At 41.8% G+C, this 143,264-nt stretch overlaps 2 protein-coding genes, 1 non-coding gene and 1 pseudogene across 6 annotated transcripts; 3 read left to right on the top strand and 1 right to left on the bottom strand.

Moving 5' to 3' along the window:
* The first annotated feature begins 19,833 nt into the window (after nt 1-19,833).
* Nucleotides 19,834-29,871, top strand: KCTD7 (potassium channel tetramerization domain containing 7). The gene is made up of 5 exons (XM_036278867.1): nt 19,834-20,088; nt 22,757-22,926; nt 27,939-28,117; nt 28,558-28,930; nt 29,672-29,871. Exons 1-5 carry the CDS (start codon nt 19,945-19,947, stop codon nt 29,757-29,759), a joined length of 954 nt encoding a protein of 317 aa, XP_036134760.1. The 5' UTR covers nt 19,834-19,944; the 3' UTR covers nt 29,760-29,871.
* A 12,100-nt stretch (nt 29,872-41,971) lies between these two features.
* RABGEF1 (RAB guanine nucleotide exchange factor 1) lies at nt 41,972-109,322 on the top strand. 4 transcript variants are annotated; one of them, XM_036278866.1, is made up of 9 exons: nt 41,972-42,051; nt 70,334-70,519; nt 73,897-74,063; nt 82,331-82,497; nt 97,101-97,182; nt 98,083-98,215; nt 100,155-100,246; nt 104,521-104,777; nt 108,515-109,322. In XM_036278866.1, the coding sequence occupies exons 2-9, from the start codon at nt 70,341-70,343 to the stop codon at nt 108,911-108,913; spliced, it is 1,476 nt and encodes a 491-aa protein (XP_036134759.1). In that variant the 5' UTR covers nt 41,972-42,051; nt 70,334-70,340; the 3' UTR covers nt 108,914-109,322. The 4 variants fall into 4 exon arrangements, with proteins under 4 accessions (XP_036134759.1, XP_036134757.1, XP_036134756.1 ...); XM_036278864.1 differs by having other exon boundaries at nt 41,973-42,051; nt 82,328-82,497; nt 108,515-109,321; XM_036278863.1 differs by lacking the exon at nt 41,972-42,051 and adding an exon at nt 65,086-65,131 and having other exon boundaries at nt 82,328-82,497; nt 108,515-109,321.
* Nucleotides 109,323-115,032: 5,710 nt separating this feature from the next.
* On the bottom strand, nt 115,033-115,236 carry LOC118642918. The gene has a single exon (XR_004961829.1). It is a non-coding gene; the product is annotated as a small nucleolar RNA U3 (small nucleolar RNA).
* Nucleotides 115,237-136,696: 21,460 nt separating this feature from the next.
* On the top strand, nt 136,697-138,134 carry LOC118642117 (annotated as a pseudogene).
* Nucleotides 138,135-143,264: the final 5,130 nt, after the last annotated feature.

The following is a 143,264-nucleotide window of genomic DNA, read 5'->3' as shown; positions in this document are numbered from 1 at the left end:
ATTTAAGGACAGAAGTTACATTCCAGCTGTTTTCTAGAAGTCATTTTTATGGAATACAGAATGACCAGATAATAACAGTAATTCTTATTTATTATGTCTTCTGTGTGCCAGGAACTGAACAAGGTTTGTTATATGCTATCTCATCCCTGGCCTGAAACCTGTACCTCCTCCAGTCTCGTCCATCTCAGTAATTATATTTTTTACCCAGTCACTCAAGCCAGAAACCCGAGTCACACCTGATTTCACCCCTTTCCTCCCTCTTCTCACCCACATACAAGATCTTTGATTCAATTTATTTATTTATTTTTTAAGGATCTCCAACACACTTTGTTAAGAATATGGTCCCCTGAAGAAGGCACTTGTAGGGGTCAGAGATATCCCACTTCTCTCGTTTCTCTGACTCCTCCAGACACTGGCTGTTTTTGCATCACACGTCCTCTGAACCACTCGCTGCGTCCAGGAAAAGTGCGGTGCTAGGATTCAGCTAAAGTGAATACTTCTGCCAAGTCAGTTCTTTGCTCAGCACCTTCAACATATTTCTTGAATCCGTGCACTTCCCTTCAGCTCCACTGCCCCGACCCTAATCTAAGACTTCCTCGCCTGTCACCCAGGCTGCGGCAGCAGCTTCCTAAACAGTACCCCATCCCTACTTTTGCCCCCTCAAGTTCTGTTTAGCACAAGGCAGAGTAAGAGTTTTAGCCTGCACATCCGGACATGACCCTCCCACTTACCACTTCATTCAGCGTCGAATCCAGACTCCTGCCGTGATCCAGCTACTGCCCTCCTGGGACACACCCAGCTCCCGCTGCCTCTGCACCCTACTCCTCTCCCTGAGATGTTCTCCCCTTTGCTCCTTGCCCGGCATCTCCTTCTCCATGCTCTGGTCTCAATCAATCCCACCTGCTCACAGAGACTTTCCCCGACCCCCTTGAACTACAAACTACGTGTCCACCCTGCTGCCTTCCTTCACCGGCTCCCTTATCACACTCTGCAGTTTTTAACCTCTTTGCAGAATTTTGTCGTCTGTCTTCCATACTAGACAGTAATTTCCTGGAAGACAGGGACTGTGTCTTTTCTCGTCCATTTTTGTACCCCTGACACCTAGCCAAGTGTCTGACGCATTCTAGGAACCCGGTAAAATAGTTGCCGAACGGTAATCTTCCCAGACATCTCTGACATATCATTTTACAGATGAGGAAACCGAGGCTCAGCCAAGTCAGGTCACTACACAGTCCCCTCAGCTAGTGCCGCAGTGGTGACCTGGTGTCTGGGCCCAGGCCGGACCCGAATGCCATTCTTCTCTCTCCACTCCCTGGGCGGCCCCCTCCATGTAAAGGCACGCCGCCAGAGCCCGTCTGTCCCGCGCCGTGTCTTGTCACTCCCTTTCTCAGGAGCCTGCTTTGATTTCCTAACACTAACACATTGTGTCTAAGCTATTCTGCCTCCACAATGTAGCCCCACCGCTCCCTGTGTACAGTAAGCTTCCTCCCTGTCTCCTCACTCACCCTTCCTTTCTGCTTCTTCCAGACGCCTAGAAGCCCTCTCCCCTCTACTGGGGAAATTCTAGTTCATCGAGGGCTCAGCTGTCTTTTTTTCATCCTCACCTGAGGATATTTTTCCATTTTTTGTTTAGATAGAGTGGGAGGGAGAGCAAGAGAGAGAGTGAGAGAGACAGAGAAACATTGACGTGAAAGGGACACATCGAGTGGCTGCCACCTGCATGATCCCAACCGGGGCCAGGGACAAACTGCAACCGAAGTACGTGCCCTTAGCGGGAACCGAACCCAGGACTCTCTGGACTGCAGGCTGACGCTCTAACCGCTGAGCAAAACCAGCCAGGGGGAGAGCTCAGCTGTCTTAAGTCCCGTTTCTTGTTACTCAACTGCTTCAACCTCCAAATAGCAGTAAAATCAACTTTAGTTTAACTTTTATTTTGCTTATTTCTTATGTTAGTCTTATGTCACCAACTTTGTAAGAAAGAGGTCACATACCCCCCCCCCCGAGCCTATCAGAAGAGGAGGGAAAAGACAAACAAATTAAAAAATGGGCAAAGACCTGAATAGACACTTCTCCAAAGATGACATACAGATGGCCAATAGACATAAAAAATGCCCAACGTCATTAATCATCAGAGAAATACAAATTAAAACTACAGTGAGACGTCACCTCTGAGAATGGCTATCATCAATAAATCAGCAAACAGCAAGTGCTGGCGAGGGTGTGGAGACAAGGGAACCCTGGTGCACTGCGGGTGGGAATGCAGACTGGTGCAGCCGCTGTGGCAAACAGTATAGAGTTTCCTCAGAAAATTAAAAATGGAACTGCTGTTTGACTCAACAATCCCACTTCTGGGAATACATCCTAAGAATTCCAAAACACCAATCAGAAAGAATGTATGCACCCCTGTGTTTATAGCAGCACTGTTTACGATAACTAGGATCTGGAAACAGCACAAATGCTCATCAGTTGATGAGAGGATAAAAAAGCTGTGGTACATTTACACAATGGAATACTATGCAGTTATAAAAAAGAAGGAGCTCTTACCCTTTGCGACAGCATGGATGGACCTGGAGACTATTATGCTAGTGAAATAAGCCATTTAAAGAAAGACAACTATCACATGATCTCACTTATATGTGGAAACTAATGAACAAAACAAACTGACAAACAAAATAGATCCCGAGGCATGGATGCATGGAACAGACTGACAGATCTCAGTGGGAAGGGGGTGAGGGGACGGGAAAAGATTAATCAAAGAACATATATTTATATGTGCATAACCCATGAACACAGACAACAGTGTGGGGAAGGCCCGGGGTGGGTTGGGGCTTGGGTGAAGGGGGACAAAAAGGGAGGAAATGGGGGACATCTGTAATACTGTCAACAATAAAAAATAATGGTTTTTAAAAGAGAATGGGAGCCCTGGCCGGTTTGGCTCAGCGGTTAGAGCGTTGGCCTGTGGTCCGGAGAGACCCAGGTTCGGTTCCCGCTAGGGGCATGTGCCTTGGTTACAGTTTGTCCCCAGCCCTGGTTGGATCGTGTGGGTGGCAGCCACTCGATGTGTCCCTTTCACTTCAATGTTTCTCTCTCTCTCTCTCCTTCTCTTTCCCTCCCACTCTATCTGAACAAAAAATGGAAAAATGTCCTCGGGTGAGGATAAAAAAAAAAGAGAGAGAATGGAAGGGCCCGGCCGGTGTGGCTCAGTGGTTGAGCGTCGACCCATGCACTAAGAGATCGCTGGTTTGATTCCCGATCAGGGCACATGCCCAGGTTGTGGGCCAGATCCCCAGTGGGGGTATGTAGGAGGAGGCCAAATGATGTTCTCTCTCATTGATGTTTCTATCTCTTTCTCCCTCTCTCTTCCTTTCTCTCTAAAAATCAATCAATAAATAAAATGAAGTGGTCAGGGAAATTTTAAAAAAGAGAGAGAATAGGAGAGAAGGACATTTTCAAATTTACCCAGCCTGACTTTAATACTTACCCCAAAGGAACATATGCTTTTTATTCCCCACATCTGTCCACTTTGAGTGGGTGGGAGTATATTGGAACAGGAAGAGGACAGAAAACCACTGCACAGAACGGTTGACTGAGGAAAGAGGAGACCACTGCACAACCAGCTGCAGAAGCACAGACTGTGGGAGCTCCGTCCCTATTAGCAATCCTTCCCTCATGAAGCTTTGTTTCTTTGAGCCCTGTGAAGAAAAGCATTCGTTCCACACCATCTCTCTGAAGATGACTGTATTTGTGAAATGTGATCTGAAGGAATCAAATAGAACAAATGAATGGAGGCTGGAATAAAATTTAAAAAGAGGTAATGGGGTGAGGGGCCAGGGTAGGCGTGTGGCCTGTGATTAGCGGAGAGCTTCCTGGAGCAGCACAGCCATGGCCACAGCCGGCAGGTGAACCGGTGAAGCCCCGGAGACGCCAGTGTCCTCAGCGGCTATGGGAGGAGCTTGGAGAGAGCATCAGCCAGGAGGAATCATAGAATTTTAAAATGTGGGGAGAAAATCTTCGTAATCACTTAGTCAAATAACCATTCTGGGAACATTTATCAAGAGCTTCTCATGGTCCAGGCCCTGTGTTAACCTCTTTATATATTTACACTCACTTAATTCTCATAATTACCATCTGAGGTAGATACTGTTAAGACCTATGTTTTACAAACATTGGCTCAGGGAGGTAAATCACCTAGTACAGCTAGTGAGTGGCAGAGTCATAACAACTACAAGCACCCTGGTTCCAGAGTCTATGCCCTTCACCACTGCCTCTCAATAATCATCTGTGTTTACACTAGAATAGAACATTGTCACGAGCATCGAGTGGCAACTGTTTAAGTACCACCCTTGTACTTAATAATCTGTTCGTTGTAATTAAAAGTAGGTACGCCAAGAAGTGTAGGTAGATCACTGCCCTTGGAAATCATGGTCTTGGTAAAAATCAAGAAAAATGCACAAAATTATTTCAAGCTCTAACAAAACCTATAAAACCTGGCTGGTAGATGATCGACAGGTAGTGATCTGGGCAAGACTTCATTCAGTGCTGCCCCAAATCTGCATTTCCAAGGAGCTGCAGATTCCGGGCTGCTCTCTGGCAGGGTCAGCGGTTCCCGCGGAGTTCCTCCCCCTGCTTGTTGTCACTCTTCAACACAGCGCCCCGCGGGGACTTTAGGGCTTTGCATAAAGCACAGCATTCCCTTAGCTATTCTGAATTGGGCAAAAGAGATCATTTTTATTCGTTTCGGGTCTAAGTCCTAACAAAGCAGTTCATTGAGTATTAGGTGTGTGTGTGTGTACTCTTGTTAGGTATAAAAATAAATGATTGATTCTCCCTTTGGAGTTCATTGATTATTACTGAAGATCCCACATTGAATCATTTTCAGAATAAAACCACTATTTTTGTTTTATACACTGTAGAAATGGCTTTCTGGCCTTGCCTTGAGAAGAAAAGCCTAAAATGCCCTCTACTGGCCTAACACGGAATGACCGTTGACCATATGAAAAAGTTTAATGCTGAAAGCAGTAAGGAAATCTATCACGAATGTGTGCAAAGCTTTCTCTGCAAAGATGTCTATTGCAATGTAGTTCATAGAAACAAAAGGTTAGAAACAGCCTAACAAAAGGGGGAATTGGTTAGATGAATTATAGTACATTCACATAATAGAATACTGTTCAGCTAACATATATGAGATTGAAAAAATGTTTTAAAATATTTATTATAGTAAATAGAAATCTGAACTTACAAAGTTGTTTATTATGATTCATTTGTATCATTAAAGGATAGATAGAAACATAAATAGACTATCTAAATCGACAGACAACAGAAAGGACATATGCCAACATGTTAACAGTGTTATCTCTTCATAGTGTTGTGGGGATTCTTGTTTTCCTCTTTCTGCTTATTTTCTAGATGTGCTACAATCAACATGAATTGCTTCTGTAAAAAACAAAAACAGGTAGCCTGGACGGTGTGGCTCAGTGGTTGAGCATCAATCCATGCACCAAGAGGTCACTGATTTGATTCCGGGTCAGGGCACATGCCCAGGCTGTGGGCTCGATCCCCAGTGGGGGGCATGCAGGAGGCAGCCAATCGATGTTCTCTCTCATTGATGTTTCTATCTCTCTCTCCCTCTCCCTTCCTCTCTCTCAAAATCAATAAAGAAAAAACAAATAAAAAATAAAAAAGGATAGAAAACAAAGAGAGTTTTTGTTTAAGAAAGAAATCAAGAGATTGAATCCCCTGATCTTATAACTTGAAAAACAAACAAGCAGACGGGGTTAGAGCAGTGCTGTGACTTACCCACAGCCACACATCTAGTTAAACTTAACACTGACTTTCAGTTCTTTTATGTTCTGATAAATCTCGTTATTTTAGCCAGTTATTTTGATGAAAAATTAGTCGTGGTAGTAATCTGAAGACTCGGCCATTAATTATTCTTCACAAATGAAATGCTGGGACTTGAATCAGAAATGAAGCAGGGTACCAGCTACTGGGACACTTAGTGAGTGTCTGAAGAGCGGAGTGGAGGTAGGATTGACTGATTTTTTATACAGGTGTTGGTAATTGACAACCAGTGGCTGAGTCATCTATGTCTTGCTGTGGCTGCTCTCCTTCAACAGCAACAAAATTGAGTAGAGACAAATGTATGGCTTCCTAAACTGGAAATACCTCCTATCTGGCCCTTTGCAAAAAAGTTTGCTCTTGCGAATTATTTTACTCTTATAGTGTCCCAGGATATATAATGTTTCAGTACACCTCAATGTTTCTAGCCAATCAAAAGGACTCCTAACTGGCAATTATCCTCAATACACGTCAGAGTTAGGAAGCCCCCAAAAGGCAAGTTTTTCCTCCTGATACCCTTTTACTGCCTCAGAGAAGGAGGTTCCCCCCAGCCTCAAATCCAAGGCAGTTTCTAAGTGGCGGGGGTGCCTATGAGGAGAAAGGTTGTGGAATGGTGGGGAGGCCCCCAAAGATGTGAACATGGGGAGACAGCGTGCAGGGGGCTATATTTTCAGCTGACTTCTTTTCCCACTGGTTGGAATCATATTGAGGTAAAAGATATTTAAATTGTGAAGTGCTTTAACCTGAGCTGATAGATCCGTGGAAATGCCACGCAAACTGGGCATGAAATGGGAGGGAGAACTGGGGTGTGGCTCCGAGATACCCCCCCATGAGTGGGATTTGGCTCCAGTGCTTGCAGAGGTGACTGGAACAAGAGTCATTCAGAGACACAGGGGTGAGAAAGTAACAGTAGGTAAGACAACCAGGGACCTTCAAACCTAATTCATCAAACACCATTTCCATGGAATTCTAGATGTGCTATTTTTGCATCTATATTTTATGTTATTGTGATTAAATAATAAATGAAACTATAAAACAACACCCATCAAAAGCGTACATGTAAAGAACTTGGGACGGGAGCACTTTGGGGCCCTTGTCGTCTTGCACAGTAAAGATATCCAGTTACCAGTGTGCGCCCCAAACCAAAGAGCCCTCCCTTAATGTTCAGCTTTGAATAATACCTTTGGACCTCTTACAGCTTGAGGGAAGCCCATTCCCATCACCCGAGCATGATGGCATCCTGAAATTCCCTACCTTTATGATATTATTAACAGCAATTCATGCCCCTATATATTAATATTACCAATTAAATACACGAGAAACAAATTTTATGGAGAGAGGTAATTATCTGAACGTCATCATAGTACAAATCTCTTTCCTGTATTCATCTATTGAGTTCCTAGATCATGCGCAGGCATTTTACTGGGCCTTGGAGATATTACAGAGATTGATAAACAGCAAACTGGATGCCTCGCCCTGTCTTTTGTTTTTTAATCCTCACCCGAGGATATTTTTCCATTTATCTTCAGATAGAGTGTGAGGGAGAGAGAGAAATATCGACATGAGAAGCACACACCGACTGGTTGCCTCCCGCAGGACCCCGACCAGGCCCGGGGAGGAACCACAACCAAGGTCCGTGCCCTTGACCGGAATCAAACCCAAGACACAAACCGGCCAGGGCTTGCCCTGCTTTTTGACATCCAGGAAAGTGGAAATCAACACCGGGACCTCTGCTACAGCGAAGCAAAAGGAAAAGTTTAACACTTCCACATCCACGCTTGGCCTCCAATTCAGTGTTCACTTTGCCCCTTCACCTCCCAAGTGCATTGATCTGCTTGGTGGAAGTTGGGTCGCCTGTGGAACCCAGGATACAAAGCACTCCGGGAAAAGTAGCTCTAGGTTACAAGCTTCTAGTATTCAGAGAGACACTTAAAGGAGGGTGAGAAATAGATGAGAGAGAGTCTGAACATCAGCCACATTCACCAAGCAGACAGTGGGGGGACAGAAGTCCGGGCCAAAGAGTAGCAGTGGTAATGAATGGAGTGCATCAGAGGCTGGGAGGGCTGAGCTGGGCTGAGAGCAAGTGGGCCTGTAGCCAAGCTTCCGTGCCCAGGGAAGCTGCTGGCAGACAGCCTCCCTCAAGGCTGGCAGAGCAAGGGAAGCCAACCCTCCATCTCCACCCTCTCGATCATAATATTCCTTCCTCTATACCTTATGGAAGAGGAACCAGGAATCGAGAGAATTGGGGGAAATAAAGTAAGATGAAAACATTTGGTGGGAAGATGCTGAGTTAGGTTTTGGACATGTTAAGTTTGAAGTGCCCTTGGGGACATCCAGTTAGAGATGTCAAGTAGTCCATTGTAGGTAAGATAAGGATCTGAAGTTGAAGAGAAACGGCTAGGTTGAAATTTTTAATGTGGTTGAAACCACAGGAGTAGGTGTAATCATCTTGAGAGCCTATGTAGAATTGGAAAGAAGCAAGCGAAGAACTAATTCTGGGATCCAACACCCCTGAAGAGGTTGGAGGGTGAATAGGGTCTGCAAAGGAGTTGGAAAGAGGTGGAGAGAAGAGGAGAGAGCCAGAAGAGAGTCGTGGAATTCACAGAAGGAAAGAGTTTTAAGATAGAGAGAAACTGGTCAACAGTGACACACTTCTGAGAGTTCAAACAGGGCAAATTGTTTGCCTGGTTGGTGTAGCTCAGTGGCTGAGCGTCAACCCATGCCCCAAGCGGTTGCCGGTTCGATTCCCGGTCAGGGCACATGCCCAGATTGTGGGCCAGATCCCCAGTGAGGGGCATGCAGGAGGCGGCCAAACCATGTTCTCTCTCATCGATGTTTCTCTCTCTCTCCCTCTTCCTTCCTCCTTCTCTAAAATCATAAAGAAAAAAAATTTAAAACAAAAAAGAACAAATCTTTTGGCTTTGCAATTGGGAGGTCACAGTGACCCTGGGAGAGCAGTTTCAGGGATGTGACAGGTCAGAAATCTAACTTGCAACGGCAATACAGAAGTAGAGGAAGTACGTGTGGACTACGCTGGTGAGGACATTGACTACAAAGGGACAGAGAAAGCTGTGCCACCGAGAGGTGTGCAGGACTGAGGAAGAGTTTTTGTTTGTTCCGACGGGGGAAATTGGCTCACAAATAGCTGCAGCAAAGAGCAATGTAGAGGGAGAGACTGAAAATTCAGGAGAGAGGAGTGTTAGTTGACAGAGCAAGTACACACCTGGAAAAGCAAGAGCCTGATTCAAAGTATTAGACTCAAATCCAGAGAAGAGAAACTTCTTCCTGTAAAGCTGAAGGGGAAGAGAGATTTTGCAGCTACAGTCAACTTATAGGTGAGCTGGCAGGAAGTTGAGGGAGTTCTTCATGCCTGATAGCCTCCATTTCTCTAAGCAATGAAAAAGCCAAATTGCTGGACATACTTCTTTGTTTTGTTTTCATGACAGTGAAAACCACAGTTCTATTTAGAAATTGTTAATATGCTGGTTTTTCTAGTTATTTCAAATTTAAAGGAAATACAGTTGTTACAATTAAATATTGATAATGCACTTAAACTATCTTTTTTTTTTTTTTTTTTTTATCCTCACCCGAGGATATTTTTCCATTTTTTGTACAGATAGAGAGGGAGGGAGAGAGAGGAAGGGAGAGAGAGAGAGAAACATCGACGTGAAGGGACACATCGAGTGGCTGCCACCCGCACGACCAACCAGGGCCGGGGACAAACTGCAACCGAAGTACATGCCCTTAGCGGGAACCGAACCCGGGTCTCTCCGGACCGCAGGCCGACACTCTAACCACTGAGCCAAACCGGCCAGGGCCACTTAAACTATCTTTATCCTAGTGATAATTATGTTACATGTGAAATATGGTTCTCTTTCATATGAGAAGACCACAATTTTACAAGAACAAATTTTTAAAAAAGGGAGAGAAGCCCTGGCCAGTTTGGCTCAGCGGTTAGAGCGTCGGCCTGAGGTCCAGAGAGACCCGGGTTCAGTTCCCGCTAAGGGCACGTACCTCGGTTGCAGTTTGTCCCTGGCCCTGGTTGGGTCGTGCAGGAGGTAGCCACTCGATGTGTCCCTTTTACGTAGATATTTCTCTCTCTCTCTCTCTCTCTCTCTCTCTCTCTCTCTCTCTCTTTCTCTCCCTCCCACTCTATCTGAACAGAAACTGAAAAAAATGTCCTCAGGTGAAGATAAAAAAAAAAAAAGAGGGAGAGAGAAGAAAGTAGGATAATAAAAACTTTTAATTTTGTCATTTGAGGTAGTTTCCCAATAGGGCTTTAGTGGGATAAATTCTGATATTAGTGAATAATTTTAATTTCTTTATTAAAACCTTAATTATAACTAAAAAAAAAAAAAAAGCCAAATTGCCATTTGCCAGAAGGAGGGGGGATTTCCTGGAATGAGGAGGGGTCTTAAAAAGCATGGTAATATTGGAAATAGAAAAGCAAGCTGACTTGGATGTTGACTAGATTTATTGTGGTAATCTTTTTGGAATATAGACATATATCAAATCATTATGTTGTACACCCAAAACTAATAAATTATATGTCAATTATATATCAATTTAAAAATTAAAATTAAAAAAAAGAGAATTGACTGGAAAAGCCAACAACACAGGCCAGATGCCTCAGTGGCACTGTGAGCTGACCACGCATTTATAGTGGTATCATTTCTCCCGGGGGTGGCTCCCACCCAGAGGCAGAGCACAGAAGGCTGATGGGTTCATCTAAGGTATTCGTTTTGTAGGGTGGTCAGGTAGGGGTTCCCTAGAGAGACGTCTAAATGGACACAGAGGGTCATGGTATGATAGGGGAGAATTATAATTAAGTGATTACATACCTGAGAGAAAGGGTGTGTAGGCAAGGGACTGTCAGTCATAAGAAAGCAGAAAAGTATGTAGACCAGGTTTGGGGAGAGAGACGGAAGGACAGAACCTGGTGGTAAAAGATCGACATATTGGAGTTCTATACTTGGGAGGTAGAAGGGTTCTGGGTGCTAGCAAATCTCATCCACAGAGCATTTGCACTTGGCTCTTTTCTCTTTCTTGATGCACATTCTCCCCTCACCCCACTCAGAACCAAACTTTTTCCTCACTCCTTTCTGAAACAAAAATACTCTTGAAAAGCCTTAAATGGGGGCGTAACACAATGTGATATAAAATATTTAGAGCAGCAGGAGACAGAAACAAAGTTCACAGCAGCACTGCTTGTCATAGAACAACACCGAGAAATAATGGTTTGTCTAGAGTGACATGGGCGATATTCCATTCAGTTCAAGCCCCAGATCAGCTCAAATTAACTGCACTGCTTACAGATGCATACATATGTGGCTAAGCTTGGAAAACAAGAACATGATTATCAGAAAGGTGAGGACAGTGGTGACATCTGGGAGAATGGAGGTGCCTTCATCAGGGAGGAGCCCTAAGAGAGCATGGGAGCGAGCAATATTCTATTTCTTTATTTTTTCTTTATTGTTTTTTTTTTTATCCTCACCACCTGAGGACATTTTTCCATTTTTTTGTACAGATAGAGTGGGAGGGAGAGAGAGGAAGAGAGAGAGAGAGAAAAACATCGACGTGAAAGGGACACATCGAGTGGCTGCCTCCCGCATGACCCAACCAGGGCCGGGGACAAACTGCAACTGAGGTACATGCTCTTAGCGAGAACTGTAAGCACTGAGCCACACTGGCCAGGGCTGAATGTTGGTATTATTATTATTTTTTTTATCCTCACCCGAGGACATTTTTGCATTTATCTTCAGATAGAACAGGAAGGAGGTGGGGGGAGAGAGAGAGAAACATTGATGTGAGAGTGACACATTGAGTGGTTGCCACCCACACAAACCCAGCCGGGCCAGGGACAAACTGCAACCCAGTACATGCCCTTAATGGGAACCAAACCCGGGACTCTCAGGTCTGCAGGCCGACGCTCTAACTGCTGCTGAGCCAAACCAGCCAAGGCTGAATGTTGGTATTCTTGATGTTGTCCCAGAGGCCCCTTAAACTATCCTCATTTTTATTTTTATTTTTATTTTTTTTTTATCCTCACCCGAGGATATTTTTTCATTTTTTGTACAGATAGAGTGGGAGGGAGAGAGAGGAAGGGAGAGAGAGAGAAACATCGATGTGAAAGGGACACATGGAGTGGCTGCCACCCGCATGACCAACCAGGGCCGGGGACAAACTGCAACCGAATTACGTGCCCTTAGCGGGAACCGAACCCGGGTCTCTCCGGACCGCAGGCCGACGCTCTAACCGCTGAGCCAAACTGGCCAGGGCAACTATCCTCATTTTTAAAAATTCTTTTTCCTTTTTGCTTTTCGGTTGGGCGTTTTCCACCACCTTGTTTTCCAAATTGCTGATTCAGCTCTGGCTGGATAGCTCAATTGTTGAGAGCATTGACCTGATTTGCCAAGGTTTCAGGTTTGATCCCCAGTCAGGGCACATACAAGAATCAACGAATGACCTGGCCAGTTTGGTTCAGCAGTTGGAGCATCAGCCTGCGGACCAGAGAGTCCTGGGTTCAGTTCCCACTAGGGACGTGTACCAAAAAAAAAAAAAAAATCAACAAATGAATGCACAAATAAGTAAAGTAACAAATCAATGTTTTTCTCTCTCTTTAGGAAAAAAAAAAAAATATATATATATATACACATACACACACATACACACACACACCAGATTTCTGATTCAATCCTCTGCTTCATGTAATCTACTGTTGATTCCCTCTAATATAGTCTTCATTTTAGTTATTGTGTTCTTCATTTATGACTGGTTCTTTTTTATGTTTTCTATCTCCATCTTTGTTTTCTATCTCTTTCTTAACATTCTCATTGACTTCATTTACTCTTCCCCTAAATTCATTGAGCATCCTTATAACTAGGGTTTTGAACTCTGCATCTGATAGATTGCTTGTCTCTATTTTGTTTAGTTCACTTTCTAGAGTTTTGTTCTGGTCTTTCACTGGAGACAGGTTTCTTTGCCTTCTCATTTGGGTGTATTCCCTGTGTTTGTTTCTATGTATTAGGTAGATCTTCTATGTCTCCCAGTCTTGGTAGACTGGCCTTATATAGTAGGTGTCCTGTGGGGCCCAGTGGCACATCTCCCTGGTCACCTAAGTCAGCTGCTCCAGGTGTGTCTCTTGTGTGTGCCTCCTTGTTGTAGTTGAGCTTTGATTGCTGTTGAAATGTCAATGGGAGGGATTGACCTTCAGGCTGACTGGCTGTGAGGACTGGTCTTGTGTGGAGGAGCTGTTGTGCAGGGACTGACCCCATGAAGCAGGATTCCATTTAGTAGGGCTCTGGTGCTTGCCAAATGCACCCTTTGGGTGTGTTGTTCTTGGAGGTGATTGGGTGGTGCTCTGGTGTGGTGTGAAACTAGCCACCAGGTATGTTGGTTCTGAAGCCTTTGGGAATGGGCTGTGGTGTAAGCCAAGGTTGCTGCTGCCTGTGCCTGGCCCAGGACCACCTGGTCTGAGCTACAAAGTGATCTGCAAATGGTTTTCACCTATGCTGGGCTTGAAGGCACCTGAGAGAGGCTAAGATGCAAACGGAGGCTGGCCCACTAGTGTCAGGCTTGGGGCTGCTTTGCAAGAGATACGGGGCATGCTGAGGCTAGACAGTGCTTGTTTGGGGTTTGTGAACCTTTGAGAGATTTTTAGGAAAGTCCACAGCATGGGCCAAGACAGGACATTTGCATGGAATAGCTGCTAGAAGCAGCTTGCGTGGACCTGCAAGTTAGGTGGAGCAGGATGTTAGGGAATCACCAGGGTGAGGCAAATGGTGTATGCCAGGTTGATTGAGACTCAGACTTGGCACCTGCCTGTGCCTGCAGGCTGGGTGAGGGGAAGGCTCAACAAAGAAACAATGTCAATATCCTTTGACAGCACCTCTATTTGGGAGAGTGCTGCCCCTTCAGCCTTTGCCCTGAAACCAGACAATTTAGTTCCTCTCTGTGTGTTTCTGGTGCTTTTTAAGGGGCTGTCCCAGTGCTGGAGCTCACATCAAGTCAATCTGTCGGTGAGTAAGTCTGTGCTTGGGTCCTTTAAGAGGAATGCCTGGGATTCCTGCAGCCTCCGTCTCATTCAGCCATGATCCCTGCTGGTTTTCACAGCTAGAAGTTATGGAGACTTTCTATTCCCAGCACTAGAACCCTGGGCTGGTGAGCCCAATGTGGGGCCAGGACTCCTTGCTTCTCAGGGGGAGCCTCTGAGGCTGAGATATCCCGATTTTTAACCACCACAGGTGGGTGCCCACAGCTCCTTCAGCATCTCCACCCCTCCTACCAATCTCCATGTGGCTTCTCCTTTATATTCTTAGTTGTAGGATTTCTGTTCAGCTAGTCTTCAGGTGGTTCTCAGTGATGGTTCTGTAGTTTAGTTGTAATTTGATGTAGTTGTGGGAGGAGGTGAGCACAGAATTTACCTCCTTGGCCATCTTGACTGGAAGTCTCTCCAGCTTCTGAGTACATAGGTTTTAATTTATTATATCTATAGCTGTTTAATATGTCTAAAATACTTAAACATTAAAACTCAAAGAAGAGAAGGCATTGCATGCTCTGGTCTATTTGGCTGGGTGATTAGAGCGTCAGCCTGAAGACCAAAGAGTCCCAGGTTCGATTCCGGTTAAGGGCACGTACCTCGGTTGTGGTTCATCCCTGGCCCTGGTCAGGGTCATGTGGGAGGCAACCAATTGATGTGTCTCTCTTACATCGATGCTCCCCCCCCCCCACCGCAACCTCCCACTTGTTCTGAAGATAACTGGAGAAATATTCTCAGATAAGGATTAAAAAAATAAAATAATCTGGAAAAGAAGATGCATGCTTTTGTTCCTGCTTTCATTTCCTTTATTGTTGTTAAATTCTTCATTCAATAAATTAGAATCAGGAGAGAAAATTCAGTAGCTGAATCAGTACTTTGGAGATCTGTCAGCATTCAAAAGTTCTTTTCCTTGGGAAGGCAATGAAAATATAATCCAGAGACATCCGGTCAAGATGGCAGCATAGGTAAACACTGTCTCACCTCCTCCCACAACCACATCAAAGTTACAACTAACCTACAACACAACCATCATTCAGAACCACCTGACATCGAGCTGAATGTTAGTCCTACAACTACGGAATTAAAGCAGCAGCCACATCCAGACTGGTAGGAGGGGCGGAGGAGGACGGGCTGGTCCCACACCCACGTGTGGCGGATAAAAATCAGGAGGACACCTCGGCTGGGAAGGTCCTCCCTGAGGACTGAGGGGTCCCCGTCCCACACCAGGTGCCCTGCTCAGGGCTCCAGTGCCAGGAAGAGAATCCCCATAACTTCTGGGGGAAAAGTTAAACCAGCAGGAACTGAGACTGAGGGAGGCTGCAGCTGTGGGAGCCTCAGGCAGCTCCTCTTAAAGGGCCTGCACATGGACTTACTCAGACTTGCTCCCTCTGAGCTCAAAGGGGAGGCAGCCTGAGGGGTGCCAGAGACATACAGGGAAGAGCTGAGCTGTTTGGCTTCAGGAGGAGGGCTGGAGGGACAGCTTTCTCCTGGTCAGAGATGCTGGCAGAGGCCTTTGTTCCTTTGGTGAGCCCTTCCCTGGGGCAGCAGACAGCCGCCATATCTGGGACTCCAGCAACCTGGCTCACACTGGTAGCCCCGCCCTGGTGATTCCCTGAGGCCCCGCCCCACCCAACTTTTGGGCCACCCAAGCTGTTTCCAAAAGCTTTACCATAGGATTGGCCTGTCTTGTATCCTGCTTCAGAGTTTCCTAAAATCTCTCAAACAAGCAGCATCTGGTCTCAGCGAGCCCCATACCTCTTGTTAAGTGGCCCCAGACCTGGCACTAGAAGCAACCAGCCTTGGTTCACAAGTTGGCTTTTCCTGAACACCTCCAACACCAGCATAAGAAGCAGCCATTGGAAGATCACTTTGTAGCTTATGCCGGGTGGCCCCGGATAGAACACAGCCAGAGCCAGCACACCCAGTGGACAGCTTCAGACCATGTCGAAGCACCACCACCCAACCACCTCCACACTGACACACTCAAGGAGTAGACTCAGTGGGTACCAGAGCCCTGCTGAAGTAAGTCTTGCTCTGTGTGGTGGGCCCCTGCTGATCCTCCAAGGTAGTCAGAGGTCAGTGGGCAGTGGGCACAGCCAGTCCTTTCAGCTGATCAGCCTGAGTAAATCCCTCCCATTGATGTGCCAACAGCAATCAAGATTCAATTACAACAGAAGGGTGTACAGTCCACACTAGGGGTGCACCTTGAAGGCCCAGCTGGGGTGATCAGGGAGGCTGTGCCACTGGATCCTACAGGAGACCTACAACAGTAGGCCACCCTAGGAAGCCTAGGAGACATAGTAACTCTACCTAATACAGAGAAACAGTCACAGGAAAGCAGCCAAAATGAGGACACACACAAACATGTCCCACAGACCAGAGATTCCTGGGTTCAATTACTGCTAAGGGCATGTACCTCGGTTGCAGTTTGTCCCCGGCCCTGGTTGGTAGTGCGGGTGGCAACCACTCGATATGTCTCTTTCATGTCGATGTTTTTCTCTCTCTCTCTCTCCCTCCCACTCTATCTGAACAAAACGTGGAAAAATGTCCTCGGGTGAGGATAAAAAAAAAATAGAATCAATGGACATATCAAGAGTTTCCCAGACAAGAAAAAGCTAAAGGAGTTCATCATCACCAAACCATTATTATGTGAAATGTTGAAGGGTCTTCTTGAAGGGGACGAAGAACAAAAATATAAACAATAAAATGGCAATTAATACATTTCTATCAACAGTTGAATCTACAAACAAAATGAGCAAGCAGAACAGAAACAGACTCATAGATGCAGAGAACTTTTTGTGGCTTGCCAGATGGGTGGGGGTTGGGGGGATGGGTGAAAAAGATGAAGGAATTAAGAAGTACAAATTGGTTGTTAGACTGATGAACCTCAAAGGGAAGGGGGGAGGGAGGGCGGGATCAGATAAACCAAAGAACTTCTGTGCATATATGCATAACTGACAATAGTGTGGGGAAGGCAGGAGGGGGATGGGAATGGGAAGGAGGTGGTCAATGGGGTCAAAAGGGGGGAACATCTGTAATACATTCAACAATAAAAATAAGTTAAAAAAGAAAAAAATAAAATCCAGTTTACGACTCTCAGGCTTAATTCTCGTAGAACTATTTGTTCGGTTGACTCTTGAAAAAATAGTCCCAGGGTTAAAACTGCCTGTGTTCTGAGAGCATCCCCCACCTCTGCGTGGGCATCCCTCCATCAAAGGCTCACTGACTGTTCCCTGCAGGCCTCGTGTGAATTGGCCTGGAAGTCGGTCCACTGGGAGGTGGCGATAGCAGCTGCCAACAAACTGCCCTGCTTTCCCAGGAAGCCTGCTCCAGCCCCTTCCTACTCACTCAGCAAGTCCTCATTCCAGGCTGCTGACCTTGGATTTCTCCCCATCGTGTAAACACAACCAACTGGGAAACTACATTCCTGAAGGAAATTCTCAGCAGAAATGGAAGATGAATACTCCAACACACTCAGCACTTACAACTAATTTTACGTGGACTTTCCTATTTCCTGAGCCTCTGGGCTTCCTTCTCATTTTCTGTATACAACCCTGCTTTAAGGTGTTTGAATAAATGCCTCCCCAATAGCCCTTAGTTCTGTGGTTTTTCTCAGATGGATTTCTAGGGAAGGAGAGGCCATCTGGCAGAGTGGATAAACGGAAGGAAGCTCGTCCAGGTAACTCCTTGTTAAGTTGCTTCATGAACCAACCCAGGATCTACTCGACTTTTTGTAAGATAATACAATTCTTGTAGTATTTAAGCCACTTTTGGTTGAGGTTTCTGTTACAGCTGAAACATCCTAATTGTCATAGGATGAAAAGGAATTTTTGTCATAGGTTTTTGTTGCTGTTATAAATACTTTTTAGAAAGGCTGGAGCAGGTAATGATAGATAGAAGGCCTCTGGGGACCAGGGTGATGCTACTCAAAGTGTGGTTCAAGGACCTGCAGTGTCAGAGTTACCTAAGAGTTGGTTAGGAATGCAAGTTAAAGGGGCTACCTCTCAGACCTACCAAATCAGATTCTCTGGAAGTGAGGCTGGGAATATATATTTTAATAAGGCACTCTCCAGTGATTTTGATGCAACTAAAGTTAGAGAAAACACTAACCTAGGGCACACCTACAGCTGGGAGAGTGGTCCAACAGAGGACGTGCTGTGTCTCTAGCACATTATTAAGCTCCCAGATGCTGATTTAATCCTCTATGTTCATTCTCCTTTTCTGTCAAAACTATGTGAGAATCAAATGAGGAACTGGGTGTAAAAATGGTTTGACAGAGTTAAAACCTTGGTCCCCAGGAGAGTCCCTGAGCTGACCCAGCTCTACCAGCATCCAAGGCTGCAAACAGATGTATGGGATCAGGCTGGACTCTGCCTCTCCAGCTGGAGCTTCTTTTGTAGGACCTGCCTCCATCTGGTGTCCAGGTGCCCAGTGATGGAACCAGAAGGGAGAAGATGGATACTCACTGTCATCTTTCTTTTTTTTTTTTTATCCTCACCCGAGGACATTTTTGCATTTATCTTCAGATAGAGGGGGAGGGAGAGAGGGAGGAAGAGAGAGAGAAACATTGAAGTGAGAGAGACACATCGACTGATTGCCACCCATACGACTTCCAACTGGGGCCGGGGACAAACTGCAACCGAGGTACGTGCCCTTAGTGAGAACCGAACCCGGGACTCTCTGGTCCGCAGGCCGAACCGGCCAGGGCCTTACTGTCATCTGAATTGAACTCAATTGCCCCTATTTTGAGTTTTCTTTTTTGGATTCCTGCGATGCGGAAGAATAATAAACCCTTATGGCTCACGTCCCAGTGCTGCCCCTGTCTTACAACCTCTGTGATCTCAGCTGTCCTCCCTCCTCCGACCTCTACTGAAGTGGCCCACCCACACCAACCCCAGATTTCCCTGGCCTTTCATACCCGGGGAGGCACAGGACCTGCTGCCCTGGGGACAGACTAACTACTAGGTCAGGAGCCCTTCTACCTCTCAAGTTACTAGGTGTTGCCTCCCCCATTGTGGTGTTATCAGACTGAAGGGGCCATTTGCCTGTGCACATCAAAGCCCAGCGAGACAAACAGGAGTGTGCAGCCTAGAAAGTAAAGATTTATTAAGGAGATGGCAGTCACAGATAGCTAATGCTGAAAAACCTAGTTCCCAATGGCTTCTAGGGGATGGCTTACATAAGGGGGGAAAAATCATTAATCAATGATTAAGGGAGTTAAGTTAGGGTCATGGTCAGGGTCCTGGTCTCTGATGATTGGTCAGCACTGGAGTAGGGGGCAGTTGGTCATTGCATCTGGTCTTGTTGTCAGCCATGGCCTAGCTTCATCTGAGTTTGCAAGGATTCTGTTGGTGGAGTGTTTAGGAGCTGAAACACAACTAAGGCCTAGATGTTATCTCTAGTTTGACCAAAACTCTTTCTCTATGGTCAACGGACCCGAATGTTTTCTAAGATTATTTAATGTGGGCTAGAAACTCAATGGTCTGAGGGCTTAATGATCATATAAAGGAGAGGGAGGTGGCACTGTGAGGCCAATTTGAGTCAAAGGAAAAAAATCAAAATAAAAGGGCAAATTAAAGAAAATAAGGTTACTACAGGGTTACGGAGAGAACCACCCTACAAGCCAACCCTGAGGCCCACTCAGAGGGGGTGCGCCCACTGCATGGGGTACCCATGATTGGGGAGAAGAAGGCGAGTCTGCTGGTCAGAGGGCCAATCAGAGCAGGGCAGGCAAGCGGCCTGCTCCAGTGGCCACTCAGGTGTAGGCTGACCACTCTGCCTGCCCTAGGACTGGGCGAGCTTCCTGCCAATCAGGGGCGGGGCAAACGGAGCTCGGCCAGTAGCGGGAGGCGGCAGCGTCAGCGCCTAGTTGGTGGTCCCTGCGCTGGCCCGCTAACCGGTCCGCTGGCCGAGGGAGCCGCGGCCCCTAGGCCCCCGGCGCGCTGCGCTCTCGCCCCCCGACCCCGCCGGCTCGTGGCCCGCGCCATGCCAGGCGCTGCTCCATTCTAGTGCCGCCGTGTCCGTTGCCCGCCTGCCTGAAGCCGCGCCCACAGCCCAGAGCCAGAGGGATGGTGGTAGTCACGGGGCGGGAGCCAGACAGCCGTCGCCCGGACGGTGCAATGTCCAGCTCCGACGCCGAAGACGACTTTCTGGAGCCGGCCACCCCGACGGCCACGCAAGCGGGGCAAGCGCTTCCCCTCCTGCCTCAAGAGGTACCTGGACGGAGGTGGTGGGGGGCAGGTGCTGGGCGGAGCTGACCTTGGGATGTGAGCCCGCTACGTTTGGAGATCAAGGGACGGGCCGAGGGGGGCGCCAGAGGAGCTGTGCTCTCCTGCCCACCTGCCCTTCCCCGCCCGAGGAACGCACGAGGCGTGTCTTCCCTGCCCCAGAGATCACCTGTCCCCGAACCCCCTCCTTCCAGTACTCACTGCCACTAAGATGGATTTACTCCGTGGAAAGGGGACCTTGGAGCCCCAAGAGATGATAGAGCTTTCTAGAATATCCAAGAGGCCTTGGTGGTTACCCCAACCCAATGTCCAGCTGCCCTGAGAGTGGAGTCAGGGACTGTGTGCAGGTAAAAAGCAGCGCAGGTGTTAGAGGTGAGCACACTCCCCTGACAGCTCCCCGACTTTCCCTCATTAGCTGCTGTGCTGGTGCAGTGGCTTCCACTGGTCTTCGCATGTATGACAGTATCATATTAACGCCTGAAATGACCCTTAAGAGAAGGGAAAAGAATAGGGAAGGTGGGACACCTAGGACACTGAAGACAGACTAGGAAGGAAGAGCTAAGGGAGTGTCAGATATGGGAGAATGTGATGTGTGGAGACTTAGGAGAATGGACAGAGCCCCAGAGGGGCTGGGCCCGGCTGGGTGAGGCTTTGGGGAAGCAGATAAGTGTTATTGGGGGGTTAGAAATCCATATGTTTAATGTCATGTGACACTTGTGAAAATGAGCAGAACTCTAGAAGTACTCTTTGATATTGAGGGGGAAGAGAGCCATTACAGACACAGTGGTGCTGTTTCTGTGTGCACTGTCATTGGGGAAACCATGTGGTTTGAAGGATAGAGTACGGGACCCAGAGACTTCAGGCCAGGACTCCAGTGCCAGCTCCCCCACAGATTACATTGCTCCATGTGAGATCTAAAACTGTTTTTTGACTGCTTTTTCCTCTCTGCCTCAGGCTTTTCATCTCTAATATGGAGCAAACACTTGGATTGTTATGGGTATGAGAAATCCTCGGAAAAGGTTTAAAGAGCTCCAGAAATGTAAAGTATTATTGTCCCAAAATCATATTTGAGTCCTTGGTATGCACATAGAATAGTTTTAGAGGAGCTATAGAATCAGCAAAAGGCATTTCCTGTCCTTTGGGTGCAGAAGAGTCACAGTACATAATATACATGGAATTGTAAATACCTATCTATCTATTTCATTTATTCATTTAGTGCATATTTGGGTGTTTACTGTGAGTCAGGCACTGCGCAAGGCCCTGGGGAACTTTTATTTAATCTATACATACCCTACTTTATTCACAAAGAATTTGAAAATTGGGAGAAAGGACTTACTAGACAAATATACATAGACTTTCACTGGAGCCTGAGAGATGTCGTAATATTGAAAAGTATGCACTGGGACAAAATTTTAATCTGGAGGAGGAGGGTTGGAAAATTAGAGAGAACTGGCCTTGTTTCTTTCAAATTCACAAGGAGTGAAAGATATCAAGAGAGGAAAAAGAAAAAGAACAGAAAGGTCTAGAGCATTTTAGAAAGAACCTAGAGTTCTCAGGGCAAATCTATTCCATCATTCTCTGTTCTTCACCCCACCCTTGCCTGCGGAACCTTAGCTGGACTGGGGATTTATCTCACTCCACAGATTAAGAAGGAATTACTCAACAAACATTCACGAGCCCTGCTGTGGGTGGCCTCATGATGGTGAACAAGATGGTGTCCCTGCCTCCGAAGCTTCGGGTCTAGAAGGGTGGGCTGACAGAAGAAAATAATTACCACGGTATTGTGTTAGGCACTATAATAGAGGAGAATGTGGCATACAGTGAAGGCACAGAGGAAGGAGTGGTTAGTTAACACTGTCTTGGGAGCTGGCATGGGACAATAGAGCAGAAACGCTCACAGAGTCGGGGAACTTGAATAGAAGCCCTTAGAATGAGTGACTGCTGCTAACCTATATGATATCTTGGCATGAATTAGAAAAAGGGCACACAGATCACTCTCATCCAGGCTCCCTTGTGCAGTGAGCAGTGTACGCCACCATATGGAGCACTTGCAATTGCTAGATGGCCAAAGGGAGAGTGGTAAGAGTATTTTGGACAGAGAAGACAGCTTGGCAAGGGCACAAAAATGGTAAATTTGGGAAGTGCAAGGAGGACTGTGAAGGCGCTGAGCTGTAGAGCAGAAATAGTAGGATTGGGGTGGAGAGACCTGATTGAGGCGCTGTTGGGAAGGATGGATAGGACTTGGCAGCTGGTGAGTGTGGGGAAAGGGAGGAGAGTGGAGAGTGTTCAGGAAGACTCCTCGGTTTTGGTTTTGGGTGACTGAGTGAATGATGAGGCTTTGATCAGACCCAAGTGGACTGCAGAACAGCCCGGCTCTCATTTTTCTTGCCTGGCTGATCATGCAGCTGTTTGTTTTTTTTCTTTATTGATTTTAGAGAGAGAGGAAGGGAGAGGGAGAGAGTGAGAGACATTGATGAAAGAACATCGATGGGCCGCCTCCTGCATGCCCCCCACTGGGGATTTGGCCCACAACCTGGGCATGTGCCCTGACCGGGAATCAAACCGGCAACCTCTCGGTGTATGGGTCAGTGCTCAACCACTGAGCCACACCGGTTGGGCGCAGCTGTTTTGTTTGTTTGTTTGTTTTTTCCAGTTTCCTGAAGTTGTTCCCCTTAACATTGGAGGGGCTCACTTTACCACACGCCTGTCCACCCTGCGGCGCTACGAAGACACCATGCTGGCAGCCATGTTCAGCGGGCGTCATTACATCCCCACCGATGCCGAGGGCCGGTACTTCATTGACCGGGACGGCACACACTTTGGGTATGTTTCTCCCTCTACGATCATCTTTGTAGTCCTAGCAAATGGGTGGCCCGGGCTTGGGCATGGGGCTTTAGTAACTTCCATAGTACCCAGAAGAGGAGATAACATACTGACAGAATTTAATAAATGTGCCTGTTAAATTGGAGCAGAATTTTTAGTTTCTTTCGCAGGGGAGGCAAGGCCAGCTAGAGAAATCCCAGGTAACACGCTGGCCGGATGCGATGAAACTGATTCTGTCCTTCATAGTTGAAGACTGTGGAGTTGTCATCTGTGTGGAAAGGAATAGGTGTGATCCCCCCTGGGGGGGGGGGTTCAAGTCACCTTCTCGGAGAATACCCTCAGATCAGGTTCTGGGGCTCAGCATTGCCATTGGGGAGGAAGTGTGGTGTTTGGCCGTGGTCCCCAGACTTCCTTCAGTAGTTTAAAGCAAACACAAAAGGTGAGGGAAGGGCCAACAAAAGGTTGTCATTCTTGAATGTTGCCCCCCAAAAAGTCTCAAAAAACAAAACAACCTTCAATTATTACTGTCGTTTTAACACTAAAACATGGAAACATGGACTCTCAAAAAATAGATAGCCTTTCCCAGACACCCTTACACATAAATAGTTTAAAGACTTTTTATGTCCGTTTCCTTGTTTGTGAAATGAGAAATAACTATAGCTGCCTTGCAGGCCTATCGTGTGGATTAAAGGAGACGTGGTGTGACCCCTGGCCAGGTCCTTTCGGAGTTTATGGCTCAAACTCGTTTCCTCTTAGCAGTCTAACTTTGGAGATGACTAAAGAACGAACGTGGTCCTTGACCTTGAACAAAATGGCCAGGGAGGCAGAACTGTCCAATCACTCCATCTCTGTGATGGCCTCTAAGTAGCATTTTCCACATTGGGAGCAGGGTCATTTTTATCCTCAGAAAGGAAACTCCGGTCAAATAATGAGCTTTGAAGCATCTGGGTTTCTCCACTGGGTTGTCAGCTGCCTCCAGTGCTGAGAAAACAAAGTGTCACATCGCTCTGCAGAGCTATAAAAAGGTTTTTGTTTGCAGGCTGTTTGCGGGAAGAAAGTGCTGGCCCCAGCTGGCAGCTCCCACAACACTCGTGGCTGAGCCTTGCCCTGGGGATAAGCTTTTCAGAGCTTACCAAGGGTTGCTGAAGATCCTAGAGGACCAGTTTGGAAGGAGTTGTGGGGAGGAGGAATAGGGCTTGGCTTTAGCTGGAGAGTGCCAGAGCCAGGCAAGGGTGTTGGGCAGAAAGCAGGATATTGTGGCCTTTATCCTCAGACTGCAGGGCTCCAGTGGCCTGTGATTCACCAGCAGCAGATGAAGTTGTTGAAAGACTCAGATAAAGTTCCCTGGTCAAGTAGCTCTGTTGGTAAGAACGTCTTCCCCATATGCCAAGGTTGCAGGTTTGATCTCCAGTCAGGGCACATAACAAGAAGCAACCAATGAATATATAAATAAGCAGAACAACAAATCGATGTCTCTTTCTCTCTTCCCCTCCCTCTTCCTCTCTGTAAAATCAACTTTAAAAAAAATTTTTTTTTTTTACTTTACAGAGAGAGGAAATGAGAAAGAGAGCGATAGAAACATCGATGAGAGAGAACACTGATTGGCTGCCTCCTTCCTGCCCCCTACTGGGAATCGTGCCTACAACCTGGGCATGTGTCCTGACTGGGAATCGAACTGGCGATCTCTTGCTGCATGGGTCAGCGCTCAACCACTGAGTCACACCGGCCGGACCAACTTTTTAAAAAAAGAAAGAAAAACTCAGATAAAGTAAAATAGGGATTTAGGACATTTGGAGAGGTAAATTTCTCAGCTGGTGTAGCTCACCTATCCTCATCGCCAGCCATGGAGGCTGCTTGGGCCTCCACTTGGGGCAGTTTTCCATTGTGATCAATGAGTGCAGCCCTGGCTGGTTTTGCTCAGTGGTCAGAGTATTGGCCCGAGGACTGAAGGGTCTTGGGTTTGATTCCCAGTCAGGGGCACGTACCTGGTTGTAAGTTCGATCCCCAGCCCCAGTTGGGGTCATGTGGGTGGCGACCAATAGATGTGTCTCTTTCACCTTGAAGTTTCTCTTTTTTTCTCTTCCTCCCCCCTTCCCTTTCTGTCTAAAAATCAGTGGAAAAATATCCTTGGGTGAGGATTAACAATAATAACAACAAAAATGAGCACTTTGGATTCCAGTGTGGACCACTGTGTGTGTGGACGTGGAGTCACCCCCATCTGCATCTGAGCCTCTGGCTAACTGTGGCTCCTTGAGCACGGATGTTCCTTAACCTCTTTGAGCCCCACTTTCTCTTTATTATATGTTTATTTTTAATCCTCACCCGAGGATATTTTTACATTTTTGTTCAGATAGAGTGGGAGGAGGAGGAGGAGAGAGAGAAACATCGATGTGAGAGGGACACATCAAGTGGTTGCCTCCCGCACAATCCCAATCGGGGCCAAGGATCAATCGCAACTGAGGTATGTGTCCTTGACTGAAATCAAACCCGTAAATCATTGGTCTGCGGGCTGACACTCCTACCGCTGAGCCAAACCAGCCAGGGTCCATTTTTACTTTATAAAATGGACAAAAGCTTGGCCAATGTGGCTCAGTGGTTGAGTGCCGACCCATGCACCAAGAGGTCACTGGTTCGATTCCCAGTCAGGGCACATGCCCAGCTTGCGGGCCCAACCTCCAGTGGGGGGCATGCAGGAGGTTGCCAGTTGATGTTCTCTCTCATCGATATTTCTGTTTCTCTCTTCCTTTCCCTTCCTCTCTAAAAGCAATAAAGAAAATAAATAAGTAAAATGGACATAAGATGACACTTCCATAATGTTATTGAAAGGATTCTGTGGGATAACACATATATAGTAGCTGACACAGATTACTACTTGGTGAGTGTTAGCTGGTGTTGCATTATAATCGTAGACTAACTATAGAGGTAACAGCTTAATCTTGGAATTTACTCACATATCCTTGAAGAAAAACCCTTCCCACACCTTCCTTGATGTATCTGATTACTCTTTGCACTAAAGAAAACTGAAAAGAGAATTAAAACTGAATTTTTATTTTAAGAAAATGCAATATGGCCAGCTGGTGTGGTTCGGTGGATTGAGTGTCATCCCATGGACTGAGAGGTCCCAGTTCAATTCTGATCAGGGCACATGCCCAGGTTGTGGGCTTGATCCCCCTGGGGGAGGTGAGATGGGGGGGACGTGTAGGAGGCAGCCGATGGTTATTTCTGTCTCTCTCCTTTCCCTTCTCAATTAAATCAATTAAAAAAACATATTTAAAGAAAATGCAGTATGTGATTTTATTCACTCCTGGAATTAATTTGTTCAGATGTTAGGTTGAGGCATTTGATTGTCTCCATATAGCTACGGAATAACACTATGGCAAGGATATGTACACGGTGTGCAACTCCTCTGCAGTGCTAGTGGGAATGTAAAACATTGCAACCACTTCGTTAAACGTGCACTATAACTGAACAATTCTACTTCTATGTTTACCCAGGAGAAACGGGTGCATGTGTTCACAGTGAGTCTTATATAGGCATGTTCATCACAGCTTTACTCCTGAAAGCCCCTACTCCAATGTCCATCAACAGGAGAATGGGTGAATAAATTATAGTGCGTATCTCCATACGATGGTATGCTACTTAGCAATAAAAAGCAGCAAACAAATCTTACATGCAACATAAATCTGAAAAACATCAGGTCAAGGGAAAGAAGCCAGGCACAGAAGAGAACGGACTGTATGATTCTACTTACATGAATTTCAAGAAGCAGCAGAATGAACCTTTGCTGACAGAAGTAGAAGTGGAGTGGTTGCCTCTGTAGGACTCGCTGGGAAGAGGCACAAAGAAACTTGAAGAAGATGGAAGTGTTCTCTATCTTGAGCTAGGTGGCGGTTGTATGAGCATATTCATACTTAAAACTTACTTGGGTCCTGGCTGGTTTGGCTCAGCAGTTAGAGCGGTGGCCCGTGGACCAATGAGTCGCAGGTTCAACACTGGTCAAGGGCACGTACCTCAGTTGTTTGGTTGCGGTTCGTCCCTGGCCCTGGTCGGGTTGTGCGGGAGGCAACCAGTTGATGTGGCTGTATCACATCGATATTTCTCTCTGTTTCTTTCTCTCCCTCCCTCCCACTCTGTCTGATGATAAATAGAAAAATATCCTCAGGTGAGGAATTAAAAAAAAAAACAACACAACTTAGTTGAATGGTACAATTAAGATTTATATATTGCCCTGGCCGGTTTGGCTCAGTAGTTAGAGCGTCAGCCTGCGGTCTGGAGAGACCCGGGTTCGGTTCCCGTAAGGGCATGTACCTTGGTTGCAGTTTGTCCCTGGCCCTGGTTGGGTCGTGTAGGTGGCAACCACTCGATGTGTCCCTTTCACGTCGAAGTTTCTGTCTCTGTCTCTTCCTCTCTCACCCTCCCACTCTATCTGAACAAAAAAACAAAACAAAACAAAAAAATGTCCTCAGGTGAGGATTAAAAAAAAAAGAAAAAGATTTATATATTTATTGAACATTAATTTACCTCAATTAAAATATATACAGGGTAGGGCAAAAGTAGGTTTACTGTTCATATGGAAAATAATAATACAAGAATAAACTATTTTGTGTTCTCACCACTGTAAACTTACTTTTGCCCAACTCTAAGAGGCTAATAATATATTTTCATTATTCCTATATATACCTAATAATAATACCTAATATGCATAATAATTATAAATATAATAATGATATTGCTAATAAGAACTATTAACACTTTTTGAGGGCTTACTCTATGCCAGGTATTTTCGAAGCACTTTTTATAGACTGACTCATTTAATCCTATAACATTATGGAGTAGTTGTCTTATTTCCCCCCACTTTACAGAAGAGAAACGCGAAGGCACAGAAAGGCTAGGCTCACCTACCCAGGTTACACAGCTGGCAGTCTAGTTCCAGGCTCTGTGCTCTAACTACTAGGCGGCACTGCCCAGTTCCATCAGCTCCTTCTCACCAACCTTCTTTCCTTCCTGCTCAGAGATGTGCTGAATTTCCTGCGCTCAGGGGACCTGCCGCCCCGGGAACGTGTGCGGGCTGTGTACAAAGAGGCCCAGTACTACGCCATAGGGCCCCTCCTGGAGCAGCTGGAGAACATGCAGCCACTGAAGGGGGAGAAAGTACGCCAGGCATTTCTGGGACTCATGCCCTATTACAAAGGTGAGGGGTGGGCTGCCCAGGCTGCTCAGGGTATGGGAAGGAGGGTTGCAAGGCATCTGTCAGTGCCTAGCCTCCCCCAGAACAAGGGGGCCCAAGTTCATGTGTATTCCTCGACAGGAGACAGTCCCACTTCTTTTCTGCCCTTCCCTCTCTGTCACACTGGGAACATACAGGTTAAGGGGGCCCCTTGCCTGTGACAGTCATCAAATCACATTTCAAAAGGACAGTCCTCATCCCATCCCCTTGGTTTCCCTTTACAGTGGAGAACTATGATCCCTCTTGAAGTTTGTATCCTGCATAGGCCCAAAGAATCCCTTCTCCCTGTCTCTTCCCTCTTGGATCCTGCCATCAGTGGGGCTCTCTGTGCCCCCCCACTGCCTTGCCCCACTCCCCACCTGCCAACCCTTATCCCAGTGATGGCTGCTGTATTTATCCCACAGACCATTTGGAGCGGATTGTGGAGATTGCCCGTCTGCGTGCAGTACAGCGAAAGGCCCGCTTTGCCAAGCTCAAGGTCTGTGTCTTCAAGGAGGAGATGCCCATCACCCCCTATGAGTGTCCACTTCTGAACTCTCTGCGCTTCGAACGGAGCGAGAGTGATGGGCAGCTGTTCGAGCACCACTGCGAAGTGGATGTGTCCTTTGGGCCCTGGGAGGCTGTGGCTGATGTTTATGACCTACTGCACTGCCTGGTCACAGACCTCTCAGCCCAGGGCCTCATCGTGGACCACCAGTGCATTGGGGTGTGTGACAAACACCTCATCAACCACTACTACTGCAAGCGCCCCATCTATGAGTTCAAGATCACATGGTGGTGAGTAGTCCTGGTAGGGAATAGAGTCCCTTCAGGGAGGATGTCCATTCCCCTTCTTGGCTCTGGGAGTCAGATCCCTGGAACGGCTGCTGACTGCCCCAGAACCTGCTGAGGTGAGGACAGTCCGGAGGCACAGCTCCGCGTGGATGGAGGTGCCGCTCTAGTCTCCCCTGCTGTTCCTTGGGGCCAGGCTCAGAGCTTGTGGCCTGTGGGCACTTGGTACCTGCACTCACCCGGCCTTTCCTCCAGGCACAGCAGTCTTGACTTGAGACCGATGGGGTCTGGCTAGCTAGGGCTTGCCAGGAAGTCCAGAGAGGTTTTGTCACTTTCTTGACCTTGTAAGAGAGTTTCTGCCCTTTTTAGAGCCACATTGCCAACATGACCTAGGCATAATCACCTCCTCACCCTGTTCAGGTATTCCTTCCCTGTGCTCAGTGTGTAGGTACGAACATAGAACATGATGGGGGATTTATCCAAGTAGCCACTCCGTGGTCCCTGGCTGAAGAAGGAGCATCTTCTCTCCCTCTTCCCCTAAGAATAGTCCCACACTTTGTTTTAGGACGTGAAAAGACCTTCCTCCCGAAACGCATTCTTTACCACTTTTTGGAGATGTAACCATAGTTGCCAAAACCATGCACCAGGTTGGCCTTAGAAAAGCACAATGTTTACAGCCCAGCTTTGGGCCTTGGCTTCTCCTGTCTTCCACCAACCTTCCTTGCTTGAAGGGTTATCTTCTCACAGGGCTGGATTATACATTTCAGAGGCGCCTTTTGGAGATTCCCTGAGTCAAGCAGGCAAGATGTCTACATCTGTTGTCTTTGAGATGTAACTTCCTTTCTGGAGGCTCAGAATACCTCCTTGGCTGCCATTTCTTCTTTCAGGATCCAGTTGGTGGTAAATCCCCTTTTTTTAAAACAAATCTTTTTTCTTTTTCAATTACAGTTGACATTTTATTACATTAATATTAGGTGTGCAGCATAGTGGTTAGACATTTACCTACCTTACAGAGTACCCATCTGATACCATACAGTTATTAAATATTATTGACTATATGCCCTGTGCTGTACTTTACATCCCTGTGACTATTATTTTTTTAAGTACAGTTTACATTCAATATTATTTTATATTAGTTTCAGGTAGAACCCTCTCTTTATAAAACCTTGCTTTATCCCATTAACACTCCTTCTATGAGAGTATCTGTTCTGGAGAAGTAACAGAAGGGCTGGGTGAGAAGCACAGCTATCCCAGGAGCTGTAGGAAGACAGCAAAGCTCCATTACATTTTACTCCCCACGTTTCAGAGAGAGAAAGATCCGCAAGGTTCTGCTCCCACTGCGTTTCCTCCCTGCGCTGTCTGCAGCCTGGGGCAGCTAGTCAGGGTATGGACATGCATCTCCTAAAAGAAACTATGCAGCACCAGTAATTGGAATATAATATTTCTGTGTTGCAATAAGGGCTTCTCCCTGTACTCAGGATTGTCCTTGACTGCTTCCGGGTGTTTTCATAGGGAGATTCTTTTTATATGTGAAAAGCTGGTGAGGACAGCCTCACTGGTCTCAGTCTAACAAGACCAGATTGGTGAGGTGGGGCAAGAGGGAGCCGAAAACGTCTGCATCCTCCTCAGGAAGAGAAGGCCAAGTCCTGGAACCTTGGCTAAATTCCTTCCTGGGGCAATGACCTCCTGGCCCGAGTGTGGGAACAGAGATCAGAGGTTTTACACTCTTATATTGTATTCTTATGTGAGTGGGGCAGAGATACAGACTGAGATCTAAGAGAAAAGTCTAGTCAGCCCTGCTGGCTCCAAGATACATGTTCTCTCTATTGTTCTCATCCACAATGGGGCGTCACATTTCTGGAGCTGATGTTCCTGCTTGGAGTTTAACCCAACAACATGGCTCTTGCCTTGTTCTAACAGTAAAGTCTTTCGTTTAAGTTGCTCTGATTGGTGTCACTGACTAATGCAAGTTCATTTTTGACAGACACTGAGGCAGGCTATTCAGGAGGAAGTCAGTTTGAGTAGAGAGCAGATAATTAAGTCCTTTGCTTTCAGTAGTCCGGCCTCGACCCCTTCTCTTTCCCACCCCGGCATAGCCCATCACAGTGCTTGGGTATTTAGCGTCCATACATCAAGACTGGCAGCAGCTGGTGTGCTCAAATGCAGGTTTGCTTAAAAACCGGCACTGGAAGACTTACTCTGGGCTACACGGACACTGTCCCTGTGCCTCTCGCTGGAGACACTCGTTTCTCTGTCCCTCTGTGATGTCCTCAGGGTGGTGTGCTCTATGCCACTGTGGGGAAACAGGGTTCTAGGCCAGTAGACCAGGAAGAGCAGGGACACTGGCATCCAGCTTAATTCTCTTTCTAAGTGGAGTAAAAGAATTCAATGGCCCAATTTGGCCATCCTTTGATAAGAAGCCAAGGCCTGTCTGAAAAGTGCTTTTGGATATGCTGGTTTGTGGTAACGGCCTCCAAATAAAGGTTGTCTCTGAGGAAGTGACTTTTCCCAGTTGGATCCCTTTTTAATTCTAAATGGCCAGGCCCAGAGCATAAGAAGGATTGGGTCAGGAAGGAAGGTTCCGGAGGATGACTGCTTCTCCCTGATTAAAAGGAAGTATATTTTTGTAGAATTATTGTGCATCTTGTCAATAAATGCCTCTCCTCCCGACGAGGGACTGGATTCCTCCTTCCATGAGACAGCCAGTGGTTATTGATGGGTCAGAGTGCCTGCCCTCGGAGCTCCCCTTCGATTGGGCGCCTTTACTCCCAGGTGCCAGGCTTACTGGTTGGGAAGGTGGAAGTTTTAGGAGACAGGACTGTATGGTGCAATGTGAGCCGTAACAAAATTCATTGAAAATGTGAAACTTAATGGCAACAAAAAAGACGGAAACAAAACCACAGTGCAACACATTACATCACCCCAGTGGAGGAATTCTTTGGGTAACGCTCTAAATAGAAGAAGTAGAGGATTCATCACCATCCTTATTCTACCTCTGGTTAGTTCTCCAGGCTGTCCAGTGCTTATTGTTTGAAAGCAGTCAGCTGTCTCTGAAAGCTTCTATTCTTTCTTCCTGGAGCTTAGGGTATTCTGGGAAGGGTCTGAGCCTCAGGCTGACCAGGTGTTACCATCTTCCTGTTCTGGGTTGCTCATTGGAGGACTAGGAAATTGACATTTGTAAGCCACAAAGTGGGGTGAGCTTCAGTGTGTGATCTGGGCCTAAGCTGGATCCGGAAGAGGCTCAGATACACAACAGCAGAACAAAAACTACTCACACTGAGCATTTTGATTCCAGTGAGAATTTCAAACATCATCCTTCTGCATACCTTCTGTCTAGATCTGATTCTGGTATACATGATTAAGCTTTCTTGGGTACCATTTTGCCAGGGCTCTTTCATGAAGGTGGTGCCTGCCTTGTGATTCTTAAAAGAGGGAGGCTTTATTCATCAGAAGCTGGAGTATTGGGAACTGGGTTGGGAGAAGCACTTTTTGGAATTCTGGAAGAAACATATACGTAGACATATGTTAATTGGGGGAAGGGTGGGTTGGCAAGGGGTTGGAGGAGGTGGGAACAAAAACTGGGTGCAGTACCAGGAGTTGCCTCTGGAGGATGGGAGGTCGCCTGGGTTCATTGTCTTCCTTCTGTATGGCGTTGAGCTTTGTGTACGCAGGAAAATGCTCGTGTTCTCCCATTACTTGTCTATGAGTGCTTCGGGGCATGGGGCCTCAGTGCCCTCACTGGCATTAAAGTCAACAATTAGAACCTGGGTGCTGTGCCTTTCTTTTTTAGACTTACTCTCATCCTTCCTTGCCCCCTCCCATCCCCCCAACTTTGCCAGCAAATATGTCTTGATTCCTCCTTAAAATGTGGTCTGTTTAGGGAGGGATGCCACACTTCATAAAACAGGCTTTTCCCTGCGATTAGCAGATGAACTCCTGCCCTGACTTGAAGTTAAAAGGTGGAGGTTCTTCTGTAGCCACTCTAGCCTTGTCTCTGCTCCGGGGAGGTGTGCGCCGAAGCACACAGCTCCCTTTCTATTGGGAGGTCTCCAGGGGAAGAAGGTAGCACAGCTGCACAGTCACTTGTATGGCTCACAGCTCTGTCAGCAGTTAGGACAGAAACCCTCCTGTCAGATCACTTTTTCCAAGGGGGAGATAAGTGGCTCTAAGCATGTGTGAGCCTCAGTGGTTAAGACCTTTCCTTGAGGACAATGGGTGTGAGTCGCCCTTCCTCCCAAAGCAGGGTTTCGACACCTTCCTGGCTGAGTGTCCTCATCAAGATACCCCTTGGTGTCACTTCATGGATTAACCCAGAGAGGTGAGTTCTGAAGTGGTGGCTAGCTTTGCCACCCTCCAAATGGAAATGGGGAAGGGATTAAGGAAAAAACCCTCATAGACACAGACAACAGTATGAGGATTACCAGAGGGAAAAGGGGGTAGGGGAGGTGGAAGAGGGATAGGGGGATAAATGGAGACGATGTTGGGTAGTGAACAGACAATCCAATATACAGATGCTGTATTAGAGAATTGTCCACTTAAATCTAAATTTTAAAAAATCTCCGATCATTCTAACTTTTAAACAAAAATACTTTATCATCTGTGCCAAATGTATTCCCTGACCTAATTACTGTGCCACACTCACATAGTAATAATACACTAATAATACCTTACAAATTGCAGACTGAAGCTCGTAGAGGTATAATTTCCCCAAGGGCACATAACCAGTAAGTGGCAGAGCCAGGATGCAAACCCAGAGCCCTCTTCTGAAACCCTCGCGGGTGTTCAACAACAGAGCCCTCCTTTCCACTTGGCAGCTCAGTGTCCCACCTCTGAGGCTCAGGGCCGAGCCCTGCCGAACCTACAAAGATTTGAAAAGCAAATACTCTAAAAGGATATTAGAAAAACTCCCTTAGATGTGTGTGTCTTGAGTAGCCCTGAGCATTAAGGAGATAATGGGGTCCCCAATGTTCGCTAGGTGGTGAAAGGCCCTACTAATGGGACATTGGAGGTTGACTTCGCAGGTGAGTAATGACTCCCTGGCTGGACGCTATGGTGGGACAGCCCCAGTTAATCAGACTCGTGCAGCCCACAGGTTTAACCACACACACATGTGCTATGCAGCTTTACCATATGGGGAGGTACACCCAGGGTCATGGCCTTTGTTCAGGGACCCTGGTGTCAAGAGAATAATTGAGTCGGAGACTCTAGTTTAGCTCAGGGGACACTGTGTGCCTTTCTTGGGCTCATGACCCTTGGATTCCAGGTGACTACTCTGCCAGTGTGTCCTTTGTCATCATTTTGAAGATGATGATCTTCTAGATGACTTTACATACTTTTCATTTTGGCTTATTTAACTTATGGCCTGTTCCTTTACCTTTTATTTACTTACATTTAACTTTCTGTACTTTGATTCCTTATCATTTTGTTTCCCCTGTCATGTACTTTAGCTTTCGCTCTCTTTTTTTTTTTTATCCTCACCCGAGGACATTTTTCCATTTTTTGTACAGATAGAGTGGGAGGGAGAGAGAGGAAGAGAGAGAGAGAGAGAGAGAGAGAGAGAGAAACATCGACGTGAAAGGGACACATCAAGTGGGTGCCACCCGCACGACCAGCCAGGGCCGGGGACAAACTGCAACCGAGGTACATGCCCTTAGCGGGAACCAAACCCAAGTCTCTCTAGACCGCAGGCCAACGCTCTAACCGCTGAGCCAAACCGGCCAGGGCAGCTTTCTCTTTTTTTAAGATATGATTTTAAACTTTATTTCTTAAGTCAAAGCTTCTGCTTAATTAAAATTTTTTTTTCAATTACAGTTACCATTCAATATCATATTGGTTTCAGGTATACAACATGGTAGTTAGCTATTTATATAACTTATGAAGTGATCCTCGAGTATGTCTTGCACCCACCTGACACTATATATAGTTATTATATTATTGACTATATTCCCTATGCTGTACTTTATATCCCATGACTATTTTGTATCTGCCAATTTGTATTTCTTAATCCCTTCACCTTTTTCACCCATCTTCCAAGCCCCCTCCCATCTGGCTACTATCAGATTGTTCTCTGTGTTTCAGATTCCACATAAGTGAAATCATATGGTATTTGTCGTCTCTGATTTATTTCACTAAATTCTATTTCTAACATAACTTTTAAATAAAGTACATGCATGAATAGGATACCAGTGAAGGTAATTCTTGTTCTGAGCAAGAGTAGTAACGTGCTTTTTCTACCTCCTTTTCTAGTAATTTCTACAATGATCTTACTAGCTGTGAACATTAGGTACTTCATTTTTTCCCTTTAGAGGAGTATCTTCTAACATTTAAATACAAGGAAAAACTGATAGTGTTATTATCAAAGTTATAGATCTATAACTACGTCTAGTAGATAACGCAGATAGCCAAATTTTTACCTCTCCCTCCAGAATGACCCCTCTCCCCCTACACACAGTGACAGTAAATACAGCTGTAGGAACAGGGCAGTTCCATTTTTTTGGACTGCTAAGGACTTCTTCCCTCACACACTGGACATAATCAGAGATCCTGGGACCTCACCTCCTCCAACCACCTAACATCAAGTGGAAAGAGGACTGTTGTGCACCAGGAAAAAAATCAGCATAACTACAAGGAGGATTGAACGGAACCGGATTGAACGGAACCAGCTTGAACCATCCAGAAGTATTTCATAAAAGGGGCCTATAATCAGATTATGATGCATACTCTCCAGCCTTCTGTGATCTCAGTAGCAATCTGATGACTTTTAGAGGATTCTAATGTGTTACAGACCCTGATGTTTTCCTGTATTGGATCTTGGCAGATGCCCTGGCTCCAGTAGACCTTTGGAATAGACATATCCATACTTCTCTGTTATTACTAAAATCAAGAAATAGAACCTCAACGTATTACAAAACTTAGAGTTTGACCTCCATTAGAAGAAATTTACAAGTTGGGTCAAATCTTAATACCTTTGTTATTTTTTCAAAGGGAGTGGGAGGGTCTCATGAGTTGGCTTATGTGTGTATCATCCTCTCTAAATGCCTTTATTAGTGTGTTTCTCAACGTTACACCCCGATAACCAGCAGTACCTTGGCTTATTCTGTCTGCCCAGGGTCCCATCTGTGTGTGTACATGTGGGTGCTTACTTTCCCTCCTCTCAGCATGTCAGTTCCATCTCCTCCTGCTCATGACTGTCCCGTCTTTGGCATTTTATAGCTTGGCCACTCCTGGCCATGCCTCATTGGCATCTGGTAGCCAGCTGTGGTAGTGACACTGTCCCCAGGGCTGCCCTCTTATTCTCAGGCAGGTAAGTGCTTTTTTGCACTGAGGTCCCTGGCTTTCCATTTTAACTTTCTCATCTGCCCTGCTAGGATTTGGAGAGTGTTTTGAGCCCCCTCTCTGAGCTCTATCCACTTCCACAGCAGCAGCCGAGGATGCCACAGGACCCCACTGAGCAGACAAGTTAGTTTCACCCTCCTCTATTCCAGGAGGGGGGATTAAAAATACTTTATCTGAAAACTGAGTTCACCAAGAGCTGCCTAACAAAAATATGAACTTCCCTGGTGAGCTGACCACATCACTGTTAGCTGAAATGAGGGTGGCATTCTTCACTTGGCATCCCATACATCAAGGCAGGATGTAGCTGCCTCCAGGAGTATTCAGGGAATGTCCCACCCAGTTGCTTAATGTTATTATTGAAAGAGCAGCTCTATTTGGAAACTCCCATTGGTAAAGAGAGATGGAACACTGAGGAATCCCCTCTGTAGTCACCTGCAGGAATATCCCACTTCCATTAGCTGGGCCTGTAGCCCAGAAGATTCCACTGGAGTGGAGTTTACTACCTGATTTTTAACCCTGTCAGTGCCCTTCCCTGCTGGGATGGCAATCCTGATCCTTCTATGGCAGCAGCACCTGGGGGATAACCTGAATTTGTGGATTAAGATCAGAGGTAGAATTCCCAGGTAAGTCCAACCAAGGTATCTGCATGATACAAGAATGTTACTTAGGAGAAAATCTTTCCAGATACTCAATTGTGCCCCAGGATTTCAAGGGCTTATAGGCAGTACTGGTCATTAGTTCATGACCCTCAGCTTCCTTACTTGATCATTCTACCTTTTTAGCGGGTAGGTTCTCCTGATCCCTTGCTAAGGACCCAGCATTCCAATAGTTGAAAACCCTGTACATCTTTTCTCCTATCCTGGTCTTACACCACCAAGGCACCCTTTAATACCTTGGTGGAGGTCACAAGGAGGTACAAGCATAGACAATGTCTGTTCCTTGTTTCTACATCTCCATGATGCCAAGGCCAACAACCCTTGTGAATATAAGTGTTGCAGTGACAACAGATTCAAGGTCTAGAGGCACCATTTGAAAGAATTCCTTCAGGGATATCTGTTCACAACAGCCTGGAGCAGTCAAGGTGAAATTTGGAGTGTGGTGCTCACAGTGAGGTCTGGCTATGTTTTCCAAACATTTTGGCTTCAGAAGATGCTCCACTACACATGAAAGACACCAAGATGCCAGCAGATGAATTCCAGCTCTAGTAGCCAACTGAGAGAAGCCACGGGAAACTGCAGGTAGGTACCCATGTGTAGCAGATGCCAGCCAAAGTACAGAGCTTCCCAAAGTGGGTACAAAAAGGAGTTGTATCCTCTTACAATGGCTGATTGGTGTGCCAGGAGAAGAAACTGGACTTAGGTACTCCTGATCCACCCTGTTGCCACCCCATGTGTCTTTACTTCTCATCCATTCAAAATGGAAAAGAATATAGAGACTTCTTGAGACTTTCTATCTGACATACCAATCTATACTGTCTCCTTGCATGATCTTGCCTGAACTGCATTTAGAATCATTTGTATTAGGAGAAAAAAAACCGACACTCTAATTTGAACAACTTATATCTTTAATATAAATAACAATTATAATAGCATTGGGTTATTGAGGAATTAGCTGATAAATAGTAGCGATAACTGTAAGGACTATAGGAGTAGCACAAATAAGAAAATACTACCCTTAAGGCTGAGATAGAGGATTCAAAAAAGAACGCCTCAGAGCTGATATTCAGACTTTTTTGGAGAGGGCACAGCCATTGCTCACTAAATGGCAGAGAAGTCACTAGGGTGCTGTGCTGATGGAAATGGCACCACCATTCACCCAGTCAACAAAAACCTGAGTGTCATCTTTGATTCCCCTCCTTACCAGCAAGTTCCATCAGTGTGGCTCAGTTGGTTGAGTGTTCTGTGCACCAAGAGGTCACTGGTTCTATTCCCAGTCAGGGCACATGCCTGGATCTGGTGCTCAATCCCCTGTAGGGGTCATATAGGTGGCAGCCAATCGATGCTTCTCCCTCCTTCCTTTCCTCTCTAAAATCAATAAAAAAAATTTTTTTTTAAATGTACATATTCAGTGACACCTTCTCTGACCATGTCATCTAAAGTACATTCCTATTACTGTCTAGCACATCATCCTCTTTATTTCCTTATAGTGTGTTTTCACCAATAGTAATTATTTTACTTATGTCTCTATTCCCTTTCAGATAAGCTCCCTGAGGGCAGAGAATTTGTCTCCATTGTTTACAACTATATCCCAGTGTTTAGAACAGTGCCTGGAAAAGAGGTGCTTATTCAAGGTCTGTCAAATGATCTGCCCAGTATATGAACAGGAGATTTCTAAGGGCATCTTAGTATTACCATGCCCTGTGATTAAAGTCAATGGAAAACTAAAGTCAATTCAGGCAGGATGACTAATGGCCCTTCATGAATGCAAGTTTGGGTCATCCCACCAGATAAAGAGATTAAATGGAAATTACATATGATTTAAGGAGATGCATATGAATGTCAAGTTGATCAGCGGTGTAGTTGTGATGGTTAATTTTATGTGTCAACTTGGTTGGGCCACGTTGCTCAGATACTTGGCCAAACACTATTCTGGAGATTTCTGTAACAGTATTTTGTTTTTTAAAAATCGGTACTGTTCATTTATTGTTATTATTTTTTAATCTTCACCCAAGGATATTTTTCGATTGATTTTTAAATATATATATATATTAAAAAAATTCTTTTTCTTTATTGATTTTAGAGAAAGGAAGGGAGGGAGAGAGAGAGAGAGAACATCGATTGGCCGCCTCCTGCATGCCCCTCCATGGGAACTTGGCCCATAACCTGGGCTTGTGCCCCGACTGGGAATCAAACTCGTGACCTCTTGGTACATGGGTCAGCGCTCAACCACTGAGCCACACTGGCCGGGTCTGTTGATTTTTTTTTTAGGCAGGAACAGAAAGGCCAGAGTGGAGGATAGGAAACAAGGAATAGTGTGGTGTGGTGAGATGGAGAGAGAGAGAGAAAAAAACATCGATGTGAAAGAGACACATGGATTGGTTGCCTCCCACACACCCCCCAACCAGGGCCAGGCTGAACCTGCAACCAAGGTATGTGCCCTTAACAGGGAATCAAACCCAGGACTCTGGTCTGAGGGCTGACACTAAATGCTGAGCCAAACCAGCCAGGGCTGTTAACAGTGTTTTCCGATGAAATTTGCATTCAAATCAGTGGCCTTTGAGTAAAGCAGATTACCTTCCATAATGGGGTGGACCTCATCCAATCAGATGAAAGCCTGCATAGAACAAAAGGCTGACCTCCCAAGCAGGAGAAATTCTGATGGAAGACTGCCTTCAGATTTGATCTTCAACATTGACTTTTTCTGGTGTATCAGCTTCTGCCTTTGGTTGAACTGCAACTCTGTCCTCAGCCTGCTGGCCTCCACCATCAGATTTTGGACTTACCAAGTCTCCAAAATCACGTGACACAATTCTTTAAAAAATATTATCTTCCTATATATATCTACCTATCGTAGAATCTATCAAGCTCTCATATATATATATATATATACATATATATATATATATATACATATATATGCATCCTAGGAAAATATATATCTATAATAAAGTCCAAAGGTAGCATATTACATATTTTGCCACTTTACTAATCTCATTTAACACTATTTTTTGGAGATCTATTTCAGGATATATAGTGCTGCCCCTCATCCCTGCTTTAAATTTGATACTAGTCCATTAAAAGTATGCTCCATAAAAGAACTTTTAAAAATAACTTATGCTGCTTTATGAGATATAAATGCCTCTGACTATCAACAGATTAATAAGCCTTCTCAACTTTCTTGTCCTTCATAAAATAAAGACTACTTTAAAAAATGTAAGATGGAGGCCTTGGGTTTACCTTATTGATTCTATCGATGTTTATAGATTTGGGTCATGGTTGCCCACAATATGATTTCAGCAGGAGAGAATATACTCCTTTGCTTATCTGAATGTGTTTTCCTGGTGTTTGATCCTATGGAAAGTGGCTTAAGTCATATGGTTGCTAAACTGTTTCTCACTTGGGGATTTTGTAATCTGAAAAGCCCTTCTGCCATAACCTCTTGATTTTTTCCCTAAGGCTTTCCCCCCCGAGTTGCTTTATTCAAAGGTGGCCTATATCCACTGAGGCAGAGATGGCCTTTGCCAGTTCTAGCATTACATTGCCCTTAGCAAAAAAGGGGGTTGAGGGAGACTGAACAAATTATAAAGAAAATGGGGCAAACTTACAAATTCAAGAAGCTTAAAGAATTCCAAGGAAGATACATTCAAAGAGACCCACATCAAGACACAGTATATTAAAAATGTTGAAAGTTAGAGACATAGAACCTTGAAAGCAGCAAGAGAGAACTATCTCATAATATACAAAGGATCCCTAATAAGATGATAAACTGACCTCATATCAGAAATTATGGTGGCCAGAAGGCAGTGGGATGACATATTTGAAGTGTTGAAAGAAAACCTGTCAACCCAGAATTCTGTATCTGAAAAATCAAGACATCCTCAGATAAACAAAAGCTATAGATGTGCATTTACTAATAGACCTGCTCTATGAGAAATGCCAAAAGGAATCCTTCAGGCTGAAAAACAAAGGAGACTAGACAATAAGTTGAAACCACATGAAGATATAAAGAACATTGCCCTGATGCTGAGCCCAACAAAGACCTACATGCAAACAAAACTACAGACCAATATCCTACATGAACTGTGCCAGGAAAAAACCTCAAGCAAATACTACACTGAATTTAGCAACATATTAAATGGATTATACACTGTGGCCATGTGGAATATATTCCTGGAATACAAGGATGGCTTAACATATGAAAATTGATCAGTGTTATACACTAAAAGGAGAATAAAGTGGGAAACCTACCTGATCTCCTCACTGATACATAAAAAGACTTCGGCATAATTTAACACCCTTTCATGCTAAAAACACTCAACAAACTAGGAACAGAGGGAAACAACCTCAATATAAGAAAGCCGCATATGAAAAACCCACAGCTAACTATCTTCACTGGTGAAAAACTGAAAGCTTTTCCATTAAGATCAGGAACAAAACAAGGATGCCCATTTTTTCCAATTCTATTCAACACAGTACTGGAAGTCCTAGCCAGAGCAAGTCGACAAGAAAACGAAATAAAAGGCTTTTAGTTTCATTTATGCTCAGGTATTTAAAAAAAACAACGGCTTCTCATTAAGGTCCTTTAACTTGAACACTTTGAAAATCCTAAGATCCGTGAAGGGATGGGATTCATTAGCTTTTCAGGTGGCCTCATACCCTACGGGTTGGCAACAGTCTTCTGGCCCCATGACTCCTCTCCTGCCTCCCATTCCACGTTCCAGGGCCCCACAGCACCTACGGGGCAGTCGCCCTCACGCTATTGCGAGTCTGATCCCAGAAGCAAGGACAGAGGAAAAGACCGAGATCCGCCGGCTCCCGAGCGCTCCAGCGCTAGCCTCCAGGCCGCCGCCCCCTCGCTGCCCTCGGGCAGGTCGACGCTGTCTGTCATCCACGCCACGCCCGGGCCTCGCTCCACCCAGCGGACATTCCAGGGGAACTAGCAAGAGCGTCAGCGAGTCCTGGACCCCGGAAGTGACGTGCGGCGTGCGTGACGCGCGCTCGCGGCGCCGGGGGCGGGGCACGAGGGAGGGTGGGCCGCTGTGAGGGCGGGCTGGGGACTGGCGGAGCCGGGACCTACTCGAGCCGGGAGAGGTGGAGAGCGGCGGTCTCGACGGCGGTGGGTCCGCAGCCGAGGTACTGAATGGCGGGCCGAGGACAGCGCTGCTCTCGGCTCGGGGCAGGGGGCGGCGGCGCCGTCCGGGCGGGGGCTTCTGGGTCATTTGTCCGTGCAGTCCACCCGGCCGGGGCCGTTTCGCTTTGGAGCCCCCGGTCGCCCTCCGTCCCAACCTGGGCTCCGGCATCGCGGTCCGGGCCGGCCCCCTGAATCCTTAGGTGCTCAGCTTGCCCGTGTCAGGCTCTCGTCGCCAAGTTCTCCACGGCCCAGCCCAACTCCGACGGGCAGACGTTTATCATTTCCTGGCCGCCTGCTGGCACCGGTCGTCCCCTGGCGGGATGTCTTTCCTCTGGCCGGCTCCCTCCTCGCTGTCCAGTCCGCGGAGTCCGAAGGGACACCTGTGTGGCGGCCGGTCGGGTCGTGCCCAGGGGCCCCCGGCCATTCCTCTGGTTTGAAGGCTCGGACCCACATCGCAGTCTGGCCTTGGCAGGGAGCCGGGACATCGCGAACCCGCGTCGTCTTGGGAGGGATACGTCCCGGAGCTGGGAGGGTGCTGACTTCGTGGTGCGGAGACTTGAAGACTGGTCCTAACTTTCGCCCCGTGGTTGAGGACCAGGGCTTAGGAGCAGAAGTCCCTGTTTCCAAACCGTCTTGGAGGAGAGCAGAGGTGATGCCCATTACGGAAGTTTAGTGGAGAAGGAGGGAGGGACTGGGCCGCTCTAGGGAGTAGGTCACAGACAGCTCGTGGCGGCTCGGCGCTGGCGACCCAGCCCGGCGGTTGGGAAACGTGTTGGCGGGGCTGGTGGGCTGTGGTTGTCCCTGAGATCCAGTGTGAAAAGCTTAGAGCATCACCTGGGGAGTAGGTTTTATTCTTCCTTTTCTCTCTTTTTCTTTCTTTTCTTTTCTCTCTCTTTTTTTTTTGAGATTAAAAAAATAGCTTTACTTTTTTCTGTAAACATAAAACTGCTTAAAGTCTATTAATTAAAATAGTGCATCAAGAAAGCTTGAGAAAGTGCGAGAAGATTGTATCGTTAGTCCATTTAGTAAATAATGGTGTTAAATTACTGGTTCTTGTGTGGAATATTAAGAAGTGTTCAGGATTTGAATTTTTACTGACCTTCAAAGCAATCATGCTTCTTATCTCTAGAAGTTAGCTAGTTAGTTTAGGAGGGAGGGAGAGAAAGAGGGAGGGCGGGGAAGAGAGAGAAAGAGAGAGAAGATACTTTGAATATAAGGTAGTAAGTAGTGTGAGCTAAGATAGAGCACCCTAAGTGGCCCCCCTCACCCGGAGGGACTGCAGGATGTGGAGGGTGGAGACAGGTAGAGGGGAATACTTTTCTGGAAGTAGTATCCTGAAGAATGAGCAATATTGAACTCAGGGCTGGGGATAGGGTGGGGCAGGGGCTTCCCCCCCCCCCCAAATAAACAAAAGAATGAGCAATATTCAGAGTGGGGTGGGAATTTTAGGAGTAGGTGGGAATGTGGGGTGGGGCAACTAATGGAGAAGAGACCAATACCTACTTGGAGGTGGTTTTTGAAAAGTGAGCAAGTTTAGGGCAGAGGGTGGTAGCAGATAGGGACAGAAATGCTAGGGCTTGGCCTTTTATCTGATGACAGAACCTGGGAAGGGTTTTAGGGAGGGTTGTTGCGAGGTTAAAAAGGAATTTATGTAGATCTTAACACACAGGCTGCTATGTGCCTGAGGAGGATTGTGCCCAATAGTGTTTGTTTGCTATCTTTCTTGCTCATTAAATGTTTGAATTGTATTGTATATTCATGTACTAATTTTTCTTTGTGTATATGTGACTGACCCTGCTTATTTTTAAGCTTCTATAAACAGAAATTCTGCTTTTTTTTTTTTTTTTATCCTCACCCGAGGATATTTTCCATTTTTTGTACAGATAAGTGGGAGGAGAGAGAGGAAGGAGAGAGAGAGAGAAACATCGACGTGAAGGGACACATCGAGTGGCTGCTACCCGCACAACCAACCAGGGCCGGGGACAAACTGCAACCGAAGTACGTGCCCTTAGCGGGAACCGAACCCGGGTCTCTCCGGACCGCAGGCCGACGCTCTAACCGCTGAGCCAAACTGGCCAGGGCAGAAATTCTGCTTTTTACCTCTTTGCATTCTGATCCAAGTTGGGCATTCACAAGTGTTACATGACTACCTGTTAACTTGATGAGAATTCATTGATTTCTGATGTTCTTTTTCATTGAAAAAATATTCAGTCAGTACTTAATATACAGAAGAACTAAGATCCTATTTGATTTACTCTGTCAGTCTTTGGCTACAGACATAGAATTTCATTCTGGACAGTATGAGTTTAACTTTGGCACATGTGTTTTTATTGATTGCAAAGTAAACATCTCCAGCAGAGATGATCCATTCCTAAAATATAGGCAATATTTGTGTAATATAATACCTATCTATTCTGTGACTCAGAATAGAAATGCTATTTAATGGCTTCTTAACCCATAAATAAAGTTAACATGCTAAAAAAACAAGTTTCACAATAGAGGCCAAACATTTTGAAAGTCTTATTAAATGCTCATTTTTTTCATAAAGCATTGCAGAAGCATTATGTTTCATATAACTGAAATACCTTGATATAAGTTAGACTATTATTGAATAAACACTTAGGAGAAACAACAATTGACTTATTTTTATCCTACTTAACATTATGTAACTCATATCTTTTTGATATTTTGGTAAGGCTAAAATGCTTTCAGACAAGGCTGCACTTATGGTATTGCTTTCAAATAATCCTGGTTTTGATGAAGTTGCTGTTGGGCTAGAGAGTGTGTTTTTTATTATATAGTAGAACATTTTTCATGTTTCTAGTAGCTGAAGAACTGTACTTATAATCAGTTAATTAGATACATATGTAAATCAAGAGATGATCAGAATGACAAGTATGAATTCCTTCATGGGTGTGTTTTTACACACTAAGTGAGTCTTAGCTTTTTATTTTCTTTAAATGACAGCAAGGAGATTGCTGACATCTCTGAAGCAGACATATTCCAAGCGCCTTTAGGCCTCTAAGTTCTGTGCTGTCTCACATTAAGGAATGGTTGACAGTATCCTCTATGCTAGGCACAGGGCAACTCGGAAGGAGTTGGACAGAATAAATATGAATAATTTTTGAAGCAAGTCTAGTCAGTTCCCATTTAGAATAAATACTCAATTGTAATTACATTTATGTTAATTTGGTCTGTATTTAAAAAAAAAAAATGACTGGGGGATTTTTACACAGGAATATATTTATAATTTTCTCTGTGCCCCAAAGTTAAAAATACATAATGAAAGTGTTTTATTTTTGTATTTCCTCTATTAGAATTTCCTAAGTTTAGTTATAATATTTTCTAAAACATTTTCTTTTGGAGCACAAAAAAGATAATGCCTTTAGAAAATGAACTTACAAAATGTTTATTAATTACCTGGTCGGTGTGGCTCAGTGGATTGAGAGGTCCCAGTTCGATTCCTGGTCAGGGCACATGCCTGGGTTGTGGCTGGATTCCCAGTCAGGGGCTTGCAGGAGGCAACTGATTGGTGTTTCTTTCTCACATTGATGTTTCTATCTCTCCCTTCCTCTCTCTAAAAGATCAATAGACATATTTTAAAAAAATGTTTATTAATGGAAGAAAATATTTTATTGTGCTATAATGTTTTTTAAGTGAAGCATATCATTTATATCACATCTTGTTCCAGAAAGGATTCGTAATGACTTGCAAAGATACATACGACATATTGTTAGTAACATATGGAAATAAGGGGTGATGAAGTCAGGACTGAGAGAGAAAACTTAAGATGGAAACAGGAATAAGATCTGAACTCTGAATGTGGACTGAAATCATAAATATTTGTTAGAGGATTACAAACTTGACTCTGTTTTTTAGTAGCCAGTTCAGAGAGAAATACAGGGTGGGCAAAAGTAGGTTTATAGTTGTTCATATGGAAAATAATAAATAATAATGGAAGAATAAACTGTTTGGCATACTCACAACTGTAAACTTACCTTTGCCCCACCCTGTATAATCAGTTACGGTTCAGTGACCATAAGAGAAAAAAAACAATTTCTTCCTTCGGATTCCCAAATACTCTGAATTGAAAATCTCCATCTTTAAGTTAATGCAGCATGCATTTCTAGGGACTTTGCTGTGTTTTACTTTGTTTTTTAGTAAAATTCCTCATGTCTCATAGTATAGGTTGATGACATAACCTCAAAACATAGTTTAGTAAAAGCAGTTCCAGTGCTTGCAAAATAATATGATCTAAGTACTTAAGATCTCTAGACTGATTTAAGTTAAGGACCTGTTTTAGATTATCTAGGTGAGTAGATGGGGATCCAACATTCTTCAGGTTACCTTCCATAAATATCTTGTTTCTCAGTGGAGCTTTTGTTAAGAAGTAATCAGCAGTGGGGTTTCAGTTTGTGCTTCCTGACAGGTTTTTTTAGTACACTACTTTTTATGTTGTTGGGTAAGAGCCATATTTTTAGCAGGCATGCTTTATCACGGGGGGGGGGGGGGGGGGGGGGGGGGGGGGGGGGGGGAGAAGGTATGAAGATAGAGGAGCCTGACAAGGACAAATATTGAAATGAGAATTACTTAACCCCCACACAAAGATGGGCTGAGGGAAATACCAAACAGCAGACCTGAAAGTAAGTCTTTTCTTTTCTGAAAGTAAGTTTGGTGTGTTAGCTCTGGCACAGACTACAATGACTTGAAAGTCCCTGAATATAATAAATAATTAATTAATATGTTATTTTTAAAAAATTGATTTTAGAGACAGAGGAAGGGAGAGGGAGAGAGAGCTAGAAACATGGAGGATAGAGAAGCATCGATTGGCTGCCTCCTGCATGCCCCCTACTGTGGATCAAGCCTGAAACCTGGGTATGTGCCCTTGACTGGGAATAGAACCAGTGACCTCTTGGTGCATGAGATGATGCTCAATCCATTGAGCCACACTGGCCGGGCATATACTTTATTTATATATTTATTTTTTTATTCTCACTCGAGGACATTTTTTCGTTTTTTGTTCAGATAGAGTGGGAGGGAGAGAGAGGAAGAGAGAGAGAGAGAAACATCGATGTGAAAGGGACACCATTGAGTGGTTGCCACCCGTACGACCCAACCAGGGTTGGGGACAAACTGCAACCGAGGTACATGCCCTTAGCGAGAACCAAACCCGGGTCTCTCTGGACCGCAGGCTGACACTCTAACCGCTGAGCCAAACTGGCCAGGGCCATATACTTTTTTTTTAAAGAAGGGAACATATCCATTCATCTTAAATGGAGTATCCAGTAAATTAAATTAATATATTTATATTTTGCATAGGCAAAAAAAATTGCTCTTTTCAGTAATAATAGTTCAAATTTATCAAGTGCTAGCATGGGCTAGGCATCATGCCAGTAATCTCTTTACATGCATTATCTTGCTGTCCTCTCCCCTCCTCTCTTCTTAAAAGAAAAATACAAACAATGTGGTTCATAGCAGTAGCTACTTCGAGTTCTTACAGGAGTCATTGAGATTTAAACTCAGGTAGTCTGACTGACTCAGTGGTCTTCACCTAACTATGACTTTACTACCTGATGTGGACTAGACTGGGCCTACAAGATATGGCTGGACCCATACAGTTAATAGAAGTAAACACATTGGCAAGTATCAGAACCCACTATTACAAAAGGGCCTTGCTCTGGCGGGCCTTGCTCTGGCTTGTCTTGCTCAGTGGCTAGAGCGTCAGCCCTAGGACCAAATAGTTGTGTGTTTGATTCCTGTCAAAGACATGTACCTCAGTTGTGGTTTGGTCCCCGGCCCTGGTGGGGGATCATGTGGGAGGCAACCGATTGATGTGTCTCTCCCACAATGATGGTTCTCTCTCTCTCTCTCTCTCTGTCTCTGTCTCTGTCTCTGTCTCTCCCTCCCACTCTGTCTGAAGATAAATGGAAAAATATCCTTGGGTGAGGATTTAAAAAACAAACAAAAGGGCCTTGAACAGTTCTGGATCTTCCCATCCAGAAAATAGTCTGGGAGCTACAAGTTTAAGGCATGTGGCCGTGGTTTGTAAAGATGGGGGTGAGGGGGAATGCATCTTCTAGGCATCCATCAGGACTGGAAAAGTAGGAATATTATTTTATGTATTTGTTTGCACGTAAAATGCATATACTTTTTTGTCGTTGATTTTTCAGATAGAGTGGAAGGAAGGGAGGAGGAAAGAGAGATAAAAAAAAACAAAAACTCATCAATGTGAGAGAGAGACATTGATTGCCTCCTGCACGACCAGGGCTGGGGATCAAACCCACAACCCAGGTACCTACCCTCAACCAGGAATCGAACCCGAGACCCTTTGGTCTGCGGGCTGACACTCTAACCACTGAGCCAAACTGGCCAGAGCTAAAATGCATATACTTTTTTCTTTCCATTTGCTATAAATTTGTCTCATGAGATTAGGAAAGCCACATGATATTTATAAAGATATTATGCCATTCTGGAAAAAGAGTTTTGTATTTAATATTAGAGTAAAATTTTAGCTGGTGATCTCACAGCTATGATTTGGGATGAATTTAGGTTATACTGTTGTAGTGACATTGCTAGGTGTATGTCTTCTTAAATTTCATTCTGTGTTTTATTAGGAATTCTATTGCATTAGAGTTGTACTGATAAGGAAACCATTATTACTGTGAGTTTTTATATGAAACTATTCCAGGTCATTTTACTCTGAAGTATTATAGTTTCTACAGAGAATAGAGAACACCCTTTTTCATCCTTAATCAGTAAACAATGAGTGGAACTGTCCTTGCCTAAATATAGTTTTGTAACATAGTGGTTCCTTAATTGCATTTCCATAGAGCTTTTGACATTGTTTGTGTGTGTGTTTTTGTCGTTGTTGTCCTTAATGCTCACCGATTTTTAGAGAGAGAGTGGAAGGGAGGGAAGGGAGAGAGAGAAACATCAGTTGATTGGTTGCCTTCCGCTCACTCCCCTACAGGGGTGGGGATCGAACCTGCAACCCTTGCAGGCACCCTGACCAGGAATTGAAATCATACCCAGGATCTCTCAGTCCGGTCCGCAGGCCACACTCTAACCACTGAGTCAAACCATCCAGGGCTCTTGACATTGTTTTTAAATGTGTTCCTGAAAAAAAGAGTTGGGCTAGTGACCAGTTTTGAACAGGATGTTAGAAGAAGATGCAAATTTTAAAAATATGAAAACAGCCCTAGCTGGTGTGGCTCAATTGGTTGAGCGTCCTCCCATGCACCAAAAGGTCCCTGGTTTGATTCCCAGTCAGAGCATATGCTCACATTTCAGGCTTGATCCCCAGAAGGGGTGTGCAAGAGGCAGCCAATCAATGTTTCTCTCTCACATTGATGTTTCTTTCTCTCTCTCCCTCTTTCCCTCTCCCTCTCTAAAAAAAGCAAACAATAAAATATTGTTTAAAATATGAAAAAAAAAAAACTGTTGGCTGATGAAATAGAATGTCTAAAGTCCATTATAATTAGTGTCTCAGAAAGCAATATGCTTGATTTCTATTTAGCAGATTGAATTATATTGTTATTTGTATAAATTTATTAGCCATTGCAATTGCGGTTGTAGTGTGATAAGTGTGTAAATTTTATTTGTGTAAGGTTTAAAATGTTATACAGTTATGAATGGATACATCTTAAATATAATTTATGAGAGATAATTAGATGACATGGTTTTCATACCTATATGCTGTGAAAACATTATTATGATATGTTACCTGTCCCAGGAAGTAGAATGTATGATGACAGAGACAATATTGAAAATCAGTATTTAAGTCCTTTGAATATCAGCTGTATTAAGTAGACATTACATTCTCCCAAGGGCCTACTTTTGTTCTTGGACATATTTGAGAACAAATTGCAGACAGATTTTATTGTTGTTATTACCCTTTAGAAGTTGTAGACTATTTCTTTAAAGAAGAATTTTGCCTATTCAGTACTTTGGTCTATTAACTAACTGAATATGCACTAATTATATATATACATATGTAAAAGCTATTTACCTTTTCTTATTTATATGGAAATAAAATAGTGCTTGAGAAATAAGTTGATTCTTTTGAAGTTTAAAATTCTTAGATTCTGACAGAAAAACTGATCAGGAAGTTGGATTTTCTATTGCTACCCTCATTGGTCCCTGAAGAGTGTAAGTGACAAAAGTGAAAGAAACCTGTCTATGCTTGTACTGCATAAATCATTTAATACATTTAGAAAACATCTGTTGAGTACTCACTCTGTTCCTGGCACTGTGCTATATATGTCTATAAACATGGAGTGGACATGTAAGCAAGTATTTATGAGAAATAATCAAATGGTAGTGTTTTCATACTTATATGCTAAATTCTGTAAGTAGAATGTATGTATTATAATACTTGTGTTTATAAAATGCTATAGGAACCAGAGAGAGAGAATTACTATTCTGTCTGTGGGAAAAGAGGAATCAGATATTATTTGAACAAGGTGGGATTTGAAGGTGGACAAACAGAAGGGTATTCGAGGCTTGTTCATAAATTAGACAACTATGCAATTTATTATCCAAAGCAGATTGCTTTTGAGAAGCAAAGGGGTTCCAGGACAGTAGGCTTACGCTAGGACTGTTCTCACTAACTGGGATATATGATTACCCTATTTGTAAAGAGCAGGTGATGCTGTGAATAGTTTATAGCAATTCTCATTGGCTGGTTTATTAGTTTCCCAAGGATGCTGTAACAAGTTACCACAAACTTGTTAGCTTAAACAATCAAAATTTATTCTTTCACAGTTCTGCAGGCTAGAACTCTGAAATCAAGGTGTTAGCAGAACCATGCTCTCTCTCTGAAGGTTTTAGGGAAGATGACTGCAGTCCTTGGAGTTCCTTGGCCTAGAGCTGCATCACATGACCTCTCTATGTCTCTCTCAGAGTCTTGTCCCAGTCAGTTGTAGTTATTGGATGTAGGGCCCGCCCTAATCCAGTATGACTTCATTTTAACTAATTACGTCTGCAAAGATCCTATTTTCGAATCCAGTCACATTCACAGTATTGGAGTTCAATCTGTTCTTGGGGGGACACAATTCAACCTACAACATATGGGATGGTTTTAGCAGCTTTTGAAAGTTTCTGTGGTTTAACTGGATTACATTTTTTGGTGCATAAGGCACTTCTCAAAAGCCTGAAATATAATACAAATATTTATTTGAGCTATCTAACAAATCTAAATAAATATTGATTTAAATCCAGGCCATTGCTTTTTGTTTTTCCTGTTTCAGAGAGTTGTGTACTACTTTGCCCAGCCACAGCAACTGACTGAGGGTGAAATGGCTGCAGCAAAGCTAAAACTAAGATATAATTAAAAAAAAAAATCTTTAAATGGTTGAAACCACTTTATATATTGCAGTTTTTTGTTAATTTAAGTGGAGTTAAGAGATCATTTTTGGTCAGTTACTTATCGAATCAATTGACCAGTGGGGGATTGGCAATACTTCTGTGGAAGAAGGGTGGAGTGTGGTTGACAGACTAATGCAGCCAGGTTATTTTCCATGTAATTTTGAGTTATTAGCCTAGAATATGGCATGCTCAGATTGGAGTTATAATTTCACTTAAGTTGAAGACAAGGGTGCAATTTAGTACAATAGAAAATTGTCTAGAACTCATTCCTTAAGAATGCTGCTTTGCTGGCTCAGCTCATTCCAGCAGCATAAACTCGACATTCTACTCTAGGGGTTTGATTATCATTTGGAATTATTTGGGCAGGCTAGTGTTTGGATACTTTGTTTTGTTATATTTATCATTGGAACTTTGCCATTGATTCTCTGTGTGACATTCATATTCATTTTGGAAGCAATGTATTAAATGATACGAAAGTTGGTAAAACTTGGGTACAAATCTGAAACACTAAGTCTTTGATTCAAACTACTGTGTCTTCATAACAAAGTCAAGGATTAAAGGATAATATACAAAGAACACCTATAAAAAGAAAAAAGGGCCCTGGCCAGTATAGCTCAGTGATAAGAGTGTCGCCCGCGACCTAAGAGCCCTGGGATCGATTCCAGCCAAGGGCACGTACCTCAGTTGCAGTTTGTCCCTGGCCCCAGTTGGGGTTGTGCAGGTGGCAACCGGTCAACGTGTCTCTCACATCGATGTTTTTTTTTTCTCTCTCTCTTCCTCTCTTCTCCCTCCAGCTTTATCTGAAGATTAATGTAAAAATGTCCTTAGGAGAGGGTTAAAAAAAAGGCCCGGCATGTGTGGTGTGGCTCAGTGGTTGAGCATTCACCCATGCACCAAGAGGTTATTAGTTCAATTCCTGGTCAGGGCACATGCACAGATTGTGAGCCAAATCCCCAGTGGGGAGCATGCAGGAAGCAGTCAGTCGATGTTCTCTCTCATCAATGTTTCTGCCTCTCTCTCCCTCTCCCTAAAATCAAGAAAGAAAGAAAAGAAAAGAAAAAAAGATGACAAAAAAATGAGCTGAGAACATGAACAGTTTAATTCCTCAAAAAATATTTACTAATGGCCAAAAAATATCTATGAAGATGGCTAACCTTCTTAAGGAAATGATTTATTATTTTGCCTTTCAGATTGGCAAAAGGTAAAGGTAGATTCTCTCATACCCTGTAGGGGGAATGTAAATAGGTACAATCTTTTTGTGAGGCCAGTTTGGTAGTATATATCAAAATTTAAAATGTACAAACCCTTTGACATTCCATTTCTTTTTCTAGGAAGCTATTCCCATTTTGTGAATGGTCTGCTCATATCCTTATCCTGCATCCAGAGATTTTTAAATCCTTATTATTAATAAATTTCTAAGTATGATAAAATACTTTATTGTCCTGTTTACTTAAAATATTATTCCTAGTCTTTTACTTGCTTTTTTTGTTTTAGTTATAAGTGGGGCCTTTTAAAAACTAGATAGAAGTTTAGCCCTGGCTGGGTGGCTCCATTTGTTAGAGCATCATCCTGTACACCAAAAGGTTTCGGATTCCTGATCAGGGCACATACCTAGGTTGCAAGTTCGATCCCTACTTGGGGTGAATACAAGAAGCAACCAATCAGTGTTTCTCTCCACATTGATGTCTCTCTTTCTCTCCCCCCCCCCCCCCCGCTTCCTCCCTCCCTTCTTCCTTCCTTCTCTCTCTAAAATCACTAAAAACATATCCTCTGGTGAGGATTATAGAAAAAATTAGATAGAAGTTTCAATTTATATGTTTAAATCTTTTCTTTTTTATTTCTCCTGTAGCTTGTAAGCTTAGATAGCCCTCTTAGAAGTTTCATAAGTACATGGTTTTAATTCTTTCTTTTTTTTTTCATTTATCTGTAACAAGTTAACTCTTTAAGATACCTGTAATTAATTTTGGGGCTACCAGATTGCCGACCAGTTATTCCAACACTGTTTATTGAAAATTCTTTTCTTCTACCCCTTCCTCTAAAATTAAATTATTTTATATATTATGTTAGCATTTATTAGGGGGTCATTTTGTTCTGTAGTGAGTTGATAGTTTTGTAGCTGAGTTCACACTATTTTAACTACAGTAGTTTGAAGAAAGTTCAAATCAATAAGTTAAATTAATTTAGAAAGTTTTAAAAATCTTACCTGTTTATTATTGCTGATGAAATGTGGAATGATTTTGTCAAATTCAAAAAAGTCTTTTGGATTTTTCTTGTGATTTACAATAAACTTATAAATTTCTAAACATTTGCCATTTTTATAAAATTTATTTTCTCATACTGTGTCCTAGTATATGCCTTACCAACTATATCTTCTTTATATCTCAGTATTTTTGTATAACTCATAATTTTTTAAAAATTATTTTTATTGATTTGTTTTTGTTACAAATGTTTCTCCTTTTTCCCCCATTGACACCCTCCTCCCCATCCCCCCGCCCCATCCCCAGCTTTGTTGTCTATGTTTATTGGTTATGCATACATGCATATAAGTTCTGTGGTTTATCTCTTCCCTTCCAACCCCCTCCTCTTCTGGGGTTTGTCAGTCTGTACCCTACCTCTATGACTCTGGATCAGTTTTGTTCATCAGTTTGTTTAGTTCATTATATTCCACAAATAAGTGAGATCATGTGATATTTGTCTTTCTCTGTTTGGCTTGTTTCGCTTAGCATAATACTCTCCAGGTCCCTCCATGTCATCTCAAATGATAAGAGGTCTTTTTTTCTTACAGCTGCATAGTATTCCATTGTGTACATGTACCACAGCTTTTTTATCCACTCATCTAGTGATGGACACTTGGGTTGTTTCTAGATCTTAGCTATTGTAAATAGTGCTGCTATGAACATAGGGGTACATATATTCTTTCTGATTGGTGTTTCAGGCTTCTTAGGGTATATTCCTAGAAGTGGGATCACTGGGTCAAATGGCAGTTCAATTTTTAACTTTTTGAGGTAACACCATATTGTTTTCCATAGTGGAAAACTGCATTCCCACCAGCAGTGTACTAGAGTCCCCTTTTCTCCACACCCTCGCCAGCACTTGTTTGATGGTTTGTTGATGGCAGCCATTCTGACAGGTGTGAAGTGATACCTCATAGTTGTTTTATAGCTCATAATTTTTTATTAAAATATTACCTGGGTGTTTTTACATTTTGATACTATTGTGAATGAGATCTGTTCTTTATATTTTCCTAACTTGTTAGGCTATTATGAGTTCTGTAAATTTCATGGGCACATAATAGCTTATTTCACATAAACATAAATTCTTTTATAAATTTTTTTGTGAAACTTTAAAGTTAATTAATTTCTCAGTGTTCATAGTGTTTGAATTTCTTCTTTCAGGCTTAGATATAGCATTATATCTTTCATACTAGACAGTAAGTGCCATGGAGCGTTAAACTGTTTTTACTTATCCCAGGTGCCTCTCATATAGTATAAATCAGTATATAAATATTTGTTGAATAGATGAGTGAGTGATGAGTAGGGAAGGTACTACAAGAATATAATGACTGTCTCTGGGTGATATTTTTATTTTCTTTCTACATTATTATCTACTTGTTTATATATCTCAGTTTTGTTTGTTTGTTTGTTTTTGTTTTAGAATAAAGATCTCTTATAATTGGAAAAAAGCAATTTTTTTTATCCTTACCCGAGGACATTTTTCCACTTTTTGTTCTGATAGAGTGGGATGGGGAGAGAGGAAGAGAGAGAGAGAGAGAAACATTGATATGAAAGGGACACATCAAGTGGCCGCCACCCACATGACCTAACCAGGGCCGGGGACAAACTGCAACCAAGGTATGTGCCCTTAGTGGGAACCAAACCCAGGTCTCTCCGGACCGCAGGCCGATGCTCTAACCGCTGAGCCAAACTGGCCATGGCGGAAAAAAGCAAATTTAAGGAAAAAAGTTTTGTTTCTTAACTGAGGTCAAAGGATAGTTATCATTTTGGTAGACTTGATGTGATATTTCCTAAAAATCTCAGGTGAGTTGCCTAGAGGAATTATCTATGAGGACGTGACATTGATCCCAAGAATAGAAAGGAAGCAGGACTCTCACAAGGAGGAAAGTGGGAAGCTATTCAAATCCCCACAAGATTTTTTTTTTCCTTTTTTAAATGGTTTGCATGCAGAGCCTTAATGAAGAACACACATAACTCTAGGCTTTGTGGTCCTCTGGCTCTTTTTTGTGTACTTCAAACCAGATTAAATCCTAGCACTGGTGCAGAATTCATAGGAATCTCAACTGTCTCAGCAGTAGTAGAGATCGATTATTTGTTTTTCATCCTCACCCAAGGACATTTTTGCATTTATCCTCAGACAGAGTGGGAGGGAGAGAGGGAGGAAGAGAGAGAGAGAGACATCAGTGTGAGAGAGACACAGAGATCGGTTTTTTTAAACTCTGTCTTCCTAATGTGAGTGAGCCAGCTGAATTATGCATTCTTTATGCCCAGATTGCTCAATAAAAGTCTACTTGGAGTGCAGTGCTCAAACAGGAACTTGGTGTGGCTGTTCTGACTTTTCTCCCAGCTGCAGTGGTGACAGTAGTTTGCCTCTGGATTATTACCCCACTGAGTAGGGATAGGTTTTTTCTACCTAGGAAGGACAGAGTTGAGTCTCAGCATTTATTCCCCACATTTCTCCCTAACTGAAAAGGATATGCTGTCTATATAGCTCTGATACCTGATCTAGGTGTGCTGATTGTACCTGCTCTGCCGTCCTGAAACAGCTGTCATCACCACTACATAGCCTTTAAAATTATAACATGCACTTTTGGTAGTTCACTTGCTTGCTTTGTTTTCCATACTTAGAAATGACTGAGTGGTATGTTTAACTGTCTGATACACATTGGTTCAATCATAGGTGTTTTTGTTTTAAAATTTTTATTGGAATTTAAAAAAAACTTTGATTTACAGATTAACAGGAAGTTGCAACAATAATACAGAGAGGTACTGTGTACTCTTCATCCAGTTCCCCCATTGTTACATCTTACATAACTATTGTACAATATCAAAACCTAGAAATTGACATCTATACAATGTGTGTGTATAGTTGTGTGTCATTTTATCATGTGTAGATTCCTGTAACTACCATCATAGTCAAGATCAAGAACCATTCTATTACCAGTAGGATCTCCCTCACACCACTCCTTTATAATCACACCCTGTGTCATTAGTCACCAAGACTGTCCCAGGTTTGGTAATTTGCTGTAAGTACTCCTGGCTATGTTTTATTACAGTAAAGTGTACAAAGTAGGATCAATACAGGAAAATGGTGCAAATAGCAGAGTTTGGAGGATACCAGGTATGAACTTCCAGGAGTTTTCTCCCAGTGAAGTTGCACAGGGGTGTTTAATCCTCCAGCAACAAACTGTAGCAACACATGCGATGTGTTTTCTGTTAGGGAAACTGACTTCAACCTAGGATTCCAGGGTTTTTATTGGAGGCTGGTCACATAGGCACAAGTGCCATCATGATTGGCTACAGTTGCTATAACTTCAGGCTTCAGAAGGAAAGCAAGTATTTTCCATACATTCTGTTTGCACATACTGTCTAGACAAGCTGATACAGTGTGGTTCAAGGCTCCAAGCATACAAAACACCCTGTCAGTGAGTACATAAGGACACTCCCAAACCTCAGTGCCCAGGAGCCAGCCAAGAGCCAGTCACACAGCATGCCCTTCTGAGAAATGTACATGCTTTGAGCAACTCAGGTCTGCCTAGTTAACTCTTTCCTGCACACCTTTCCTTACCCTCCCTTCTTAGGAACATATAGGATAGGAGAAACAATTCTGGGCCCAGGGTGGAGATGAGTGTTGGGTAGGTTGGGGATAGGTACTGCTTTAGATAGAGTGGACAGGGAAGGCTTTTCTGAAAGTGTGACACAAAAGCTAAATGATGAGAGAGAAATCACTATATGAACAGCATTCTAGGCATTAAAACACCTGTGCAAAGGTGAGAGAAAAGAAAGGAGGCCTGTAACAGTTTTCTGTTGTTGCTGTAACAAATTTCCATAAATTTAGCAACTAAAACAACACCCATTTTATTATCTCAAAGTTCTGGAAGTCTGAACTGGCCAGCTCAGCTGGGTACTCTGTTAAGGATCTCAGCTAGCTTGGCCTCTTCTCTGGAGGCTACGGGGAGAATCTGCTCCCAGACATACTCATGTTGGCAGAATTGAGTTCCAAGTGATTATAGGACTGAAATCTTTCTTTCTTTCTTTGCTGGCTGTCAGCCAGAGGTCATTCTCAGCTTCTAGAAGCCACCCACATCACTTGGTTTATAGTCTCTCCACCTTCAAAGCCAACAGTAGTGCTCTGATGTCCTATTATGCCCTCCTCTTCTGATTTTTCTTTTATTTATTTATTTATTTATTTATTTAATCCTCACCCGAGGACATTTTTCCTTTTTCTTTTTTTGTTCAGATAGAGTGGGAGGGAGAGAGAGGAAGAGAGAGAGAGAGAGAAACATCGACGTGAAAGGGACACATCGAGTGGCTGCCATCCGCTCGACCAACCAGGGCCGGGGACAAACTGCAACCAAGGTACATGCCCTTAGCGGGAACCGAACCCGGGTCTCTTTGGACTGCAGGCTGACTCTCTCACCGCTGAGCCAAACTGGCCAGGGCCTGATTTTTATTTTAAAAACAGCTTTATTGAGGTATAATTCACCCATTTAAAGGGCACAATTCAGTGCCAACTATCACCATGACCAACTTCAGAACATTTCATCACCTCAAAAAGAAACCCCACACCCCTTAGCTATCTCCTTTACTCCCATCCTCTTTAGTCCTAAGCAGCCACTAATCTACTTTCTGTCTTTATAGATTTCCCTGTTCTGGAGTTTAATATGAATGAGATCATGTGATATGTGATCTTTTATAACTGGCTTCTTTCACTTAGCATCATGATTTCAGTGTTAATTGTGGCATGTATCAGTACAGTACTTAATTCCTCTTTATGACCAAGTAATAACTACTTTGTATGATATACTGAATTTTGTTTATCCATTCATCAGTTGATGGACATTTGGGTTGTTTGCACCTTTTTGGCTGTTGTGGATAGTGTTGCTATAAACATTCATGTACAAGTTTCTGTGTGGACATAAGTTTTCATTTCTCTTGAGTAAATAAATACCTTGGGGTGAAATTTCTGGGTCATACAGTAATTCTGTTCATTTGTTTGAGGAACTGTCAGATGGTTCCCAAAAATGGCTGTACCATTTACATGCCCACCAGCAGAGTATGAGGGTTCCAGTTTTTCCACATCTTTGTTAACATTTGTTATCTGATTTTTATCCAGCTGAATGTGAAGTGATATCTCATTTTGGTTTTGATTTATGTTTTCCTGATGATCAGTGAAGTCAAACATATTTTCATGTGTGCTTATTGACCATTTATATACCCTCCTTGGGGAAGTGTCTATTCAGATCTTTTACCCATTAAAAATTAGGTTATTTCTTTATCAGATATATGACTTGCAAATATTTTCTCCCATTCTGCAGGTTATCTTTTTTCACTTTTTAAAACATTTTAATTGAATTTATTGAGGGAACATTAGTTAATAAAATTATATAGGTTTCAGGTGTATGATACTCTAATACATCATCTGTATATTATATTGTGTGTTCACCACCTCAAGTCAAGTCTCCTTTCATCACCTTTTATCCTCCCTTTACTCTCTTCTACTTCCCCCCACTCACCTTTTGCTCTGGTAATCACCATACTGCTGTCTGTCTTCACTTTTTCTTTTTTGTAAATATTTTTAAAATTGATTTAGGGAGAGAGGGAGAGAGAGAGAGAAACACTGATGAGAGAGAAACATCAACATCGATCAACTGCCTCCCTTGCTGCACGTCCCTTGCTGGGGACTAAGCCCAAACCCGGGCATGTGCCCTGACTGGGAATCGAACTGGTGACCTCTTGGTGCATGGGTTGATGTTCAGCCACTGAGCCATACTGGCTAGGCTTTCTTCACTTTCTTGATGAGGTCCTTGGAAGCACAGACGTTTTAGTGCTGATAAAGTACAATATATTTTTCTTTTCGTTTGATGCTCTTGTTTTTGGTGTCATATCTAAAAAATCTTTTTCTAAGACTTTTTAGTTTTAGCTTTTGCATTTAGGTCTTTGATCCATTTTGAGTTAATTTTTGTATATGGTGTGAGGTTAGGGTCTGACTTCATTCTTTTACATGTAGCTACCCAATTGTCCCAGTACCATTTGTTGAAAATATCCTTTTTTTATTGGATAGTCTTGACACCCTTGTGGTGACCATAAGTTTGTGGGTTTATTTCTGGTCTTATAAGTCTATCTCATTGATCATATGTCTATCCTAGTACTAGTACCACACAGCTTTTTTTTAAATCAGGGCTTTGTGGTAAGTTTGAAATTGGTAAGTATAAGTCCTCCTACATTCTTTTTCAAGATTGTTTTGATTATTCTGGTTTCTGTCCTCTTTTGCATTTAGGGCTCATGTGCTTATATTGTGCCCCCTGGGTAATTCAGTATAATCTCCCTATTTTAAGGTCAGCTGATCAGTAGCCATAACTATCTACTATCTGCAGTCTTTTTTTTTTTTTGCTATCAAGGTAACATGATCACAGGTATAATATCAGCAAGCAAAGGTCATGAGTACATAAGTCCTGTGGGGCTTAGATTTGTGAAAAAGTTGAGAATGGTAGGAGCAGAAGTTGGACAGAGAGATATGAATGGAAGTTTTATAAATATTGTCTGAAGTCACATTTCTTTTAATTTTTTTTTCTTTATTGGTTTTAGAAAGAGAAGGGAGAGGGAGAGAGAGATAGAAACATCCATGAGAGAGAACATCAGTTGGCCACCTCCTGCACACCCTCTACTGGGGATTTGGGCCAAAGTTTGGGCATGTGTTGTGGCCGGGAATTGAACTGGTGACCTCCTGGTACATGGGTCAATGCTCAACCACTGAGCCACGCCGGCCGAGCTGAAGTCATGTTTCTAATAAGTGGCAGAGCTGGGATTTGAATGCAGATTTGACTGATCATTATGATCTTATGTCCACACCAAATTGGTCTTCATAGACTCATAGCTGCTATTATTACTATTATTATCTTAATACCTCATGAGCTCTTATTATATGCCTTGGTGTGCATTTCTGGGTTGGTTCAGTGATACTGGAGGGGAAAATGGTAAACTCACTGAGAGTTTGGTAATATATTGAATTCTGGTCTTCTTCCCCAATTCTCTTCCCTTTTGCCTTTGAGAATCCCCAAAAGTGTAGTGCTCAGTATATACCATTCAAGTTTTATAGCTGGACTAAATCTGTGAAGTCTCTGGAGAGACTTCATGTGCCCCGGATGTCTGTTTTTCTATTTTTATTTTTATGCTTGACTTCCTTCTAAGGGTCACCCCTGTGCTTGCATACCTTAATACTCAGCCCAAGATTGTTTGTTCGGACAAAGAATTTGTATGCAAATATTGCTAGCCAGTAAGGCTTCCTTCCACTCTGGCCAACAGAGCCTGTGCATACACAAAGGAGAGAGAGGCCAGCAGAACTGGTGGCCTGCAGTTAAATGCATTCCTTGGCTATCACAATGATTCATCAGCAGAGAGGAAGTTTTACTTATTTTCATCGTTGAGTTTGTGGGAGGAGGATTTATTGTCCACCTCACTTTATCATGCTGTAAGACAGAACTTCATCTCTCAATGTCTTAAAATAGAGATCTTATCATGATTTCCCCTTTTCAGGAGCTTTCAGTGAATCTTCAATCAGACTTTATACCCTGGAGTTTTTTTTTATTTTTATTTTTATTTTTTATCCTCACTCGAGGACATTTTTTGATATTTTGTTCAGATAAAGAGGGAGGGGGAGAGAGAGAGAGAAACATCGATGTGAAAGGGACACATCGAGTGGTCGCCATCCACACGACCCAATCAGGGCCGGGGACAAACTGCAACCGAGGTACGTGCCCTTAGCGGGAACCGAACCCGGGTCTCTCCAGACCGCAGGCCATCACTCTAACCGCTGAGCCAAACCGGCCAGGGCTAGCCTGGAGTTTTTAAAAGACATCATATTTGACTTCACACCTGACTTCTTAAACTAACCTCCTACTTATACCACATCATGCATGCTCTACATTTTCTTGCCTGTTTTCCAAGCTTTTTTTTTTTTTTTTTACTTTAGAGAAAGAGGAAGGGAGAGGGAGAGAGAGATAGAAACATCAGTGAAAGAGAACGTCGATTAGCTACCTCCTGCATGCCCCCCACTGGGGATTTGGCCCACAACCTGGGCATGTGCCCTGACCAAGAATCGAACCGGTGACTTTTTGGTGCAGGGATCATTGCTCAGCCACTGAGCCACACTGGCCAGGCTTTCCAAGCTTTTTTTTTCCTCACCTAGGACATTTTTGCATTGATCTTCAGATAGAGCGGGAGGGAGAGAGGGAGAGAAAAACATCAACATGAGAGAGACACATCGACTGGTTGCCACCCACACGACCCCAACTGGGGCCGGAGACAAACTGCAACTGAGGTACATTCTCTTATTAGGAACCGAACCCGGGCCTCTCCAGTCTGTGGGTTGATGCTCCAACCGCTGAGCGAACCCGACCAGGGCATGATTTTCTATTTTATAAGTACTTGACACGAGTAGCTTTTCTACAACTGTTTATCCCATTCTGTCCAAACCAGTATTATCTATTTCTGTATACTAGCAGAAGGAAAGAGTCCCTCCCACACCTACATTTTTAGAGCTCTTGGGTAATTAGTCCTCACTCCCTTAACAACTATAAAACATGGTAGCAGCAAGAATAAAATGGGGATTGGTAAAATGAGTCAACCTAACAGGATTGGTAAGATCCAGTTGATTGCCAGAGATGAAGGCTGCCTTATCACATTTAACTTGCCAAATAAGGAATCTTGTTAGATAACACCTTTGCAGAAAATTCAAATTATTTTGCTGATAGTCTAAAAAGGAAAGGCATAGCTAAAAATTTCTCTGGTTTCATAATTAATTTACAACACATTTTTAAATTGGTTTCTCCTTCTGACTTTGTATCTTACATAACTCCTCAAATTTGTATCAAATCTTAAAATAAAGCTTATTCACTGTTCATCTGAAGGCTGAGTAGAAAACATGCAATTTAAAACACATATTGAGCACCTTAGCACCATTCTGTGTTTTGTTGGGATTATAAAGCAGAGCTCCTCAAGATACTTCTAGTTTAAGTGAGAGGAAGTCAAACATAGAAATTATTATTTTGTTCTTTTTTTAATCCTCACTCAAGAAAATGTTTTCATTGATTTCTTTTTTTAGGGAGAGAGAGAGAGAAAGAGAGAGAGAAAGACATCAGTGTGAGAGAGAAAAATTGATTGGTTGCCTCTCATACTCTCACCCCAACTGGGGATCAAACTCCACGACCTTTTAGTGTACGGGACGATGCTTCAACCAACTGAACCACCTGGCAAGGGTGGAAATGATTCTTTATAATGAACTAAAATGGATAGAACTGGTTTCTGAATAAGCAGTGTTATGAGGAAGGAGGCTTAAAGTTAATTCTGGGTGGAAGGAAGCTCATGGGAAGCTTTACTGAAGAGATGGCCCTTAAAATGAGCTGTCAGTAGTGAATCATCTTTGAAAAAGAAGAAGAAAAGTACAGGGAAGAATTCCAGGCTGAGGCACAAATGTGCATGGTTTGTTTAGGAGACGGTCATATGATTGAACGTTATACTGTGCTCAGGGGTATGAGTTAAGTTTAGACAAGTTGATTGGCAACAGTGGGGCATGAGGATTTTGGAAGCTCACCTGGTTTTGAATCCCTTCTCTTTTGCTTGTTTTCATACTTCTGAAAATATCTCTGAACTTTCGGTTTCACGTCTAATAAAATGGAGATAACATCTACCTTTTTTTTTTTTTTGCAGTAATTATATTAAGTACCTGTCACAATGTTGTGCATGTAGTGAGTGGTGGCAAATAGTAGGTTCATGTTAGTTTGTCCTAGATTTCTGAGGGCCCTGACTGCCTTCTCAAAGAGTTTAGATTGTTCTGATTTTTTAAAAAATTTTAAATCTTTATTGGTTGAATGTAGAATGTATTACAGATGTTCCACATTTTCCCCCCATTGACCTCCTCCTCCCCACTCCCGCCTTTTCCCACACTATTGTGTGTCCATTGGTTATGCATACAAGTTCTTTGGTTTTTTTCTTCCCATCCCCCAACCCCTTTCCCTTTGAGGTTTGTCAGTCTAGCAATGAATTTGTACTTCTTAATCTCTTCACCCTTTTCACCCATTCCCCCAACCCCCCTCCCATCTGGCAACCAACCAAATGTTCTCTGTATCTATGAGAATGTTTCTGTTCTACCTGTTCATTTTGTTTGTAGATTCCATTGTTGATAGATATGTATTCATTGCCATTTTGTTTGTTCATATATTTTATCTTTTTCTTCAAAAAGACCCTTCATCATTTCATATAATAACTGTTTGGTGGTGATGAACTCCTGTAACTTTTTCTTGTCTGGGAAACTCTTTATATGGCCATTGATTCTAAATGACAGCTTTGCAGGATAGAGTAATCTTGGTTGTAGGTTCTTGCGTTTCATCACTCTGAATATTTCTTGCCACTCCCTTCTGGCCTGCAAAGTTTCTTTTGAGAAATCAACTGACAGTCTTATGGGAACTCCCTTGTAGGTAATTAGCTGCCTTTCTCTTGCTGCTTTTAAGATTCTCTCTTTGTCTTGAACCTTTTGCATTTTGATGATGTGTCTTGGTGTGGGCCTCTTGGGGTTCACCTTGTTTGGGACTCTCTGTGCTTCCTGGACTTGTATGTCTGTTTCCTTCACCAAGTTAGGAAAGTTTTCTGCCATTATTGTTTCAAACAGGTTTTCGATTTCTTGTTCTCTCTCTTCTCCTTCTGGCACCCCCAAGATGCGAATGTTGGCCCGCTTGAAGTTGTCCCAGAGGCTCCTTACACTATCCTTACTTTTTTGGATTCTTTTTTCTTTTTGCTGTTCTGATTGGGCGTTTTTTGCTTTCTTATATTCCAAATCGATGGTTTGCTTCTTGGATTTACGTACTCTACTATTGAAGCTGTGTAAATTATTCTTTATTCAATTAATGCCTCCTTTAATTCTGACGGTGCATCCATAATTTCTGACTGGACCTTTTTTATGCTCTTGAGGCCCTAACTTAAGTTCATTGAGCATCCTTATAAGCAGTATTTTGAACTCAGCATCTGTTAGGTTGCTTATCTCCATTTCGCTTAGTTCTTTTCTTGGCGTTTTGTTCTGTTATTTCATTTGGGACCTGTCTCTTTGTCTCCTCATTTTGGCTGCCTCCCTGTGTTTGTTTCTGTGTATTATTTAATGAGCGATATGGGGCTATCTGAGACCAGATGCTGCTTGTTTGAAAGAATTTAGGAAAAACCTGAATCAGATCCAAGACGGGCCAATCCTATGGTTAAGCAAGTGGCAACAGCTTGGGTGTGACCTGTCCCGCAGGTCGAGCAAGGAGGACTCTAGAGGGGGAGTGAGGATGAGAAGGGACAAGAGACACGAGAAATGGAGACAAGACAGGGTTCTGATCAAGTCTCCTTTATTCAGGGGTAATTCACACAATATATAGGGCAAGAAGCACCTTTTGCCAAGCACCAAGCTTGCCGGAAGCAATTCCAGGAAATACTACAAAAGGAACAAAAGGTTAGTAAAGACTGGCTTGATGAGTAAATGGTTACTTAAAGAAATGCAAAATGCAGAGATAAAGAAATGCAGAATGCAGAGATATCCTGCCTTGGGGCAGGCGATGGCAGAGCAGATTATAACAAAATTGATGCCATGCAAAAAGTCTCCCACAGGTCCCCCTTTTCTTTAATTTTTTTTAAGGCCAAAATAATACCTTGAGGGGACTGTGCCTGTCTTAGGTCAGGAAACTTGCACATGGTGCCAACCTGTCCGAATCATAGCTTACTGACTCACAGCTAGAGTGAGCTTCTCTGTCGGCCATTTCAAGTCTATGATAGTGGACCTGTATAGATTGCATCTCAATGGCTTCTATCTGCTGCTTGGTAAAAGCCATCACCTCATTGAAGAGGAAAGGTCTTAGTGACACAATCAGTAAAAGGCCAAGTAAGGGGCCCAACAGAGGGAGAAGATAAGGCAGCACCCCATTTAGCCCGCTCCAAAGGGGGTTATTGAAGAAAAGCTCTTTTAAGCAGCAGCGTTCCTGCAAGGCAGTCGCATGGGGGGCCAAACAAGGCCCTCAGGAGCTCCTCAGGGTGTGGAGGAGGCCCCAAACCTCCTTCCACAAGCAGGCAAAGATGCAGTAGTGTCCCTAGCAGTAAGATTTCAGCCTTCCGGTCCATTCCTGAAATAAAGAAAAAACAGGAAAAGCCTCTCAGGGCGAATTTTCGTCCCTGGAGTTATCTATATGGTTATCTGTTATTCCTTTAACTTGATCAATCTGTTTAATCAAACGCTCTGGTAGCCATCTGGCAGATTTCATTTTCTCAGAGTAAATGCATACAGAACCTCGGCCCCAGATGAGGACTGGGTCTGGGCCATGCCAAGAGTTGGTTAAGGGATCTTTCCACAATACTAAGGCAAATTGTTTTTGAGTTTCTGTATGCCAAAAGCGATTAGCAGCAGATTGCCCATCAGTGTCCAAATTTTAAAAAATTGAGGATAAATAAGGCATGAGAGAGAATATTTCTGGGTGACCCCCTCGTGGGGTACCATTCCCCCTTTTTTATTTTATTAATGGTGATCTTTAAAGACAAATGTGCTCTCTCTACAATCCCTTGGCCCTAAGGGTTGTAAGGTATACCTGTTATGTGTAGAATATTGAGGTGTTTGCAAAATTGGGAGAAGGCTGAACTTGTATAGCCTGGGCCGTTATCGGTTTTCAACTGCTGTGGGCATCCCAGGACTGTAAATGTGGTTAGCATGTGACTGATCACATGTTTTGTGGCTTCACCAGTTTGGAGGGAAGCATAAATGAATCCACTAAAGGTATCTCTGATAACATGTACATATTTAAGATTTAATCCATAAAGGTGGTTGCTTGAGCATGGATAGCCTGTTCAACTTTGCGTATAGCCTGTTTTCCTTCCAAGGTAAGTTCACGGGGAGAAGTAGGGTTGGCATCTCCCTGCAATATTTCATACAGGGGTTTAAGTTCTCCTTTACTGATTTTTAAATAGGGCATAAGCCAATTAATGTCCCCTAGCAATTTTTGGAAATCATTTAGGGTTTTAAGCTTGTCTAATTTTAGCTCTAATTTTTGAGAGGAAATTAGGGACCCTCGCATTTGAAAACCGAGGTATGTATAAGGGTCTGCGAGTTGGACCTTGTCAGGGGCTATTTCCAGGCCTTTGTCTCATAAGGCAATGTGCATCATCTCATAGCATTTCAAAACCTCGCTCCCCTCTTTTCCGGCTATAAGGATATCATCCATGTAATGTATAATGTACATATTTGGCCAGTTGTCTCTAACTGATTGTAAGGCTGAGGCTACAAAGGATTGGCATAGGGTAGGGCTATTAGCCATTCCCTGAGGCAGAACACGCCATTGGAATCTTTTCATAGGCGCTTTGAAATTTATAGCTGGTAAGCTGAATGCAAATCACCTCTGATCATCTGGATGCAGAGGAATCGTGAAAAAACAATCCTTTAGATCAACAATGACTTTGAAATAACCCAAAGGTATGGCAACAGGTGAGGGAAGTCCTGGTTGTAAGGCTCCCATTAGTACCATAGCCTTATTTACAGCTCTTAAGTCTTGCAATAGCCGTCATTTGCCAGATTTCTTTCTAAGGACAAAAATAGGAGTATTCCAAGGGGAGTTACTAGGGACAATGTGGTCAGCATCAAGCTGTTCCTGTACCAGCTGTTGTGCAGCCATCAGTTTTTCTGCTGTTAGAGGCCATTGATCAACCCACATTGGCTCCTCACACAGCCATGTGATCTTTTCTGCATGGGTCACAGGAGTGTCAATGGCCCCTATGGAAAATGGCCTAATCCTGCCCTATCAGTCTTTGGGGAGGGCTATATGGGTTGTGCTGTACCCATATTATTTTTTCCCAGCCCTTGGCCTGGTAGATCAGCCTGCGCCTTGCATTTAGCAATGTCCCTGCAGTTCTCTACATATTCTGATTTCCATAGGAGATAGTCTCCTCCAGCAAGTGTCGCTCGGGTTAATGTTTGCCAATCCCCAGGCGTAAGCCAATTCTCGGCTACTGATTCTAAAACTGCCATAGTATATTGGGCTGTGGCTCCGTATTGTGCTACAGCGGTCTTTAACTCCTTTATTAATTTAAAATCAAACCCACTATGGTGGCGCCAAGCCTGTCCTTGCACGTCCACTGTTTCTGTTACTGGAAAAGCCTCTATATCATCTAGCTCTGGTGCAAGTTGCGTGCGGGGAGGGATTTTTGGGGCAGCTCCCCTCATGGGTGGTTTTTTTTTTTTTCTAATCCTCACCCGAGGACATTTTTCCATCTTTTGTACAGATAGAGTGGGAGGGAGAGAGAGGAAGAGAGAGAGAGAGAAACATCGACGTGAAGGACACATCGAGTGGCTGCCACCCGCACAACCAACCAGGGCCGGGGACAAACTGCAACCGAAGTACGTGCCCTTAGCGGGAACTGAACCTGGGTCTCTCCGGACCGCAGGCCGACGCTCTAACCGCTGAGCCAAACTGGCCAGGGCTCATGGGTGGTTTTTAGGCATAATTTTATTCCGAGTGGGCTCAGTTTTTTCTTTCTCATTATACATGAGGTCCTCACATTCTTTACTTTCATTTTCATTCCCCTTTTTTTTTCTTTCTGTAATATACCCTCGCCATTTTCTACTACATTGGAAATTCCAATAAGAAAAAGCAGTTACCGGGACCTTCTCGGGTCCATAAGTCTTATAGTAATCTCTAAGAGCATCACCAACTATTTTTCATCGTTTTTGATCTATAGTTCCCTCTGTAGGAAACCAAGGACAAACTTCTTTAATATAATCAAAATACTGACACAAATGCTTAATTTTCACCTTTACTCCTCGTGCCTTGATAGCCTTTTTTAGTCCTTCAACGAACATCTTATCTTGGCTCAATGCTTGACCTATAATTGCCGTTCACTTACCCGAGGGGTGCAGACGTAGCAGGTTCCCACGTCGTTCCCTCTTTTCTTTTACTTTCTTTTCCTTTGCTTTTCTTTCTGCCGGCCACTCGAACAGCGTCCTTCACTGGATCCCCTGTGCTGGAGCCCCACGTTGGGCGCCACTTGACCCGTCCTGCAGGTCGAGCAACGAGGACTCTAGAGGGGGAGTGAGGATGAGAAGGGACAAGAGACACGAGAAATGGAAACAAGACAGGGTTCTGATCAAGTCTCCTTGATTCAGGGGTAATTCACACAATATATAGGGCAAGAAGCACCTTTTGCCAAGCACCAAGCTTGCCCGAAGCAATTCCAGAAAATACTACAAAAGGAACAAAAGGTCAGTAAAGACTGGCTTGATGAGTAAATGGTTACCTAAAGAAATGCAAAATGCAGAGATATCCTGCCTTGGGGCAGGCGATGGCAGAGCAGATTATAACAAAATTGATGCCATGCAAAAAGCCTCCCACAGGGTGGGCCTGAAAGTTGGTTGGGGCGGGGCGGGGCCTCAGGGAGTCAGCAGGGCGGGGCTACCAGTGTGAGCCAGGTTGCTGGAGTCCCAGATATGGCGGCTGTGTGCCACCCCAGGGAAGGGCACACCAAAGGAACAAAGACCTCTGACAGCACGTTTGTCCTGGAGAAAGCCCCCTCTCCAGCCCTCGCTCCAGTGCCAAACAGCTCAGTTCTTCCTTGTATGTCTCTGGTGTCCCTCAAGCTTAGAGGGAGAGAGTCCGATGAGTCCGTGCGTGGGCCCTTTAAGGAGCTGCCTGGGGCTCCAGCCCCTTCAGCTTCCCTGAGCCTCAGTTCCTGCTGGTTTTTCCAGCCAGAAGTTATAGGGACTTTTCTTCCTGGCACTGGAACCCTGAGTGGGGCACCTGGTGTGGGACAGGGACCCCTCAGTCCTCAGGAAGGACCTTCCCAGCCGAGGTGTCCTCCTGATTTGTATCCGCCACACGTGGGTGTGGGACCAGCCCATCTCGCCACTGGCCCTCGCGCCTTCGCGCCTTCGCCCCTCCGCCCCTCCACCCCTCCGCCCCTCCGCCCCTCCGCCCCTCCTACCAGTCTGGATGTGGCTGCTGCTTTAATTCCGTAGTTGTAGGACTTCCATTCAGCTTGATTTCAGGCAGTTTTGAATGATGGTTGTTCTGTAGTTTAGTTGTAACTTTGATGTGGTTGTGGGAGGACGTGATACCGTGTTTACCTACCCGCCATCTTGACCGGAAGTCTCTTGTTCTGATGTTTTAATTGTTTTCTTGGTAAATTTGAATTATTTCATGAGAAAAAATGTTCACTTTTATATCACTTTATTGATTGTTTTCTCTGCAGAAGTTTTTAAGTTTGCTGTAGTCCCAGTTGTCTATTTTTGCTTTTGTTACTTGTCCTTTTGGTGTAGTATCCAGGAAATCATTGCCAAGTCCAATGTCCTTTTAAAGTTTTCTCCTTATGTTATCTACTAGGAGTTTTATAGATTTACGGTTAGGCCTTTAATACATGTTAATCCTTAAAGTGTTCATTATATTATTGGGCAGGGAATAAGAAGTCTTTTCTTTAATATGAGTGTGTCAGGAACTTGTTGTATTTAAACTCCTCTTTTTCTCTTTCCTCTTTTCTTCCTGACCTCCTCTTCTCCCCTTTCTTCCTTTTTTCCTTCCCTCCCCTACAGCTTGAAGATATGGACTCATTTTGTGGATCTTATTGTTGTGCTGATAGAATAATTCATTTTCAACAACACTTTTCTTGTTTGTTGGTTGATTAACAGGAAGAAGATGAGCCTTAAGTCTGAACGCCGAGGAATTCATGTGGATCAGTCAGAGCTCCTGTGCAAGAAAGGATGTGGTTACTATGGCAACCCTGCTTGGCATGGTTTCTGTTCCAAGTGCTGGAGGGAGGAGTACCACAAAGCCAGGCAGAAGCAGATTCAGGAGGATTGGGAACTGGCTGAGCGGTAAAAGGACTTAACTAAGGGTGGTTTTACAGTGATACAACTGGACACATAATATTGTCATTGTCACATTTTTTCTCTTCTGTTTTATCAGCAAGTCAGCCTAATATGAAGAGAAATAGGTTTTTCCCCTTTTCTTCTCAGTCAACATTTAATAAATAGATTTCAGTGACTTCATTTTCTCTTTTGTCTTATCATTTAAGTATTTTGTGTTTGAGGTGTGTGTTAGTTTTCTATTTATTTATTTATTTATTTATCCTCACCCGAGGACAAATTTTTCATTTTTTGTTCAGATAGAGTGGGAGGGAGAGAGAGGAAGAGAGAGAGAGAAACATCGATGTGAAAGGGACACATCGAGTGGTCGCCACCCACATGACCCAACCAGGGCCGGGGACAAACTGCAACCGAGGTATGCTCCCTTAGCGGGAACCGAACCCAGGTTTCTCAGGACCGCAGGCCGATGCTCTAACTGCTGAGCCAAGCTGGCCAGGGCATGTGTTAGTTTTCTAAAACAGACAATAAGCTTTTTGGCGTAGAAGAATGGAGATTAACATACTTCGTGGTGGAGGTTAAATGAGGTAATATATATGATGTTACCTAGCACTGGGCGCGGCTCAAGGCTCTCGTCAGGCATTGTTTTTCCCCATGTTTTGATATATCCAGCATGGCATCTGGCACAGTCATAAACACATAATAGTAGTAATCTGTTGATTTGTATATATAGTTCTTGAATTATGAAAATTTACCTTTTCCATAATGGGGTTTGTAGGTCAGAAGTATTATTTGAGAAATTTATATTGTACAGAAATATGATTATGATAAAAATTAAAAGATGGCATAGCTGGTGAGCATAGGAACTAATAAAATGCCACAAATAATGTTAATCCTTTGCCAGAGATTCCTAGAATCTAAAACTTCTCAATAAAAGAAAGTCAAACTGGCCCTGGCTGGTTTGGCTCAGTGGTTAGAGCATCAGCCCTCGGACCAAATGGTCTTGGGTTTGATCCCCAGCCTGGTCAGGATCATGCAGGAGGCAGTCAATCACTGTCTCTCTTTCACATCAATGTTTCTCTCTCTCTCTCTCCCTCCCTCCCTCCCTTTCACTGTATCTAAACACCAATGGAAAAATATCCTCAAATGAGGATTAACAACAACATAAAAAAGTCAAACTGAACTCTGACAGCTTTTCCTAGTTTTATATCTAATCAGCCATATTTGTTGAGCAACTATTTTTTAGCATCTGTGGTGAACTTACAGAATTACAAAGTACATTCACTGCTTCCAGTGACTCCTGGTCAGTCAAAGAGAGATAACACGTACATAGAACATTATCTATTTCCTCAGGTTTCTCACTGCACTCCTGATGTTCTCAGTCGCTGGTCCTGTTTCATGACGAAAGTAGAGGCTACTAAGCATGAATTCTCTTAGCTTTCTCTCCTCTTCACATCAAAATGTACTAATACCTGTATTACCTTCTGTTTTCTCTCAGAGAAAGATGTGTCCCTCTTCCATTCTCAGCCTCACCCCTGTCCCTGTGACCATTGCAGTTTCTTACTCCTCCCCATTGTAATCTCGCTTGAGGTTTCCTACAGCACAATTTCTCAGATTTGAACAGGCAAGGGAATCAACTGGAAATCTTGTAAAAACCATGATTGCTGGACCTCACTCCCAGAGTCCAGAGTTATTGATTTTATTAGGTTGGGAGCGAGGCCTGAAAATGTGCATTTCTAACAAGTTCCTAGATGATGTTGATGCTACTGTCTGGGGAATCACACTTTGAGAACCATTGTTCTATAGAAAGCCTTTGAGATTTATTATAAATACCTCAACTTCAGCAGGTCTAACCAAGGCCAAAGTTTTTGCTTTTATTTAATCCCCACTTTCACCATTTTCTCCTAACCCTCTTTCTGTATCAGTTAAGTATACCACTGTTTATTCAGTTGGCTAAAAACCTCTAGAGTCATTAATTTCTCCTTCACCTCTCACACTGTCTACAGCTAACTGTGCAAGTTCTACTTTTTTGAGCTTAGAGAAGTCTAGAAGCCTTTTGAATTTCACCCTCTCCTGTTTTCTAGGTCCTTGTTTTCTCTCACTTAAATATTTGTAATGTAGTCTTTAAAAAAAAAAAAAATATATATATATATATATATATATATATATATGTTTTTATTGATTTGTTAGAGAGAGAGAGATAGAAACATCAATAGGCTGCCTCCTGCATGTCCCCCACTGGGGATTGAGCCCGCAACCGGGGTATGTGCCATGACCAGGAATCAAACTGGGACCTCTCAGTCCATGGGTTGGTGTTCAGTCCACTAAGCCATACTGGCCCAGCTTTTAAATTATTTTATAAAAAATACTTACCCAAGGATATTTTTCCACTGATTTTCAGATAGAGTGGGAGGAAGGAGAGCAGAAGAGAGAGAGAAACATCAATGTGAGAGAGACACACTGATTAGTTGCCTCCCACACGACCCCAACCAGGGCCGGGGATTAAACCACAACCGAGGTACGTGCCCTTTACTGGAATCAAACCCTCGACTCTTTGGTCTACAGGCCTTCACTCTAACTGCTGAGCCAAACTGGCCAGGGCTATAATGCAGTCTTAATTATTGTCCCTATCTTTAGTCTTATCTGTCTGTCAAGTTGTCACACACCTACCTGTACTATCTTTCTAAACTATAGATCTGATAATAATAACTTACTGGATTTACAGTCTTCTTTGGTTTCCCACTACATGATGAAATCTAGAATGATTGTCGGTTGGCAGCCAAGGTTTCTTAACCACCTGGTGCCTACCTGTATCATAGCATCATAGTCTAGCATCATAGTCCATCACACCATCAGTGCTCTGACTACATTGAACTTGGTTCATAATAAGAACCACATGCCTTCACATTTGTAGTTCTTTCTGCCTGGAACGCCCTTTGACTTGGCAGAATCTTATTCATCCTTTAAGACAGACCTAAATGTCACATAGTGAAACCTTCTTGGACTCCTCCAGCAGATTTAGTTGTTCTTTCCTGTGTTCTCATAGCCTGTGTTTTACTCTCTACTCTAAGAACTATCACATTATATTGTAATTATTTATTTATCTTTTTCTCCCTCTGACCTTGAGCTTATTAGGGAAAAGGACTAGACTTTATTTCTTTTATGTAACCCTAGTATAATTGTTGAATGACCATGATCCATAGAGGAAGTCCTCTGTAAAGTCTGTAGTAGCATGTAGGATAGGTACATATGAGAGACCTCAGACCTATTTGGTGTACTTAGCTTCTAGTTCTAAAAATTTTAGATCCTCCTCAATTCGTTGAATAATAACTTAGATACAAGAAAAACTTGGAGAATATCTGGGTCATTAATCCTCTCTTGAATTACAGACTACAGCGGGAGGAGGAAGAGGCCTTTGCCAGCAGTCAGAATACCCAAGGGGCTCAGTCCCTCACATTTTCCAAGTTTGAAGAAAAGAAAACCAATGAGAAGACTCGCAAGGTTACCACAGTGAAGAAGTTCTTCAGTGCTTCATCCAGAGTTGGATCAAAGAAGGGTAATTTTCTGGTTTTCTTTTTTCTTCTGTGCTCAAATGAATTACAGAGTAGATACACAGTGCATGTGGGCTCAGCCTTTTAATTTCTGTAGAAGCTTTTAGAGATTATGAACTCAGATTTGAGACTGAAATTGGGTTTGAGGGTCAGGCGATATATGAAATCAAACATCTCTGGTCAGAGGACATTGTTTTTTAAAGAAGCTTGTTTAGGAGAGAATTGAAATATATAGTTTTCTTTATAAAATTCATTCACATCTAAAATGGCTATTTGGAGGTTTTATTTTTTGTGCCTTTAATTTTTGGATCCTGGTTTATTCTCCTTTGCATATTGTCCTCACCATCCATGCCTTATCAGAAATGGCTGTTTCCAGGCTTGAAGTCATCTAAAAAGGAAGTTTTCTGAGAGCTTATCTGAGAGACAGTATTTGAGGAAATGTATAGAGAACATATACAAAAAGGCTCACTTTGGGCTTTTAGAGTGGTGAACATCACAAATAGTATGCATTTTCTAGTACATGGATTTATATGTACTTGACCTATTCACCCTACTTCTTAAAATGCCATATAACCAGCAAAAGGATTATCACTAAAGTCACACTTGTCCTACCGCTGAGTAGTCAAGCCAGTTCAGATGGCCCTAGCAGGTAGCAGGAAAGAATTTCTGTTGTTAGAACTTAGTCTCTAAATCTTTATGTTGGTAATCTGTGGTGCAGTAAGTTTGGGATGGTGAGGGAGACTGGGAACCAACACAGATGCTATCAGAAGAATTCTTTTCTTAGAACCCCTGTCTCACTCCCAACCCCTTAACCTGGGGTAGTTGTGATGAGGCTTTCTTGGCCTGCCAAAGTCAGGGGAATGAATAACATCACCCTTTAAGGTCTTTTGGATTTGATGACTATTGTTTTGTTTTATTAAAGGGAAAGGTTGCTTATAATTAAAAAACACAGCATTTATCTTGTAAATGCAAACCTTTAATTTTAGTTTACATGATTAATTTGGAGAATAATCAGTATCCAGTAGAGATTAAATTAAGAATGTATTTGCCTCATGATTTATTTACTAGGAGGTAGTGTAGTAGGGTGGTTAAGAACAGAAGCTTTGCAGTCACCCTGGTCTGAGTCTCCGCTTTGTGGTTTACTGGCTGTGTGACTCAGAGCAAGCTAATCTCTTTAACCCTTGTCTGTTCTGAGGAACAGTAATACTTACCATAGGCATGTCTTGAAGATTAAAGAGTTGATGTGTGTAAAGAGTTGAGCACAGAACCTGACACATATTGTAAGGCTCCAGTAAGTGTTAATTATGTAAAAATATGTTGTTTTTCTGACAGAATAGTCTCTACCAGTAAGGAGCTCAAGGGTATTGATCAAAGTCATTCACTCTTATTTAGCTTAAATTCTGCTTGGGAAAGTCTCACTAATCTTATGAGTTTATAATAGATGATAAAATGGTATATGACAAGAGATGAAATACAGTGATACCTCGGTTCTCGAACATAATTCATTCCAGGAGGACGGTCGAGAACCGAATTGTTCGAGAACCGAAGCAATGAAACCCAATAGGAAAGCGGACTCCACAAAGCGTGACTCTCTCTGCACTCACACTGATGACGCAAGCAAGGCGCGCTGGGCCGAATGAACGCCATTCGGCTCAACTCGGAAGTTCGAGTTCCAAATATTTGTTCGGATTCCGAGACAAAAGTTTCTCGAATCCTGATTTGGTCGAAAACCGAGGCGTTCGAGAACCGAGGTATCACTGTAGTAAAGAAATTATAAAACCATCAGCTCTAACTGCCTCTTTTTACAAATGACATGAAAGCCATTTGGGTTAACTAATTTACCTAAGGTTATATGAGTTGATGTATTAGAACTCAGGTCCCTAACTCCTGGTTTAGTGTTTTTCCTTGAACTCGTGTGTGTGTGTGTGTGTGTGTGTGTGTGTGTGTGTGTGTCTATATCTGTATCTATATTGATAACATAATGAGGTCTCTGTTACTGAAGAGCATTAAAGTCATGTGCATTCACTGCCCATCCTTGACAGTTTCAGAAAAATGTCCTAAGAGCTTCTGACAAGGTGCATCACATTATAGAAAGATTTGTACTTTAATAGAAACAACTCTGAGCTATTTTTTAAAAAATCTTTATAAAGAATATATCTTTTTTTTTATCCTCACCTGAAGACATTTTTGCATTCATCTTTAGAGTGAGGGGGAGAGAAGGAGGAAGAGAGAGAGAGAGAGAAACATTGATGTGAGAGAGACACATCGACTGGTTGCCACTCACACGACCCCAACTGGGGCCAGGGACAAACTGCAACTGAGGTACGTGCCCTTAGTGGGAACCGAACCCGGGACTCTCTGGTCCGCGGGCCGATGCTCTAACTAACCACTGAGCCAAACTGGCCAGGGCAATACAGAATATTTCTTACCATTTTTTCTTTTCTTTTAGAATGATAGGTTTTTACCTTGATTTTTTTATTTTTAGTTGTCTTTTTGTTTGTTTGTTTATAGAAAGCATATGGGGACAAAGACCTCAGAGTATTGAAAAAATTAATGTGTGTGTATTAGTAAAGAGGATGCTGTTGGTTCTTTCTTTCACAAGCTTATATAACTTTGCATTTTAGACTTATCCACATGCAAAGGCCAATAAGTCTAAAATGCAAAGTTACATAAGCTTGTGAAAGAAGCATGTGGATAAGGTTAGCCTATTCTAAACTTACTTTTAATTTATTGGGTCTAGACTAAAACAGACCTTTTGTGTCCTGTGTTCTTTTTCACTTCATTAACACAAGATGCCTTTGCACTTGATGTTTTGCTTCTTTGGTAGCACAAAACAAAGCTCTTAAGCCAGGGCAGCTTGGTAATAAACAGAACACAAATAACCTTTTTGAAGACTGTTTTAACAAGAATGGGATGCCCCTTCAAAGAAGGTAAATGGAGCAGATTGATTGTAAAAACTCAGAGTTTACTTACAGTTTTCTAATCTCCAAAGTAAGGTTCAGTGAGCTATAGCTTACAGAGTAGATTATAGTGGATTGGTCAAGTGGAAATACTTGCTCATACATTTAAAAATGCCTCCCTTTTAAGAGCTCAAATAAATGTTGTTACCCTGAGTAGAAACTTGTGTACATCTTTTACAAATTAATCTAAAGGCTATGCTCCTACTAGTCTTTCATCCAGTTGTTAGATTCTGATACTGTTCTTCACTAAAGTGAACTAAGGTTCCTTGGAGAAATGATTGAGCCCGGGGCTGGGAAAGAGTGCCTCCGAAAGTGTTGGGGACCAGTCAGCTTGAATGGGTTCCCACTGGCCAAATTGGAGTATCAAAATATACAAGGACAATAAGTGGAGTATAACTGATTGAATAGAATAATAATCCATTAGTCCAGCCAACTAATAAAGTAGATAAATAATTAAATAAAGGAGAAGAGAGAGCTCCTTCTTTACCAAAGAATGTTGACTAATCAATACAGAAAGGATGATGGAGATTTAAAAAAAAAAAAAAGTCACCATTTAGCAGTCATCTTAGTAAGGATTCATTCAGGCAGGTTTCACAATGGTTGCTAAACCTGGCGTGAGGGGTCCTGAGGAACATGTTATGAACATGATCTCAACTGAACTCCCATAATTTATTTATTAATTACAAATCAAGAAATGGTTATTGTATAACTGTGGAGGGAAGTGGACATTATGTGCCTCCAGACAGGATACTTTGAAGAGAGCACCACAAGAAGTATGTAATATTTAAGCTGAAAGTTTATAAGCTGAATGTAGCCATGAGGAAACAGCAGAGAAACACAAACTAGGGGCATTCAATAAAATAACTAAATAACTGGTCTGTATTCTTTAAAATTGTGAATCTCTTGAAAAACAAAGGAAGGCTGGGGAGCGTTTCTAGATTAAAGGAGACTGAGTATACATGACAACTAAATGAATATGTGACTCTCAGTTGTAAGGAAAAAACAAACACACACATACGCGTTTAAAAATAACTGTACTGGAGCTATGTAAAAGAATATTCTTGTTAGGAGATAACTCATATTAAGGGGTAAAGAGTGATGTATACAATCTTGTCTGAAAAAAAATTTCAAAAAATACACACAAATATGTATATAAATCAGGTACAGCTGAACTCAAAACAGTAATTGGCAGTGCCCTGGCTGGTGTTGTTCAGTGGTTAGAACGTTGGCCCACATACCAAAGGGTATTGGTTTCGATTTCCAGTCAAGGGCATGTACATGGGTTGCATATTCGATCCCCAGCCCCACTCAGGGCATATGCAAGAAGCAGCCAATTAATGTGTCTCTCTCACATAGATGTTTCTCTCTCTCTCTTTCTCCCCCCCCCCGGCCCCCTCCCCCTCGAGCTCCCCTATCCCTCTGCCTTTTCCCCTCCCTTCCACTCTCTTTAAAAATCAATGGAAAGAATATACTCTGGTGAGGATTTGAAAAAATAAAATACTGGTAATATCTTTTCTGAAACATTTTTGTCAATATGGAAAACTGAAAATGTATTTGTGTGACTGCAAAAGGTCCTTTAATATGTGGAATTTAATCATTCGTTCAGTCTGATAATTCCACTCACAGTCATGATGGAATAACACGAGCTGGGTTTACCCTACTCCTTAACAACTAGAAAATCAGACAAACATATGAAATAATGGTTTTCAGACAGTGGACCACAGGCAAATGGGATAGTAACCCCTGAGAGAGGGGACAAGCATGGTAAGTCCTACACATGCCCAGCTCACTGCAGGGAGAGTTTTTAGACCGGGGCACAGGGTGACACAACTCAGACTTGCTGAACTGGAGAAATGAGTTTAGAACACAGTGAGGCCAAAGTCACTGGGATCGGAATGGCAAAATACAGAGGATGGGCTGCCTGAAAAAACTCCAGATGGTTGCAGAGGGGTTCCCTTGAGTCTTTGACTGAGTACTGCACATGGATGTGAGAAGACTGGGTAAAAGAGCAGGCAGAACAATCCCCAGGGCACACATGGCTGGGAAAAAATTAATTTTCCCAACAGCCCGGAAGAAAGCATCAGCAATGGCAAATAGGCAGTACATCCAAAGGCTCAGAAAGAAGAGATACATAGTTCCTCACTCATCTAGTTCACAAGTACCACCACTGCATTCAGATAACCCTTATTATTAGTTTCTGTGTGTCCTTCTGTGCTTTTGTTTTTATTTACAAATACATATATCCGTATCCTAGTTCCACTATTTTACATAAAAGATAGCACACTAGCCCTGGCCAGTTTGGCTCAGCAGTTAGAGCGCTGGCCTGCGATCCAGAGAGACCCGGCTTCAGTTCCTGCTAAGGGCGTGTGCTTTGGTTGCAGTTTGTCCCTGGCCCTGGTTGGGTCTTGTGGGTGGCAGCCACTCGATATGTACCTTTCTCGTACCTTTCTCGTCGATGTTTCTCTCTCTCTCTCTCTCCCTCCTGCTTTATCTGAACAAAAAAATGAGAAAATGTCCTCAGGTGAGGATTAAAAAAAAAAGATGGCACACTACACACACTCTGCTTTTTAAACTTAGCAACACATTTAAGAACTCTTATCAGTACATAAAAGCATACTTTTTTGTTTTACAATTGTACAGTATTCCATTTTGTGGATTAAATCATGATTTACATAGTCCTTTAGTCACCATTTTGTGCATTTTCGGTATTGCACTAAGATGAGTAGCCTTGTACATGGTTTATTTTGTACATGTCAGGTATATCAGTAGAAAATTTCTGAGAAATGGAATTGTTTGGTCATAGGATAAATGTATTTTTAATTTTAATGATCATTGCCAAATTGAACTTCATTGCAGTTACATCATTTTACCTTCCCACCTCCATAGGGGGCGTGCCTTCCTCCCATATCCCCATCGACATGAAACTTCAGATTTTTGTCTATTACTTTTTTAAATGGCATCTCATTGTAGTAGTAATTTGCATATTTGTTAACAGGAGTGAGATTGAGCATATTTACTGTTTAAGAGCTATTTATGTTTTCTTTCTGTGAATTGTTAGTATTCTTTACCTATTTTCGTGTTAGATTTTTTTTTTCTTCTTTTCTATTTATAGGAGACCTTTTATATTAGGAGAGTAGCCCTTTGTGATATAATGTACAAACATGTTTTTTTCCAGTTTGCTATCTGACTTTGACTGATGTGGTTTTAGCCATACATAGTGTTTTTTGTGTGCTTTTATTCTTTTTTTTTTTTTTCTTCTAATGTGATTGGATTCTTTAAAGGCTTTTACATTTTGAATTATAGTTAGCACCTGATAATTTAAAAACTAGGCAAATCCTTGAAAGATAACTAAGAAGTACAATTTTGTTCTGTTAACTACTTACTAGTACAGTTTGGGGAGGCAAGGGTGTTTTTGCTTTAATTTGAGCATAGGTCAAGTAATTAAGTAACACATTAGATTAATAACCAGTTGTGTAATAAGTGAGATGTGGAGTTTTTAGTTCGCTACAGTTAATAATATATTCTTTTAGGTAATTTACGTGTGTTTGTCTCACTTGAATAAACCAGGCATGCTAATAGGAATAATAACCTCTGTTATATTAAAACTTTATTTCAACTTCTCATTAAAATGTATATTAGGTACTAAAGTTCAAAAAGTAAAATGATAGGAAATTATCCTAAGAAAATATGTAATAGGTTGATTTTTTTTTTTTTTTATCCTCACCCGAGGACATTTTTCCATTTTTTGTTCAGATACAGTGGGAGGGAGAGAGAGGAAGAGAAAGAAAGAGAAACATCGACGTGAAAGGGACACATTGAGTGGCTGCCACCCACACAACCCAACCAGGGCCGGGGACAAACTGCAACTGAAGTACATGCCCCTGTTGGGAACTGAACCCAGGTCTCTCTGGACTGCAGGCCGACACTCCAACCGCTGAGCCAAACCGGCCAAGGCTAATAAGTTGATTTTAATACCTTCAAAATATACTTTTTCTTCTTAATTATCTTTCTTTTTGTGTTCAGAGAGAATCATGGGGGTATGAGGTACCTAATTCCTTACAGGTATTGAATTAGAGAGCACAGTTCAAAAGTAGGAGGCTTAGAATGTGATGAGACCAAGTTCATGCTTTCTGAGAGTGCTTCTCTTACATCCCCCTTACCTCTGTTCTGCGAAGGTCCCATTTTCCTTTCAGTGTATTTATTGAAGGGGGAAAGAGTGGTGTGACTAACTGATTAGACAGTATTTTATTTGCTTCTTTTGCCTCTTTGCTGTATGCTCTGTCATGATCATTATTCTACTTTGAATGTATGCTTTCACTTTGAGTAGTCTGGCTTGAAAGCCGAACGGTGGGTAAAAAATCGTTCATCTCCACGTGAAAAAATTAGCCTTTGTCTTTTGGGAAGTAAAATGGATTTTGGAAGGTCGTCTAACATTTTATAAGTCATCTAACTTTTTTTTTTTTTATCCTCACCTGAGGACACTTTTTCATTTTTTGCTCAGATAGAGTGGGAGGGAGAGAGAGGAGGAGAGAGAGAGAAACATCGACGTGAAAGAGACACATCGAGTGGCTGCCACCCGCACGACCAGCCAGGGCCGGGGACAAACTGCAACCGAGGGACGTGCCCTTAGGAGGAACCGAACCCGGGTCTCTCTGGACCGCAGGCCGATGCTCTAACCGCTGAGCTAACCGGCCAGGGCTCATCTAACTTTTTTATACTTCTGATTATTTCACTTTATTAGCTTTATAAACTCATACAAACCTTTGAGAAAGTTGCTCAGGGTAGTGGTGCCATTTTAGTATTAAAATAGAGCAACTTTTATTTGAATAGTGGTGTCTTTTTTTGTTTGTTTATCCTCACCTGAGGATATTTTTCCTTTTTTTTTTTTAGAAGAGTAGAATGGAGGGAATGGGAGTGGGGGAGAGAGAGACATCAATGTGAGAGAGACTTGGTAATTGGTTGCCTTCCATACTATAAGATCGAACCTGCAACCCAAGCATATACCCCTGACTAGGAATTGAACTCGAGACCCTTAGGTGCACAGGCTGACGCTCTAACCACTGAGCCAAACTGGCCAGGGCATGAATAGGGATATCTTTTAGATCATTTAGTTTTTTCCATTTGTGTTTCTACTTATAAAATAGATTTAGCTTACTTTAAGGCAAGTTGTCCAAATATTTAAACATAAAATAATTTAAATTCAAATTTAACTTTGACTAAGCATTATTTAAATAATCTTAAATTAGATACTTAAAATAATTTTGTGCATGGCTCTTCTATGTAATGAAACTTATTTTTAATTTTCCCAGCAGAAATTCAGGAAGCAAAAGCTCCCAGTCCTTCCATAAACCGGCAAACCAGCATTGAAACGGATAGAGTGTCTAAAGAGTTCATAGAATTTCTCAAGACCTTCCACAAGACAGGCCAAGAAGTCTATAAGCAGACCAAGCTGTTCTTGGAAGCAATGCATTACAAAAGGGTAGGTTGAGACTAACCACTTAGAAACGGAATTTTGGTTTTAGGAAGGGTCTTAGAAATAATCTAGTACAACTTTTTCATTTTACACCTGAAAACAAATCAAGACCCAGAGATGTTAAGTTACCTAAGAAATGCCACTGAACCAAGTTAAAACCTGACTCCCAGGCTAGTACTTTTCCACTGCAACTCAATGGTATTTGGATCATCTTTGCATGGAAAGTGTGACATCCAAGCCACTATGGCATACTTTAGTATTAAGCCTTCCTAAGTTGTACCTTGTAAACAATATAAACTGCCATAGTTAGTAGACCTTGAACTCAAGTAACAATTGTTAGACCGGTAGCTATCATTTTAGTGTATTTTTGTTTTGTTTTGTTTTGTATTTTGATTTAAAATTTTCCTCCTTGCTAAGGTAGAGAACGGCGAACTAGAATTTAAATGTTGAAAGGGACCTTAGCAATGATCTGGTTTTAGTTTTCTCATATATATATATATATATATTTTTTTTTTATGTTTTTTTTTTTCCTTTCTTTTTATCCTCACCCGAGGATATTTTTCCATTTTTTGTACAGATAGAGTGGGAGGGAGAGAGAGGAAGGGAGAGAGAGAGAGAAACATCGACGTGAAGGGACACATCGAGTGGCTGCCACTCACACGACCAACCAGGGCCGGGGACAAACTGCAACCGAAGTACGTGCCCTTAGCGGGAACCGAACCCGGGTCTCTCTGGACCGCAGGCCGACGCTCTAACCGCTGAGCCAAACTGGCCAGGGCTAAATATGTTTTTATTGATTTTTTTTTTAGAGAAAGAGAGAGAGATAAAAACATTAATCGGCCCGGCCAGTATGGCTCAGTGTTTGAGCATTGACCCATGCACCAAGAGGTCGCAGGTTCGAGTTCCAGTCAGGGCACATGCCCAGGTTGTGGGCCCAATCCCCAGTGGAGGGCATGCAGTAAACTGCCAGTCGATGTTCTCTCTCTCTCTCCCTCTCTCTCTCTCCCTCTCTCTCTAAAATCAATAAAGAAAAAAATTTAAAAACAAAAGCAAAAAACATCAATCAGCTGCCTCCTGCACACCCGCTACTGGGGCAACCTCGGCATGTGCCCTGACTGGGAATTGAACCAGGACCTTTCAGTTCGTGGGATGATGCTCAATCCACACGGGCAGATTGGTTTTAGTTCTTATATTTTGTAGATGAGGAAGTTGAGAGACAGAGAGGATAAGTGACTTGTCCAAGGTTACAAAACTAGATTCTGCCAATGTCAGAACTAGAACTTGTCTTCCACATACATGTCTTTAACCTTAATTTCTAACTGATAATTTCAGTTACAATGATTCATAAGACTACCTGTAAAGGGATTAATTTTCTAAATAGTGATTAATTCATTTGTAACATACCTACCCATTCGACTTAGAATTAGCTCTGTCACAGTATTTTTTAAATATTGAATTCATTTACTAAAGGACAAAATAAGCTTTTTTTTTCTTGTTTTTTTTTTTTTGTTGTACATTTACACTGAAAATAAATAAGCAAGGCTCTTTTTCCCCCTGAAAGTATTTGTAAGCAAATAGTGACCGTTAGAGTTAAATAAAGCAGGCAAGATATCATTGATGTTTTGAGTTAGAAGCAATGATAGCCTTCTTTAATATGACAAAAATTTAGATTTTATGTGATATATAGCTTTCTTTTTTTTTTTATCCGAAGTAAAAACTAAAATTTTTTTAGTTACAAATTCTTTATCCCATATGAAATGTTTACAGGATATCTATACTATATTGGCATATATACTATATAGTACACATAGCATAGACACTGTTTGATACTATATTTTAAAAAACTGCTCAGCTCAGATTTGTTTATTTTGCTCAGAAGTGTAATTACAGATTTAATTGACTTTTGAATCAATATACTAAAGTAAAGAGGTGATTAACAGGTGTATACTGCCATGCTTAATTGTTTTCAAGGCTTCACTAATTATATCAGAGACTTGGTAATGGCCTCAGAGTCCTCCTTGCTTAAGAACCACTGTGCAATATATTTTCCATTTCTATACTATGTGTTCTGTGGTTAAGTGGACAAGCCCTGTGCATGTATGCTTAGCATCTAGCACGATACCCGTCACATACCTGATGGTGATCAGGTGTTTGTTAAGCTGAATGTCCCTAGGGAAGCCCTTCTTATCTTTAGCTGCAAGTTAATGGTGTTTCAAATAAATACAATAGTTGTTACACGTGAATGAAGCAACCTTACCTAACTAACTTCAAGTCATTTGATTATATAAATTTCTTGAGGGAATTTGGTTGAGTACAATTTGGGATAGTTCCTATGAGGTAATGAAAATGTCACAGTGCAAGGTGGCCTCTGTACTCAATTTATCAAAACTGCTTTAAAAGTCTGAGATTAATGTTACTCTCACCAACTAAACTTTCTAGGTATCTTATTCTTACGATGTACTCAATGAAAATACACTCTTAGCTGTTTGAAACTGCCTCATTGACATTGCCGTTAACTGATAATTCTTCCTACTGCTCCCCACAATATTATTCTGCCCCGAATAGTGAGTTTCTTGCCCATATCTGTTTTAATTCATTCCTGTTTTCTCCAATTCTAGTGTATGCCAGTGGTGAGCAATCTTTTCTGCATATGGGTCAAGTCTGGAAAATGAAATACATATTTTCAGAATTGTGTTTAAAATTTTTCAGCCATTTTATCTTTATCAATAAGGAAGCACTTTGACTTAAAATTTTTTTCCCCCTCACCCAAAAGGGAAATTTGGCTAAAATTTTATTTACACAACACTGCATTGTTGAAATTTAATGCTTTACTATTCAACAGTTACTATTGTTTGCTAATGCCCTTCTGAAGCTGGTTTATTTTTCCCTTTTTTTTCTTTTTACTTAATCTTATTAGATGCTTAATATTAAGATATGTAATGTCTCATAGTCCCTTTTCATATTATTTAAAATAAGATATATTTCTGCCCTGGCCAGTTTTGCTCAGTGGTTAGAGCATGGGCCAATGGACCAACAAGTCGTGGGGTTGATTCCTGATCAAGGGCATATACCTCAGTTGCAGGTTTGATCCCTGGCCCTGGTCAGGATTGTGCAGGAGGTAACCAATTGATGTGTCTCTTTCCCTCTCTCCCTCACTTCCACTCTATCTAAAAAATCAATGGAAAAATATCCTCAGGTGAGGATTAACACACACACACAAAATAAAACAATATATTTCTTTTGTCATTTAGAATAAGACTTATGTGCTCAGGGTAATTTTAAAGCATTGTATAGATTAAATCCCTAGTAAGGTTCTTTTTTTTCCTTTCCTTTGCTTTTTCTTTTCTTTTTTAATTTTTAACCTGAAGATATTTTTGCATTGATTTTTCTATCATAACTAGAAAATGATATTTTCTAACCTAAAAAGATTTCTGGTTATGTAAAGAATTTTATTACATAAATTTACTTACATGAAAACATTTTTAAAGCAAACAGACTGTAGTTAAATATATAGTAAATAAGGCTCCTAGAGAAACTTTATTGCTGCCCAACTGTTTAAATTCTTCCCTTGCTAAGTGTTAATAAATCCCTCATACATTCTCCCCTATTCTGAAAGTATAGGCTGCCCTATTTTTAAAAGTGTAACTCTCTCCTCAAAATACTGACCCTTTAACTTATTGGATATTGCATTAAAGCCTTTTAATAAACCAACTTTCTGAGTTTCTCAGTGTAATTTTTAAAACAAGTTTTCCTTATTAGCAATCATTCAAATATGCTCTTTTTCCTTACTAAAGAAGCAGTCAAACACAATATAAGACTTTGTGCTGTCTTCATTGTTCTTTTCCAGGTTATTCTGTATAAACCTGGTATTGAGAAAAACTGTTTTTCTAAACCTGTCTGAAGAGAAAAAATATATCGTTTACAATATGGCTATATCATTCAAAATGGATAAAAGACTTAAATGTGACTCATGGATCCGTAAAAATCCTAGAAGAAAATGTAGGCAACAAACTTTCAGACATCACATGCAACAGAATTTTCACTGGTACAACACCTAAGGCAAGAGAAACAAAGGAAAAAATTAATACATGGGACTACATCAAACTAAAAAGCTCTGCACAGCAAAAGAAACAAGCATCAGAATGGAAAGGGAACCCACTCTATGGGAGAGCATCATTGCCAATGATACATCAGATAAGGGGTTAATTTCCAAAATATATATAGTACTCATACAACTGAACAAAAGGAAGACAACCCAATTAAAAAATGGGCAGAGGACCTAAATAGATACCTTTCCAAACAGGACATACAGATGGCTAAGAGACATGAAAAAATGCTCAACGTCACTAATCATCAGAGAGATGCAAATTAAAAGAACTGCGAGATATCACCTCACACCTGCCAGAATGGCTGCCATCAACAAATCATCAAACAACAAGTGCTGGCGAGGGTATGGAGAAAAAGGGATTCTACACTACTGGTGGGAATGCAGACTGGTGCAGCCACTATGGAAAACAATATGGAATTTCCCCAAAATATTAAAAATTGAACTTCCATTTGACCCAGTGATCCCACCTCTAGGAATATATCCTAAGAAACTTGAAACACCAATCAGAAAGAATATATGCACCCCTATGTTCATAGCAGCACTATTTACAATTGCTAAGATCCGGAAACAGCCCAAGTGCCCATCAGTAAATGAGTGGATAAAAAGACTGTGGTACATGTACACAATGGAATAGTATGCAGCTGTAAGAAAGATTTCTTATCCTTTGAGACGACATGGAGGGACCTGGAGAGTACTATGCTAAGCGAAATAAGCCAATCAGAGAAAGACAAATACCCCATGATCTCACCTATTTGTGGAATATACTGAACAAAATAGACCCAGAGACCCAGAAAAGAATGTGGTTCAGACTGCCAAACCTCAGAGGAGGAGGGTGGGGGGTGAGATAAACCAAAGAACTTACATGCATATATGCATAACCAATGGACATAGATAACAATCCTGTGGAGGGGGTCAAGATCAGGAGGAGGTTGTCTAGGGGGGATAAAGGAGAAACATTTGTAACAAATTATTAATACAAAGAAAAGAAAAAATTGCCTATAGTCTCCCCAGAATAAATAGAAAGAATAATATCCTTCTATACCTTAAAATTACTTCACTATTCTAAACCATATGTGTATACAAGGAGTATTTTGCCCTGCTATGTGACTGATGTTAGGAGAGCAGAAGTATGTATGCAAAACAAAGAAACTTTAATCGACAAAATAGGCTTTAATTATGGTAAGAAACTTGGGGGAGGGGAAGAGTAACCCAGGTCTCAATTAAAATTAGAAGCAGCAAGGATGAGAAGTGAAGCAAAAGACAATGGGAAAACATCTGAGCTGATGGAATCTAGTCATCATAAGAAGCAAAAATAGATAAGAGTGAATTGATAACTGTGTTGAAAGTGATGAATGAATAAAAATAATCAAGAACATGTCATAGAAGAATATAGTGATGTGTGAAAGCAAACTTAAAACATTATTGAGGGGCAGCCATGGTGTCTCGGTGGTGAGGCTGGCAAGATGCAGTCCTCTAGCTGTGGCGTTTTCTCAGGCCCTCTCCTGTCGTGCACAGCTACAGAACAAAAGATTAGTGGCCATACTGAAGAGTATATGTGTCAAAATGGAACAGGAAAGAAATACTCCCTCTACAGAGAAGTTACTCGTGGGAGAAAATGTTACGTTAAAAGAGCCGCTAATAGAGCCTATGGAAGAATGTAAGCGAGCTTTGGAAGATACTGAGATCTTGCTGTAGAGAAGCCAAAAATGATGGAGGAGGCAAATTACATGGTATTTAGGGCTTCTGCAAGGACTTGTTAGAGGTTGCAGACATTTTGGAGAAGGCAACACAATATATTCCTAAAGAAGAAATTAAACACAATAGTCACCTGAATACCTCCATAAGGGCCTCATGATGAATGAAGTCCACATTCAGAAGGTGTTCATGAGGCAGGACTTACTCACGTTGAACCAGTTATGATTCAGACTGAGTCATGTTTGAGCCTCGCATACATAAGGTCTTGTTCCACATGCTGGTTGAGAGCAAAAAGCTGGGTACAGTGGTGCTAGTTAACAAGGTGGGGTGCAAGCTGCATGGGCACACCCTAAGATCCAGCCTGGTGAGTATGATGAAACAAACCTAGCTGCCTCTTGAAGACTTGTTTTTTTTGTGTGTTTTTTTTTTAACTAGCTGCCATAACTCTGGAAATTCTGGCTCATTTTCCTCATCTATGAATACTTTTGACCTTTTCCCAAACATTGTTGGAAAACTCAAGTAACTGATGGCTAAACACTCAATTGCACGATTGCATTAGTGAACTCTAATTTGGGAACCAGTTTATTGATTCTTAGGACTACATGTTTAATAGCTTCACATCCTTACCGAAGAGGCCAGTGGGACACTACTTAACCTCTAGAGTATTATGAAGAACACTGTATCTGCTCCAACTCTAGTGACAGAGTATTTTAAATGAATGCAGTATCCTCAGGAACTCTGATTTTTGGCTACCTGGCTGTGCCCGACTGCACTGTTTCTTCTGCATCTCATTGTAGCTTGTGAATTACTGGATTACTTAGCCCACAACACATTTCATCCAATGAAGGAGAAGCAAGAATTTAACCATTCTTTTTCTAAAAATGTTCTACAGTGACCTTTGTGAATTCATTTGTAATTAGTAACTATCCAGCTGCTAAAAATGATCAACTACTGGCTTTTCCTTAGAGAAATAATTGAACTTATGTACCTTAACAGTTCTTACTACCCTTATCTTGCCAGTAATTGAATTTGACAAAAATCAGTTACTTTTGCCCTGTTTTGCTCATCTAAATGAAAAATGTTTAAATCTATATTCAACTAGCTGCTAATGACCTCAAGGTATATTCCTTGGTAAGATAGACTCTTTATATATGCGGACTGCATACTTGATATACTTTAGATGTCTGTGTTTGATTTTTAAATTTTATTTAAGAGGATTAAACCCCTAATATGTTTTTCTTTCCTTTCCTTTTCTCTTTTAATCTTCACCTGAGGATATTTTTTCATTGATTTTTTTTTTTTTTTTTTTTTTTTAGATAGAGTGGGAGGGAAGGAGAAAGAAACATTGATGTGAGAGAAACACATTGATGGGTTGCCTCCTACACGACCCCAACCGGGGCTGGGGATTGAACCCTCGATTCTTTGGTCCACTGGACAGTACTCTAACTGCTAAGGCAAACCAGCTAGGGCCTATTATGCTTATCTTCCTTAAACATTTATTGAAGGCAGCGGAAACCAGCAATAAAGAAAATAAGGACATCAAAGCCAAAACCTAAATTTATTAAAACAGTTAACTGTAGTGCAACAGATACTTAATGAATTCAGAAAATGATGGCAGAGATCCAGTTTCTATAGATGGGAGTTCCAGATGAAATTCACAGAAAACATAATTATAGAAATAGTCTAAGATTTTCAAAACTGGAGGTGAATAAAAAAAAAAAAGACTTCAGCTAGACAATTAAGAAAGTATACAGAGAGCCTCAATATATCCACTTGTCAAACAAAACATATCCACTTGTCAAACTTCTTTCTTTCAATTTTTCTTAAAATCCTCACCCAAAGATATAATTTTTTCTTTATTGATTTGAGAGAGAGGAAGGGAGAGGAAGAAAGAGATAGAAACATTGATGAGAGAGAACAACGATTGGCTGCCTCCTGCATGCCCCCCACTGGGGATTTGGCCCACAACCTGGGCATGTGCCCTGACCGGGAATTAAACCAGCGACCTCTTGGTGCATGGGTCGACGCTCAACCACTGAGCTACACCGGTCATATGTGCCAGGACAAGGAATCAAACCTGCCGCCTTTTGGTTTGCAGGACGATACTCTAACCATCTGAGCCACCAGGCCAGGGCCACTTGTCAAACTTTATAAACTACAAAGAAAAATTATTTTTAGGAAAAAAACTAAAGTGACTTTATACAGACTTTATAGAAAAGATGATCCCAGGCAATGTTTAGAGAATACCTAAGGGTTGCTTTACACTGTTAGACTAGGTTTTTTCTTGGAAACCCATGAAAAAAAACCCTTTTGGAACTTTGTAGAACCTAAAAGAATTAACCAACACAAATCTGCTATCATTTAGCTCTTTGATAAGAACTGTGAGGGATCTGAGATTTTTTCTACTTGCAAGTTAATAAGTTAGCATGCCATACTTTCATGGATACTGGCAGAAGACACAAGTATCTTGGTCAGGAGAAAAGGCCAGTTTATATCAGCATTTGTACCAATTCCCTGAGTATCAGTTCCCACAGGGCAATGCCTGTGAATACAGTGAATTATGTTAGAGAAAAGGATCTTTTATAATGGGCATGAGTTTGCCTGACATTTGCCCCAGAGGGAAACATTATACTGGACAGTAAACAATTTACCCTTTTTTGTTTTTCACTTGAGGAAGGCACTGTCCTTGTATTTCAAGGCTGTTGGCTATACAGCTATCCTTGAAAAGAGTACAGAGCAAAGGCAGTCAGTGCCTCTCCTCACAGGATGTGTGGCAGTATGAGATCTACATAGAAGTATCTGTCATCTTTCTAGTATTATAAAGGGAAGAACTATAATAAATGGCCACATTCATTCCTTCTTTCATTCAGTTAATATTGAGCACTAGCACTATGCCTGGCTCTGATACAGGCACTGAGGATATGGTGGTGAACAGTGCCCTTATGGAGCTGACATGTTAGTGGAGGAAATAGATAGTAAACTAATTTATAAAATAGCACAGTGGTAAGTCCTACAAGGAATCTAAAGCAGTGTAAAAGGACAGAGTGGCAGAGGAGTTATTTTACATTATAAAATAAACACTGTTATGAAGTGTGAATCTATGCCTACGCATAGAAATATAAAAAGGGCCTGGCCAGTGTGGCTCAGTAGATTGAGCATAGTCCCATGGACTGAGAGGTCCCGGTTAAATTACCGGTCAGGGCACATGTCAGTGTTGTGGGCTCAATCCTCAATAGGGGCGTGCAAGAGGCAGCCAATCGATGTTTCTCACATTGATGTTTCTATCTCTCTCTTCCTAAAAATCAGTGAAACAAATCTTTAAAAACAGAAATATAAAAAGGAATTTTCTGAATTATAAAATTACAGTGTTTGTGTAGAGCTATGGAATAGGTGATCCATTGGCACCAGTAAAACAAGTCAGTTAGACATTTAAAAGGAGATCACAGTATTTCTAGTTAAAAGTGAGTACTAGCCCTGGCCAGTGTGCTCAGTGGTCATAGCACCAGCCCATGCACCATAGGGTTGCAGGTTCAGTTCCTGGTAAAGGGCATGTACTTGGGTTGTAGGTTTGGTCTCTGACCCCAGCTGGGGTATGTTTGGGAGGCAACCAATCTGTGTGTCTCTTTCACATTGATGTTTCTCTCCGCCCTCCCTCCCCTCCCTCTAAAAATCAATGGAAAAAATATCCTCGGGTGAGGATTAGCAACAACAACAAAAAGTGAATACTAGTGATAATCATAAGAATGAATGTAGTTTGTTCTAAGTGTTAAGATTTGGTGTAAATGAAAAGTGAGCACCTAAGTGGATGAAAAGAATAGATAAGTTGCAGAAAGTATGTAAGTAAAAGAACAAGTAATATTATAACATCATAAAGGAAAATTAAAATATCACAATTAAAATTTTAAGTAAACTCTGGCTGGTTTGGCTCAATGGTTAGAACATTGGCCCACAGACCAGTGAGTTGCAAGTTCAATTCCGGTCAAGGGCATGTACCTCAGTTGTGGTTGGTCCCTAGCCCTGGTAGGGTTGTGCGGGAGAACCAGTCGATGTGTCTCTCTCGGGTGAGGATTAAAAAAAAAGAAAATGTTAAGTAAGGCTCCCCCCATATTAAAAACACAATTAGATTAATAAATTTAATAGTGAAAAAGTTTCATCTCAAACTCTATAATGGTAGTTAATCTTTTGTTTATTTAAATCTAGTTTGCTTATTGGAAGGGTTTGAGATTTATACAATGATTTAAAATAAGAATGAGAAAACGAATCATTTGATATCTAGAATTTATGAGCATGTTCTTATGGACATGTTCTTCAAGTAGCTACTGCTGTGACCATCCACATGGAAGTCTAGGCATAGTATTAAAACTAGTTCTCTGAAGAAATGTTTTTAGTGGGCCTAAAATTGTTCAGTCCATGGATATATTTGTCTGGAGATTGATTTTGTACAAAGGTGGGTCTGTTTAGGTTTACACAACAGAGCATGAAGGAGACAACCTTTCTCATGACCATCACTACTGTGTCATGTAGGTGTTAGTGTGAAACAAAAATACTTAACTACTGTTACTAGAGAATTGCATGGATTGCCTTTCTCCATTGCTAGTGGGAGTGGGGTTCTTGGGGCACCATTGGCATAAACATTTCTGGAGGCCCCCAGGGGAGGATGAGATGTGGTAAAAAGCTTTATTTGTGTGAAGTTATATCCCTTGGTTTGCAAAGTCCCATTTCCCTTAAACCAGTCTTGGAAAATATGCAATTATGGATTCAGCAAAACTGTAAGTAAAGCCAGTGTCCAAAGTTTCCATTCCATGGTAGAGTTAAGTCCAGCATAGCTTCAGGCTAATCACAGCCCATTAGTCCGTTAGTCCATTAGTCCATTGTGTGTGGGGTCCACAGGGCTGTGGGCCATGTGGGCAAGTGCAGAGTATGAGAGCCCTGAAAGCCAGGAGTCTCCTGGTAGCAACAGGAGAGAGCAAGAAGGCAAAACTCCTTTGTTCAGGAGTTTATCAAATCTTCCTGTGCTTGCAGTGGCTATGCCAATCCTGGCCAATGATTTGTTCCCACGTGTGATTGACAGGCAAGCAGCTTCCCATGTCACCCAGACCTTACTGGGCATGCATCTATTGTCCAGTTCCTTTCCCCATCAATCTGTGGGGAACAGACCTGGAGAATGTTCAACTGCAGCTTCCTGGCAAAGCTGCACAAACGACATGCCTATATTATCTGGTCTCCCCTTTGCTCCTTTCCTATTATTTAATAGCTAGGTTGTTACAATGGTATTAGTACCACCACACCTATTTTGAGATGATCATTGAAGATAGATGGAATAAGAAAAAGTGAGAGATTTACTGTATGTTGCATGATACTTTATCTTTCTGTCTTATATTTATCACAGAAGGAGATAATTATTTGCATTGTCTTCCCATTTAAGCTGAATGCTCTCTGAGCATTTTATTAATCTTTTATATTATTGTTTCTACAGTGTATGGCAATTCTAATCATGCAATAAATATTTTTAGATAGATATAAATATAATTTTCAGGAAATTAAGGGAAAAAATTGTATCAGGAAAATCCAAAGGAAACAATACTAATAGAGGTATAAGTTAAGCAACATGGCAAAATAAAGTCCCCAGAATTCAGTTACAATACAACATGCCAGTGATAAAAAGCCTAGCACATTCTTTAAAAATAGTCATTTTAAAGACAAATAGCACCCTGGCTGGTTTGGCTCAGCAGTTAGAGTGTTGGCCCGCAGACCAGAGAGTCCCAGGTTCAGTTCCCACTAGGGGCACGCACCTGGGTTGCAGTTTGTCCCCGGCGCCAATTGGGTCGTGTGTGTGGCGACCACTCATTGTGTCTCTCTCACGTCGATGTTTCTCTCTCTTCCTCCCGCTCTATCTGAAGATAAATGCAAAAGTGTCCTCGAGTGAGGATAAAAAAAACAAGTAGCAAGAAATAAGATTAAATATTAATAACAATCTAATATAGAAATTAGAGGTTTATTCAACAAATTAAAAGACTAATGATTGGATCTGAGATCTAGCTGAGAAAAATAAATTTACAAATACTTTGCTTAATATGAACACTTTGGTTAATATGAACACTTAAAATATCATTTAAATTACAATGTCGTATTGTTTATTCTAGAAAAACAAGGGAGCAAATATACCATATAATCTTTGGGTGTAAGGATTTTGGAGAGGGAATTTCTAAATTTAGCAAACTTCAAAATATATTCCAAAAGTAATCAACAACTTTATGTGACATTTAAAACTTATTATAAAAAATAAGAAATGGGCAAATCCAGCTTTCTTTTCAGAATCAAAATGCAGAACAAATGGAAAAATTATGATATTTAAACATCACAAGTTTAAGCCTCCACAACTATATTTGATTTTGATGTTAAAGTATAAATACTATATAGAGGAGTGAAATAAACCAGATTCCAGAAATAAGTTGTTTCTCAGGAGCAAATTATGTGACAACTGGAAAACAAAGGAGAACAAGCTTGGTTTTTACTAATTGCTGCTGAAAAAGACAGGAAGCTTGTATACAAATTATTTAAGGTCTTATATAAAGCTAAACATGAAAAAACTTAGAAGAAAGTAGGTTAGGATATTTATTTCAAAACTTGTTTTAAAAACCCTGGTAAAATGTTGAATGCTAATTACCTTTTACATCTGTGCAATGAAAAATTAAAGTCAGATAAAGTGGAAGGAAACTGGGAAATTGTGGTGAATATAAATAAAAGCTTAACATTACAAAATGTATAAAATTTACTAAGGGTAATACCTAGTCCTTACTAGAGAATTCTAATTCAACCAAATGGCTCTTCTATAAATAACAAATCAAGACAGTAACAAGACCTGTTGTCAGGGTGGTCATAGAGTGCTGTAAGTGCTTTGAGCCCTACAAGGTTTTTTTGTTTGTTTGTTTTCTTTTTAAATATTTTTTAAAATTAATTTTAGAGAGGAAGGGAGAGGGAGAGATAAAACAGCAATGAGAGAGAACATCAGTTGACCGCTTCCTGCATGCCCCCCACTGGGGATTGGACCTACAACCTGGGCATGTGCCCTTACTGGGAACCAGCAACCTCCTGGTACATGGGTTGATCCTCAACCAGTGAGTCACACCGGTTGGGCCCTACAAGGTTTTTTTGACTAAGGGAACAAGAGCTTCTTAGAGGAGAAAAGGTATGAACTGAGCCTAAAGGCCATAACTATTGGGGACTTTCTTGGATGGCTTTGGAAAATAGCATGCGTCTGATGGACAACCGTTGGAGATGTGAGGCACAATCTAACATCAGCAGTTGGACTGGGGTGTATTAAAGATGGATTGAAAAGTCAAAGATGAAAGGTGGGGAGAGCAGCTAAACAGGTGAGAGGTAACAAAGGCCCAAACCAGGGAAGGATGGTAGGGAGAGACATTGTAAGGGCAGATAATAAGGCAAGGTTTGGTCACTGCCCCTGACACCAGGACATCCTTTCTGAATTAAGTCGAGTGTCAGGATCGCATACTTTACCTGGACTTTGTCAGCCGTTGGTGGTATTTTCATTGGCCTGTGCAGAGGCAGTCTATGAGAAACAGTCCTATGGAATTTGCCTTTCTACAATGGCATTATTATGGGAATCCTTGGGAGAAGTTTCTGATTTTGGTGTCAGGATTTCACTTAAAGAATAAGGTTGCTTTGCCCAGGTAGTGTGGCTCAGTGGATTGAGCATTGTCCCAGGGACTGAGAGGTCCTGGTTCAATTCCCAGTCAGGGCACAGACCCAAGTTGAAGGCTCAAACCCCACTAAGGGGTGTGTGTAAGAGGCAGATGATCGATGTTTTCTCTCTCACATCAATGTTTCTAGACTCTCTTTCCCATCCTCTCTCTAAAAAATCAATAAAAACACATTTTTAAAAAAATGTTGCTTTTATATTTTAGACTCTTAAGTATGTGACTGTTTTCATCTTAGTGATGATTGCTAGAAAGTTTAGTTAGAGACAGGTTTATGGATTGACTGTTGACTAAGTTTTGTATCCTGCAGGAATATATTTTTGTGTTTTCATTCCTGGCTCTACTTTCTGTTTCTCTCCATGTTTTTTTTTTTATTACCTTCTAGTTTATTGTGCTGAGCTATGTCGACTTTTATGTAGACTTCAAATATTCTTTGAAAGAAAGTGGGACATAAATATATGTATTTGCACATAAAATCAGTAAAACCAAATAAAAATTATAAAGCCCATAGTGTTGTAAGGTGCCATGGAGAAATAAGCACACATTACTTGCTAATGACTGTACATTGCAGTTCCTGAGGATTGTATCTAGCAATAGATACTCAAAGCTATAAAGTTGTTCATACTCAGAAACTATTAATGCTACTTTTGAAAATATATCACAAAGAACCCAAAAGAAACAGTTTTCACATAAGTGTTTACAGCTATAATACATAATAGTAGAAAAAGGGAAGGAACCAAAATGCACAGTGGTAGAGGATGGTTTGAAATATTGGTTAATACAATGGATATTATAAAGACATCAAAAATAGTTAAGTAGATTTGATGAATAGAAATGTACATAAACATGTAAATTGTCAAAATATGCATTATACTCATTTAAGTAAAAAGAAATGAGAGGTCATGGAGTGTTGTAATTAATATTTATGAATAGGCTTTTTTCCCCCCCTGCAGAGTGAATATAATTATTAAGTACTTTTGAGATTAGTATCAGTTTAAGGAGTAGGTTTTGGAGACTTCATAAAATTTAAAGCTTTACTTTTGTTATTTCTTCAGCTACCAAGCAGCCTGTTTGTCCTTTTGTTTCAGGATTTAAGCATTGAGGAACAGTCAGAGTGTACTCAGGATTTTTACCAGAATGTGACTGAAAGAATGCAGACTCGTGGAAAAGGTAATACTCTGTGAGCCGGCCCAAAGTGAGGGATTGCTGGTAGTTGGACAGGGCCAGACTGCTGAGTCTCTTAGCAGTTTCTCTCTTTCTCTGAAGGCCTAGCTGGTGTGCCCACTCTATCCTATAAACTACTCCAACATTTTGCTAGCTGGTCTTATACTTAGCATTGCCTTTGAATACCACCATGTATATTATTCCAAGATAATCAGAGCAATTGGATAATTTGAGCAGTGTTTAATAACTTCATTAGGGGTTGGGGCAGAGTCAATTAAAACTCTTTGGGAGACTTCTAAATGAATCCCCCATTTTGGAATTACCATCTTGGTGAGTTATTTGTCCATGATTATGTATTCATTATGGGTTGAGGCAGGAAAAAAAATTTAAGAACCACTGATTTAGCACTCTAGGTTTTTAGGGATTCTTCTTGAATTTGACTTCCATTGATTTTAGATTTTAGGATGTACTTAGCATACATGTATATCTGAGAAATCTACCCCATATATATATACTTTGAAGAGATTTCTAAGATTTTATAGTAAACCTCAGAAAAGTGAAAGAGTGAGTCTTGCTAGCATTCATTAGTCTTGGGAATTTCAAGTGCTTTTCTAATGTTGCAATAGAGAGTGACCCTTGCTGAGTCTTCCTACTGGGTGTTAGGAAGACCTGCCACCTGTTAGGTCTTGCCAAAACAGCTTAAGTTAGGAGTGGAGATTCTGCAAAAGGCATTCCCAAAGGTGAGGTAATTTTTAAAAGGTATTTTTCAATGTAACATTTTATACTTTTCTCTTTGGATGTGTTTAATATATTTTTAGCAAATTAGTTTTCTGCTATATAGAAAGTACTCTTAATTTTAAATGTCCATCCTCATTTTGAGTGTTTATATTTATTTGGATATTTCAGTTGCTCCGGAAAGAGTTGAGAAGATAATGGATCAGGTTGAGAAGTACATAATGACTCGTCTCTATAAGTATGTGTTCTGTCCAGAAACTACTGATGATGAGAAGAAAGATCTTGCTATTCAAAAGAGGATCAGGTATTTGATTGTTTTGCTTTGTCTTGTTGTATAGTAGCTCCCCCCCCCCCCCCCCTTATCTGCAGGATGTTTGTTTCAAGACCTCAAGTGGATGCTGGAAACTGCAGATAGTACCAAACCCTATATATACTTTTTCCTCCAAATACATATATCAGTGATAAAGTTTAATTTATAAATTAGGCACATAAGAAATTAACAACAATAACTAATAAAATAGAACAACTATAACAATGTACTGTAATAAAAGTGATGTGAATGTGGTCTTTCTCTCTCAGTGTATCTTACTAAATTGAGAACTGCCACCTTTTCACTTAAAGGAAGCACTATACGACTTCTCTTTGGCATTTCGAATTGCCAGCGTCACTGCTCTTGTGCATTGGGGCCATTATTAAGTAAAACGAGGCTGACTTGAACAATAGCACTGCGATGCCATGACAGTCAGTCTCAGAACTGAGGTGGCCATGAAGTGACTGTCCCAAGGGACTAATGGACAGGTAGAGTATGAGTGTGGATATGCTGGACAAAGGGATGATTCACGTCTTGGGTAGGACAGCACGGGGTTTTGTCACACTACTCCAAACAGCAGTTTAAAACTTATGAATTATTTATTTCTGGAATTTTGCACTTAGTATTTTTGCATCACAGTTGACTATGGGTAACTGAAACTGTAGAAAGTGAAACTGTATAAGGAGGGACTTAATTTACTACTATATTAACTACCATCTGTTGGAAGAACACCTTGTGGGAAAACAGGGCATTTGAATTTCAGACCTTGAGAGCAGGTAACAACTAAGGTACCTACCATCCTTAGCATATAAGCTTCTTTGTGGTGTGAGAAAGAACAGGAATATGGTACACTGTTAGGAGGAAAGAGCTCAAGTCACCATCTTGCTTATCCATCTGACTCCAAGCAGCTTTAGGTAAGAACCATTTTTGATGTTTCAGATTGTTTAAAATCTCCAGGTTTTCTAAGGAGGAAATTTTATTATTTTCTCATTTAATGGTATTAACTGTCTTGTCAGGCAGGAAGCTGTAAATAACCATATCAAGGCGATGGGTGTCATTTTTCCTCATCTCTACAAGGGGTGCTCATTTTTCAGCCATCCCTCCAATCACATCTTTCCACAGCAGTGGGTAGATAATACCTGGTAGAGCACCCAATCTTTCATGGCAGGCAGAGTGAGCCTCAGTGCTCTGCATTCCAGTGGCAGTGAAACAGAAAATGGGCTGTCAAATTTGGGGGAACCACGCAAAGACTGAACATGACGAGGTGTTTCTGGAGGAGAGGAGCCAAGGAATTTCTAATGGAGTTCACAAACAATGGGGTTGGTGATTGTAGATCAGTACTTTCTGTTGTCACACCAGAAATGAGAAGTTGATCTTGGGAAGATAGAAGATAGACCAGAGGTGACATCTAGGGCTTTGGACTGAGATTCAGAGTAAGAGCATTAATCAGGCAAGTGGTGAGCATAGACAGCAGAATCTCAGAAGTGACGTTAACGTGACTGGGGAACGCAGTGATTCAGGTTGAAGTGACACATGCTTGATCTCTTGTGCAAGCTCTGGTGTGCTTCAGAAGTTGAGGGCAGAGCCTACAAGGGCGTTAATGGTGGTGGACAGTGAGGACAGAGCAGCAGTTTCTTCTCAAATCTTCATTCTCAAGTATCTAGTACTTTAGGCTTAGTATAATCTCATTACAGTCCATAAAATTGTCTTATGCTTTTCTTGTAATAAGGGCAGAAGAGAAGACTCACTTTAGAATTCTAGTTGCTTTGACACGTCAGCTGAGCTTCTGATCTGTGCAGGGGTGGTGTGCTTGGGCCTAGAGTTGCCTGATTAGTCAGTGGTGTCCCTTATTTTCCTGTAACTGACGTCAATGACAAGATAAATGACTACAGCCTTTTCTTTGAACTCTGTTTTTACTGTCTTTCTCTCGTAGAGCCCTGCACTGGGTTACACCTCAGATGCTTTTCGTCCCTGTGAACGAAGAAATTCCAGAAGTGTCTGATATGGTGGTGAAAGCAATTACAGGTCAGTGAACATTTTATCTATATTTTTTTATATTTGTATGTTTTTCCCTTGAAGTTAACATATTTTATACATCCATACTTATTTCAGTGAGTAAAATGACAGTAAAGTATTTCTTTTTTAATTTTTTTTTAATCCTCACCAGAGGACATTTTTGTATTTATCTTCAGATAGAGCGGGAGGGAGAGTAGGGGGAAGAGAGAGAGAAACATCAATGTGAGTGCAACAACCTGCACAACCCCAACTGGGGCTGGGGACAAACTACAACCGAGGCATGTGCCCTCAGCGGGAACCGAACCTGGGACTCTGGTCCGCAGGCTGACGCTCTAACCACTGAGCACAACCGGCCAGGACATCAGTAAAGTATTTCTAAAAGGCAGACTGCCAAAGATATATTGGAATGTGGTAAAAGTGATTTGCAAGAGTGTTCGTTTTATGAATTTAAAGCATTCTAATTAGCAGGTAAACTACTTACCCCTTCACTTTCCATGACCCAGGTCTCTTTTATTTCTTGGATACTGAACTAAACTAAGATCAAATACAACTAGGGTAAATTTCTTAAAACTCCGTTGCATTTGAGTTGCACTCAAAGTAAGTTTGGAGAGAGGGATGGAATTGGTGAGGCAAGGTAATCCCCAAACTAGAGTTACATATTAAAATGATGCTTCTAATTGGTTGTTAATCAGAGATATGCTTTGAATTCGTTTTCTGGTTTATTCAGGAAGTATATGAAGTGCCCGCAACTGATGTGGCTCTGCCGTTCTGGACAGGTCCGGGCACCTAATAAGGTTTCTCTTTCTTATTCATAGGAGAAACCCAGCAGAAACACAACACAAACATTTAAAAAACAAAAAAGAAACAAAACTCCTGATGGAGAAGATGTTTAACCTTGGCCAGCTTCTCCTTAATTAAGGAAAAGAGTTGGAAAGACTTGCTCATTTAGAGATTGTTAATTAAATTCTAGTGGGAAGGAAAGTGGGCCAGCTGATAGTGGTAGTGTTTAAGTGCATTTAAGTAGGCTCTTTTGGTTTTAAGAACCAGAGATTCACTCAACTAACAAAAGAGATGCGGGTTGGCTTCAGATATTACGAGGGTTGGAAGGGAGGCAGGACTATCACAGAAACAGTGTCAAGCCTTCTCTAGAGATTGTGTTATCTGCTGTTAATATGATCCTTTTCCACTTTCTCAGGTTCTGCTGTTCTTTGTATATCTTTGCATTTCATCTCCTGTTGTTAAATGAATTGTTGTCTTTAATTCCCCATGGAGAGTCTAATTAGCGTAGCTAAATAGTATCGTCTTTGTCATTCAAGTTTTTCTGCTAGGCTATGTCACAGGTCCAAGGAATTGAGTTCTTTGGGTCAGGGCCCACCCCTACCCCTACCTTTTGCTCAGGGAACATTGTAGGAGCTTGAAGGTGACAGCCTCTCAAAAGCCTTTTAGACTTTTACCTAGTTCAAGACCAACTGGTTTATGTTTAAACTACGCTGTAGGAATTTATGTTGAGAACTCTTTTCTGAAAAGCCACAGGGCAGACCTTGCAAAACCAGAAACTACAAGTACCCAACTGTTGCTTACTTTAAAAGAGAACAAAAAAGAGGATTTTAGTACATCAGCAGTTTGTTAGAATTTGAGAGGTAAAACTTTTCTCTCCAGGCACCTGAGATGGAGTTTTAAGAGATCTTTTGATGGTAAAGATTCAACCACAAAATTGTGAACACATTCTTACTCTTTCTTATTTTAGCCCCGACATTTTGCCAATCCAAATGCAGACATATTCTGCCTCTGTGAAGATAAAGGTTATATGATCACTTTCTTCCTAATCTAAAATTGTCAACCTAAGTACAGGAGTATTTACCGAGGACAGTCTATAATAATCATCTTTTATATATATATATATATATATATATATATATATATATATATATAATAAATATGGAGATATCAGTTAAATTTCTCCAAGTCATCCATGTACTGCTAATCAGCACTGTCAGTTTTGAGGCATTCTCTGGTTTAGTTCACTTCTGGCATCTAGTGGGTGGAGCCAGGGATACTACCAAACATCCTGCAGTGAGTGCACAGGACAGTTCCCACAACATGGAATTTTCCAGCCCAAATGTCAATGGTGCCCAGGTTGAGAAAACATAACCTAGAAGTACAGACTACTTTATTTCAAAACTCCATTAAAAATAAGTCTAGACATCTGCACTCAGCCCTATCTTTCCTACTGATTCAAAGTAAAAGTCGGGGGCAGAAGATCCAAAGCAATTGTCTGAGAACTTGGAAAAGTAAATAGTAGCAGGCAGATTGGGGAGGGAAATCACTATTAGATGAACAATAATACAAGGTGAGTTTCCTGTTTTGTTTGTTTTTCTTCCCACATTTTCTAGTTTAGACTTCAGGACAGTGCAAATCATGGAACTGCATGTTGGGGTGTGGGGTCCAAAAGAGTTCCCACAGAAAAACTTCTTTCAGGCCGAAGGATGCTTAAGAAGGGGGTGGAGGGGTGGCTGCAGGATGAAGAATGTGGGAGAAATCCCTTGGATTTTGTTTTTTTCCCTTTATATTCTCTTCTTTACAGTCCTGGCCCTGCCCCTTGGCAGTGGCGGCTACACATGCCTCCAGATAAAAAATAACTCATTTTTTACTTACTTTAAAATATGATTTATGAGCCCTGGTCGGTTTGGCTCAGCAGTTAGAGTGTCAGCCTATGGTCCAGAGAGACCCGGGTTCGGTTCCCGCTAAGGGCATGTACCTCGGTTGCAGTTTGTCCCCGGCCCTGGTTGGGTCATGTGGGTGGCAGCCATTCGATATGTCCCTTTAGCGTCGATGTCCCCCCCCCCCCACTCTATCTGAACAAAAAATGAAAAAATGTCCTTGGGTGAAGATTAAAAATAATAAATAAAATATGATTAATGAGAAAATGGTTAAATGTTTAAAATAGAGAATAAAAATCATCAGTAAAGGCTAAATAGGATAAATGAATGTGGAAAAAATGCTAAAAAAAAAAAATCTTCCCCAATATCTTTTTTGTAATAAGCTATGTTTAAACAGAAAAAGGAAAATAGACTGAGGCATAGTAATAATAATTATAATCCAGAATAAAAATTTAAAGGAACAAATAATAAAATAAGTGAAGATTATATAATTCACAATATAGGTATATAAGTAGAGGGAACAAAAAGCATTGGTAAGTTAAAATAAGGCCTCTGCACTGTCTAGTGTCTGTGTCCGCCACACATGTCTGGTGGTCCTGTGAGGGTCCCTCACGTAGCTTACCCCATAGGAGCTGAGAGTACCACCCTGTCACCTAAATCTGAAACTTATTCCTGCTTGTGGCGAGAACTGCTGTCAAATTCAGCTGCCTCGGCTATTTTCTTTGACAGAATTCCAGATGGCAAGCATATGTGTGCATCCAAAGGCACGTCCCTCCCTACGCTTGCGTTGTTCTGACTTCGTACCTAACTTTTCCTCACCACCTCCTAGTCCTTGTGACAAAGGGTGTGTGCATAGAAGAGCCCACCAGTTGGACTTAGTGGCAGTGAAGGGCAGTGAAATTATTTTTTTCTAAGAAATAAAAAGTTTATGAGATCAAACTTACACCCTTGTTTTGTCTCCTCTGCTAACCAGCAGGTTATAAGTGTTGTTAAGTTTCTATAGATGTTCGTGGCTAGTGGAGATTTGCAAGCTATGAGGATTGGCCACTGTGGACCTCTGTGTGATGGGTTTCAGCAGCTGTAGTGTGCTATCCAGTACGAGGTGCTTTGTATAGTCGCCAACCATGTTGCTAAACAGCAGTATACAAATTGAAGATTTCTAAACTGAGTTTTACAATGTATTAAGAAGCAATAAAAAAGACTCTTATTTCTCAGTGGAACTCATAAGTAGTTTGATATCATGATTAAACGAATGGGCTTTAGAGTCAGATAGACTTGCTTTCAAATCCCCCCTCTGTTACTTGCTATCTGTGTGATCTTGGGCAAATCATTGAACTTTTCTGAACCTCAGTTCTTGAAATAATAATAGTATCCCTCGCATCATCTGAGAATGAAACACATGTGCTTGTAGAGCATACTGTGTAGTGCCTGGCTCATGGCCCCACATTCTGTAAGGATGTGCTGGTATTACTATTTGTGCCATCTAAGTTTTTTATACACTAAGTTAACTGGTGGAGAAGGAATTAGCAAGGTTACTGCTGCAAATAGGAAAAAGTGATTATCCTAATGCTTTTTTAATGTAATTATTTTCTCATTGGAAGCAGTGTGTTTTCTGTTTTCTAGATATTATTGAAATGGACTCGAAGCGTGTGCCTAGAGACAAGCTGGCCTGCATCACCAAGTGCAGCAAGCACATCTTCAATGCCATCAAGATCACAAAGAACGAGCCAGCTTCAGCCGACGACTTTTTACCCACACTCATCTACATTGTTTTGAAGGGTAACCCCCCACGCCTTCAGTCTAACATTCAGTATATCACCCGCTTCTGCAACCCAAGCCGGTTGATGACTGGAGAGGATGGCTACTATTTCACCAATCTGGTGAGTACTTGAATTCTTGGTGTCTGGAGAAGAACCATGAAGGTATTTATTTTAGGAATATGGTGGGTCACTCCCTGGCCTGTGACAGGTTAATGCTCCTGAGTTTTTTGAGTCAGCATAATTACAGATGCTTGCTTGGTGTCACAGAACACACGTGACCAGGTCATGCAAACACCCCAGCTACCAGTACTTGACTACAGACTATGGCACTTGTATGGGAAACATGATAGCCACGTTGAGGTGTCTGCTGCTGTTGGCCATCTCTCCCCAGGGTCCTGGGCATAAGAGCCATTCAGTTAGGTGGGTTGTTTCAACCATGAGTAAGTCAGATCCTGGATTTAGATTCCTTTATTAAAAGACTTAAGATTTATTTTTTGTTTTATTTCTACAAGTTACCACTTAGAACTGAATACTGAGGTATTTTAAGAAAGGATCAGTTTAGAGGATGTGAAATGATTTTCAACTATTGTTTTGCTACAATGGTTATTGCTTCTCAGCAAGACAATATTGAAGATATATGTATCTAAGTTATAAAGCCAAATGCTTCCTTTTACTGACTACCAAACTTCTGCTTGTTCGTTTAGACTAGATTTACTGTCAAGCCTATGAATTTGAGCCTCAGACACCTGTGCTGGAAGTTGCACAGGGTAATAGACAGGGAGAGGAAGCCAAGGTACATAAGGAATTGTTTCTGGTAAATTGTCTAAAAAGGCAGGTACTTGAACCTCCAAGACTCCAGAAATTTGTTGTGATTTATTTTTACATCTTAAGTATCTATTCACTTTTGTACCTGACTTTGTATTTGTCCTTTTTTTTTTTTCTTTAAGTGGATTCCCAAAAATATGTAAGCTTCAGGTCCCTCAAAACTGGGACCTGCCCTGGTTACACATCACCTTCAGCCACGTGTGCCCCATTTGTTACTGCAGTGCCGCATTCGGGCAGTGTGGTTTGCGGTGGAGGGGTTTGGGAATACGTTTTCAAAATGATACCTGCTCCATTATCTGGAGCACTGTTTCTTAACATAAGTGAGAGCCTTTTAGAGTGAGTTGTTATCTAGAGAGGATTCGATAATCCGGAAATCCCGAGAAGTATGGAGATGGAGCCACATGGTAGTAGGGACATGAAGCAAGACCAGGACGTGTTTGAGGGACCCCAGTTAAAAATGGAGGCTGCTGGTTTACCTACACTCTGCAGCTTCCTGGCACCTTGACCTACAGCCTTCACTATGTTTGTACCTTCTTCATTCTTTTCTTGCCCGACTCAGTCAGCTTCTGTCTTTACTTCTCCAGTGAAACTGTTCTGGCAAAAGTAAAAAATCTGCCAGTTGCCAAACCCCATGGGGAACCCTCAGTCCCCATCTTACGTCTTTAACACTCTTGATGGCTCCTTTGTTCTGGAACTTACATCTCTTGGCTTCCACAATTCCACCCCTTCTTGTCCCTTTAGGCTTTGTATCCTCTACTGCCTCTTGAGTTGTGTCACTCCCTGGGCTTCTGTCCTTGCATCTCTCTCCCTAGCTGTCTCCTCTGGTCACAGCTCTGCTGGTCTCTGGTACAGTGGTGACCCAAAGGTTTATGTCACCTGTTTTGACCTCATGCTGAGCTCAACTTCCAGCTATTTGTTGTGCCTTACATTTAATTTGTTCAAAACTGAAAGTGCTTCCCTTTTTTTTTCTTTTCTGTATACAGTTGATCCTTGAACAATATGGGTTTGAACTGCATGAGTCCAGTTATATGCAGATTTTTTCAATAAATACTGTAACTGTGTTTTCTCTTTCTTATGATTTTCTCTCTTTTGTTTTATTTGTTAATCCTTACCTGAGGATATCTTTCCATTGACTTTTAGATAGAGTAGAAGGAAGGAAGGGGGGCAGAGAGAGAGAAACATCCATGTGAGAGATACACATCAATTGGTTTCCTCCCACACAACCCTGACTGGGGCCAGAGATTGACCCTGCAATCCAGGTACATGCCCTTGACTGGGAATCAAACCCACGACCCTTTGGTCATTGGGCCCACACTCTAACTGCTAAGCCAAACTGACCAAGACTGATTTTCTTAATAACATTGTTTCTCTGGTATACTGTATTGTAAGAATATAGTATATAATATATATAACATATAAAATATGTATTAATCAACTGTTTATGTTATTGGTAAGGCGTCCAGTCAAAAGTAGGCTATTAGTAGTTAAGTTTGGGGGAGTCAGTAGTTGTATGTGGATTTTTTACTTTGTGGCAGTTGGTGCCCCTAACCTCACATTGTTTAGGAGTCAGCTGTCCAAAGTTTCCACTAGTGGCAATATTATATATTCTTTCACCTAAACCAGGAATGTTGGGATCATCTTAGATTCCTCCTCTCTCCAGGTAAAGGGCTTCAGCAATTACACACACACAGTTCAAACCCATGTGGAAGGGTCAAATGGGCACATCCTCATCAGATGACTCAATTGTAATAGATTTGCTGAATATTTCTTTAAAAGATGATTTGCTTTTTTATAAGTAATAAGGTAGGATCCTGTGAGTTTCTCAGAAAAAATTCTGAGAGCTGCCCATTTCCCTGTTTCTTGTGAAAATGGCTTTTTTTTTTAGCCCTGGTTGGGTGGCTCAGTTGGTTAGAATGTCATCTCGTACACCAAATGGTTGCAGGTTCGATCCCTGGTCAGGGCACATAAGGAAGGCAACCGATCAATGTTTCTCTCCTCCCCACTCCAACCCTTTGCTCTCTCTCTCTGAAAATCAGTAAAAACATATCCTTGGGTGAGGATTTTTTTAAAAATAGCTTTTTAAAAATGTGAAAATAGTGCATGCCCCGTTTAGAAAAATTTAATCAATATAAAGAAGTGTAACACAGATGTCTGTTTCACTGAGCGTTTTTCCTAGCATTTCTGTACTAATAATCGTTGCCATTTATTCATTGCTTACGACAGACCTATGAGCTAAGCACATTGCATGTGTTATGGTGTTTAATTCTCACAATAAACCTGGGTGGGATTTTCCCCATTTTACACATGTGGAAACCTCGCAGAGTTTAGATAACTTTCCTAGGGTCACACAACTCTTGGCTGTCAAGTGACAGAGGTGACAATTCCGGCTGTCTGGTTTTAAGCATGTGATTTAAAATAACTCTCTGAGGACTGGGGTATGTGTGCCACACTGGTCCCTGTGGATACTCCCAGTGTCTGGCCATGTCCAAGTAGGCTTGTGGAGCTGGCAAGACCCCAAAACCAATGGTTTTATGAGGCGTGCCCCCCAGATACCTGGCCCTGGAGCTCCTGGCCACAACAGTGAGTCCTCTGCCCTGCAGCGTGGCAGGGAGCAGAGCCTCCGACTTCAAGGGGTCGTTGGTTTTGTCTGCAGGGCGCTCAGTGGCAGTCTGGGTGAGACCGGCGCTGACGGCGCCTCCTCAGATACTTCACTCTGTTCGAGACCTTAGCACCTTTGAACTGCCTGAGTAGAACTGTTTCCAGCAGGCTCTGTGGAAGCTGGCAGTTGGATTAATCGTGTGTGTGTTTTTTAGGAAGAAATGTATTGTTTCAGATGAGAGCATAAATGAAACATGACTGGCTGTGAGTTGGTAGTTTTTGAAGCTGAAGTCCGTGGAGGTTCATTGGACTGTTTTGTCTACTTTTGCTTCAGTTTTAAGTTTTCCCTAATAAAAGGATTTTTAAAAATCTATTTGAATTTTTGTAGCTTTCCTCATATGACTATAATAAATAACATTCTCTTCTTTTTGTAGTGCTGTGCCGTGGCTTTCATTGAGAAGTTAGACGCTCAGTCTTTGAATTTAAGTCAGGAAGATTTTGATCGATACATGTCTGGCCAGACTTCTCCCAGAAAGCAAGAATCTGAGAGTTGGTCTCCTGATGCTTGTTTAGGTGTTAAGCAAATGTATAAGAACTTGGATCTCCTGTCTCAATTGAATGAACGACAAGAAAGGATTATGAATGAAGCCAAGAAGCTTGAAAAAGATCTAATAGATTGGACGGATGGAATTGCAAAAAAGGTTCAAGACATTGTTGAGAAATGTCCACTTGAAATCAAACCCCCAAATCAGTCTTTAGCAGCTATTGACTCTGAAAATGTTGAAAACGATAAACTCCCTCCACCATTGCAACCTCAAGTTTATGCAGGATGATAAAAATGTACATGGATAGTATTTATTTAAGCCTAAATTGTAGCTAGCCCTTACTCCAGTCCACCGATTGAGATATAGAATATAACTTAATTGCTTATAAATGCCAGGGCATTTTTATAGGTACAGTTTGTGGGGATTGTTTTTCTTTTGTTTTGTTTTCCTGGCAGGGGAAGTTTAGTAAATAATAAAGTACTATTTATTTGAGTTACTAAAATAGATTCATTTAAGACTTGTGTGAAAATTTTGTCTAAGTCTGTTTTTCTCGCCACAATTTTCCTGTGTGCTTTCTTGTGGTAGTCAGTGTGGTTTAGATCTGGGCAAATAATTGCCTCGTAAAGGGCAAAGCAAATGAATGCTATAAACTGTATGTTTAAGGGACTTCAATGGTACCACTATTCTATAATTTGAAATAATTTTATAATTGTAAAGATAGAAGATATATTGATAAGTAAGTATATAAAATTGTAAATATGTAAAAAAAAAAAAATAAGGGAATGGTGTGTGCTGTGCATGGCATTTCATGTATTTATTTTTTTAGTTTAAAATGGTATATTGACTATTTGTCTTTAACACCGTATTATTTGGTTTGCCCCACTAAAGTGAATGTAGAAGTGTTTAGACAAACCCCTTAAAATGGTGACTCCGTCTTTAACAATATGGAACCCCTGACTTTGATGTCCTGTATAGTCAGAGACTATGACACTGTTAAGGTTCAGGGTAATTTCAAGTTATATAAAGTCACTGTTTAGTATAGCCAGTTGAAGACTTTGAACCATGCTTCTCACACCTCTTTCCTCTGTCCAGTCAGCAGATATTTATTGAGCTCTTGATTTAAAGGAGAGCTGCTCTGGGTCAAAGGGCAGGGGGATGAACGGGGCTCTGCTGGTGAGCTGATGGGGAAGTCTCAGAGCTATAAAGTGCTGCTGGGACCTTTTGCCTCCATAGTGTACTTTTGACTTTATGGACAGCCCAGACACATGTCATATAAACCTTTTTTTTGGTTTCTCAGCCACAGTACTATTGACATATGGGGCCTGAGGGGTTTCTGTTGTGGGGCTACAACATCCCTAGCCTCTGTACCCACTAGTAGCACCCCCACAGTTGTGAAAAATCACCTTCAGACACTGCCAAATGTTACATGAAGAGGGGCAAAATTGCCCCCAGTTAAGAACCACTGATTTATGCTGTAATCAAGGGAGTTCTGGTGGTTAATCTGAGGGGATCAAAGAAGATTGTATTAAATGCACAGTATACTGTTAACTGATAATCTCTTTCAGTGAGGGTTACAACCACCCTCAGTGCAGAACTCCTAAGTCTAATGGAACTTTTCATAACCTAAATGTGCCATTTATGCTGCTCCTTCTCATCAGTGATTTCTACAGATTATCAGTGTACCTGTGAAATTGTAATTCCCAGGGCCCTATTCTTAAACAAGGGCACATCACACAAGCAGTAAAGAAAGTTTCTTTTGCTTTCCCAGTATCTTGCTAATAATGTACCACAAATTTGTAGTGCAGTAATATTGGAATAAAATTAGGGTAAGTATAAAATGTTCTATTCTTAAATTTACATATAAAATTCGTCACGTTGACACATCTTGTCATAAGGCACTGGAGACATGAGTCAGCTAATCACCAAGTTCAGATGGAATGTAGTGAGTTACTATCAAGTACCATGAGAACTTGCTCTTAGAATCTGCTCTTAGAAACACAGGCCCAAATGATTTTCATAGAAAGCTTACCCGCCCACACACCTTTTTTAATTTTCTATGTACTTTTTAGGTGCTAATCCAGATATGTACACTCTTAATTCTGGGAATATATAGTTCTTTCAGTCACTGTGCATTATGTCTGTTTAATAAAATGTCCATATCAGCCTCCCACTAAAGCAGTCTTCTTCTGATTTTTTGCCTATCTTTAAAGCAATGTGTTGAATTGACTTTTTTTTGTATATATCATATTGGTTGAATTCTTCAAATATGGACTCTTGCCTTAGGTAGAGGCTGATACTTCTTTTAAGTCAGCGTCAATTCTATGGCTGGAGTTTCTGTTTTCTCGACCAGAAAGTATTGTTATTCCATGTACTATAAATGTGATTATAATAAACCTTGGTAACAGAAGTCCTTATCAATAAAGTTTCACGATCCATTCCTCTTCCCAATTGATTTTTGGTTCTTTATCCTAGAAAAATATGCATTATTAATGTTTTCATGTTAAAAAGGTTTCCCTCTTGCCCTGGCCGGTTTGTCTCAGTGGTAGAGCATTGGCCCGTGGACTAATGAGTTACGAGCTCCATTCCAGTCAAGGACACGTACCTCGGTTGCAGTTTGTCCCCGGTCTTGGTTGGGTCATGTGGGAGTCAACCAGTCCATGTGTCCCTCTCACATTGATGTTTCTCCCTTTCTTCCTCTCCCTCCCTCCCACTCCATCTGAAGATAAATAGAAAAATATCCTCGGGTAAGTATTTAAAAATAAATAAATAAATAAATAAAGTTTTCCCTTTTAAGCCACAGACATCATTGTCATACTTTGAAAAATTAGACATCGGTTAAAAAAATAGCAAGAGAAGAATGTTGGCTATCACTACAGTTAGTACTGTTCTGAAAGGTTTACCCAAAGTACTCAGTCTTCAAGCAACAATAAAGTGGTGGTGGGGTGGGGAGTTAATCTAATATAGAGTGATTAGAGCCTGATGGTCGAGGACATGAACTTGAGCTAGAAAGCTTGAATTTGGTTTTGAATTTTGACTCTGCCACTTACCTGATAGCTCTTTGACCTTGGGCAGGTCATGTTTCACATAGCTCATCTGTGAAGTGGGGACAATCCTAGTACATGCTTCAAGGGTTGTTGTAAGGATTAAATGACTTTGAACACTGCCTAGCAATGCTAAGTGCTCAAGTGATAGCTATTATTTGTAGGTGATTTTTCTATGTAGAAAACCTAAGAGAATTGGTAGTGAAATTCCACTAAATTAAATGTTAAAATAGCCATTCAAAGTAACTGTACAAATTGACTTTTCTATATCTCATTACTAGACAGCAAATGGGGAAAATTTACTCACAATAGATACAAATATAAATCACCTAGTAGTAACAAGAGCGTTGGGAAATGTAAGAACTGAATAAGAATGCCCAGTCGGTGGGGCTCAGTGGAATGAGCATCATCCCATGGACTGAGAGGTCCTAGTTCCATTCCCAGTCAGGGCACATGCCTGGGTGCAGTCTCGACCTCCAGTAGGGGGCATGCAGGAGGCAGCTGGTCAGTGTTTCTCTATCACATCAATGTTTCTATCCCTCTCTCTCTAAAAAATCAATAAAAACATTTTTTAAAATTGAATAAGAAAAGAATGGAGAGATACATAGGGCCTCTGTGGTTGCACAGGGTCCTATGCTCAGAAGGTCCCTGTGTTTGGGCTTTAATGTTTTGTCTTTGCCATCTTGCAATTTTTATTTTATCTTTGAATTTTTTTTTTTTTATCCTCACCCGAGGATATTTTTCCATTTTTTGTACATAGAGTGGGAGGGAGAGAGAGAAAGGGAGAGAGAGAGAGAAACGTCGACGTGAAGAGACACATCGAGTAGCTGCCACCCGCACGACCAACCAGGGCCGGGGACAAACTTGCAACCGAAGTACGCGCCCTTAGCGGGAACCAAACCCAGGTCTCTCCAGACCGCAGGCCGACGCTCTAACCGCTGAGCCAAACTGGCCAGGGCTGAATTTTGTTTTTTAAGTGACATCTGATGGGACAGTGGAGCATGCAGGGGTGGGGGGGCGGAGCCTCAGCTCACACAATGTCTTGCCTCCTATTACCCCATGGGATGGGTTCTGGGTTCCCCTGCTCCCTGTGACTAGTCTAGCCAGGGCCTGGACACGCAGATATAGTTGGGGCTGGGTGTTCATGCCTGTGGTGGCTTCTAGCAGAGTATAATGGCATATTTAGTGGGTAGCTGGCTGGGAGCTGCATGTTGGTCACTGGGGGTAAGGGACATATATCAGGCCCACCTCTGATCCAGGTGTTCTTTGAAAAAAGGCTAACTCTGCGGTCCAGAGAGACCCGGGTTCGGTTCCCGCTAAGGGCACGTACCTTGGTTACAGTTTATCCCCGGCCCTGGTTCGGTCGTGCGGGTGGCGACCACTCGATGTGTCCCTTTCACGTCGATGTTTCTTTTCTCTCCCTCCTACTCTATCTGAACAAAATATCAAAAAATGTCCTCAGGTGAGGATAAAAAAAAGAAAGAAAAGAAAAAAGGCTAACTCCAGGGCTGGGGATGGAAAAACGACAACAACGAGAGTGAGAAACATCTTCCTTTTATGGTCCAGAAATAAGAAAGTACTTAAAGACTAATGGGAATATCTCAATAGAACAGGAATCAGCTTGAAAGGGTTCCCTCTGACCAAATTTGGAACAGTTTGAACAAAGGAAACAATATTTAATTGTGAAAAACATTGAATAAATACTGTTTTATTTTTAAATGAGAACAGAAGCAAACAGAAAACACCCTCACATATTAGAGGTTACCATTATGCCAACCCATTTGGGAAGAACTATAGTTGACATCTAATTGATGAAAGGAAAGCCTTTACAGAAAAGTACTAGTAAATTTAGAAAAAAAAAAATCGTATTTTAAACATCATTGCTTTAGCCCAGGACCAAATGACTTTATTGATGAATTCTACCATTTAAAGAATTAACATCAATCCTTCTCAAACTTTTCTAAAAAACCGAAGAGAAGAAAAATACTTCCTAACTCATTCTTGTGAGACCAGCTTTGCCCTGATACCAAAACCAGATAAGGGCACTTCAGGAAAAGAAAACTAGAGACCAATTTCCCTGATGAGTATAGATGCAAAAATTCTCAACAAAATACTAGCGATCTGTACTTAATAAAAAATTCAATCCCAAAAGGTTACATACTGTATGATTTCATATATGTCTGTGTGTTGTATATATATATATATATTTTCTCTACCTATAATTGTTTTATATATATATATTTTTATATATTATATATTTATATATTTTATATATTATATATATATAAAACAATTATAGGTAGAGAAAAAATTAGTGCTTTACAGGTGTTCAGAATGGGTTGAGAGGCGAGCTAAGTATTGTTATAATAGAGCAACACAATGGATCCTTTTCATGTGAAATTGTTCTGTATCTTGACTATTGTGGTGATTAGACAAGTTTACACGTGATAAAACTGCATCAAACTAAACCATAAATGGTATTATGTATGGCTGATGAAATCTGTATAAAATCAGTGTATTGTTTCAGTGTAAATTTCCTGGTTGTGGTATTGTGCCATAGTTATGCAAGATGTTACCATTGGGGAAAACTGGGTGAAAAGTACATGGGATCTCTATCTATTATTTCTTATTCCTGCATGTGAGTTGGCATTTATCTCAAAATAAAAAGGTGGATTTTTAAAATCTGTTAAATCATGTAGAAACAACCCAAACTCCATCAAGTGATGAATAAATAGAAAAACCAAACAATGGAATTCTTTTGTGTGAATTAATCTTTAAAAAAAATTTTTTTTTCTTTATCGATTTGAGAGAGAGAAAGAAACATCACTGAGAACGAACATCGATTGGCTGCCTCCTGCATGCCCCCACTGGGCATGTGCCCTGACCAGGAATCGAACCTGTGACCTCTTGGTACATGGGTCAATGCTCAATCACTGAGCCACACTGGCAGGGTTTGTGTGAATTAATCTTATTTTTATTTGATTGAAGAAAGAGACTGCCCGTGATCATATGGGCGATGTCCAAATCATTTATTTATTTATTTTTGTTAGTCCTCATCCGAGGATATTTTTCCACTGATTGTTAGGAAGAGAGGAAAGGAAGGGGGTGGGGGGGGGGAGATATCAGTGTGAGAAAGACACATCAATTGTTTGCCTCCCACACAACCCAACCAGAGCCGGAGATCGAACCTGCAACCCGGGTACATGCCCCTGACTGGGAATTGAACCTGCGACCCTTTGGTCTACAGGCTGACTCTAACCACTGAGCAACTGTCTGGGCTATTTTTTTTAATTAAATTTATTTGGGGTGGCAGTGGTTAATAGGATCATATGGGTTTCAGGTGTGGATTTCTTTCTTTCTTTTTTCCCCCCTGCATCCTCTCCCTCTTAGTCTCCCAAAGAGAGAGAAGAATGATCATCAATGACAGCAATTGCAAAAGCAACACCAAAAGCCGGCTTCACGCTCAGGGGAGAACACTGCATCTCCTCCTCATGGTTTCCAATGCTCTGCCCGTTCAGAGAAACTTCTCTAGTAACAAAATATAGAAATGATCCCTGAAAGTACAGTCTTTCAGGTGTGGATTTCTATGTTACAGGATCTGTACATTGCACTGTGTGCCCACCACCCAGTCAAATCATCTCACGTCACCATATATTAAGCCCCTTCACTCCCCAGCCCCCCACCCCTTCCCTCTGGCAACCACCACACTGCTGCTGTCTGTGTCCAGGAGGCCCACACCAAGACACATGATAATGAAAATGCCCAAGGTTAAAGACAAAGAGAGAAAATTAAAAGAATCAAGAGGAGCCCTGGCCGGTTTGGCTCAGCAGTTAGAGCGTCGGCCTGCGGTCCGGAGAGACCCGAGATCGGTTCCCGCTAAGGGCATGTACCTCGGTTGCAGTTTGTCCCCGGCCCTGGTTGGTCGTGCGGGTGGCAGCCACTCGATGTGTCCCTTTCACGTCGATGTTTCTCTCTCTCTCTCTCTTCCTCTCTCTCCCTCCCACTCTATCTGTACAAAAAATGGAAAGGTATCCTCGGGTGAGGATTAAAAAAAAAAAAAAAAAGAATCAAGAGGAAATTAGTTAGTTATGGGCATGGGAGCTATCATAAGACTGTCAGCTAATTTCTCAACAGAAACTCTAAAGGGCAGAAGGGAGTGGCACAAAAATATTCAAAGGGATGAAAAACAAAGACCTACAATTGCCCTGGCTGGTTTGGTTCAGCGGTTGGAGCGTCGGCCTGTTGTCCTGAGAGACCTGGGTTCGGTTCCCGCTAAGGTCGCGTACCTCAGTTGCAGTTTGTCCCCGGCCCTGGTCGGTTGTGCGGGTGGCAGCCACTCGATGTGTCCCTTTCACATCGATGTTTCTCTCTCTCTCTGTTCCTCTCTCTCCCTCCCACTCTACCTGAACAAAAAATAGAAAAATGTCCTCGGGTAAGGATAAAAAAAAAAAAGACCTACAATGAAGACTACTCTATCCAGATGTGGCACAGTGGTGTGGCAGCCACAGTTAACTAGCAAGATGGAAAGCCGCAGACCCGTGATTTAGAATCAAAGGAGAGATAGAGGGTTTCCCAGACAAGAAAAAGCTAAAGGAGTTCATCATCACTAAACCAGTACTAAAAGATATGTTGTAGGGACTTCTTTAAGAAAAAAAAAGGATCAAAAATATAAATAAGAAAATATAGAAAAGAAAAAAATGCTCACTCACAAAAACAAACACTTAGTAAAATCAGTGGATCAACCAAGTATAAAGCTACTAAAAAAGGTTAAAAGGCGAAAGTAGGAAGATCACATGTATTTACAATGATAAATTAAGGGATACTCACAACTCATATACACAAGAAGTAAAACATGATGATAAAAACATAAATGTGGAGGGAGGGAGTAAATATTGCAGTGATTTTAGAATGTTAGAACTTAGCCAAACATCAACTTAAAATATAGTACTATAAAAATAGCTTGGTATATATGAAGCATATGGTAACCACAAGCCAAAAATCTGCAAGAGATACACAAGAAATAACAGATAAGGAGTCCAAACATAACACTAAAAATTGCCCTCAACATACAAAAGAGAGCAAGAGAATAAGAAAGGAATAGGGAAGAGCAAGATAAACAATCAGATAACAATAAAAATGGTAATAACTACATGCCCATCAATAATTACTTTAAATGTAAATAAATGGACTAAATGCTCTAGTCAAATAACAGGGTGGCTGCCCTGGCTGGTTTGGCTCAGCGGTTGGAGTGTTGGCCTGCAGACCCTAGAGTCCCAGGTTCGGTTCCCGCTAGGGGCATGTACCAAAAGAATAATAATAATAACAACAGAGTGCCTGAACTGACAAAAATACAAAACCTGCACACATGCTACCTACAAGAAACCCACTTCAGATCAAAAGACACACAGAGACTGAAAATAAAGGGATGGAAAAATATTTCCTACAAATGCAAATGAAACAAAAAAGCTGGGTAGCCATATTTATATCAGCCCAAATAAACTTTAAAACAAAGGCTGTATAGACAAAGAATGACATTTCATAGTGATAAAGGGAGTGATCCAGTAAGAGGATAACTCTTGTAAATATGTGTGCACACAACACAGGGGCACCTAAATCTATAAAGCAAATCTTGAGGGACATAAAGGAAGAGATTGATAGTAATACAGTCATAGTAGGGTATTTTAACACCCCTTTGACATCAATGGATAGATCATCCAGACAGAAAATCACCAAGGAAATAGTTGCTTTATTTATTTATTTTTAATCCTCACCCGAGGATATTTTTCTATTTATCTTCAGACAGAGTCAGAGGGAGGGAGAGAGACAGCAACGGGGACGAACCGCAACCAAGGTCCATGCCCTTGAGCAGAACTGAACCCACGACTCATTGGTTCGTGGGCTGACGCTCTAACCACTGAACCAAACCGGCCAGGACAGAAATAGTTGCTTTAAATGACACATTAGGCCAGCTGGATATTATTCATATTTTTAGAACATTTCATCCCAGAGCAGCAGAATATACATTTCTTTCACGTGCACATGGAACATTTTTCAGAAGAGACCACATGTTTGGCCACAAAACAAGTCTCAATAAAATTTAAGACTGAAATCATATCAAGCAACTTCTTCAATCACAATGCTATGAAACTAGAAATCGGTTACAACAAAAAAACTGAAAAACACCCAAACACATGGAGGCTAAATAATATGTTACTAAACAATGAATGGGTTAACTATGAGATCAAATAAGAAATCAAAAGATATTCATCAGCCATAAAAAATAATAAAACCTTCTGTGACAACATGGATAGACCTAGAGGGTACTATGTAAATGAAATGTCAGAAAGAAAAAACCAATACCATATGATTTCACTTATAAATGGAATTTAAAAAACAAAACAGAAACTCATAGATACAGAGAAGAAATTGATGGTTGACAGATGGGAGGGGTTTGGGAGGATGGGAGATAAAGGGGAAGGGATTAAGAAGTACCAATTGGTCCTGGCTGGTTTGGCTCAGCGGTTAGAGCATCAGCCTGCGGTCCAGAGAGACCAAGGTTTGGTTCCCACTAAGGGCACGTACCTCAGTTGCAGTTTGTCCTCGACCCTGATTGGGTCGTGCAGGAGGCAGCCACTTGATGTGTCCCTTTTATGGCAATGTTTCTCTCTCTCGCTCTCCCTCCCCTCTATCTGACCAAAAAATGGAAAATGGTCTCGGATGAGGATTAAAAAAAAAAGGAAGTACCAATTGCCAACTATAAAAATAGTCACGGGATGTCAATTACAGCATAGGGAATATAGTCTATAATATTGTAATAAGTAGGTATGGTGTCAGATAGGTAGTAGACCCATCTGGGTGATCACTTTGTAAGTTATGTAAATAACTAATCACTCTTGTACACCTGAAACGAATATATTTTTGTCAAGTGTAATTAAAAAATAATACATGCTGTGGACATATGTGCTTACTACAGCAAAATACTGATGAAGAAATCAAGAAAGAGCTAAGCAAATGGAGAAACATACTGTGTTCATAGAGTGGAATACCCAACATAGTAGATATACTAATTCCCCCCAAACTGAGCTACAGTGTTAAATACAATTTCTATCAATATCCCAGCAAAAATTTTTGTATGTATAAATGAACTTATCTAAAATTCATATGAAAAAGAACAGGATTAAGAAAAATTAAAACAATTTTTTTTTTGAAGATTTTTTTTTTTTTATCCTCACCCGAGGACATTTTTCCACTTTTTTATTCAGATAGAGCGGGAGGGAGAGAGAGGAAGAGAGAGAGAGAAACATCGACGTGAAAGGGACACATCGAGTGGCTGCCACCCCTATGACCCTACCAGGGCCAGGGACCAACTGCAACCAAAGTACATGCCCTTAGCGGGAACCGAACCCTGGCCTCTGTGGACCGCAGGCCGACGCTCTAACCGCTGAGCCAAACCGGCCAGGGCTTAAAACAATTTTTAAAAAGAAAAAGTTGAAGGAATCACTTTATCCAATTTTAAGATTTGCTATTTAATTACAGTAATCAAGACTGCAGTATTAGTTGAGGTGTAGACACATAGATCTATGGAACAGAATAAAGAACATAAATTGGACACACACAAATATGACCAATTGATATTTTCCAGCTGATTTTGACAAAGGTTTAAAAACAATGGAATGGAAGAAGGATAGACTTTCAACTAATGGGGCTGTAGCAGTTGGACATTTATAGGATTAAAACAGTGAATATGTACCTAAATATAAGTCATAACTTCTATAGTACTTTTAGAAGCAAACAGAGAGTCTTTATTTATTTCTTATTCCTCACCTGAGGATATTTTCCTACTTATTATCAGATAGAATGGGAGGAAGGGAGAGAGAGAAAGACAGAGAGAAACATCGATGTGATAGAGCCACACTGAGGTATGCCCTTGACCGAAATCGAACCCGCGACTCATTGGTCTCCGGGGAAACACTCCAACCTCTGAGCCAAACCGGCCAAGGCAAACAGAATCATTGGAGGCCTAGGGCTAGGCCAAGAGTTCTTAGACATGACACCAGAAGTATGACCCATAAAAGAAAAACGATTGATAAATTGAACTTAAAAATTTTAAACTTTTGATCGATGAAGGACCCTGTTAATAGAATAAAAATACAAACTAGAGACTGTAAAAAAAAAAAAAATGTTTTTGCAAATTATATATCCAAGGAACGACTAACATCCATGATATATAATGAAGACTCTGAACTCAACAGTTGAAAAAGGATTCAATCAGAAAACGGGCAAAGACTTGAACAGAAAGCCAGCCAGGAAGATACATACAAGACCTTTCCATGGGAAAAGCCCAAGTTTTTCAATCAGTGATCCTGAGAAAACTACTTATGATCATGCAAAAGAATGAAACTGTGAGGGGGGCATCCGCTTCACGACAGATTGAGAAGGCTCTTTTGTTTCTTTCCGGAAAGTTACAAATTGGACAACTGTTCGACGAAGAGACCGGACTGAGAGGTCCAAGCACGGAGGCAGCGGAAGGTGCGCGTGGGAATGAGCGGGACGTGGGGGCGGGGCGGCCCAGGGGAGGGCAGAGCCGCCGGGAGCCCCGCAGCCCCGGCGCAGGGCAGCGGGGGAGTCCGGCCGCAGCCCTCCTGTGCCCGCCGAGTGAGAGGGGCAGGAGCAACATGCCTCCCTGAGCTGCCAGTGCCCAGTGCGGCTAACCCTGGGACGGGGGTGAAGATATGGCACAGCGGTGTGGCAGCCACAGTTAACTAGCAAGATGGCAAAACCGCAGCCCCGTAAACTCACGTCCTCCCTCCCCCCAATAAATAGCACAGCAGCGGGGACAGCCTCTGGCTACGAGTTGGCAGTGCCAGGAACTCACAGGCCCGAAGCCCCACCACCCTGCCGCCTTCCACCGTGGGCGTGGTGACCAGAGACGGAGGCGGCCGGACAGGGCGGGAACACCCACCACCTCGGGAAATGGGGGGCAGTCGCCACGACCGAGGAGGCACCGCCCCACCAAGCACCCAGAGGTGGCCGCGGTTCAGGTAAGAGAAACAAGCGCTGGAGCTAGAGCACCATCTGCGGGAAAACAGAGGCAAGACCTACGCCTGTCAACCTGCTGAGCTTTCAAGAGCAAAAAGGTGCTTCAAAAGGAAAGGCGCTCACTGTCTCAGATGCCCAGACAGAAGAACAATCCAAGAACAACGAATCACCAAGGCACCGAGGTTGAAAGAAAATGAAAATTCTCCAGAAGCCAAACTCAAAGACATGGAAGCTTGTGATTTAACGGACAGAATTCAAGATTGCAGTTTTGGCGCTGCCGGTGTGGTCACTGGTTGAGCATCTTCCTGCACCAAGAGGTCCCCGTGGGATTCCCGGTCAGGGCACATGCCCAAGCTGTGGGCAGATCCCCAGTGAGGGGCATGCAGGAAGTGACCCATAGATGTTTCTATCTCTCTCTCCCTCTTCCTTCCTCTCTCTTTAAGATCAATAAAGGAAAAAGAAATAAAAAACAATAGATTGCAGTTTTGAAAAAATTCAACAAGATGCAAGGCAACTCAGAAAGGCAGTTCAGTGAGTTACAGACTAAAACATGAACAAAGGGAGTACAAAAGTGAAACTATAAAGAAACCCAGAAATTCTGGCATCGCTACCATTCAGGCCATAGACATATCCATCACCTCCCAAAGTTTCCTCCTGTACTCTTATTACTATCATTGTGTGTGTGTGTGTGTGTGTGTGTGTGTGTTACACTTAACATAAGATTAACTCTCTTAGAAAAAAAATTTTAATTGCAGATTGGATCTCAACTCATGCACAATCAATTAATGTGTAAATAGGTGGAACAACAAATTGATGTTCCTGTGTGTGTCTCTCTCATTGATAATAATAATAATAAAAAGAGTGAGATACCACTTCACACAAATTAGGATGGCTATGTTGAAAAAACAGAACATAACAAGTGTTGATGAGAATGTGGATAAATTGGAATTCTGGTGCATTGTTGCTGGGAATGTAAAATGGTCAATCACTATGAAAAACATCTGGTGGTTTCTCAAAATGTTAAATATAGAATTACCATGTGATCCAGCAATTCCACTTCAAGATATAATACCCAGAATAATTGAAAGTAGGGACTGTCATGACGAAGCACTACAGGCCAGGCAGCCTGAACAACAGAAGTGTATGTTTTTACAGGTCTGGAGGCCAGAAGTGTGATACTAAGGTGCCAGCAGGGTTGGTTCCTCCGAGGCCTCTATTTTTAGTTTGTATGGAGGTTTCTAAAAAGAATTAAAAAGTAGAACTACTATATGATAATCCAGTGATCCTATTTCTAGGTATTATCCAAAGGAAATGAAATCAGTGTCTTGAAGAGATATCTGCACCCCCATGTTCATTGCAGCATCATTCACAATAGCCACAACTTGAAAACAACCTACATGTCTATTGGTGGATGATGGAATATGGAAAATGTTTTATATATAATTTAAAAAATGTGTTATGTATACAAAATATATTTATACAGCATATGATGTATATTAAATGAGAAATTATTTATCCATGAGAAGAAGAAAATCTTGCCATTTGGGACAAGGCTAGGTAGACTTTAAGGGCATTAAGCTAAGCGAGATTATCGAACAGAGAAAAACAAATACTGTATTTTCTCACATATGTGGAATCCACTTGAACTCATAGAAATAGAGAGCAGAATGGTGGTTATTAGGGGCTGAGGGATGGGAGAAATGGGAGATGTTGGTCAAAAGGTACAAACTTCCAGTTATAAGATGAATAAATTCTGAGGATCGAATGTACAACATGGTAACTATAGTTAATAATACTGTGTTATATACTTAAAAGTTGCTAAGAGAGTAGATCTTAAATGTCCTTACCACAAAAAGAAAAGGTAATTATATGAAGTGATGGATGTGTTAACTAATCTTATTGTGGTAATAATTATGCAAAATATAAGTGTGTCAAATCATTATGTTGTATACTTTAAACTTACATGATGTTACATGTCAACTATATCCAAATAAAGCTGGAGAGAAAGAAGACAAGTTACTAATAAAATATAAAACATTTAAAGTCCTTTTGTAAATAAAAAAATTAAGCCCGGCTGGTGTGGCGCAGTGGTTGAGTGTCGACCACACACCAAGAGGGCACCAGTTTGATTCTGGGTTAGGACACATGCCCAGGTTGTGGGCCTGATCCCCGGTGGGGGTTGTGCAGGAGGCAGCCAGTCAATGTTCTCTCTCATCGATGTTTCTGTCTCTCTCTTTCTAAAATCGGTAAAGGAAAAAAAATTTTTTTTAAATGCATAGTGGTCATAAACAAACAATTTACAATTTAACCTACAAATGGCCAGAAACAGAAGGAAAATATTCAACTTCATTAATAGTCAAAGAAATGTAAAATGATTACATAACAAAATAGAATTTTTCTTGTTAAATTGGCAAAGATGAAAATGTATGATAGCATTTTATGAGGGTGAATGTAGAGAACTGTATTTCACTGAGAGAAACACAAATTATAACATTTCCAGAAAGCAAATTAGTACTGTGTGTCAAGAGCCTTGAAAATCATTTTTACTTTTTTGGCACAGTAGTCTCTTTTCTAGAAAGTAATGCTAAGAAAATAATAGTACACAATAACATTTTATGTAAAAATATTGACTACTAAAGTGAAAAATTTTCAGTGTAAATTGTTGTAGAAGGGAATGTTTATTTATTTTTTTAATCCTCACCCGAGGATATTTTTCTATTTATCTTCAGATAGAGTGGGAGAGAAACATGGATGCAAGAGAGACACGTTGACAGGTTGCCTCTCGCATGACCCCAACCAGGGCTGGGATGAACCGCAACTGAGGTACATGCCCTCAACTGGAATTGAACCTGTGACTCTTTGGTCCACAGACCACCACTGAACCAAACCGGCTAGGGCTAGAGGGGAGTGTTTAAATGAAAGGATAATTATACAAAAAAAAAAAAAAAAAATCCTAGGAACATGTTGAGCATAGTTCCAAATTTGTTTTAAACTCCCACGTGATGCTAGAAAACAAGAAGAAGGAATACTGCAAAATCTTACCAGTAGTTCCCATTGGATTTGAGGGTTGCAGGTGGTTTTATTTATTTATTTATTTTTACCTTTCATTAGCATTTTTATTGGTACTTACAAATGTCTTTTTTTTTCTTTTCTTTTTTCTTTTTTACTTTTTAAAAATCTTTATTGTTGAATGTAGAATGTATTACAGATGTTCCTCATTTTTCCCCCATTGACTCCCCTCCTCCCCCCTCCTGCCCCCCTCCCACCTTTTCCCACACCATTGTCTGTGTCCATTGGTTATGCATATAAGTTCTTTGGTTTATTTCTCACCACCCCCCAACCCCTTTTCCTTTGAGGTTTGTCAGTCTAGCAATGAATTTGTACTTCTTAATCCCTTCACCTTTTCACCCATTTCCCCAACCCCCCTCCCATCTGGCAACCAGCAAAATGTTCTCTGTATCTATGAGAATGTTTCTGTTCTACCTGTTCATTTTGTTTGTAGATTCCATTGTTGATAGATATGTATTCATTGCCATTTTGTTTGTTCATATATTTTATCTTTTTCTTCAAAAAGACCCTTCATCATTTCATATAATAACGGTTTGATGGTGATGAACTCCTGTAACTTTTTCTTGTCTGGGAAACTCTTTATATGGCCATCGATTCTAAATGACAGCTTTGCAGGATAGAGTAATCTTGGTTGTAGGTTCTTGCTTTTCATCACTCTGAATATTTCTTGCCACTCCCTTCTGGCCTGCAAAGTTTCTTTTGAGAAATCAGCTGACAGTCTAATGGGAACTCCCTTGTAGGTAACTAGCTGCCTTTCTTTTGCTGCTTTTAAGATTCTCTCTTTGTCTTGAACCTTTTGCATTTTGATGATGATGTGTCTTGGTGTGGGCCTCTTGGGGTTCATCTTGTTTGGGACTCTCTGTGCTTCCTGGACTTGTATGTCTGTTTCCTTTACCAGGTTAGGAAAGTTTTCTGCCATTATTGTTTCAACAGGTTTTCGATTTCTTGTTCTCGCTCTTCTCCTTTTGGCACCCCCAAGATGAGAATATTGGCATGCTTGAAGTTGTCCCAGAGGCTCCTTTCACTATCCTTATTTTTTTGAATTCTTTTTTCTTTTTGCTGTTCTGATTGGGTGTTTTTTGCTTCCTTATATTCCAAATCAATGGTTTGCTTCTTGGATTTACGTACTCTACTATTGAATCTGTGTAAATTATTCTTTATTTCAGTTAATGCTTCCTTCAATTCTCACTGTGCATCCATCATTTCTGACTGGTCCTTTTTTATGCTCTTGAGGCCCTCACTGAGTTCATTGAGCATCCTTATAAGCAGTATTTTGAACTCAGCATCTGTTAGGTTGCTTATCTCCATTTCGCTTAGTTCTTTTCTTGGGGTTTTGTTCTGTTCTTTCCTTTGGGACCTGTTTCTTTGTCTCCTCATTTTGGCTGCCTCCCTGTATTTGTTTCTGTGTATTACTTAACGAGCGGTATGGGATTAGCTGAGACCAGATGCTGCTTGTTTGAAAGAATTTAGGAAAACCTGAAGCAGGATCCAAGACAGGCCAATCCTATGGTTAAGCAACTGGCAACAGCTTGGGTGGGCCTGAAAGTTGGGTGGGGCGGGGCCTCAGGGAGTCAGCAGGGCGGGGCTACCAGTGTGAGCCAAGTTGCTGGAGTCCCAGACATGGCTTCTGTCTGCCACCCCAGGGAAGGGCTCACCAAAGGAACAAAGGCCTCTGACAGCACGTTTGTCCCGGAGAAAGCCCCCTCTCCAGCCCTCGCTCCAGTGCCAAACAGCTCAGTTCTTCCCTGTATGTCTCTGGCGCCCCTCGAGCTGCCTCCCCTCCAAGCTCAGAGGGAGTGAGTCTGGTAAGTCTGTGCGCGGGCCCTTTAAGGAGCTGCCTGGGGCTCCAGCCGCCTCAGCCTCCCTGAACCTCAGTTCCCACTGTTTTTTCCAGCCGGAAGTTATGGGGATTCTCTTCCTGGCGCTGGAACCCTGAGCGGGGCACCTGGTGTGGGACAGGGACCCCTCAGTCCTCAGGAAGGACCTTCCCAGCCTCGGGAGCCTCCTGATTTTTATCCGCCACACGTGGGTGTGGGCCCAGCCCCTCGCGCCTCCGCCCCTCCTACCAGTCTGGATGTGGCTGCTTTTTTTAAATTCTGTAGTTGTAGGACTTCCATGCAGCTTGATTTCAGGCGGTTTTGAATGATGGTTGTTCTGTAGTTTAGTTGTAACTTTGATGTGGTTGTGGGAGGACACGATACCGCGTTTACCTACCTGCCATCTTGACCGGAAGTCGGGAGAAGTTGTTTTTAAAAGGTGTATATTCACAATGGAATATTATTCAGCCATAAAAAAGAATGAAATCTTGCCCTGACCGGTTTGGCTTAGCAATTAGCGCATTGGCTTGAGGATCGAGGAGTCACGGGTTTGATTCTGGTCAAGGGCACATAACCTCTGTTGCGGTTCGGTCCCGGGCCCTGGTCAGGGTCCTGCGAGAGGCAACCAGTCGATGTGTCTCTCTCACGTTGATGTTTCTCTCTTTTTCTCCCCCTTCCATTGTATTTGAAGATAAATGAAAAAGTATCCTCAGGTGAGGATTTAAAGAAAAAAAGAATGAAATCTTGCCATTTGTGATAACATGGACCTAGAGGGCATTATACTCAGTGAAATAAGTCAGGCCGAGGAAGACAAATTAAAAAAAAAATCAACAAACTCAAAACAGAGTCAAAGCAACAAAGAACAAACTGATGGTTGCCAGAGGGGAGAGAGGGAGAAGGATGGGGGAAAAGGAGAAGGGAATATAGTTCATAATAATGAATATGCAGCTGGTTACTAGACTTCGTGTGGTGATTACAGCGTAAGATGTAGAAATGTCGAATCACCACATTGTACACCTGAAACTAATATAACATTGTATGCCAACTATATTTGAATAAACTATTAAATAAATAAAATAATTTTATTTAAATTTTTTTAAAAAGTGACAGCTGTCTCTGAACAGGATTTCCTAGGCACCTCTCTGTGCTTGCCAATGCAGAACATCACCTCTAGAAATAGAATCACCCTCTTGGAAGGTTCAGAGGCCTGTCCTTCTTTAAAAGAATAATGAGTTGTCTGTAGGGCAAGGTGTCTGGTTTAAATGTTCTCTACAGAAGTACACACAGCCGAATGTTTGCTCCCTTGGTTAAAAGTCAGCGGTGCTGAAAGAGATCTAGGTTTCGGATCTGGGGTGGCAGCCAGAAGACTGGTAAGCATTCTTAAATATGGAAGAATCTCACCTAAGCACCAAGAATTAACCTGAAGTTCTGGTGGCTTCGGCTGTGAGGTGGTTAACGGGTGGGGTGCAAGAGGCATCTGACCATTTTCTCCTGATTTGAAAAGTAAGAGGGGTGGAAGGACATGATCACTCTTTGAAGCGGAATCTTTCTCTTCGTCGATAATGGGGCCTCATTCTGAAAGCCCTGTCTTTGTGTGTTTGGATGCTCCAATCAATGGGGGGCTAGACTATTATATTAATTCTATGCTGTAAATAATATGCTGAGCCCAGACTACCTACAAGAAATGGTGCTGGAGGGACTGCAAAAAAGCGGGGGGGGGGGGGGGGGGCACAGGTCCTGGACTTTGCCTTCAGCTTATTTGCAATCCAGGAGACATGGGAAGGTATAGAAATGTGAAGTGTTTAGCTAAGGTTTAGTTGAGTGTCAATTACAATGGAAGTAACAAGGCATTAAATGCATGATTAACCGCCCAATAGAGTAATTACAGTACCTTATGTGTATTTAGCCCTTATCTACCAGGAGCTGTGCTAAGCAAGCCTTCAAAAGCTATTACCTCTTTAATATGTCTAACAAACCTAGTCTAGCAAGAATAATAAGTAGCATTAATTAGTGCTTCATATATGCTAGGCGCTGTGCTGAGTACTTCTCACGGAACAACACATGTAATCCTGGCAAGGACACTATAGGTAAGTATTAACATTGTCCTCAGGCACAAAAAGAGAGTCCTGGTGCACAGAGGTGAGTGTCTCGCCCCGGATCACAGATGTGAAGTGGGGAGCCAGGATTCAAACCCAGGCAGTCTCGTTCCAGGGCCCCCACTTTTTATTGTTTTACTTTTTATTGTGGTAAGAACACAATGTGAGATCAATTCTCTTAACAAAACTGTGAGTGTACAGTCCATCCTGCTGACTGTAGGTTCAGTGCTGCGCAGCAGATCTTACTCATCTTGCTTAACTGAATTGTGCCTGCTGATTAATAACTCCCATTTCCATCCCCCCAGCTCCTGGCCACCACCATCCCAATCTTATTATTATTTTTTTATCCTCACACGAGGACATTTTTCCATTTTTTGTTCAGATAGAATGGGAGGGAGAGAGGAAGAGAAAGAGAGAAACATCGACATGAAAGGGACACATCGAGTGGTTGCCACCGCACGACCAACCAACCGGGGCCGGGGACAAACTGCAATTGAGGTACTTGCCCTTAGCGGGAACCGAACCCGGGTCTCTCTGGACCACAGGCTGACGCTCTAACCGCTGAGCCAAACCGGCTAGAGCCCAATCTTTGATTTTATGAGTTCAGCTGTTTCAGAAACCTCACGTCAGTGGAACCACGCGGTAGTTGTCTTTCTGTGTCTGGGTTATTTCACTCAGCGTAACGTCCTTAAAGTCCATCCATGTTGCTCCATGTTTCCTTATTGTTTAAGGCCATGCAGCATTCCATTGTATGCTCACACACTTTCTGTACCATTCATCTGTCGGTGGATGTTTAGATTGTTTCCACATCTTGGCTGTTAGGAATAGTACTGCAATGAACATGGGAGTGCAGGTATCTCTTCAAGGTCCCGATTTCTATTCTTTTGGGGATACACCCAGAGGTGGAATTGCTGGGTCACAGGGTAGTTCTATTTTTCACTTTTTGAGGAACTGCCATACTGTTTTCATAGTGGCTGCACCGTTTTCTCAAATGTGGCCAGAAAGTGATTGGGGGCGTCCACGGAGTCCTCTACTTCTAAGCATCATTTTACACCAACTTCCCCGAACGTAGAGAGCTGAGAGAGGAAAGAATAGGGTTTGAGACCTTGTGTTTCAGGAAGATAATGAGGTTTGAAAAGTTATTATTATAGAAAAGATCAAAGAGAAGAGAAGGTCTTTTAAGTGGGATGCGGCGGTCAGGTCCTCAGTGATTAGGAGACTAGGATTATAGCATAATTGTAACATCGAGTTATAATGTTTGACTTACTTTTTAGCAGAATTTGTCCATTTGTAAGCAGATTTCCAGTTGACCATGGAATGTAGCAGGGTCACCTTGAGTGTCCCACAACCTAAAACAAGGGTCAGAAAATACAGCCTGCAGCCCAAACTGGCCCACCACCTGCTCTTGTAAATAAAATTTTATTGGAGCACAACCACTCCCATTCGTTTGTGTTGCATTCATGGTACATGACAGAGAATAAAGCCTAAAATATCTTTTATAGAAAAAGTTTGTTGCCCTGGCCAGTTTGGCTCAGCGGTTGGAGCATCGGCCTGTGGACCAGATAGATAGTCCCGGGTTCGGTTCCCGCTAGGGTCGCGTACCAAAAAGAAAAAAAAAAGTGTGCTGATCTCTGGCCTAATGTATTACTGTGGTTGTTATTTTTCTCCTAAACTTTTATTTAGAAAAATGTTAAATCTGCAGAAATATTGAAAGAATACTATAATGTCCTTCTCCTTGATTCAGCACAACATTTTGCCACAAGCTCTTTCCCTCCCTCTCTCGCCAACCCCCCTGCCCCTCCCCCCCCAAATCACTCTCTGGCTACAGTATTTGAGAATTAGGTGCGAGTATTGTAACTCAATATTCCTAAATAAATCAGCATATATCTCCTAAGAATAAGGACAGTCTTTTATGTAACTGTAGGAATTTAACACTAATGCAATGATCAGACCATATCCAAAATCTCCAAATAATGTCATCTATAATTTTAAAAATCCAGGTTCCTGTGCAGGATTAATCACTGCATTTAGTAGAGTCCTGTCTCTTTAGTCTCTACTCTAGAACAATTTCCCAGCTTTCCTGGTTTCTTTTGTTTTTGTCCCCAACTTTGTTGAGGCGTCATTGACAAAACTGTAAGACATTTAAAGTGTACATCATGATGATTTATTTGGTAAACATATACATTGTGAAAGGATCCTTTTTGTGTGTGTTTCATGACATTGATATATTTTTAAGAGTGTGGGCGAGATGTTTTACGTCCCTCATTCTGGATTTGTCTGATCCTTTCCTGGTGATTCCATTCAGGTTTTCAGTGTTTTGGGCGGGAATACCAAAGAGGTGCTGTGTCCTCAATGCATGCCATCAGTAGATTCAGCGATTGTTAATGTATGAAAACCGCACGCCAGCAGTGACGGTTTAACAGGTCTGAATTAAAGACCCAAAAGGACGGGGCTCAACACGGCAGTGCTTACAAAGCTATAGTTTGTTTCAAGAAAAGGGTACAAGATAGCTACATAGGTCTGGACAGGTCAGGAGCAAGTTCCCATCCTTCTCTCCTGCACCAGGAACCACGGGGACCTGCACAGAATACCTTGGAACAGAGGCCGTGTTTATGCACACAGATTCCAAATGTTTGCAGCCATTTGAGGGGTTGGTATTCATTTAAACCGACAGTTGATCCATCCAATAATACCAGCATAAACTTTTTTACACTTCAAAATTCTTTATTAAAAATATATGTTTTTATTTATTTTCTAGAGAGAGAGGAAGGGAGAGAGAGATAGAAACATCAATGTGAGAAAGAAACGTTGATGGGCTGCCTTCTCCACGTCCCCAAACAGGGATCAAACCCATAACCCGGGCATGTGCCCTGGCTGGGAATCGAACCGGGACCTCTCAGTCCATGGGACTACACTTAGTCCAGCAAGCTCACCAGCCAAGTACAGTTTACAATTCTTTTCCTCCCTGATCAATGGCTAGCTGTACTTTTTTCTTTTTCTGTTGTTTTAAATTTTTTTTATTTTTCAATTACAGTTGGTATACAATATTGTCTTAGGTGTACAATAGTGTTTAGACACTTATATAACTTACAAAGTGATCACCCTAATAAAAATGACTATCTGTACTTCATGGCATGCTTTTGTTGACTGATTAAACCACAGCTAATCGATCATGATTTCTTTATCCCTCCCAACAAAATCTACCTTTTCTCACATACCATACGTTATTTCTCACAGGCCTATGGGCGAGAGGCCTTGTCCTCCTTATTCCAGGTTCAAAATGTCTTGAGGACATAGTCAAACCCTCTTCTCAGTCATGTGTTTCGACAGATATTGGATCCAGGTAAGAGGGGTCGCTCCACAGGGCCCATGTGCCCCCTGGGATGCGCTCTGGTTTTGTTCACAATCTGCCCAACGCCGGCAAGTTGCACTCTGGGGAAAGAATGGTTAGTACTCAGTCACGGCTTGAAAGTGCTAAAAGCACTTTGATGCTTATATTTCCAGTAAAAATCTCAGACACTGAGGCACGTCTACCATAGGCGCAGGTCCTGGGCTTCTGCTGCGAGAATTGCTGGCCATGGGCCTGGGACGCCAAGACACCTAACCCAGTTGTGTTGACACGCCAGCTGTTTCCATTTAGGGGTGGCTATGCTGCCTTAGTGTCTTCTCTGATTGACAGTACCCTGTTAGCATTCTCGGCAGCTCGCCCCTCCTGATGTTTGCTCCTGGAACAGGACGCCTTTGCAACAAGCCTATGAGCACTCGGAGGTCTTTTTCACTTGAATGTCTTTTTCACTCGAATGTCTTTCCTCATTAAAAGTGATTTCCATCTGGCCAATGACTCCTAGCCCAGCTCTTATTCTCCTAGGGCTCTTATGTTTTCAGTGGTCACTGCTGCTTGAAACTGTAGACAGGTTGTTGCCATTGCGTACTAAATGCTTTAGTACATTTAGGACATAAATATGGGACCCCAAAATGTTGAGTCCCCCAAGGCAAGATCAACTGAGTAGTAGTCCCTCCTAAATAGACTTGGGTTTGGGTGTGCCATGGGGCATCTCATAACCATCCATGTGGAGTTTCTGGCTTTCATTCTCAGGCCCACCAACTTATACTTAATTCTTTTACTTTGTCAGTGATACAATGACACAGCTACTTCCTTATGGCTTCCCACCCACCACGAGAGAGAAAAGAGCTATTTTGAATCATGATATTATGATAGATGAGACCTGCAGTGGCTAACCTGCTACCTTTATATTTTGGAACCTTTCTTAAACCATTATCATCACATAATACCCACACAATTTTTAAAAATAAACTTTTAAAAATAGAGCTGTTTTAGGCATACAGAGTGGCCACATACGTTTATTTGGGTTGTTATTCATCGGTTGCCCTGAATTTAACCAGGTCCATGTTCCTGCAGGTTGCTTCCCAACATGCAGCCTCTGTGAGACAGATTCTGTGAAATGCAAACCCAGAGACATAGCCACTTCGTGTTCCATCTGGTCACACAGATTTCTCACCTGTTCAGTTGTGAGGACATAGGCCACTCCCAGAAGTCCATTAGGTCAGATTTTGTCAGCTCAGTTGTTTTTTGTCTGTTTTTGTTTTTTTATTGTGGTAAAATATATGTAACACAAAATTGATCTTTTTTTTTTTCTTTATCCTCACCCAAGGACATTTTTGTATTTATCTTCAGATAGACCGGGAGGGAGAGAGGGGGGAAGACAGAGAAAGAAACATCAATGTGAGAGAGACACATAGAGTGGCTGCCACCCACACGACCCCAACCGGGGCCAAGACAAACTGCAACCGAGGTACGTGCCCTTAGCGGGAACTGAACCCGAGACTCTCTAGTCTGTGGGCAGATGCTCTAACCGCTGGGACAAACCGGCCAGGGCAAAATTGATCATTTTTAAGTGTACAGTTTAGTGGCATTAAGTACATTCATAACATCCAGCTCCAGAACTTGTTCATCTCAAACAGAAACTCTGCACCCATTAAACAATAACTCTTCTTCCTACCCCTCCTCCAGCCCCAAGGAATGTCTGTTCTACTTTCTGTCTTAATTAATTTACCTATGTGAGCTGCCTCATAAAGTATTTGTCCTTTTGCGACTGGCTTATTTCATTTATCATAATGTTCTCAAGGTCCATCCATATTGTAGTATGAGTCAGAATTCCGTTCCTTTTTAAGACTATATCCCGTGGTATGTGTAAACCAGTTTGTTTGTTTATTCTTCTGTCGGTGGACATTAGTGGTTTCCACCCTCTGGGCACTGTGAATAATGGTGCTACGGACATTGGTGTACAAGCGTCCGTTTTAGTTCCCGTCTGTGTTCTTTTGGGGCTATACTGAGCAGTAAAATTGCTCGATCATGTCATTGTGTGTTTAACTTTCTGAGGATCTGCCAGACTTTTCCAAAGTGGTTAGCTCCCTTGTTGGCTATTCAAAAGAGAGAAGGTTTTGGCAAACAGTCCTTTGCCAAAAGACCTTTGTGAGTCAAAGCTAAGGGACACGTTTGCCCCTAGATTTCCCCCCGGCCGCAGCGTACTGGCTCCCTCCCCTCTGCTGCAATCTCACCTTCTTCCATATGTCATTAATTTTAAGCCAGTCCTTTCCCTCCAAAGTAGGCCCTGTGGTTCTTGCGGGGCTGCTCCGGCTGTGCTGCTGCTGGCAACAGGAGACGCAGAAGGGCCCCCCTTTAGTTCATCTCGAGGATCTGATAGAATGAGCTCAGAGACATACAACTATCCCTTCCACTGGGCAACACAATGTTTTTGGCGGCCATCCCCAACGTGGCCTGTGTGGGGAGGGACAGTCAGTCTCACCAAGTCCTTTGGAATTCCTGCAGTTAGGTCCAAATTTGTGGACACAGTGTCTTGTGTAATCTTTCCAGCCTCTGGAGGCCTAACAATGCACAGGCTACCAGGTCTGAACGAGAAAAATGGGGTACAGGTGGGAAGATGCTTCTGGAAGTTCCTCTGTCATTACTGCTCCCCTCTGCCCCAACCACCACAGAAACATAGCAGTATACATTTTTTTTTTAATCCTTACCCGAGGACATTTTTCTATTTTTTGTTCAGATAGAGTAGGAGGGGAGAGAGAGGAAGAAAGAGAGAGAAACATCGATGTGAAAGGGACACATCGAGTAGCTGCCACCCGCACGACCAACCAGGGCCGGGGACAAACTGCAACCAAGGAAAGCGCCCTTAGCGGGAACCGAACCCCGGTCTCTCTGGACCGCAGGCTGATGCTCTAACCGCTGAGCCAAACCGGCCAGGATGCAGTATACATTGTTCCCAAGGGGCTCATTAGGAGAGGTAGGCAGTGCTTTAACTGTGCTCCTGCACCCACCTGACCCAGAGGGGTTCTTCTCCACCCCTGGCCTTTTCACCCACACATTGGCTAAAGGCCTTAAGAACACCCCAAAGATGGAACAAGAGACTCTGGCCTTCATGTCAGTCTACTGCCTCCAACACCACCTTGATTTTAAAAAAAATAAGTAATGTCAATTATTTTAAAAATTTGAAATAATTTCAATCTTAATTCAAGAAAGTTTGTAAGTATGGGATGAAGAACTATTGCCTCAATATTAAAAGTGAGTATTTTGGAATCTGATGCTGTAGGTGCACTGGAACCTTTTTCTTTCTGAAATTTCTGAGCCTTGAGATTTTATTATATCCTAAGGATTTGGGGGAGACTTAGTTGTGGAAACCTCAGACTCTCATGAAATCCTATCAGCGTTTTGGTGGCACCCAATTTCTTATTTTTTCATGGTGTTTAAAAATAAACTGCCAAAAGATTTCCACATGGTTAGAGACCGAATTGTTACCCTTTCTCTTGTTTTGATTTTCTTTCTTTTGTCAAGTTTTAAGCTTTTCAAAAACAGCTTTATTGAGATATAACTTACATATGCAATTCACCCAAATAAAGTGTACAATTTAATGCTTTTTCGTCTATTCACAGAATTGCACAACCATCACCATGATCAGTTTTCTAACATTTTCATTGCCCCCAAAAGAAATCCCGCTTGCCTTTAATTATCACCCCAAGCACCTCCCACTGCAGGCAACCACTAATCTACTTTCTGTCTCTACATTTGCCTATTCTGAGTATTTCATATCAATGGAATCATATAATATGTGGCCTTTTGTGACTGGCTCCTTTCATGTAGCATGTTTTCAGGTTCATTTAAGTTACAGCATGTATTAGTACTTCCTCTGCTTTATGGGTGAATAATGTTCCATTGCATGGATATACCATATTTTGTTTTATCCACTCATCTGTTGATGAATATTCTGTTTCCACTTTGGGCTATTACGATGCTGATATGAGCACTGGTGTACATGTTTTGTGTCGATATGTTTTCAATTCTCTTGGGTCTTTAGGAGCAGACTTGCTGGGTCAAATCTTAATACTATGTCTAACGTTTTGAGGAACTACCAGTCTGTTTTCCAAAGTGGCCATATCACCTACCTATTTACTTTTCATTTTGAAATCCCACATGTAATAGTAGTTGGGATGAAAGATTCAAGGCTAACTCTTTCACCTTCTAATGTGGTCTCGATAGAAACTCAGATATGATGCCAATGCCGGTGGGACTCCTTTAATTACAGTGTCAGTCATAGGCTGGGTGAAGGGCAGCTGGGTTCCGTCTTTACATAAATAGTCCAACACCACCTGCCGTCTTTCTACTTCAGTTTGTGTTGACAAGGGCAGTGGAATTGCCCTTCTCTGGATATGCTTGATGGGTCCTGCTTCAATTCATTCCAGCGATCTAGAGACTCCCGGTGGTCCCCTCTGCAGTCAGCAGCGTTCAAAGCAGAGATGCTGCCCTTGCTCTGAAATTCTCAGGAGTTATTTTAACAAAAGTTTATCAGGATAATGTCTGTAATGATCTACAGATGACTTCGTTCCTTCACTGAATAACCCTTTCCGTGTTTTTATTTCCTCCATTGTCATTTTGCCCCATTTGAATTACCTTCTTAGTTGTCACGGTCTCAGAAGCTTAAATGATGGATTTATCAAAAATTATAGCTAGTGCCCCCCAGAGAGGGCACAGCTCAACCCAAGGTGATTCTAAACTTACTTTCATTTTGCTGATGCTCAAAGCATCAGCCACGGAACTGAGTTTTTGGCTGATCTCACATCCGTTTGCAGTTCTTTTCTTATCCGTCTTTCTAGGTCCTGAGGTTCAGATTCTTTCATTTCCGGTTTCATTGCAAAGTTTTATTATTAGCATCTACTTACAAAGTCTGTGTTATGTCAAGCCAAGAGTAGCTTGTTCATTTTCCTCCTATTTGTCAGAATCACCCTTTTACTTTATAAATAATGCCTTAGCCATATTTTGAGTTAAGAATGAGTCAGGGGTCTTTCCGTAAAGCCCGTGTCTGATACCAGCTGCGTGGATGGTGGCAGTTGAGCAGGGTTTAACAGGGTTCGGTTGCTAAAGAAGACTCATGGGACCCTAAGTGGCAATGCTAGCAAATCTACAGTTTATAACAGGGGAAAATACAATATAGTAACAAGAGTGAAGTAAGGGTATATGCATCACAGTTAAAGGCTGTCTCACATCAAGAGGTCTGAAAAGGCCTGGAGCAAGGTCCTACTAGCCTTTTTTTTTTTTGAGTTTCTGAAAGAGAGGAAGGGAGAGGGAGAGAGAGATAGAAACATCAATGAGAGAAAACATCAATTGGCCGCCTCCTCCATGGCCCCCACTGGGGGTTCAGCCCACAACCTGGGCATGTGTCCTGACAAGGAATTGAACCAGCGACCTCTTGGTGCATGGGTCGACGCTCAACCACTGAGCCACCCTGGTCAGGCCCTACTATTCTACTTTTTAAGAGTCAAGACAGAACCCAATTCCTTTCTTCTTTCTTGGATCAGGAACCATCAACAAGTGCATGGAACAGGGAACGCAAAATGGAAGCTATGCTTTTTTTTCTGGTCACACAGGCATAGTCTTACTATGTAACCAGCCTTCATAGCAGAGCCCCTTGGGGGAGTCACCGGGATCCCGATGCGATCTCCACGGGCCACCTCATAGAAAAGACTGTATTTGCTAAAGTTCAGACTGAAGACTGAGGCCAGTTCATGCACATTTGTGACATAATTAACAAAGTCAATGATAGGCCAAAAGATGAAGCACAAACTTTGAAGATAAGGATTTCTAAAACTACAGTGATAATGAAATCAAACTTATCTTGTCCCTTATCAACATGTGCATGCAGCACTGTGGTCCAGATTTCCAGTCTCTGACTGTGAAGAAGGAATTCATTGGTGATAATCTCTAAGCTCCTGAGTCCCAGAAACATCTTGCCATTAGTCATTCAGAATAGAATCTTGAATTTCATTAAAGTTGGTCACAGGGTTTCCCAGGTGGTGTGATGTAACAGGTGAAAGAAACATACCTTAACCTGCTTAAGAAAGGTGTTCAGTTTCCTCTCTCAGGTGCAGAGGCTGAAACAGCAGAACAAGAGACTGCTCAGATCTCATCGAATCCACCAACATCTGTTTCTACTGTGCCAGCTCTTCCTTCTGTGGTAGTTCCCAAGAATGTGACTATTACATCAGTCCCAGAAGAGATTGGAAAATGGCACAGTGAGTTGGATATGGTGAAGGTGATTGTGAGAGTGGTGTTCACCATATTGATGGAGAACATGCCCGGATCTGAAAACCGTGAAGACAGATTCTGCAGAAACTTTACAAGACAGGTTGGGAGATTCACGAGAGGACCATGGACCTACTTGAGGTGGTGAAGAATAAAGACAGAACCACTGAGCTAATTCAAATGAATGAGGATTTGAATAAAGCCATCCGTGGAGATGAGGAGTATACTTAAAACCAACAGTGAATTTTGGAGCAAAATAACCAGAGGGAAGATGTTAATGCTCAGTGAAACTTTTGCCCCATCCTGTGATCATGAACTGCGTCCCAGCCCTCCAAGTCATAGGGTCACTCCAGGAAAACTCAATGCTGTGAATGTTCACCTTTCAGACTGAAGGTTTAACTTTCCAAGTCCTGTTGTAATAAACAACTTGCAACCAGCCTTTAACCACAGGTGGACTTGCTAGCCTTGGAAAATGCAGAAACACCCTTGTTTGCCCAAAGGACCAGCCAACACCTCGTCTAAAATAATACATGTGAGAGTTTTCCGGAACATTTGAATTCAGGATTACTACAGCCGATGAGTCTAAAAACCATTTCAGCCACACCATCAAACCAGTGACTGCCGTCCTTGCCCAACAATCATCCAGTGAGGACAAAGAGTGATCTCCAGCCACCCGATTACTCTGAGTTAATGGAGTTTGATTCCTGAGCTCCTGCTGTCACTGTGGAAGCTATTTATGAAGAAATTAATGTTCATCACTGCAAAGGAGTCGTAGTGACTGTTGAAGTGAAAGTGAATGACCAACTCACTAGCGCATTGGGAATACCAGCTCTTTGAAAGGGAGACCCCGTCCAGAAGACAAGCCCTACCAACACATCAAAAAATGGCGGAACATTGCTCCTCTGCAATAATGATGTTTAAACAGAAGAGTAGCAGTTCCAGAGAAACATTTATGGTCTAACAGCAGCTCAAGCTTTCTCTCAAAAGAACTTGCTTTTAACATATATTCACTTAAAACTTCAACAGAAGAAAAATTCATTGTACTGAGACCAACCAGGATCATTGGAGCATCTTACATTTCAAAGGCTTCTCTCCATTATTTTTTTAATCCTTACCTGAGGATATTTTTCCATTTATCTTCAGATAGAGTAGAGATAAGAGAAACGTTGGAGAGAGAGAAACATTGACATGAGAGAGACACATCGATTGGTTGCCTCCCACACGACCTGATCAGGGCCAGGGATGAACCACAACCTAGGCACGTGCCCTTGACCCGAATCAAACCTGAGTCTCCCCAGTCTATGGGCCGGTGCTCTAACCACTGAGCAAACTGGCCAGGGCAGGCTTCTCTACATTTAGAAATCATCACACAGCTGTGATAAGAGTAGATGAAGATGATTTTATTACAAAATAATTATGTATAGATGTAAGCATGAAATGTGAGAACTAGATTTTTCATGAAGAATGCTGCATGCCTTTGTTTAATGAAAGTCAAATGTAAAGGTCAACTTGCACTTCTTTATAAATAATATTCTTTTTATTTTTAATCCTCACCTGAGGACATGTTTATTGATTTTTGAGAGAGGAAGGGGGAGAGAGAGAGAGAGAGAGAGAGAGAGAGAGAGAGAGAAACATCTGTTGGTTGCTTGCTGTACACACCTCAACCAGGCATCCAACCCACAGCCTAGGTATGTGCCCTGACTGGGAGTTGAACTGGAGACCTTTTGGTGTATGGAACAGCGCTCAACCAACTGAGCCACACCGGCTAGGGCTATAAGTAATATTCTTGTTTAAAATTATAAATTGTAAAAGCCTTGATATTGTGTTTATATTTCAGGTACCCCAAAGAGATTATTGGACAATACATCGAGTTGACTTTATTTTATTTATTTATTTTTTTAATTATTTATTTATTTTTTTGTTACAGATATTTTACCTTTTTTACCCCATTGGCACCCCCCTCCCCACCCCACCCCCGCCCCATCCCCGCCCCATCCCCAGCTTAGTTGTCCATGTCCATTGATCATGCATACATGCATATAAGTTCTGTGGTTTATCTCTTCCCACCCCCCACCCCCCACACCCTCTTATGAGGGATGTCAGTCTGTGCCCTACTTCCATGTTTCTGGGTCTACTGTATTCCTCAGACTGTTATGTTCATTATATTCCGTATATAAGTGAGATCATGTGGTATTTGTCTTTTTCTGCTTGGCTTGTTTCACTTAGGATAACACTTTCCAGGTCCCTCCATGTCGTCTCAAAGGATAAGAGATCTTTCTTTCTTACCGCTGCATAGTACTCCATTGTGTATATGTACCACAGCTTTTTTATCCATTCGTCTACTGATGGATACTTGGACTGTTTCCAGATCTTAGCTATTGTAAATAGTGCTGCTATGAACATGGGGGTACATATATTCTTCCTGATTGGTGTTTCGGGCTTCTTAGGGTATATTCCTAGAAGTGGGATCACTGGGTCAAATGGAAGTTCAATTTTTAATTTTTTGAGGTAACACCATATTGTTTTCCATAGCGGCTGCACCAGTCTGCATTCCCACCAGCAGTGTATTAGAGTCCCCTTTTCTCCACACCCTCGCCAACACTTGTTGTTTGATGATTTGTTGATGGCAGCCATTCTGACAGGTGTGAGGTGATACCTCATTGTTGTTTTAATTTGCATATCTCTGATGATTAGTGATGTTGAGCATTTCTTCATATGTCTCTTGGCCATTTGTATGTCCTGTTTGGAGAGGTGTCTATTCAGCTTCTCTGCCCATTTTTTAATTGGGTTCTTTGTCTTCCTTTTGTGGAGTTGTATGAGCACTCTATATATTTTGGAAATTAACCCCTTATCTGATACATCATTGGCAATGATGTTCTCCCATACACTGGGTTGCCTTTCCATTTTGATAATTGTTTCTTTTGCTGTGCAGAAGCTTTTTAGTTTGATGTAGTCCCATGTGTTCATTTTTTCCTTTGTTTCTGTTGCCTTAGGTGATGTATCAGTGAAAATTCTGCTCCGTATGATTTCCGAAATTTTGTTGCCTACATTTTCTTCTAGAATTTTTATGGATTCACGGGTCACATTTAAGTCTTTTATCCATTTCGAGTTTATTTTCATGTATGGTGTAAGTTGATGGTCTAGTTTCATTTTTTTGCATGTAGCTGTCCAATTTTCCCAACACCATTTATTAAAGAGGCTGTCTTTACTCCACTGTATGCTCTTGCCACCTTTGTCAAATATTAATTGAGCGTATTGCTTTGGGTCCATTTCTGGGATTTCAGTTCTGTTCCACTGGTCTATATGCCTGTTCTTGTGCCAGTACCAGGCTGTTTTGGTTACAGTCGCTCTGTAGTATAACCTGATATCTGGTATAGTGATCCCACCTACTTTGTTCTTCTTTTTCAAGATTGCTGTGGCTATTTGGGGTCTTTTTTGGTTCCATATGAACTTTTGAAGTATTTGTTCTAGTTCTATGAAATATGTCGTTGGTATTTTGATGGGGATTGCATTGAATCTATAGATTGCTTTGGGTAGTATGGACATTTTAATGATGTTAATTCTTCCAATCCATGAACAGGGTATGTGCTTCCACTTTTTTATATCTTCCTCTATTTCTTTTTTCAATGACCTGTAGTTTTCTGCAAATAGGTCCTTTAGTTCTTTGGTTAAGTTTATTCCTAGGTATCTTAACTTTTTTGGTGTGATAGTAAATGGGATTGTTTTTTCAGTTTCTCTTTCTGTGAGTTCATCATTGGTGTACAAGAAGGCCGTCGATTTCTTGATGTTAATTTTGTATCCTGCTACTTTGCCAAATTCGTTTATTAAGTCTAGTAGATTTTTGATGGAGTCTTTAGGGTTTTCTATGTATAATATCATGTCATCTGCAAATAATGACAGTTTCACTTCCTCCTTTCCAATTTGGATCCCTTTTATTTTTTCTTCATGTCTGATTGCTGTGGCTAAGACTTCCAGTACAATGTTAAATAAGAGTGGTGAAAGTGGACATCCCTGTCTTGTTCCTGTTCTTAATGGAAATGTTTTTAGTTTCTGTCCATTGAGTATGATGTTGGCTGTAGGTCTTCCATATATGGCCTTTATTATGTCGAGATATGATCCCTCTATTCCCACATTGCTGAGCGTTTTTATCAGAAATGGATGCTGGATTTTGTCGGATGCTTTTTCAGCATCTATTGATATGATCATGTGGTTTTTATTCTTCATTTTGTTTATGTGGTGTATCACATTTATTTGCGAATATTGTACCAGCCTTGCATCCCTGGAATGAATCCCACTTGGTCATGGGGAATAATTTTTTTGATGTATTTCTGGATCCGATTTGCTAATATTTTGTTCAGGATTTTGGCATCTATGTTCATCACGGAAATTGGCCTGTAGTTTTCTTTCTTCATAGTGTCTTTTTCTGATTTTGGAATTAGAATTATGCTGGCCTCGTAGAACGTGTTTGGAAGTCTTCCTTCTTCTTGAATTTTTTGAAATAGTTTGAGGAGAATGGGTGTTAGTTCTTTTTTGAATGTTCGGTAAAACTCCCCCGTGAAGCCATCTGGGCCTGGGCTTTTGTTTGCTGGGAGAGTCTTGATTACCTCTTCAATTTCCTTAGTTGTTATTGGTCTGTTCAAGTTTTCTATCTCGTCCAGGTCCAGTTTTGGGAGTCTGTGTGTTTCCAGAAATTTGTCCATTTCGCTTAGATTGTCGAATTTGTTGCCATATAGTTGTTCATAGTAGTTGTTAACAATCTTTTGTATTTCCGTGGTGTTGGTTGTTACTTCTCCTCTTTCATTTCTGATTTTGTGTATTTGGGTTCTCTCTCTTTGTTTCTTGGTGAGTCTAACTAAGGGTCCATCAATCTTGTTTATTTTTACAAAAAACCAGCTCTTTGTTTCATTGATACTTTGAATTGTTTTTTTGGTCTCTATGTCATTTATTTCTTCTCTGACCTTTACTATTTCCTTCCTTCTACTTGCTCTGGGGTTTTCTTTTTGTTTGCTTTCTAATTCCTTAAGTTGTGAGGTTAGACAGTCAATTAGAAATTTTTCTTGTTTTTTGAGGTAGGCCTGTAGTGCTATGAACTTCCCTCTCAGAACTGTTTTCGCTGCATCCCATACATTTTGTGTTGTTGTATGTTCATTTTCATTGGTTTCCAGGAAGTTTTTAATTTCTTCCTTGATCTCCTCGGTGACCCATTCATTGTTTAATAACATGCTATTTAGCCTCCATGTGTTGAAATGTCTTTGCATGTTCTTGTTGCAATCGATTTCTAGTTTCATGCCATTGTGATCTGAGAAGATGCTTGATATGATTTCAATCTTCTTGAACTTGTAGAGATTTAGTTTGTGTCCTATCGTGTGGTCTATCTTTGAGAATGTCCCATGTGCACTTGAGAAGAATGTGTATTCTGTAGTTTTGGGGTTTAATTCTCTGTAGATATCTATTAAATCCATTTGGTCTAGTGCTTCATTTAGAGTCTCTGTTTCCTTGCTAATTTTTTGCCTAGAGGATCTATCCAGTACTGTCAACGGGGTGTTGAAGTCCCCTGCTATGATTGTATTGTCGATTTCTCCTTGGAAGTCCTCCAGAAGATTTTAAATATATTTTGGTGCTCCTATATTGGGTGCATATATGTTTATCAAGGTTATATCTTCCTGTTGGATAGATCCTTTCAATATTATGTAGTGGCCTTCTTTGTCTCTAGTTATGGTCTTCGTTTTGAAATCTATTTTATCAGATATGAGAATTGCTACCCCAGCTTTTTTTTCCTTTCCATTTGCTTGGAAATTTTTTTTCCATCCCTTCACTTTCAACCTATGTGAGTCTTTTGTTGTGAGGTGGGTCTCTTGTAAACAACATATAGATGAGTCATGCTTTCTTACCCAATCAGCTACTCTGTGTCTTTTTATGGGAGCATTCAATCCATTTACATTTAAGGTGATTATTGATATGTACTTA

This window comes from Molossus molossus, unplaced genomic scaffold (assembly GCF_014108415.1).
Source record: "Molossus molossus isolate mMolMol1 unplaced genomic scaffold, mMolMol1.p scaffold_m16_p_3, whole genome shotgun sequence".
NCBI lineage: Eukaryota > Metazoa > Chordata > Mammalia > Chiroptera > Molossidae > Molossus > Molossus molossus.
Note: the sequence above shows the minus strand (reverse complement) of the source record. Positions and strands in the feature narration are given on the sequence as shown.

Bases quoted from the DNA above. Each gene is read 5' to 3' on its own strand.
- KCTD7 (XM_036278867.1), top strand. From the start codon at position 19,945: ATGGTGGTAGTCACGGGGCGGGAGCCAGACAGCCGTCGCCCGGACGGT. The intron at 20,089-22,756 runs GTACCTGGACGG...TGTTTTTTCCAG, and splicing joins TTCCCCTCCTGCCTCAAGAG to TTTCCTGAAGTTGTTCCCCT. The intron at 28,931-29,671 runs GTGAGTAGTCCT...ATCTTCTCACAG, and splicing joins GAGTTCAAGATCACATGGTG to GGCTGGATTATACATTTCAG.
- RABGEF1 (XM_036278864.1), top strand. From the start codon at position 70,341: ATGAGCCTTAAGTCTGAACGCCGAGGAATTCATGTGGATCAGTCAGAG. The intron at 82,498-97,100 runs GTAGGTTGAGAC...CTTTTGTTTCAG, and splicing joins AAGCAATGCATTACAAAAGG to GATTTAAGCATTGAGGAACA. The intron at 97,183-98,082 runs GTAATACTCTGT...TGGATATTTCAG, and splicing joins AATGCAGACTCGTGGAAAAG to TTGCTCCGGAAAGAGTTGAG.